We start from the raw sequence: 144,179 nt of genomic DNA, 5'->3' as shown, positions 1-144,179 counted from the left end.
TGCTAAATTCATGCATTGTCAAGTTTTCTTATGACCTTTTAACACTCAATAAATTGGACTTTGTATTCTAATGGAAATAGAATTGTATTCTTTTTATTCTAATGGAAATATAATAATATAATATTATTCATATAATTTATATATATATATATATATATATAAATTATATGAATAATATTATATATATATATATATATATATATATATATATATATATTTATTTATTTATTTATATATTTATATAATATTATTATTAATATAATAATAATTTTACACCCCCCAAATCCCCCGTCGTGTGTGCCCCACAAGTCAAATTCCACGTACATCCTTGTTATTGGCCCTCTAAGCCTCCCAAGAATTAACAATGTGGCCCTTAGATGAAAAAGGTTGGAGACCCGTGATATAGAACGTTTATGTTTCAAATTTCAATGTTTACTCAAGCCGATAATCATAGTTATTATTTTTCGTGAATCTATGTGATGTCTCTCATACTGTGCTGTTCTTACACTCCCAACAACACACTTATAATAGACAGTAGTCAACAGTAATAGGCTTGAAATTTGGAACACAAACTACCCTCTATACCATGGGATATCTGCCATGTGACTGCCTCTATATTGAGGTCCATGTAAGTTTGAAAATCTAAATTAATGAGTATTAATCTAAATTAAATCTAAATTAGTTTAATTTTAAACTACTCATTTAAAATTGAGATAATACAGAATTTTGACAAGAATTTTCCAAAACTGGCAATATTTAGAATAAAATGATGAATTTTTCATTTTATCAGAAAGAATAAAATGAGAAATTGACAAGACCTGTAATGTATCCTATATCACTTACAAGTTCCACTTATATTTATCTCCACAGATTCTTTTCTCTAATAATTGTACTATATTTGAACTGCCATTTCTCACTTAAAACTCATTAATAAAAAGAACATGGTTAGTCTCATTCAATCGAACATTTAGCCTTCTTCAATTTTGTATATTAGAAAACTTTTGTGAAACTGCTTTGTTTGGAAGATATGTTCAAAAATCTGGTGTGGCGCACTCACACAACTTTCCTTGCCGTTATGAAAATTGATCACCTGACGCTAGTGTTCCCGCGCATCTCAAGTCTACTATTCAAAGATTTGAGCCAGCTGGTGACAGGGCAATAACGCTGGAGACACACATGAGGTCTGCTATCTCTTCATAGTGAATGATTTAATAGAATCAACAATAATTTGCAATTTAATAATCACATTTTCTCGAATTTAAAGCTTATTTTCAATTTTAGGTGAAAATGTTACTGAACATTAATTGTAGAGATTTTCATGCTCAATCTACTCCACTTGATTTTTTTCGTTTCAATTGTATCTGAAGCCTGATAATTGGGAATCTATCTGCATTGATGGGGCGAAGCTCCTGAAATTTTTACAGATATGGGACTTGTGGCAGTTGATAGAGCGTATCGATGACTATTTTAGGTATGAATTTGATCAAAATCGTTGGAGCCGTTTCCGAGAAAATCACGAAAACCCCTGTTTTTGACAACATTTTAGCCGCCATCTTGAATTGCATTCGATCGAAATTGTTCGTGTCGGATCCTTATAGTGAAAGGACCTTAAGTTCCAAATTTCAAGTCATTCCGTTAATTGGGAGATGATATATCATGTATACAGACGCACATACACTTATACACACACACACACACACATACAGACCAATACCCAAAAACCAGTTTTTTGGACTCAGGGGACCTTGAAACGTATAGAAATTTAGAAATTGGGGTACCTTAATTTTTTTCGGAAAGCAATACTTTCCTTACCTATGGTAATAGGGCAAGGAAAGTAAAAATCCAGCATCTTATCCTCCAAAACGTACCTAGCGGTTATTCTCACTCATTTATTTTTTTCAAATTCAATAATTAACTTGATCTAGTACCCTATTATTATGAATTCAAAAATTCCTCACGAGACCATACTATAGTTTACAAGAATACTTTGAGGAAAGAATCATACATCAATAGACGCATTCATGTACATTTTGATGTGTGTTTTGAATAAAGAGATTGATTGATTGAATCTCACCACACAGACACCAGGAACCATAAGGAAATTATTGAGCTCTACATTATGATGAAAAATCTAAAGACCACGGCGCAAACTCGCTTCCAGTGGGAGTATATCAAGTAAGTAATTTGGAATGTTTCAATCAATTTTGTAAAAGATTTTACTGATACAACTAGCTAAACAAAAGATTCAAACTTACGATTTTCAACTTATAACCCCTTAATAATGTCGAAAATTGGATATACAATGGAAGTAAAGGTATAAATTATTGAGTACCGTAATTAATGTGAACTCAGCACCCTATTACAAAAATTTTGAATGTTTGAATCAATTATTACAAACATTTTGAATGTTTAAATCAATTATTACAAAAATTTTGAATGTTTAAATCAATTTTGTAAATGATTAGACTGGTTTCACTAGCTAGACAAAAGATTCAAACTAGTGACTTCAAAAATTATTACAAAAATTTTGAATGTTTAAATCAATTATTACAAAAATTTTGAATGTTTAAATCAATTATTACAAACATTTTGAATGTTTAAAACAATTTTGTAAATGATTTGACTGGTTTCACTAGCTAGACAAAAGATTCAAACTAGTGACTTCCAACTTACAACCCCTTACTAATGTTGAAATTCTAGATCTACAATGCAATTATTTGAAATTTTTTCAAATCCATATCGTGGTGGATAACTTGAGTACGGTAATTAGGTAATTTTTAGGCTACTCACATGAAATACCTGTAAAAATGCTTGCTGTTGATCACGTCGGGTTAAAATCACGTCGGGGTCACCAATATAAAAGGTCTAAATTAAATAATTAATTGAACAAAGCACCCAATAATCTATAATTTGCAATATTTCAATCAATTTTGTGTGGGATTTGACTGGTTTCAGATTCAAATTAACCAACCTTTGACTTACAACCTCTTAATAATGTTGAAATTCTGAATCTACAATGCAAATGAAGGTCTAAATTGAATGATTAATTGAACGCAGCCTTCAATAATCTGTAATATTCAATATTTCAATCAATTTTGTGTAGGATTTGTCTGCTTCAGATTCAAATTTAACATCCTTAAATATTTCAACATCCTTTAAAATATTTTGTGTAGGCTTTGACTACTTTCAGATACAATGCTGGAGCAGAAATCTCGAGTCATATATCTAAATGGAAGAAGAAATTACTGTATGTCCAGTTTTTTATATCCAGTTTAATTTTTCCGCTGATCTTATTGTCCATGAGAAAGTGATTTGGAATGAGGTTTATTATTTTAGTACCTATGTAAATTAACTGCCTCCTTATACATTCAATATTAGTGTTATAGGTTACATATTTGTTAGCAGTGGCCCTTAGATTATAATAATTAAGTGTAGAGTTTATTGTGAGAGGAAAATCGGATCTATATTTTATTAAGTACTCAATTACGGTTTTTATGTATAATTGACGTATAGTCATGACCTCAAAATCACTAAAAACCATATCCGTTGGATAGAGCCTGGGTTTGCTTAATATAGTTTTAATTATCAGTTTTTGTGCTACAAATAATTCAGCAATATGACAGTTGAAACAGCCTCCCCAAACAACTATGCCATACTGCAGAATTGACTTGACTAGAGCATGATACATCATTTTCAGGTGGTTCTTATTAAGAATTCTGTTAACTTGGTAAAATTTAAAAGATAAATATCTAATTTTTCTACATATGTATTTAATATGAACATCCCATTTAATGTTTTCATCAATTATGATTCCCAAGTACTTAGTATTATTGACTTTTTTAATGGTGGGACAATCACAATTACCCAAGTTTAAATTGCACTGAGAATGGAGTCTCAAATCTTGATTCTCGTTGGGCTGTCCTACTCTATTTGCAGAGAAAGTTATGTAATTCGTTTTTTCAATATTTAAACTCAAGGTATTCTTATCTAACCACTTCTTGATTAAAAGCATATTATTTTCAGCTATGGTATGAACTTCATTCCATGAATTACCGTGAAAAATAGCTGCAGTATCATCTGCAAAGGATATCACAGTTGAGTTTAGAAGTCTTAAATTTAAAAAGTCATTTACATAGAGTATGAAAAGGATGGGAGAAAGTACAGTACCTTGAGGAAGACCATAAGAAGTTAAGTTAGTTACACTAGATTGATCATTTATGGTTAGGGACTGGGTTCTATTACTCAGATAGATTTTGAACAATTTAAGCGAGACTCCTCTGAAACCATAGGACTCCAGTTTATTGAACAAAGTATTATGAGGTATTGTATCAAAAGCTTTGCGTATATCCAGGAAGACTGCAATCGTTTTCTTATTGGAGTTTATTTTATCAGATAAAGTATTGACGAATTTTATTAGAGCGTCAGATGTACTTTTACCATTTTGGAAACCGAATTGGTTCTTGTTGATTATTTTGTTAAGATTCAAGAAAGAAACAACTCTTGACTTTATTATTTTCTCCATTATTTTAGCAAGGTTGCTGATAAGACTAATCGGTCTATAATTACAGGGATTAGTCGGGTCACCTTGTTTGAATAGAGGTTTTATTTTGGCTGACTTGAGGTGCTCAGGAAAATATCCCTCCTGAAATATATATATATATATATATATATATAATATATATATATATATATATATATAATATATATATATATATAGTGTTGAATCAATTAAACAAGTAATTTTAATTTATTTTTGACGCGAACATTTTAGTTCTAGTAAATTTTAACAAAAACGACTAGAAAATATGGATGGAAGTATTATATATAGTGTTAAATCAATTTCCAATCGATTGGAAATTTATGAAGAGTTTAATGTTGAAGAACTTGAAAAATTATGGTCGAAAATACTACAGTATTATACTATATAGACATACTTTATCTTACATTCAGTATTCAATGGCATGAGAAAATACAAACTAATAATATTGGTAGAATAGGAAATTACTAGAATATTAGCTTGTATTTTCTCATGCAACAGGGCCCAGGGGGAACTATAGTACCTACGTTGACTCCGTCCCTGGGAAATAGCCTGGCCTACGGTCAGGTGAAGGCTCCAGACTATGGGGGATTATCTGGACTCCACGTTATAATGACAGTATTTGATTAACATTAGTGTTGCTATTCTCATCCATCATTCGATAAAGCAGATAAATCCATCCTTTTCCAATTCCGCAACGTTGCCAGGTCGTTTTTCAGCAATGTAGAAATATAATTAATTAACAGAATATGAATCTTAATTATGGAAATTTATTATTTAATCATTGAAAAGTTTATTTTCTGGACAAATAAAATATAATTGATTATCAAATTTATGTTACTTGCCTACCGACTTGGCAATGCTGTTGAATTGTCCCATATCTCACGGTATATGAGTAGAGCAGGTGACCACTTGGAGCTACCAGACCCACCTTAGCACTTTTCACTACCCACGCACAATCAAAACTCACATGTGGGCATCATCATCAATTAAAAAAAAAATCATATTAGTTATAATAATATTACTATTAATATTAGTTATAACCAACATTAGTTAGTGGGTTTTTCTTCATCTTTCAATTGTTTTGTACATTTTTATTCAGAAATAAAGTCAAATTTATTATTATTAAATCACTTTTTTGCTATTAAAAAGAACGAATAGCTATCAGATTTTTTACAATAAATTAATTAATTCACTTACTTTGACAACGAGTACTTTCAGGAGGTCTGCCATCTCCCTGGTTGTACTCATAGACAAGTTTAGTATAGAAGGATAGGATGGTAAATTTTAGTATGCTGTTATTGGTGTCTATTAAGTTTCTTATGGTTGCTGAGAAGGTAATCAAAGATAATGTGGGATTTGAAGTTGGTTTGTTCATTTAATATACATTGTATATTACTTTTGAATTGTTCTATATTGTGTCTATTTTTTATGTGTATGAACAGTAGTCAGTATTTGAGTTTGTAATTTTCTTGTATTAGGTGGTCGGAGAATGCAGATACTGTTTTTGTTTTAAGCCCCTGAATATCCTTGATTGAAAGAAAGGCCTGTCTGTTAAAAACAAAAACAGACGTTGTGTTGTGAGTGACTTTTCCATAAAAAGTGGTTGACAAAATTTCAATTTGTGTTTTCATTATCAAAAACAGAATAACATACACATAAAAAACAAAGGACCAGGCTAGACACAATATAGAACGATTTAAAAGTAATACATAATGATTAAATGAACAAACCAACTTCAAATCCCACATTTGATTACCTTATAAGCCATAAGAAACCCAATACACACCTATAACAGCACACTAGAAATTGCCATCCTATCCTTCTACTGTCTATGAGTACAACTAGGGAGATTGCTGGCCTGCAGAAAGTAGGTTGTCACAGTAAGTGAATGAATTCATTTATTGAAAAATCTGACAGCTATTCCTTATTTTTAATATCAAAAAAGTGATTTAATAATAATAAATTTGACTTTTTAATTCTGCATGAAAATGTCAGCAAAGAAATTTTTTTTGTTAGTGTTGTTTTGTATTTTAATTTATTTTGTGTATCTTGGATTCATTGATTGAAATCTTATCATTTTCAAGTTTTCTGAGTTTGTTAACTTACCCTATCAAAGAGATTGTCATTTTTAATTATGCATAAAAATGTCTGCAAAGAAATTTTATTTTTGATTTATTTTGTGTATTTTGAATTCATTGATTGAAATTTTATTATTTTAAGTTTTCTGAGTTTATTAACTTACCCTATCAAAGAGATTGTTATTTTTAATTCTGTATAAGAATGTCAGCAAAGAAATTTTATTTTTGTCTGTGTTGTTTTGTATTTTAATTCATTTTGTGTATCTTGGATAAAATCATTCATTGATTGAAACCTTATTTTCAAGTTATCTGAGTTTGTTAACTTACCCAATCAAAGAGATTGTCATTTTTAAGAAAATTCGTGATACCATAAAGTGCTGCGACCTTGGCCTATAACTAGGGCACGCCAATGAAGAATTAATTACTTGCAATAATTATTCAGTGTTTCAGTTGATGAGTCCTGTATTATAAACGTTCAAAATTATTTGTTCTATATTGTTGTCTTTTTCAATTTGTTACTCTGTTTATCGTTTGTAATGATTGGGATGTGACCTAGTCATAAGCGCCATTTAGGGGGATGGCAGGGGGGGGGGGCTAGGCCCCCCCAAGGATCAGATAAATATTGAAAATTTGAAAATACGGGTCTATCTACACGAATCCTTAGAATCTCATTCTGATTTAAACAGTAGTAGTATAATTCCTTCTACAGTATCAACAATGTAGCAAAATTGTCTTGGAAGTATGGATACGGGTACGGAGTAATACTTCAACCACATTTGTATAGAACTGGAAAAAATGAAGCATATAATAACATCTTCGAATGTAACATTTATGGGGAAAACCCCAGGACTCTCTATCCTTTGGGGGTATTCCTCCCCCCCCCCCCTATTCATACCTCTTGGTTTCCCCCCCCCTAGCAGTTTGGTGAAATGGCGCCACTGGACCTAGTTTTGTCAAGTTTAGTTGTTTATAATAAATTCTATTTTTATTTTAATAAGTCTATAATAGTTGTTCGAACTTGCTGACATTGCTTCCACTCTGTCTATCATCTTCTATTTACTCTGATTTGAGATTAATTTTAAAATGAAGTATTTTTACCCAAAATCCTCTTAAGCAGATCAATAGTTACCATTTATTGTCTGATTTACTACTCTAAGACTGAAATACCCTATTAGATTTTTTTGAATTTGACTACAATAGAAATTGATTAGTTTTTCTTCATATTTTCTGATTACAATCAACAATGTTTCTGTACCTTAAAGTTTGCTGTTGAAATCACTTCAACAAAGATATTTTTTCCTTTGTATAAGTATTGTTATTAGTGATTGTATATTATTTGTAATCTTATTGTATTGACTTGTCCTACATGCATTTCCTTCATTTTCATGTATGTCCTTCATGCATTTTCTGACTAAAATAGAATCATCCTACTGAACAGTCATCTATTGCCTTGAATAATCGATAAATAAATATTTACTATGTCTTTAATGTAAGTGAACTTGAAATTGAAATTTATTCATAACACTGACAAACAAAAATGAATGAACTCAACAAATCTGTACAATAATTTTGAAAAAATAAAAAAATTGAAATAATACAAGATATTTCATCTTTTATCATTCCATATTGCACTTTTATTTGATTAATGAATTATTAGTTTTGTTTGAAACTTGTATCACAGTACAGTACTAATATTAGGCCTATATAAATCTATAGTTATTGCTATTTTACTATATTTTTTTGATACATAGTTAATAATAAATAATAGAGTGGCCATCATGTCCCATAGAGAAAAAAAAGCCTATTGTTTCCCTCGTCTCTCTTAAAAATCTGACTAAGCAACTCTGGTTTGTACACAGGCATTTGCCTTCAAGTTATTTATTAAGTCTATTTATTATCTCCATTACGTTGTTTTTCTTCGATACTGTATATGAGTACATAAGGTTTTTATTATGTTATGCATTTTTTTTGGAAGTAGCCAAATCTTTCTGTCGGTCATATTCTAAGTCACCGTGTAGACAAGCCAACTATTTATAAGATATTTATAATATTATTGTATTGAGATATCAAATAATTATTTTTGTATTGTTCTAGATTAATGCGATAACATATATTGTGATGTGACGAAATAAAAATGACTTCATACAACCAATAAATTCAATTATTGCATTCTGCATTGTAAAATAACCCAATATTTGAAAATATAAAGCTACGTTTACACTATGTAGATGGAGAGCTTTATAGCAGAGCTATATAACATTTGAGCTACATATTATAGCTCTGCTAGATGTAGCTCTGTTATAAGTAGATTTAATGCTAATTTTATGTAGCAGAGCTATATGTAGCTCTGCTATAATTAATTAACTTTGATGCCATTACTTGTAGCAGAGCTACATATAGTTTGGAATAAACCAGTATTCACTGCTCAGTTCCCAGCCAGATGCCGAAGAAGAAGGTAGTTCTTGCAGCAGTCGCTGCTTTCGCCGCAGCTACTGTGATATTTTCAGCACAGAGAAGAGAAAGAAGATATTGGATAAGACCCTCACTTCAGGCTAGGAAACTATACAGTGGTAGTGACTTTTTGAAAGACCTAAATAAGGATGATAGAGACGACTTGATGAAATTCGTTCGCAAAACGCATGCAGTAGCCTACTAGCACTCTGACAACAAATGAGTACAGTATATCTGGTGTGAACCCAGCAGGCACTAAAAAACTGCAAACAACAGTAAATAGCTGCGGCAGCCTCCATTCAAGGACAGAGCAGCTACATCTAGCTCTGCTATAAACAAAAATTGACATGTAGCAGAGCTACATAATATAGCTCAGATTCTGTTTGATGTTAACAGAAAATTTTGGATAGCTCATTTTCTGCTATATACATGAGAAAATAGGCTTATATATTTTTTTCCTACAGATACCTTGAAAAGTGACCATTTCTGCACTGATTGCAGGCCGCAAAGAATCACTTTTCCGCACTAGTGCGCAAAGTGAGTACTTTGCATACTCCAGATTTGCAGCATGACAACGCAAAATAGTTAGTAGGTTATTATGGAGCACCAGTGCAGCAAAATCAAAATTAAGTTGGTAGCACTGACTGTGGTCCACGTTATAATGGCAGTGGAGAACAGCGTTGCTTTGCCATTATGTGCCTTGATTATAGTCATTTCAATGCTTACATAACATAAACCCCCTTCAAGCAGTCACATAAATTTTCAATTGAATTACTAATCATTATAATTCAATTTTAAATAAATTAAGGTTTTTATTAATAATAAAATTACACAGAAAAACACTTGATGGATTTCAGGGAATTTTACCCATAATTACCCACTTTTCATATTCAATGGTAACTGTAGGAAAAATTTAATGTGAAATAATGCGCAAAGTTCGTTTGCTGCACTCAAGAAACCATCATTCCACACTCGCCTACAGCTCGTGCGTAAACGTTTCTTTCGGTGCAGCAAACTGTCACTTTGCACACTAGTTGCACAAATAACTATTTCAAAATCCAATTGAACTTAGCAATCGTAAAAGTATAATAATAATAATAATTCGTTTATTTCACTGCATTTTTACAATAATTGGTAATACAAATACATACATTAAACATAGTTGAACATTACAATTGGTAATACAAATACATACCTTAAGCATAATAATTGAACATAGATAATAATATTAAGCATGTAACAGAAAAAACCACAGTGCATCCCTCTTTAGGCTAAACCTGCGATGAGGGATGTCTCGCTCTCTAGTTGAGTCAACTTAATTATAATACAATAACAATTTTGAGGTATCAAACAATAAAGTAAATTTTATACAATAATCTGTGTGCTTTTCACAAGATGGGATTACGAATCTTTAACAATAAATTACATTTGAATGAAGACAGCAAAAACATGTAAATAATATTACACCTCTATTAAACTTTTTTCTTCATAGAAGCGATTAAGTCTATTCTTAAACAAATTGTAACTGGGTGCATCTGATATATCTGATTGCAGTTTATTGAAAAGTCGTGGTCCCTTAGCAAAAGCATGTAAGGAGGCCACTCTACTTCTTGTGAAGGGTTCTTTTAATTTATTAGCAAGATTTCGACGAGTGGAATATACATGTTCATCCATAACTGGAAACTCTGAACGTCTTAAATACACAAACTTCAAAAGATTTATTTCAAATAGGGTATCAACACTAAAAACGCCAAATTCTCTATACAATACTTCGGTTGGATATCTTATGGGTCTCTTTAAACATATTTTTATTATTCTTTTATAAAGAATTATGAGAGGTTGCAAAATTGAACTCCCACAACTTCCCCAGGATACAATACCATAGCAGATAATTGACTGTATCAGTGCCAAGAATACCATTCTTAATGATAGATAGGAAGGACATTCCTTAATTGAACGAATTTATAAATTAATTTTCTAAGTTTTAAGTAATGAGGTCATTGCATTTATCTCTGACTCGCTTTTAGGTTTATTTAACATTTTGTGGTAGCAATGCAATTGGATGTTATACTTATACTCTGATTTATAATAATTATAAGTATTTAGAATAAATTCTAGTTTTGTATTCAAGAATGAATATTCAAGAAATTGTTCGGTTGCAGTATCAACTTACAATATTCATCAATTTTTTGGTAGTCAAATTCAGATTTGCAATAACTTTTTTCTACTTTTTTTAGCTTTTCTTCAAACCACTAACCAATAACGTTACCAAATAAAACTTGTAATAACTATTTTCTTATTTCATTAATCAGGTTTTTCCAAGTCTGGTCATGAGAAAGGAACCAGAAACTAGTTATTCATCAGCTCTATACCATAGTGGGAGAGGGTGAAACACACCTCAATGGAAATAGCAGAATGACAGGTGTATACCGCTATACTTCCTGGAAGATATAATATCAATCAATCAATCATTTATTTCTTTCCAAAACATACATGAAAATGTACATGAAAAAGTCAAAAACTAAAACTAACTTAAAGCTAAAGAGAAATTAGTGACTATAAAATTCATTTTTTTACAGTAAACTCGTTTATACTGTAGCATGCAAAATCCATCAAATATGCTCTCAGCAATTCCTTAAATTTTGATCTATCAGGTTCATGTCTTATGCAACCTGGGAGACAACCAATAAATTTTATTCCCATGTACGTTGGACTTTGTTTATATTTTTCCTTATTGTGTTTCTTTATTGTAAAATTATTTTTATTTCTTGTGTTGTAATTATGTATATACTTGCCGTGGGAATCTAGATTCGTTGGTTTTTATATATAATATTGTCCTATAAATGTACAGGCTGTACACCGTCATGAACTTTAACTTACTGAAGAATGGCTTGCATGATTGCTCTCTATCAAGATTTAGAATTATTCTTATTGCTTCTTTTTGTAATAGGAGTATTTAAGTTTGAGATGCTTGTTCCTCCATATATTTCAATTCCATATGAAATGTGGGAGTGGATCATTGCAAAGTACACTGCTTTTAACGTTTCAAAGTTGGAAATTTTCGCTAGTCGTCTCAGCGCGAAAATTCCTGAGCTTAATTTTTTACATATTTTTTGAATGTGAACGGACCAACTAAGTGTGTTTTCAAGATATAGGCCTAAAAATTTAATTGCTTTCTTATTATCTACGGAATTAAGTTGTTTTACCTCTGAATTTCTACAAGTAAAATGGAGGAACTTTGTTTTGTTATCATTAAGTAGCAGATGTCTGTGATTTAGGTACTTTTTAGTTAATGATATAGAATTGTTACATTTAATTTCTATTGTGTTCCAGTCCTTATCAGCAATGCACAGACTTATATCGTCAGCGTATAAGCATAATTTACTATTTTCAACTAAATCGCACATGTATTTAGGCAACCCCCCTAAGTAGCACAGAAACAAAAATGGACCTAACACCGATCCTTGTGGTACAGAATAGTTATTACATTTTAAGTTTGATCCAATATTGTACTGATTTTTATTGCTTGTATACTTTATATTTACATACTGTTGCCGTCCTTCTAGATATGACTTGATCCAGCTAAGCTCTTTACCTCTAATTCCGTAATTTTGAAGTTTATTTAATAATAATTTATGATTCACACTGTCAAATGCTTTGGTTAGATCCAGGAATGCTCCCACAGTATTTAATCCCTCATCTAAGTTTTCTAAAATGTTTTCTATGAACTCTATCAAAGCAGTAATGGTTGACCTGTTTTTTCTATAGCCATGTTGTTCTTTGTCAAGTATACCATTAGTTTCAAAATAATCAATTAACTGAACTAGTACACACTTTTCAAATATTTTAGATAGGGCAGGTTGGATGGCCAAAGGTCTGTAGTTGAGAGGGTCAGATGGATCTCCTTTCTTATATGCTGGTATTACTTTTGATATCTTCAATTCGTTTGGGTACACTCCAGTTATAATTGAGGCATTGATTATGTGCAAAAGAGGTTTGATGAGTGATGACTTAGCATCCTTCATTATTTTTATTGGTATGTCATCATAGCCGGCTGACCATTTTGGTTTTATCGAATCTATTATTTTACTTAAGTCCTTCTCTTCAATTGTTTTACATCTAAATGATAATTTTGTAACTTTTTCATTTTTCTCATCTGTTACGTCACTTTTGGTTAGATAAGGGATGACATGAGTGTCAACCATCCCTACAAAATCATTGTTTAGTATGTTTGAAATTTTATACGGATCGTCTATGTCTATACCATTCTCTTTAAGTACAATATTTTTAATAACTTTCTTGTCCTTTTTGTTTGTTGTTTCATTGTTAACTATTTGCCATATTGTTCTGTTTACATTTGTTGATTTTTTTATTTTTGAGTCAATATAATTCTTTTTTTTTAGATGCTTTTTATGTGCTTTTATAGTTTTCTTTAAGTTTATATTACTTTGGTCTTTCCTGTATCGCTGATGCATTTCAATTAGCCTTTTATGTTCGTCGACAATCTCATTATCAATCCACTTATTACTACATTGTTTCGCTCTTACTATTCTACCAAACGGAAAGTGAAGATCAAAATAATATTTGAGCAAATTGTAAAAGTATGAAAATTTGTTTTCTACAGGACTCTGATAAAGTTCAGTCCAATCCAATTTATCTAGATCATTTATAAAGCGCTGAATTTGCGACTTCCCAAACTTCCTACCCATTGTTTTAGTCTTTAAGCCTTCACCCTTATTATTTGTGTTTAAAATAATATTCTTATTCTTGTCATAATTTATTGTATTTTCCAGTTTTATTGACAGCCCAATAGCGAAATGATCTGAGAAAATTGTGTTTATTATTTTACTTTCCCATCTACTAAAATGAATGTCAGTAGCAATATTGTCAATGCAAGAGCCACCAGTTGCACTAGGTCTTGTTATCTCATTTGTTGTTATTTGCATATTAAAGCTATTTAGTAAATTGAGAAGATCATCTCTTTGACTAGATTCTTGATTAAAATTAACATTGAAATCAGCACATAGAATAACATTGAATTTTTTAAAAGTAAACAGATAGCTTAACATGTCATTAAGAATGACTAGAAAATTATTAAAGATTGCACTATCTATGTTAAAGAGTCTATATAATGACATGTAGATTACATTCAATTCAGGTACTTTGATTGCACAACCTTCACACACCATTTCCACAGACATATTTCTAATTTTATGGATCACATTGAACTCTAACTTATTTTTAATGAAAATAGCAGCCCACCATGGATCTGCAAAAGTATGATCCTAATTTAAAATTTTCGAAGCCAATATTGACAATTTCGTCATCACTCATCCAGTGCTCACTTAGTGCTAACATGTCACATTTATTTTCAAGAGCGATTACTTCTAGGTAATTGATTTTATTCATTAAACCCTGGCAGTTCCATGAAATTATGTTCACTTCATTGCTCTGGCAACCCTCAATTTGAGTTCTTATATAATTATTATTCACTGTTGCTTTCGCATTGCATCTTGCATATCGATAGAAAAGACAACATTCCTGCACTATTGTCTATTATTGGAAGCAATCCTCTATGCGAGAAAGACAGTCCTAAGTTTTGGTTTCACAATATTGCCAGAAACGTGAGTGACGAAGGTTCTACAAAATCGGCCCTAATTTTTTCAATTCTTTTCCCTACGCGAATGCGATATTACTTCTTCGCGTCGGGTGAATTATTTTATAATTCGTACGAGAGTTTGGTGTATGTGCACATTGAACCACTAGTTTCCTTTTATTGTCTTTGAATGTGACGACCAGTTTCAGCTTATTATGTAATTATCAAGTGTCAAAATGAATTATTTATTTATTACAAAAACAAGTCAGACTGCAGGCTATTTACTTATAAGGAAGTAAATACTATGGTTTACTTAAGTGACTAGGGTTGACTTCCTAATCATAACAATATTCATTTTGACACTTGACAATGTCGTGATAGCTGAAACCGGTCAAGAGAATAGAAGGGTAGACCTACTAGTGATTCAATAAAGCTTCAAGTATCCCTGTAGAAATAAATGAAAAATATGGAACAACCATCCCGTTTAACAACCAAATGCTGTTTAAATAAGTTTAAAACGGGGATGAAATGTGAATTTCTTCATGTAATAATACATCGCAATCATATTATAGAAAATTGTCATAAATCGAAAAAAACTTTTCAAAATGGAAATCGAGCAACAGTTCAATAGAAACTCCAAAGTCAATTATTTTCCCCTGATACCGACAAAGATAAGTAACAACATACTAGACTTTGGCTAAACCACTGAAGAAAGAGAGAGATGGTGTAAGAGAAATATCAGGTTCCTTTACTACTCACGACAGGTAATAGATTGTATTTCTATACCTTCCACTGAAAATAGAACATAGCACTGTAATAGTGTGATATTGAGAGGGTAGTATTGTAGTTGTTTTTGTGTATCTTATATTGTTTTTCAGGTTTTTGAACTGAAATGAACTTTGATTTTACTGTTTGTTGAACCCTGCGTTTTTAGTGTGAGAATTGACTCTGTCTTGTTTGAATTTGCTAACTTGTTGCTCAGTTGTCAAAAATAAAGCAATTTTCGTGCATTTTCCAAGTGCAGTTTCAATTTCATGTCGAAAAAGCCACTGTATTTGAAAATTGTACGAGCATTGACCTTTTTGCAGCTTTGGCTTTTCTACTGGAAGTTATGCTCAACGCTCGTGGAGGGGGAATAATTTTCAGTGAAAAGGCCACAGTTCGAATTGAGACGTAACTGGGAAAACATGTAACGGTGTGCGAGCCTCGGTCCTCTGATTGGGCCCATTTCCCATTCAGAGGGACAAATTGTTATGTTTCAGTTATCAGTAATTTTTATCTAGTTGAATAGGGAACCAAATTTTATAGAGTTAGTAGGAGTAGAATCAGGAAATTATTTGTGCGTGTGAGTTCAAGTATAGTGAGTTTTATTAAAGCGTATGTGAGTGTTTCTGAAGAGTCTAAGTTTGAATATTGTTAAAATGGTGAGTGCCGAACTTTTGTTGTTTTTCTTATTAAGCTCAAAATTTAGTTTCATAAAATGACCGAGGCCCAAATTTTAATGCAGCAAGTTAGCAGGTTCCCAAAATGTGTAGATTGGAATTGAATATATTTTTTGTGAATCAATTGCTGAATCACTTTGTTCTGTTTGAAAATTTGACATGTTACCTGACTTTTATTAATTCGTTCTATTTACTTAGAGTTCAATAAACCTGAAGTTAAATTTTATTAGTATTTTTCATTGAAGTTCCTGATTCGTAGTTGCTAGCTGCTAGAATAGGTGACAATTAGTTAATGATGATAATCTGTGCATTTGAATGAACGAATCCACTAAAAGCTCCCAACCAATCAAGGATTCAAATACCGGTAGATGGATTGATAGCAGAATGCTATATTGAATGCTTAATTTGACTGCAAGAATGTCTATCAAACCACATGTATTTTTATATATTTTATATTTTGGAAGATTAATAAATAGAGACTAATATGTCACCGGTTATAGAAATGATTTCAGGTGTGGTTTAGGGTTTAAAAATACATCCACCGGTTACAGCACCATATTATATTCAATTTAATATTAACAGTTAATTTACAAAATCTGTATTGACAACGTCAACAACAAACTGACTTGTTGACTAGCCTATTTCTTTGCCTACGCTCGTTCAATTAGCGTAATTTATTAGGTAAGATCATTTATCAGAGTGATAAAAGTGAGTTTCTTTATGAAGTAGAAATACATATTACAATACCCGAAGAAACAAATACTATCCTCCAATTCAACGTATTCCTTTCAAATAAATTTGGAACGTATGCTCACATAACACTCAATTTAAAAGTTATTCTTATATAATTACTGAAATCCCAATTTCTTCCATGCCCGGAACCCCGAAGAAACAAATTTCATATACTAGAACCCCTGCACTATACGAATGCTAATATATATTATGTTCGCATTATTCAGCAACATTACATTTGTATTAATCAATACAAAAATGGATCAGACTAGAGCCTATGTCAACCATAAATTAATCATATCATGCCTAATATTATTATTTTTTGATGGTGTTCACTTGTGAACATTGTAATGGGAAGACATTACATGTTTGAAAGTCTATGGGTGTATAAGTTTGTAATGCTTTATACAAATTCTGCGGTTTAATCTTGTATTATATGAAATTGTGTTATCAGTACGTATAGTGTGTTATGATCTAATGTTTTCGAAAAATAATTATTGTCCTATTATACTTATTCAGAGAAGATTTACAGGAGAACTGACAGTTCGAGACGCAGTTTCGATGATTTTCAGCAACCGTTCTTGTAGGATTTTGTTTCTTTCTATAGGGTTAATGATTTATAATTAATTGAAAAGTTCTGATCAATTCCTATTTTTACATTCTATTAGTTTATTATAGTGTTTATATAATGTACTCAATAATTTGATTTGAATGATTTGATTTACTCAATGACTACTACTCATGATTTGTAATATTATTATGATTATGCTTCTGTGCAAGTAGGTCCAAACTAATCAACTTGCATTTAAAAATAGAAGGAACCCAATCTATATTAATAATTTTTTTCATTTAAATTTCTTTATATAAAGAATATAAAGGAATTTTCAGCCAAATTTCAATCTAAAAATTGAAGTTTAATTACCTTTCTAAAACTTTACAAGTATAGTTAGTTACTGTTGATGTTTACAATTTTTCCAACATTCAATCTGCTACTTTTGAAAAGTACGGTACCGTAATGTAAGAATTGAGCTTGTGTTTTGTTTCAATAATTGTTGATTCCTCCACAATCAAGTTCAAAGACAAGATTTTAGAAATATATGAAAAGATTTTTTCCAAGAATTTCTATAACATTAGTTTTCAAGCAAAGAATAATATACTGTAATACAGTAACCAGTCTAATTCAGTATAGGCCCACGTGATGTTCTCTTGTACGCTTCACTATCAAAACTACTTCCCAAATACTTTCCAGCATTAGCATTCATATCTATGATGAAAATCTCAAAAATAATATTCTTCATAATGAAAGACAGATGTCAGCAAACGTTTTTCCAACTTTTACAACGTAATCTATAATATATAAAAGCAAAATGGCACTCACTCACTGATCTTACTATATATTCTAGTGAGATTCGCCTCAAACAGTCAGACAGATAAAGAGAGAAAGGGGCAATGCCATTCAACTATGATCAGAATCTTTCTCCTGTGTGTGTCCTTAGATTAGTGATGAGGAATGATTTCTTTATTGTTTTGTAATTACATAAATCACAGCTGAAGAGTCTTTCTCCTGTGTCTGTCCTTAGATGAGACGAGATTTGATATCATTGTTGATTTGTAATCACAAAGATATCAGCTAAAAGATCTTTCTACATTGTGTGTATTCAGATGTCTAGTAAGCATTGATTTCCTTGCTGCTTTGTAATCACATAAATCACAGCTGAAGGGTCTTTCTCCTGTGTGTGTCATTAGATGATTGATGAGATCTGATTTACGTTTTGCTCTGTAGTCACAGAACTCACAGCTAAAAGGTCTTTCTCCCGTGTGTGTCCTTAGATGAATTATGAGATCTGATTTCTGTGCTGCTTTGTAATCACATAAATCACAGCTGAAGGGTCTTTCTCCTGTGTGTGTCATTAGATGAGTGATGAGATATGATTTACATTTTGTTCTGAAGTCACAGAGCTCACAGATGAAAGGTCTTTCTCCTGTGTGTGTCCTTAGATGAGTGATGAGATTCGATTTCTGTGTTGCTTTGTAATCACATAAATCACAGCTGAAAGGTCTTTCTCCTGTGTGTGTCCTTAGATGAGTGATGAGATTCGATTTCTGTGTTGCTTTGTAATCACATAAATCACAGCTGAAAGGTCTTTCTCCTGTGTGTGTCCTTAGATGAATTTTGAGATCTGATTTCTGTGTTGCTTTGTAATCACATAAATCACAGCTGAAGGGTCTTTTTCCTGTGTGTGTCATTAGATGAGTGATGAGATATGATTTACGTTTTGCTCTGTAGTCACAGAACTCACAACTGAAAGGACTTTCTCCTGTGTGTGTCCTTAGATGAGTGATGAGATTTGATTTTGATGCTGCTTTGTAGTCACATAAATCACAGCTGAAGGGTCTTTTTCCTGTGTGTTTCCTTAGATGAGTGACAAGATGTGATTTCTTTGTTGTTTTATAATCACAGAATTTGCAAGCATTTGCAAGCATTACAGAGTAATTGTGGTCCAAGTATACACTTTGTTTCTGATTATCAACATTGAGTTGGATGTGACACCTTACTTCATCGATGACTTGATGTTGATCTGGTTCATGGATTGGCCAATCACAGTTGTCCATGTCTGTTCTTTGATGTTGTGAATGAGGCATTGACCTTGAGTTGTCTCGACCTTGACCATCCAAGTAGTTTAGCTGCATCTGGACTGGGCTGGATCCTCTGTGGCTTCCAAACTCTTCTCCCTGTAAGCAAGACAGTGACTGAGTTATGGCTCGTAACAGATTTAATGATCTCGAAATTCATGAATGAACTTTAAGGGCCAGTTTCCCAGCTCAGGATTAAGCTAAGTTCTAGACTTTAAACAGCTGGTGTCAGATACAGCTCGTAAACAGCTCATAACAGATTTAATGATCTCGAAATTCATGAATGAACTTTAAGGGCCAGTTTCCCAGCTCAGGATTCAGCTAAGTTCTAGACTTTAAACAGCTGGTGTCAGAAAATTGGCTTTCTGGAATGTAATAATTAAATAATTGACAATATATTCCATATCAATTATGAAATTGCATTATGAAATTATTGAAAAATATAATTTTTGCTTAATAAGATATGCTTGATTATTTCAAATGAGAATGAACCTTAAATATTACATCAATAAACCTGTATCAGCTGGACACAGGGATCAGCAACGATTTTCTCCTATCTTTCTCCACTGCCATCATAACATGAATCTCACTATAATCAATGTGCAATTTCACATTGAGTTTTCAAATACCATACACAAGAGATGGTTTTATGCATTTCATTGGTCTTAGGTTTTCATCCTTATTAATCAATCAATCAATTTTAATGTGATAATTCCAAAAAAAATCAGTGGTTGAAATTTGATATAACTTGAGAAGCCCAATCAAACATAGCTTTCTTCAATGTGATTCAGTGGCATATTGTTGGGTTAATGGTTCTAGAGCAAACTCTTTTTTTGCTGTAAATTTTCAACTCTGATAAGGATTATTCACATAATTTTGACGAAAAAATAGTTATTCTATTTTTTGGTGTTCCTGAACATAGGGAGATTCCATTTAAAAAGAAAAACAGAATTTTTCTCACAGCAAAGCATGGGACACCTGCCAGTCATAGAGATAAATATTGTGCTACTGTAGCTCAGTACTTTTAATACACCTTTACCTATAAATCAATAATAATAATAATTAAGTAGACTTGAATTTTTTTTTCAAATATCAGAAGCTGGACCTATTATAAGAACTTAATTGATTTTACAGGTTATGTTAGGCATAGTCTATTATTTCTGTTTCTATTTTCATTATAGGCCCAACTATTACCATATAAAGTAGGCTACTTACCTCTGATTCCATTGCAGCAGGATAATAATAATATTTCATCTGATATTAATGATATTGAAATAGAAATACTGTATACACTGTTCTACAGTGGAGAATATTAAGTTAGTAATAAAACAACCACTCTCGGTCTCAGACAGCACCGTATCGCGCATGCGTTAGTAACGGTTTTTCCCGTTCCATTCAGTCAGTTCTTTGAATGTAACGTTCTTTGTGATGATGGTAACTGGAGCCGTCCATCCATTTTGATGATGATATTATTATCTAATGATGCTTTATCATTAAATTCGATATAATAATCAATATATTATCATCATTTCATTCAATAAAAAAAAGAACTTTTCAATAATATAATTGATAAAATGTAATGGTTGTTATCTAACTAATGTTAAAAAACACTATAACTAAGTCAGCATATTGTCATTTCAAAGCAAAAACCTAACCCCCTAACCTACCCTTTCAAAACATTAATAAACATAAATCTTTGTAAAAACCTGTAATCTCTTCCAGCATATTGCAATTTCAAAGCAAAATCCTAACCCCCTAACCTATCTTGTCACCTTCGAAATATCAAAAACCATAATTCTATCTGTATCCTAGCCCTTTCTAGCATATTGCAATTTTAAAGCAGAAACCTAACCTAGCCTTTTGAAACATTATTGAATATAACTTGAAAAAAAACCTAACCCATAACCCTTTCACATTCATAACTTTGGATTTCAAAGCAAAATCCTCACCCCCTAACCTATCCTTTCACCTTTGAAACAACAAAAAACATAACTCTACCTGGACCCTAGTCCCTTCTAGCATATTGCAATTTCAAAGCAAAAGCCTAACCTATCCTTATGAGACATTATTAAATATAACCTGAATAAAACCTAACCCTTAACCCTATTTTGTCAATTAGTTGAATTTCTACATGATGTGGCAACCTTGCAATGCCTGAAAGAGATAGCACCATCTGCTTTGTTGAATGATACACAAGGATAGCAACATTGCAAATCACACACTACCATTATAATGGCACTCAACCAACTGACCCAACTCCCATTTGACCCAACCTACCACTATACCCAATTTTTTAAAATAGAGAAAAACCGCAAAACCATTTGACCCAATAGACACCTGACCCAATATACCATTTTTCCCAACTCTATGAATATCAAAAAACCAACTGACCCAATTGACATCTGACCCAACCTACCACTTGACCCAACTACTGTGCTGCACTCTGGCAAAACGTCTGCAATGTTCCAGGCTTGGTTACTCTCTACCTACGGTCTACAGGTAAAAGTCTAGAAGGCCTTGAAACCAAGCACAACTGTTTTGACAGTTCTTGCTATCTTTGAGGTTAGATTTGTGTTATTTTGTGATTTTGAGGTTAGATCTGTATTAATAAATTTGGATGAGGTTATTAGATTTGGTAAAATCACAAACCACTCTCTGTCTCAGACAGCACCGTATCGCGCATGCGTTAGCAACAGGTTTTTCCTGTTCCATTCATTCAGTTCTTTGAATGTAACGTTCTTTGTGATGATGGTTACCGAGCACTGTAACTGGAGCCAATCGTCATTCTATTTGATGAAAATATTATTATCCAATGATGATTTATCATTAAATTCAATATATTATCATTTTATTTTATAAAAGGAAGAGTACTTTTGAAAAATATAATTATATATAAAAATATAAAAACCGAACCCTCAACCTCCCCTTTTACATTTAAAACATCAATAAACATAACTATTTGAAAAACCTCTAATCCCTTCCAGCATATTGCAATTTCAAAGCAAAATCCTAACCTATCTTTCCACTTTGTAGCATATTGCAATTTTAAAGCAAAAACCTTACCTAACCTTATGGAACATTATTAAATATAATCCAAAAAAACCTAACCACTTACCCCTAAATCCTTCACATTTAATAATTTAGATTTCAGAGCAAAATCCTAACCCCCTAACCTATCCTTTCACATTTGAAACATCAAAAAACATGACTCTAACTGCACCCTAGCCCCTTCTAGCATATTGCAATTTCAAAGCAAAACCCTAACCTATCCTAATAACACATTATTAAATATAACCTGAATAAAACCTAACCTCTAACCCATTCACATTTAATACTTTAGATTTGTTCGTCATCTTTAGAACAAAACATAAACATTTGGTTCATTTCATGAACATGTTCACAAACATGTGGTTCAGAGCAAAATCCTAACCCCCTAACCTATCCTTTTACCTTTGAAACATCAAAAAACATAACTCTACCTGGACCCTAGCCCCTTCTAGCATATTGCAATTTTTAAGCAAAAACCTAACCTATCCTAAAAAAACATTATTAAATATAACCTAAATAAAACCTAACCCCTAACTCTTTCACATTTGCAAATCGTACACTACCATTATAACGTGGACCTCACTATAGATACTCAAAGAATACTTTTGAATAACTATGTTATAACTGTGACTGTTGCTGGCCGTTACTCTGTTTCTGAGACAAAGAGAACCTCCTGGTAAAACCACCATAAAAGCATCTTATCAATCAGTAAATGATTGATGATTATTCAATTTGATGAATGTCCATAAATATTCATTTCCAATTTCTATTTCTAATACGGTAACTCAATTCCATTGTCTTATGGAATTTCAAGGGGATGTTCATAACAGCCATATAATTATTAAATTCTATTTTCGGCAACATTCCTGTTGTACAAATAATAAGGATATAACAAAACAATACATATTGTAGAGAAGGAACATCATCATGAGAATTCAGAGAATCTAATATAAAGACCAATTGTCTTGGAGTTGACAATAGAGTTTTGAAAACGGACGAGTACAGTCCATCCAAGAAGTAGAACTGGAAGGTTCGATCTAGAAAGTGTCAGTTTTGGACGAGTCAGTTCATACCTGCTGGTGACTCATTGAAAATAATTATGATTCCCGCTTTTGAAAACAATACTGAAAATGTAGTACCAAATGTCACCACATAAGTAGGTTAGTCTTGACCGTCCTGACATCTACCAGAAAATATCGGAATGTCAACTGTCATGGCTGTCGAAGGAGTACCTATTGATTAAGATTAAGATAAGATATAGAGAATAAGATTAAGAAGAGCGAAGTCCGCTATGATGCCACTGCGCTAGTGTAGCTACCAGAAATTTCGGGCAAGAAGTCGGGTATTTGTATTCGCTGTGTAGAAAAAGAGCCTTTTTCAAATGATACTATTTTTTTATTGAAGCAATAAAAAATATTCAAAGTATGGTAGTTTCATGCAGTGCTTATGGATGAACGAATCTGCATGTGCCAGATAAAAATATTTCTTTTCATACATAAGTATTTTTATATTTTCATAGGTCATGTTTCAAGCAGGCTAAGCCTAGTGCCAAATGATCGTTTCAAGGAATATTGTGCTTAGGTTGATTCATTATCATTATTTGCCAAGTAATAACATATAAGTTTCGGTAATATTATAATATTTTGTGAACTATGAAAATATAGTATGCTAAATTTGTATTATAAAAAATATTATTTGCTAAAATTGTCTATAAATTCTTCATTATTGCTATTGTTTAATTTTGCCCGTTCTTATAATATGTAGTTATTTATTATCTTGTATTAAATATAGGAGTATAGAGTATAGTGTTAGGTACCTATACTTAAGTTGCAAAACGAATGAGAAACTGTTTCATGAAATATTGTGATAACGGTTAATTTATTATTATTTGCCATCTAATAGAATATACGGTAATATTAGCGATCTATAATTTTTGTTTTATTTTTCCCGTTCTTATAATATGTAGTTATTTATTATCTTATATTAAATATAGGAGTACAGTATGGAGTATAGTTAGGTACCTATACTTAAGTTGCAAAACGAATGAGAAACAGTTTCACGAAATATTGTGATAATGGTTAATTCATTATTATCTGTCATCTAATAAAATATATGGTAATATTAGTGATCTATAATTTTTGTTTTATTTTTCCCGTTCTTATAATATGTAGTTATTTATTATCTTATATTAAATATAGGAGTATAGTATAGTTAGGTACCTATACTTAAGTTGCAAAACGAATGGAAACAGTTTCACGAAATATTGTGATAACAGTTAATTTATTATTTGCCATCTAATAAAATATACGGTAATATTAGCGATCTATAATAAATTAATGTTTTATTTTCCATATCCTAAATACATGGTAATAGGGAAATATTGTAAAAATGAGATTCATTTGCTAATAGAATGGATCAAAATCTGTAGTGAGGTAGGTTCACTAAATTAGATGTTTGGTCGAGTTAAAAATAATGTTCAATGAACAAATCATTGTATCATATGGTAATGGAAATGACGAAAAGTTGAAAAAAAAATTATATTGAAATCCATCAAGTATGTCGAAAGATATAACGCAATGAAAGTCGATGTTTTCCCATATAAGTCTGTCTGGGCGCCTGACTTCTTGCCTGATATTCAATGGCGACGAGAAATGAAGGAGGCATCATGCTTCCAAACGCTTGAAGGTATAGCTTAGTCATCTAACTATATATATCAATGGGAGTACCACTCATCAAGAAGGCATTGATGTTTTGCGCACCATAAACTATGCCACGAGAGCGCAGCACAGTAGTTGGGTCTAGTGGTAGGTTGGGTCAGATGTCAATTGGGTCAGATGGTTTTGTGATGTTTATAATATTGGGGCAAATGGTAAATTGGGTCAGATGTCTATTGGGTCAAGTGGTTTTCGCGGCTTTTCTCGATTTAAAAAAATTGGGTCAAGTAGTAGGTTGGGTCAAATGGGAATTAGGTCAGTTGGTATGCACCCATTATAACGTGGACCTCACTATTGATACTCAAAGAATACTTTTGAACAACTATGTGGTAACTGTGACCGTTGCTGGCCGTTACTCTGTATCTGGGACAAAGAGAAGCTGCTATCAAAATGAAACTGTGAACTCTATACTATATTTTATATAAAATATAGTGAAATGAAAAGCAGCTTCTCTTTGTCTTAGAAACAGAGTAACGGCCAGCAACAGTCACAGTTATAACATAGTTATTCAAAAGTATTCTTCGAGTATCTACAGTGAGGTCCACGTTATAATGGTAGTGTATGATTTGCAATGGTGTTGCTATCCTTGTCTATCGTTCAACAAATGTGAAAGAGTTAGGGGTTAGTTTCTATTTAGGTTATATTTATTGATGTTTTATTAGGATAGGTTAGGTTTTAGCTTTAAATTGCAATATGCTAGAAGGGGCTAGGGTCTAGGTAGAGTTATGTTTTTTGATGTTTCAAAGGTAAAAGGGGGTTAGGGGGTTAGGATTTTGCTTTAAACCACATGTTTGTGAACATGTTCATGAAATGAACCACATGTTTGTGAACATGTTCATGAAATGAACCACATGTTTATGTTTTGTTCTAAAGATGACGAATAAATCTCAAGTATTGAATGTGAAAGGGTTGGAGGTTAGGTTTTATTTAGGTTATATTTAATAATGTGTTATTAGGATAGGTGAGGTTTTTGCTTTGAAATTGCAATATGCTAGAAGGGGCTAGGATGCAGTTAGAGTTATGTTTTTGATGTTTCAAATGTGAAAGGATAGGTTATGGGGTTAGGATTTTGCTTTGAAATCTGAATTATTAAATGTGAAGGGGTTAGGGGTTAGGTTTTTTTGGATTATATTTAATAATGGCCCATAAGGTTAGGTTAGGTTTTTGCTTTGAAATTGCAATATGCTAGAAAGGGCTAGGGTATTATGCTTTTTGATATTTCAAAGGTGGAAAGATAGGTAAGGATTCTGCTTTGAAATTGCAATATGCTAACTTGATGTCTAACTTGACATTCAAATCATTGAAGGCCTATGTCGCCTATATTAATGTATTCAACATTAATAATTATTTCATTGTATTTGATAGCTACCCTTGGCTTACAAGCGTATTTTCATATCTGAATGGTTGTATTGATGTCTAACTTAACTTGACATTCAAATCATTGAAGGCCTATGTCGCCTATATTAATGTATTCAACATTAATAATTATTTCATTGTATTTGATAGCTACCCTTGGCTTACAAGCGTATTTTCATATCTGAATTGTTGTATGATGTCTAACTTGACATTCAAATCATTGAAGGCCTATGTCACCTATATTAGTGTACTCAACATTAATAATTATTTCATTGTATTTGACAGCTACCCTTGGCTTACAAGCATTATCTTAAGGCCACCGACGCCTATTTCAATGTGTATGAAATTGATTTTGGAACTTACTTATGTTAATGTCAACCAAGACATTCTCATTCCTGAACTTACTTATTGGTATTAATGTTGACCGAGACATTCAATTACTCTAAGGTTATTTGTACTAGTGTCAATCAAGACATTCAACTATTTCAATATATAGAGCATTATCTACATCTCATTGTCATTTGTTATTATTCTTTTTAAAATCATTAACATTGAATTTCTCAACATTAACTTTATTATTGTATCATTTAAAATTTTCTATTTTCAATTCAGGTGTCATTGACAGTACCTTATCAATTATTGTTGTCAGTCTTCAATGGTCATTAGTATCATTAATTTACATTCATTCAAATTTTGTAATTGTTTACTTTCTTACGGTTTTATTCCATATTGTAATAAATTCATCTAAAGATTTTTATTCGATTTAATTTCCATACACTTGTTTTTGTGTATGTGGCCATCTGCCTATTATTTTATTAATATTAAATCTCAACTTGTTTACTCATTTTGTCTTTTATTGGCATACTCCCAGCACTTCAAGCTATCAGTTTTTTATGCACAGAATTCAGAGATATATTTTGTAGGTATTAATAACAACTATCAATTACAGTCCACTGCCCTGACTTTGGATTCTGTCATAAAAATGGTCCTCCGCCCCGTAGATTTTCGATTCAGTGGTTACCTAGGATAATTGTTACATTTTTATTACCCATTTTCTTGGTCCGTTGAACCTTAGGGTTTCAGTGACCACATGCCTAATAGTCTAGCTTGACGCCAATGATTAGGTCCCACACTAGAGTATATTTTATTCCATTGTATTTTTGTATGTTTGTATTGTTTAATATTAAGCATTCACACACTTGTTTCAATTTTCAGTACTGGCTGCAAACTCAAAGCATGCTGCGATGTGTATGCACCAGCTATCAGCTATCTTGTACCCTGAGAGACTGAACTGCACTGAACTGGTCACAGACGGCTATTGCGCATTGAGAAAACAACACAAGGCACACTACACTGCCTTGTGAGCTCACTATTTGATTTGCCGCACAGCAAGCTTGACACAACTTGTCTCAAACGCACAGGCATGCCTCTCTGCGTACTGGACCAATGCCCAAAGTTGCTTATTGGCGCAGCAATCGCATTGCTACAGTGCAGTATCATTTTGTTTACTCAGGTTTTTCTGTTAATTTTTAAGCATGTCCGATCATGAGGAAGATTCACTTCCTGAGCCTTCTGCTCTTTTCAATGCAAGAGACAATTTACACCAGGAAATAGATTGGTTTATAACCAGCTATAACGATTATGTTGTGGACACTGAAGCCACTTATTATCAATTGTTGACTGTCAAAAACGAACTAGGTTCACTTAGAATTAAGTATGACAAAATTTATGAACAATTATCAAATACAGAGTTGCAAGCACAAGACACTTCAACTCATTTTGAAATACTAAGTTTATCTCCATTACCTCTAAGGCAAACGCTGCATTAACTGCTTTTGAAAGCAGACAACGTAACAATGAGGCCACTGCTGGTGCTTCCCTAGTGGAAGAGATCCATAGAAATCGATAGAAAAACTCTATTGATATCAATATATGCTCATGGATAACAATACGTGCTCATGGATATCAATAGAAATCCATGGATACCAATAGAAATCACGGTAAATACAGTCAATGAACTTATATTGATATCACTACAAGTTTAGTGATATCAATAGAAGTTCATGGATACCAATAGAAATCACGGTAAATACAGTCAATGAACTTATATTGATATCACTGCAAGTTTAGTCATAACAATAGAAGCTCAAGGATATCAATAGAAATCCATGGATACCAATAGAAATCATGGTAAATACAGTCAATGAACTTATATTGATATCACTACAAGTTTAGTGATATCAATAGGAGTCCATGGATTGCGGTAATTTTAAATGCAGTTTAAAACTGAATAATTTTGGCAGATTTTCAATTTTCCCAAAACAATGTATTTTTGATGACTGATTCGGGTGTAGAAGTTGATTTCCAGCACTTTTTGTCTCTTGCAAAAATCGTCTACAATGCACCGTTAACGATTCATAGACCTTTTGTGGTAATTTTAAATGCAGTTAAAAGCTTAGAATATTTTTTTGCAGATTTTCAATTTTCCTGGAACAAGGTATTTTTGATGACTGATTCGGGTGTAGAATTTAATTTCCAGCACTTTTTGTTAACGTGCTACTAATGTTTAAAATTTAAAAAAAATGTTGGTTCATCATGGAAAATTCTGAAAAATTCATGGACGTTTCTGTTCATATTATCAACCTTGTCCTAGAATTTAAAATGATTCCATTCAAGATTGGAAAAGTTATAACACTTTTTTCATCACAGTTTAAAATTAGATCACAGTTTATGAGGAAAATCATGCAGTATCCGGAATTACTCACACAGACTTTGAAATGATTTTTGGGGTTTCAATTCAAATAATAACAACCTACTATTTTATCATTTCCAACATTATTTCAGTGTCAAGCGCAAATGTCCCCCCATAAAAAATCAATAATCTCCACCTGAAATTGATATCAAATATTTTAATAACAGTAACATTGTCAATAATTTTGAAATTGCCACCATTACTATGGTATTGAATGAAAATATTGATATTATCAATAATATTGATACTGTGAAATGGAAATATCAAAGTCTCAACAATCGATATATCAAACTAATTCTAACTTTTTTCCCGGGGGAAACTGATTTTATTGCATTCAAATGTAGAAATCAGGATTGTATTCTACTTTTACTTTTTTAAACTATGTAATTTGAATAACGCATTTCCAAACAAAGATGTAGATTATGTTTGAGAATATGTAATTATCAATAGTCAATAATTATCATTTATTGATGTATTGATAATATTATATTGACATTTTGGGTTTATCGATTTAGGCTTTAGACCAGAGTTACCTATTCTGTGCCAGAGTGCTGCACGCCGTTTGGTCAATGGATTTTGGCATTTTGCATTTTTGCAATGGACCAACGGTTTTTTGTGTTTTGTAGTTTGTAATTTTTGTGATTTTATCCAGGAAATATAGGTAAGTCGAGTGATTTTGTTTTTATTGATGTACTGTAAAATGAAAGAATAAATTTATTATAGGTCTAAATACTTATATATTTAAATGATAATCTTTTCGAAAGACTATTATAGGCCACACATAACATAACCTCGTCATAACACAACACTGAATACCATATTATTTAAGGCATAACTTAATAATAATAAGAGAAAAGCCTCTTGAATTTATCATTGCTGGAAATAAGATCATTATTATTCTAGGCAGACACATTCCAGGGTTATATGCTGATACATATAAATTTAAATGTGTAACAAAACTTTTTATTCAGCCTAGCCTAAGGCCCGATTTCACCAAACACCAAACCAACAGTTTAACGAAATGAAATCTGCTGTTTGGCCGTAAATGACAGAATCAAATTTCACCACACTCGTTTAGGGTCACGTGACTCCGAAAACTCCAGTTCAAACTTACCGGCCAAGTTTGGTCGGTCAGCCTTCGAAAACGGGCGATTATAACCTATAAACTGTTTTATATTGCACTACTTTCATGTTTTCGTGTAGCCTACTGCAATCGTAAAGAGCTGAATGTTAGGTCACACACACTCATGTATTGACATTTCAAATGTTGTTCAATAGTCAGTTGATTATTTTGATATTGTTTCGATTTAGTTATGAGTTTGTTAGTTAATTCATTAGGCAGTAGCTTATTAAAATTGTTGAATTCGCTTCCTTTTTTTAACCAATCCAACTGTTTCAATAATTTATTTAAAGTAATAAGTCTTCTTACATTCAATAATATTAAAATGTTTTTCTATTAGATCAATCAGAACTGTTCATATATATATGCAGAGGTTCCCCAATCGTATTCCCACTCAACGTTTCTCCATGAGTTTCTTGTTAAACTACCTAATATATATATAAATGACCCAATTAAAAGTAATTAACAGATAAAAACAAATAAATTTTCGATTACAAATAATACCTATAGCTAATTTACAACACTGGAAAAACTATAGAAACAAGAAAAAGGCAACTTATACGTATATGTATGACTGTTTGGTTTGGTTTTCCAAGTGTATTGAAAAACATTAAGGTATTATTTGTACATAAAAAAGGCGATAAAAAACTTCTGACCATCAATTATTGTACCTGTGATATCCAAAGTATTCAAGGCCATAATGCAAGACCAGATATCAAGTCATCTTGAAAGCTTTGGTATGTTTACTGAAAAACAATTTGGCTTCAGGCCATGTAATGCAGTTACAAGACTAGTAAATAGTGTTGTTGATTATTTGGATAAGGATCTTTCTGTTAGCTTTAGGTCATATTCTGGTATGTCTTACAATACGGTACTGGCATAACATACTTGGTAGCAAACTTTCTTATTATGGCTGCAATTCTGAATGAATCGATCTCGTTATGTCATATTTAAAAGACCGCAACCAGTTTGTTTACAAAGATGGTCAGTTCTCTAAGGGCAGGAAGGTTCGGTATAGGGTCCCTCAACGCTCCATACTTGGAACAATACTCATTAATAGCCTATATTTAATGACATAATTTGTAACATAGAAGGTACTCATAAAGCAGGATTTCTTTTTGCTGATGATTTTAATCTCAAAGTTATTTGTAAATCCAAAACAGGAGTACAAAATTTTCTAGATGATAGCTCTGTACTCCTTAATGATTTATGTGATTAATGAAATCTCTCATTGAACCTAGAAAAAAACTCTAATATTATGTCCACTTACAATAGAAATTCAATTACCTATTCAGAAATAGGAATAATATCAGAGTTCAAAAGCTCAGGATCACTACTTTGCAAAAAAATCTTGTGTATACATCTGTCTTTAAGTATACATCACTTGTGTATACTTGACAATTCTTTACTACTAGGAATCAAATTATTGCCTCTTGCATTCTTCAGGAGAAAATTGAAAACTACTGAAAGCCTAAATTTTATATAGCATACAAGAATTTTATGTGATTGACTAGACCAAATATTTGCATGCTAGTACTATTATTGTCACCTGGTCATATGGGACACATATATGAATCATATATTTAACTCATATTGATCAGGATTTTAGAGTTTTAATTTAGAAAAGTTTAATGAACAGTGTTTTTGTCTTTGAACAATTTTTGTTGACAGAAAGATTGTTTATTTCATTTGTTGTCAAAATTAATGCAGCTTCTCTTTTGTTTTTAATAACAAACGTGCCGCTTGTGCGACAGATAAAAATATGTACTTGAAATGGCTTTCATGTTTGGCATTGACTGATTTATTTAATATCCAAAAAAATTTCTATTTTTTTATTATGTTCGCATTATTCAGCAACATTACATTTGTATTAATCAATACAAAAATGGATCAGACTAGAGCCTATGTCAACCATAAATTAATCATATCATGCCTAATATTATTATTTTTTGATGGTGTTCACTTGTGAACATTGTAATGGGAAGACATTACATGTTTGAAAGTCTATAGGTGTATAAGTTTGTAATGCTTTATACAAATTCTGTGGTTTAATCTTGTATTATATGAAATTGTGTTATCAGTACGTAATCTTATAGTGTGTTATGATCTAATGTTTTCGAAAAAAATTATTGTTCTATTATACTTATTCAGAGAAGATTTACAGGAGAACTGACAGTTCGAGACACAGTTTCGATGATTTTCAGCAACCGTTCTTGTAGGATTTTGTTTCTTTCTATAGGGTTAATGATTTATAATTAATTGAATAGTTCTGATCAATTCCTATTTTTACATTCTATTAGTTTATTATAGTGTTCATAAAATGTACTCAATAATTTGATTTGAATGATTTGATTTTCTCAATGACTACTACTAATGATTTGTAATATTATTATGATTATGCTTCTGTGAAAGTAGGTCCAAACTAATCAACTTGCATTCAAAAATAAAAGGAACCCAGTCTATATTAATAATTTTTTTCATTTAAATTTCTTTATATAAAGAAAATAAAGGAATTTTTAGCCAAATTTCAATCTAAAAATTGAAGTTTATTTACCTTTCTAAAACTTTACAAGTATAGTTAGTTACTGTTGATGTTTACAATTTTTCCAACATTCAATCTGCTACTTTTGAAAAGTACGGTACCGTAATGTAAGAATTGAGATTGTGTTTTGTTTCAATAATTGTTGATTCCTCCACAATCAAGTTCAAAGGACAAGATTTTAGAAATATATGAAAAGATTTTTTCCAAGAATTTCTATGACATTGGCTTTCAAGCAAAGAATAATATACTGTAATACAGTAACCAGTCTAATTCAGTATAGGCCTAGGTGATGTTCTCTTGTACGCTTCACTATCAAAACTACTTCCCAAATAGTTTCCAGCATTAGCATTCAAATCTATGATGAAAATCTCAAAAATAATATTCTTCATAATGAAAGACAGATGTCAGCAAACGTTTTTCCAACTTTTACAACGTAATCTATAATATATAATATATAAAAGCAAAATGGCACTCACTCACTGATCTTACTATATATTCTAGTGAGATTCGCCTCAAACTGTCAGCATTCCTTATTAATAACACCAATGCTCCCCATTAAATCAATGCTGACAGTTTGGAGCAAATCTCACTCAATAAATATTATACAAGATCACCACCTTTCTCTCACCAATTTTTCATATTTATCACCCAACAATTGTGAATTTCTACCTAAATTACCAATTAAATCTGCACTCATATATATGGAGATGATGATGTTACTTGTAAATTGGTTCAGTGATATAATTTTGTCATGGTCATTCAATTTCAGCTGTTTTCCATGCATGAAATGAAGCCGGTAAACAGCTGTATGAATCAGAGTTCGAAATGAGAGAGAGTATAAAGCTATGGACTTGAAATCAACACTGGTAAAACCAAGTACAAGATTATCAGCAAATACAATATTGTAAAACCGCAACTAAAACTGGAATGTAGTGTTATAGGGAAGTGAGAAGCTATGTCTTATGTCTACCTTGGATCAACTATAAATCAAATAAAATTTTATTTCGCTTTGATAATAAAAATAATAATACATAATACAAAGTTCAGCAAAATAACAATCAATCCTCAAACAAGTAAATCGAAATAACACATAAGGAGCTGCCTGTGGAACTAAAGTTTGAGGGCTAACAGCTATTAAGTATCAATGTACATCCTCAATATAAAAATCACAATACAGAAACAAATGAATGAATAAACTTATGAATGTGACTAAAGACAAACATGTCAGGAATAGAACAAGAAAGAATAAATTGAAATGTATAATTTGAAGCATTATATAATAGAGGTATTATTATTGGAAATTTATATCTTATCCAAAACAGTTCCTTTCTCAAATTTTCATAGAAACAGTACAAAGGAGGTTGTGTTTATCACTCCATAAGTTTTGTTCAATCTTTGGTCCTAAATATATGATTATATAAACTAGAAAACCAGAATTTAGATGAGTTGAAAACCAAACCACCAAAAAAATCACGAATCATCTCTGATAACTGGAGAATACTGTATTCATTGAAAAAACTAAACTTTAGAAGGAACAATGACAGGAGATAAATGTAAAATTTAAAGGAGCAGAAGTAGCCTGAACATCACTGTTATGACAGTGCATATTTCAATGATATTGACAGAAGAAGAATTTCATGACTGAAAAATGAAAGTGTCTGGTTTTCTATGAATACCACAGAATTGTTTTGTGCAGCTGTGGTAGGAGTAAAGCTAGCCACATGGTAGACAATGACAGACAGATAAAGAGAGAAAGGGGCAATGCCATTCAACTATGATCAGGATCTTTCTCCTGTGTGTGTCCTTAGATTAGTGACGAGATTTGATATCATTGTTGATTTGTAATCACAAAGATATCAGCTAAAAGATCTTTCTACATTGTGCGTATTCAGATGTCCAGTAAGCATTGATTTGCTTGCTGCTTTGTAATCACATAAATCACAGCTGAAGGGTCCTTTTCCTGAGTGTGTCCTTTGATGAGAGATGAGATTTGATTTACATGCTGCTTTGTAATCACATAAATCACAGCTGAAAGGTCTTTCTCCTGTGTGTGTCCTTAGATGAATGATGAGATCTGATTTCTTTGTTGCTTTGTAATCACATAAATCACAGCTGAAGGGTCTTTCTCCTGTGTGTGTCATTAGATGAGTGATGAGATATGATTTACGTTTTGCTCTGTAGTCACAGGACACACAGAGGAGAAAGACCTTTCAGCTGTGAGAATTCAGAACTCACAGCTGAAAGATCTTTCTCCTGTGTGTGTCCTTAGATGAATGATGAGATCCGATTTCTGTGTTGCTTTGGAATCACATAAATCACAGCTGAAGGGTCTTTTTCCTGTGTGTGTCATTAGATGAGTGATGAGATATGATTTACGTTTTGCTCTGTAGTCACAGAACTCACAGCTGAAAGGTCTTTTTCCTGTGTGTGTCCTTAGATGAGTGATGAGATTTGATTTCTGTGTTGCTTTGTAGTCACATAAATCACAGCTGAAGGGTCTTTTTCCTGTGTGTGTCCTTAGATGAATGACAAGATTTGATTTCTTTGTTGTTTTATAATCACAGAGTTTGCAAGCATGTTTTCCACCTATGTGTTTTCTATAATGAAGATTTATTTCTCTTGTGCTGTTGAATTCTTCACCACTCAACTGACACTTTGTTGATTCACTATCACTTTCTGCATGAATCACATTCTTCCTTGCATTTTCGATTAGTAAGTCCACCTCATTGCAATCTTCTTCATCATAGTGTTTCCAGGAGTTGCATCAATAGACCTAAGCTTGAACCTCCCTGTTCTTCAAAGAATGGTCGACCCACTACAGATGACACATTCTCACTTCTATAATGTTCAGATACTGCATGAGAAGAAAAACCTTTGATTTGCATCAATGCATGTGAATGGTCTGTTTCAAAGGATGTGTGTTCCTCCTTGATTTCTCCAGTTTCAAATTTTATTTGTTCAATTACAGAGGAGCAAAGTTTAGTCTAGGCCTATCTGAGAAAAGAGAATAGATGCTTTCAATCCGCAAACAGGTGTCACTCTCTTGCTTTATTTCTCCACTTCTCACTTCAACTTCTACCTTGAGTTGTTGCTCTCCTCCTTCAACTAGTTCCTCTGGTTTTAACCGAATTATATCAATTGGATGTTTTGAGCAATTGTGGTCCAAGTATACACTTTGTTTCTGATTATCAACATTGAGTTGGATGTGATGCCTTACTTCATTGATGACTTGATGTTGGTTGATCTGGTTCATAGATTGGCCAATCACAGTTGTCCATGTCTGTTCCTTGATGTTGTGGATGAGGCATTGACCTTGAGTTGTCTCGACCTTGACCATCCAAGTAGTTTGGCTGCATCTGGACTGGGCTGGATCCTCTGTGGCTTCCACACTCTTCTCCCTGTAAGCAAGTCAGTGGCTGAGTTAGTCAGATTTGGTGGGGTATTTGGACAAATAATTTACCACTACTTCATGGCTCATAACAGATTTAATGATCTCGAAATTCATGAATGAACTTCAAGGGCCAGTTTCCCAGCTCAGGATTCAGCTAAGTTCTAGACTTTAAACACCTGGTGTCAGAAAATTGGCTTTCTGGAATGTAATAATTAAATAATTAACAATATATTCCATATCAATTATGAAATTGCATTATGAAATTATTGAAAAATATAATTTCTTGCTTAAAACCCTAGATTACTACTGTGTTTTGATATGCCTGTTTTACTACCTATACATAAATTTTATGTACAAGGCTTGTTTTTTTTTCTTTGGGCTAGTAAACTTCTATAAAGGAAATTTCTGCTAAAAATAATCTCTTTGATATATTTATCAAATATATTTATGCTCAAAACATGGTTTCAGGGTAGAATTGGGTTTAGATTTATAAATTTTTATAGTTCTGATCTTGATTGTGAAGCCAAAAAACCTTTTGTCAATATTATAAGAGGCAATATTCAGTGGATGAAATGAGACACAATAATATTGATCAATATCATTCTCACATATAATATTGATTTTCACACTTAGTTTGCCACACAAAATATTGTCTTTACCATCTAAAGTTTCAACCGTCGGTTGAACAATAAGAGAGTGCTGGACTTCCAAATTAGCAGTTTCATCAACATTATTATTCATTTGTAGTGGACCCCTATTTCCACTCAACACTCCCCTATCACTGGATGTTTTTAATGTTGCAGGATGAGAAGATTTTTTCCTTTTCTTAGTATTTGATCATTTCAAAGTAGAAGGCTCAGTGATGTCCATTTCCTTCCTTTTCGTATTAGTCAGTGATTTCGTTGTAGAAGGCTCTGGTGTAATGTCTATTCCCATTCTTTTCTCCTTGTTTTGAATAGCACTATCTTCGATATTCAAATCTCCAATATCATTCAATATTTCATCATGAACATTTACAATTTCTTGTGGAAAATATTCCGGGTCAGCATCACTGTCATACCCATCACTTTCTTTAATCTCAACTTCATCATCATCACTTATTTCATCTAATGTCTCGAAAATTTCTTCTTCATTCAGAAATGTTTTTTCACTCATTGTGAAGTAGAATAAGTAATTGAAATGAACTAACCAATCAACTGAATAGATAAAATGAACTAACTAACAGCAACTAAATGAACTAAACCTACTAATAAAAAGGAACAAGACTAATTGAAATGAATTGAACTACCTAACTAAGACAGCAAGGACGCTGGAATGTCACTCAAAAAGCTGTCTGCAATGACTGCTCATATGTAGGAGTGCTGTTATCAGATACCCTCAGTTACTACCTATACGTAAACTTTATGTGAGAGGTTTGAATAATATGATAAAATTGACACAAAACGCACGCGAACCGAACCTTCCACTATGCCAATATCAGGCCAACTAACTGGAGGAAGCACTTGTGGCGTGGGAAGTGTCTGTGGTGGCGATTGTAGAAATGGCGGACGAAAAATGACCGCTGCACGTAAAATTTACGTAGCGGTAGTAAGCTAGGGTTATTAATAAGATATGATTGATTATTTCAATTGAGAATGAAATCAGCTGGAATCAGCTGGACACAGGGATCACCACCGATTTTCTCCTATCTTTCTCCACTGCCATCATAACATGAATCTCACTATAATAAATGTACAATTTCACATTGAGTTTTCAAATACCATAAGCAAGAGATGGTTTTATGCATTTCATTGGTCTTAGGTTTTCATCCTTATTAATCAATCAATCAATTTTAATGTGATAATAATTCCAAAAAAATCAGTGGTTGAAATTTGATATAACTTGAGAAGCCTAATCAAACATAGCTTTCTTCAATGTGAATCAGGGGCATATTGTTGGGTTAATGGTTCTAGAGCAAACTCTTTTTTTGCTGTAAATTTTCAACTCTGATAAGGATTATTCACATAATTTTGACGAAAAAATAGTTATTCTATTTTTTGGTGTTCCTGAACATAGGGAGATTCCATTTAAAAAGAAAAACAGAATTTTTCCCACAGCAAAGCATGGGACACCTGCCAGTCATAGATAAATATTGTGCTACTGTAGCACAGCACTTTTAATACACCTTTACCTATTTAAATCAATAATAATAATAATAATTAAGTAAACTTGATTTTTTTTTCAAATATCAGAAGCTGGACCTATAAGAACTTAATTGATTTTACAGGTTATGTTAGGCATAGTCTATTATTTCTATTTCTATTTTCATTATAGGCCCAACTATTACCATATAAAGTAGGCTACTTACCTCTGATTCCATTGCAGCAGGATAATAATAATATTTCATCTGATATGATATTGAAATAGAAATACTGTATACACTGTTCTACAGTGTAGAATATTATGTTAGTAATAAACACTAAGCCTTAAACGGTGTACACACGTACGTTTGCCTCGGGTGAGCATACGTTTATGGGCTTGCATTCGCACGTGTGGACACTGTTCGCTGAGGCATGTGGGCGAACCGGAACCCTGTCGGTATTTTGGCGTGCTCAAAGGCGCCTCGGGCGAGCATTGAATGTACGTGTGGACGCGATTTTGCCATACGGGTGAGGCAAAACGTAAACATTGAAGGAGTCATAACCTAATTCCAATGAATTAGGTTAATGAATGACAAATCAAATTGTGATCCAATAACTAATTGTAAATTGTAGGATTTTTGTAATTTTGTAGGATATGTAGATTGTCAAATATTTAAATAGAAACATGCATGGAGTATATAATTCGTATCATGATTAACAAATTTAGAACTGCATAATTTATGTGAAAAAAGCTTCTCTACAGGGTTCCTACAAGAAAGTATAGCTCAAATATTATTTTACTGTGGCTATCAAATCATCTTGTGTTTGTTTCATGTTATCAATCAGAGTTGTTAATTAAAATTGTAATCTTCAATATGATATTATACGTTTTAGATAGCTAGGCTATCTATAGAGAGATTTATTCAAACTTTGAACTAGTATTCCCTTGAAGGTAAATCTTGAAGCTAATCTTTTGGAGAATCTTGTTTTGTCATGTGTATGAGCAGAGTTAGTTTAAAATGGGCAGCAATTTAGTATTTGATTCAATTTATGGCTGATTTCCTTAAAGAAGACTGTCAATTTTGTGAGACAGTGTTAAGTGCTTTGATTAGGTCATCAAAACTTCTGGAATTATTGTAGAATTTTTCTTTTTTTGAGATTCTGAATAGATATTGGAAACCAACAAATGAATCGCCTAATGCCAAGAATCTCAAAGTTAGAGCCAATCGTTCTTGTGGAGTTATTGCTTCCCTCATGATGATATCATTTTTTGTTTAGATAACTAGTTGAATTGGATTCAGTATATTAACAACATAATGTTTTGACAACCTAAGAAAGATTTAATTGTTAATATTATGTCATGTAGCAATTTATTTCCTTACTTCAACCTACAATTGTTCAACCCACCAACATCGTTTGTCAAGTTTTATTTTTGATTTTATTATATAAGTCATTGAAATAAAATGATACTGCTGCAATTCGTGATAACTATCTTCAATGATGGAATGACGCCATAGTTGTCATGTTGTGGAAAATCTACATCTACCATGTCTTCGTGTCGTCTGCAAATCAGTTAGCTTTTTGAATGCTGAGGCATACGTGGATTGCGTCCACAAGGACGTACAGTGAATGTTGAGGCATATGTACATACGATTGTTCGCGCGAATCTAAGCTTTAAGCTTTAAAGCTTAAGCTTTAAGCTTTAAGCCTTGTACTCACGTCCGTACAGATTCACGCGAACAATCGTATGTACATATGCCTCAACATTCACTGTACGTCCTTGTGGACGCGATCCACGTATGCCTCAGCATTCAAAAAGCTATCTGATTTGCAGACGACACGAAGACATGGTAGATGTAGATTTTCCACAACATGACAACTATGGCGTCATTCCATCATTGAAGATAGTTATCACGAATTGCAGCAGTATCATTTTATTTCAATGACTTATATAATAAAATCAAAAATAAAACTTGACAAACGATGTTGGTGGGTTGAACGATTGTAGGTTGAAGTAAGGAAATAAATTGCTACATGACATAATATTGACAATTCAATCTTTCTTAGGTTGTCAAAACATTATGTTGTTAATATACTGAATCTAGTTCAACTAGTTATCTAAACAAAAAATGATATCATCATGAGGGAAGCAATAACTCCACAAGAACGATTGGCTCTAACTTTGAGATTCTTGGCATTAGGCGATTCATTTGTTGGTTTCCAATATCTATTCAGAATCTCAAAAAAAGAAAAATTCTACAATAATTCCAGAAGTTTTGATGACCTAATCAAAGCACTTAACACTGTCTCACAAAATTGACAGTCTTCTTTAAGGAAATCAGCCATAAATTGAATCAAATACTAAATTGCTGCCCATTTTAAACTAACTCTGCTCATACACATGACAAAACAAGATTCTCCAAAAGATTAGCTTCAAGATTTACCTTCAAGGAATACTAGTTCAAAGTTTGAATAAATCTCTCTATAGATAGCCTAGCTATCTAAAACGTTTAATATCATATTGAAGATTACAATTTTAATTAACAACTCTGATTGATAACATGAAACAAACACAAGATGATTTGATAGCCACAGTAAAATAATATTTGAGCTATACTTTCTTGTAGGAACCCTGTAGAGAAGCTTTTTTCACTTAAATTATGCAGCTCTAAATTTGTTAATCATGATACGAATTATATACTCCATGCATGTTTCTATTTAAATATTTGACAATCTACATATCCTACAAAATTACAAAAATCCTACAATTTACAATTAGTTATTGGATCACAATTTGATTTGTCATTCATTAACCTAATTCATTGGAATTAGGCTATGACGCCTTCAATGTTTACGTTTTGCCTCACCCGTATGGCAAAATCGCGTCCACACGTACATTCAATGCTCGCCCGAGGCGCCTTTGAGCACGCCAAAATACCGACAGGGTTCCGGTTCGCCCACATGCCTCAGCGAACAGTGTCCACACGTGCGAATGCAAGCCCATACACGTATGCTCACCCGAGGCAAACGTATATGTGTACACCGTTTTACAGTACTATAATACAAATTTACAGTACATAATGTGGCATTCAAGTACTGTAGTGAGGTCCACAATAAAATGACAGTGGAAAAAGATAGGAGAACAACGTTGCCGATTCTCCGCCTCACCATTGCCTTCTATAGATAAAATAAGATTGAGTATTTCGAACAGGAATAAACAGCTAATATTACATATGATTTAGATGTGACATATGATTTAAATTACATATTAATTTCCGATGTTATTATATTATAATTTTGCAAATTTCAAAGTTGGGTCCAGACAAGGTAAACTGGAAAAAGCTTCAATTACTTCAACGAAATTTAAGCATGCATTATTCCCTGTAATATTGATCTCACAACTTTTTTTATATCTGATCTTGAAGGTGTGACATAATTGGTAAAAAACCGTTCGCCTCTAATTTTTTGCTTTTCTTGTTCTTATAATTAGAAAACGTTGAAAAAACATTCTGATTATAAGCTTATAGAGCATTAAATTCTTCACAGGTTGATGTTTAATTTAACAATCATCGCTTGGACTTTAAGTTATATTATACTCTTCGCAGAATTCAATAACGGCTACTCTCTGTTTGAGCAATTTCCAATTTTCAAAACATTGCTTTTAAACATAGCGCTCTCAGAAGAATTAAATTAAATATTTCATATGAAAGAAAATAAGTTGATAATATAATTATTTGACAATTTTCCAGGTAATTTGAATATTTATTCAACAGATAAAATTGTTTATTACTTGGTAATCTTTAAAAATATTTATATTTTTACATCACTGATTAGACAGCTGAGCACGTACCAGGCATTGACTGGCCCGATCACCTGGAGAAAGCAGACGACAACATCAGATGTTCCCGGTACCCAGTTGAGTGAGGATGTCAGTTACTCGATCTTTCTTTTTTCGTAAAATTATATGCTAGTGCATTTTATTCTCATTTTAAATTCAATTAGTATAGTTGGTAATCACATTAAGTGATAATTTAGTATTCAGTAATAAGATTGTACAACAGAGTAAACTTTATCCTACGCTAATTCATGGATTGAAGGTTAGTTGAAGTCACTTTTTCATTCAAAAGTAAATATTCAACTCTGAAACTTAACTTTAATTCTTTTGAAGCTTTCATTTTAGCCGATTGTTATTTGTTTTTCATCCAAGTCTAGTTTTTAAATTGCCTCATAATATAATGATTTTTTATTCCAATACCGTACTTCTTAGTTTTTTAATTAACTATTTTGAGCCCAGCTTTAAAGTTTAGATATCTTTTAAAATTTTGAGATACTTGAGTAATCATTTTGATCATTCTATATTTTTTAATCCATTCTATATGAACAATTCTTATCACTCTTTCTTTTCCTATCACATACTTTTCTTAATTATTTAAAAGAAATTCTATCAATCTCGAGTAAGTTATATAAATTCTATTTCTATAATGTAGTTCATTCTATTAAAAATGCTCCATCACAAAATCTTGAAAATGTTTTTATAGCCTAGTAATTTTTTTTTATTGAAATGCTTTAGCCTACAAGTAGTTTGGATTCAAAACTAAAATAATTGGCAAGGCTAAGTTACATCATAAAATAAAATTATTATAGGCCTATTACATTTTTCTTTTTAGGTCAAGTTACGTTTTTCAAGGTTGGCCAATAGTTGAAACAATCCAATTAGTCAGGTTTATTAATTGAATTTTATTAAAAATAATTAGTTTCAAGACCAATTGAATGCACAACCCCCAATAAAAAAGTTCATTGTTTAAGTTTGTAGAGTGAACATTGATGTTGTGGAAGCTTTCCATAATTGAAGAGACTTGTGAGCACACACGAAAGCATGCTCCTGTCAAAAAATAATCTTTATAAAAAGTTGATTTTTTTGAAAATATCTTCAATTAATATCTAAAACATAAGGTAGGCTTAACTCAAATATATTTATTACAGTTGATACTATTTGTAAATCATGATAATTAACCTAGGTTTTGTTTATTCCAACAGGACTATATGAACGTAAAGAAACGTTTATGGAAAGACATACATCAGTTATCAAAGGAGAGCAGCGCCACTACCGTAATGAAGATATGGACCGGTGAATTTGGTATGAGGTATCTGGTATTTATATTATTTTAAGACAGGCTAGAACTTCTTAACACTTTCCCATAACACAGATATTTAGGGATGGGATGTTTGTGGCGGTTAGTATTATAACATGGTTCATTCCAACCCTCTCGGCAGTGCCAAGTTCTATCCGGTTGGTTCTGAGTCCAATGGATGCTTTCAAGTTAGAGTCAACTGACCTGCAGATCGCATTTCCGCGTGCCAACAACTGGACGAACATGTGCTACTGTTTGATTGTGGTCTGTGAATGGCTGTGGTGTAAGACAATCACTATAAATAGGGCTTGAGTGGTTAGGGTCCCCGTAGGATATTTGCAGTTGTCAGTCGAGTATTTCATTTCTGATCAGTGCCCTTTGTGGCGGTCTCACAGCTTTTTCATGATGGTTGCGGGCTCAGTACAGCACTAATTTGATGGGCAGGTGGGGTACTGTTACACTGTGGCCTGGTCTGATTTGTTCTATGAGACTGGCGATGTAAATATTAGATTAATGCTGGATTAAGATTAGATTAAGGCTGAAGTAAAAGTGAAGTATAGCCTCTAGCCTTGCTAGTTGGCGGGGGATAGCCTCTAGCCTTGCTAGTTGGCGGGGGATAGCCTCTAGCCTTGCTAGTTGGCGGGGGATAGCCTCTAGCCTTGCTAGTTGGCGGGGGATAGCCTCTAGCCTTTGCTAGTTGGCGGGGGATAGCCTCTAGCCTTGCTAGTTGGCGGGGGATAGCCTCTAGCCTTGCTAGTTGGCGGGGGATAGCCTCTAGCCTTTGCTAGTTGGCGGGGGATAGCCTCTAGCCTTTGCTAGTTGGCGGGGGATAGCCTCTAGCCTTGCTAGTTGGCGGGGGATAGCCTCTAGCCTTGCTAGTTGGCGGGGGATAGCCTCTAGCCTTGCTAGTTGGCGGGGGATAGCCTCTAGCCTTGCTAGTTGGCGGGGGATAGCCTCTAGCCTTTGCTAGTTGGCGGGGGATAGCCTCTAGCCTTTGCTAGTTGGCGGGGGATAGCCTCTAGCCTTTGCTAGTTGGCGGGGGATAGCCTCTAGCCTTTGCTAGTTGGCGGGGGATAGCAATTCTTATCACTCTTTCTTTTCCTATCACATACTTTTCTTAATTATTTAAAAGAAATTCTATCAATCTCGAGTAAGTTATATAAATTCTATTTCTATAATGTAGTTCATTCTATTAAAAATGCTCCATCACAAAATCTTGAAAATGTTTTTATAGCCTAGTAATTTTTTTTATTGAAATGCTTTAGCCTACAAGTAGTTTGGATTCAAAACTAAAATAATTGGCAAGGCTAAGTTACATCATAAAATAAAATTATTATAGGCCTATTACATTTTTCTTTTTAGGTCAAGTTACGTTTTTCAAGGTTGGCCAATAGTTGAAACAATCCAATTAGTCAGGTTTATTAATTGACTTTTATTAAAAATAATTAGTTTCAAGACCAATTGAATGCACAACCCCCAATAAAAAAGTTCATTGTTTAAGTTTGTAGAGTGAACATTGATGTTGTGGAAGCTTTCCATAATTGAAGAGACTTGTGAGCACACACGAAAGCATGCTCCTGTCAAAAAATAATCTTTATAAAAAGTTGATTTTTTTGAAAATATCTTCAATTAATATCTAAAACATAAGGTAGGCTTAACTCAAATATATTTATTACAGTTGATACTATTTGTAAATCATGATAATTAACCTAGGTTTTGTTTATTCCAACAGGACTATATGAACGTAAAGAAACGTTTATGGAAAGACATACATCAGTTATCAAAGGAGAGCAGCGCCACTACCGTAATGAAGATATGGACCGGTGAATTTGGTATGAGGTATCTGGTATTTATATTATTTTAAGACAGGCTAGAACTTCTTAACACTTTCCCATAACACAGATATTTAGGGATGGGATGTTTGTGGCGGTTAGTATTATAACATGGTTCATTCCAACCCTCTCGGCAGTGCCAAGTTCTATCCGGTTGGTTCTGAGTCCAATGGATGCTTTCAAGTTAGAGTCAACTGACCTGCAGATCGCATTTCCGCGTGCCAACAACTGGACGAACATGTGCTACTGTTTGATTGTGGTCTGTGAATGGCTGTGGTGTAAGACAATCACTATAAATAGGGCTTGAGTGGTTAGGGTCCCCGTAGGATATTTGCAGTTGTCAGTCGAGTATTTCATTTCTGATCAGTGCCCTTTGTGGCGGTCTCACAGCTTTTTCATGATGGTTGCGGGCTCAGTACAGCACTAATTTGATGGGCAGGTGGGGTACTGTTACACTGTGGCCTGGTCTGATTTGTTCTATGAGACTGGCGATGTAAATATTAGATTAATGCTGGATTAAGATTAGATTTAAGGCTGAAGTAAAAGTGAAGTATAGCCTCTAGCCTTTGCTAGTTGGCGGGGAAAGCCTCTAGCCTTTGCTAGTTGGCGGGGGACGAGAAAGTAGAGCCTCTAGCCTTTGCTAGTTGGCGGGGGATAGCCTCTAGCCTTTGCTAGTTGGCGGGGAGAAGAAAGTAAAGCCTCTAGCCTTTGCTAGTTGGCGGGGGATAGCCTCTAGCCTTTGCTAGTTGGCAGGGGACGAGAAAGTATAGCCTCTAGCCTTTGCTAGTTGGCGGGGGGATCATTCACTCCTGGTGGTCAGGTAGTGCATTAGTTCAGTTATAAGTCATTAGAATTAAGAAATTAGAAATTTAAGTTTAGATTTAAGATTGGAGTGATATTAGTAAGGTAAAGCCTCTAGCCTTTGCTAGTTGGCGGGGAAGAAAATGTATAGCCTCTAGCCTTTGCTAGTTGGCGGGGGATAGCCTCTAGCCTTTGCTAGTTGGCGGGGAAGAAAATGTATAGCCTCTAGCCTTTGCTAGTTGGCGGGGGATAGCCTCTAGCCTTTGCTAGTTGGCGGGGGACAGCCTCTAGCCTTTGCTAGTTGGCGGGAGACGAGAAAGTATAGCCTCTAGCCTTTGCTAGTTGGCGGGGGGATCATCCACTCCTGGTGGTCAGGTAGTGCATTAGTTTAGTTTAGTGATAAGTCATTAGAATTAAGAAATTAGAAATCTAAGTTTAGTTTTAAGATTGGAGTGATATTAGTAAAGTAAAGCCTCTAGCCTTTGCCAGTTGGCGGGGAAGAAAAATTATAGCCTCTAGCCTTTGCTAGTTGGCGGGGGATAGCCTCTAGCCTTTGCTAGTTGGCGGGGGATAGCCTCTAGCCTTTGCTAGTTGGCGGGGAAGAAAATGTATAGCCTCTAGCCTTTGCTAGTTGGCGGGGGATAGCCTCTAGCCTTTGCTAGTTGGCGGGGAAGAAAATGTATAGCCTCTAGCCTTTGCTAGTTGGCGGGGGATAGCCTCTAGCCTTTGCTAGTTGGCGCGGAACTGAAGATCAATGCAATCCTGTAAAACCTTGGGTTTAAACTGATTTCTAACCTAATTTAAGTCTTAACTTGCATGAAATTTAGTTTATAAGTGACTATATACCATTGATAATTCTGAAGTTATATCATTAAAGTATAGCCTCTAGCCTTTGCTAGTTGGCCGTGGATAGCCTATAGCCTTTGCTAGTTGGCGGAGAGATAGCCTCTAGCCTTTGCTAGTTGGCGGGGGATAGCCTCTAGCCTTTGCTAGTTGGCGGGGGACAGCCTCTAGCCTTTGCTAGTTGGCGGTGGACAGCCTCTAGCCTTTGCTAGTTGGCGGGGGACAGCCTCTAGCCTTTGCTAGTTGGCGGGGGATAGCCTCTAGCCTTTGCTAGTTGGCGGGTGATAGCCTCTAGCCTTTGCTAGTTGGCGGGGGATAGCCTCTAGCCTTTGCTAGTTGGCGGGTGATAGCCTCTAGCCTTTGCTAGTTGGCGGGGACGAGAAAGCGTTGCCTCTAGCCTTTGCTAGTTGGCGGGGGGAACATGTACTCCTGTTGGTTCAGGTAGTGCCTTAGTTTAGTTTAATGATAAGTTAAAGTTGTAATTTATAATTTATCAACATTGTATTAATGGTCTGTTTCTTGAGTAAGTTTCAGGTTCATCATGGCTTCCCTTCCACATGTTTACAAATATTTTCTGTTTGCATGAAAATAATTACTAACTACAGTTACTAATATTAATATTATCAAATTTGTTACAATATTATATAATTGATTCTATTGAATTGTTCTGTTTCTTGAGTATGTTCCAGGTTCATAATGGTTTCTCTTTCACATGTTTACAACTATATACTGTGTGCATGTGATCAGTTTCTAATATTAATATTGTATTATTTTGTTACAATTTTTATTATTGTATCTAATGTTATTTATTGTATTAAATTGCCCTGTTCCTTAATTTGTTTACAGGTTCATCACAGCATCACTTCTCTAATAATTATAAACACAATCGTCGCAGCTATGCATTCATTTTTACTCTGTGAGTAAAATGGTGTCTTTGAATTTACATTTTGCTCTGTGAGTAAAATGGTGTTTTGATTTACATCCATTAACATTGGATTCTTTGAGAAGTTATCTTATATCTTGAATTTGTATTTTTTATCTACATTGTATTCAATCCTTTTGTTTCAGTTTCAGAGTGTTTCAGGTTCATCTTTTTAAACGCTCATATTTTTCATCTTAGCTCATCTTTTTAAAGGCTCACATCTTTTCCTTCATGTTTACTGTGTGTATGCTCTGAGTGACCCATGTTGCTTTTAGAACAACTCAAGTTCTTTGTCAACATAAATTTTCTCAATTTTTATGTTTCTCAAGTACGTTTCAGATTCATTGCGGCTTCTCTACTGAAGTGCGCACATGCTCACAACTTTTATTTTTCATTTGAGTGTGATGCCCGCATGAGATCTAGGCTTGTGCATGGTTGATGAGGCGGATGATAAGATATGAATGCACCTACAGTTTGAGTTTTACAGTTTCATTTCTTCATGTTTTCTGAGTGCATGCTTCGAGTGATCTAGGCTTGTGCATGAGTAATGAGGCAGATGATAATTAATAAGAGATGAATGCACCTACAGTTTTAGTTTCATCTCTTCATTTTTTTGAGTGCATGCTTCAAGTGAGCTAGGCTTGTGCATGAGTAATGAGGGAGATGATAATTAATAAAGAGATGAATGCACCTACAGTTTTAGTTTTATCTCTTCATTCTTATTGAGTGCATGCTTCCAGTGATCTAGGCTTGTACATGAGTAATGAGGCGGATGATAATAAGAGATGAATGCACCAACAGTTTTAGTTTTATCTCTTCATTTTTATTGAGTGCATGCTTCCAGTGATCTAGGCTTGTGCATGGCTAATGAGGCGGATGATAATAAGAGATGAATGCATTTGCAGTTTTAGTTTTACAGCTCTATCTCTTCATGTTTATTGAGTGCATGTTTAGGATGATTTATGTTGCACCTTGAACACGTTGTTTTGTGGTCATTTGTTGCATACTATATATTCACTTTTATGCCTGATATGTGATGAAAAACATGTGTTAGAATAATTATATGTTGTATGTTGCATAATATTCACTATATGAATATCTTGAATGAGCTGTAGGCATATAATAGATAGATAGATTTAATTCATTTGCTATTGGACCATACAGTCATCAGCAACGCCAGTAAAATATTCATAACACTAAGGCCCGGTTGCACAACAGTCGGTTAAATTTTAACCGTGATTAATTTCACGAGAACCAATCAGAGATGGCCTTCTTGATAACACGGCTTCTCTGATTGGCTCTCGTGGAATTAATCACGGTTAAAATTTAACCGGCTGTTGTGCAACCGGCACTTAACACTTCATTAAAAAAAGAATGTGTGAGAAACTTCTCCAAAGAATAGAAGGGGTTTGCACGCAGAAGATCAAATAGTAATTTGTTGAACAAAGAGACTGGATGAATTTTATTGACTCTGGCAACACATGTAGGAATCATAAGCTATTTGTTGCATACTATCCAATTATTGGTCTTGAATGTGTTGCCAGGTATTATTGTAGTCAAAATTATAAGTCAAGGTGAATTGAAAGAGATGTTTTCAGTTCCACAGAATAATGTAGAACTGACAACATCTCTTTCAATATTCATCTTAACATGGAGCGATTCCACTTCTCTTTTCCTAGTGTAAATTTTAAAATGATGTGTTATTTGATGCATACTTTTCACTTATATGTCTTGAATGTGATGTTAGGAACGTGTTTGAATTTTAATAGTCATTTTATATTATATCATCACCATTGCACCATAATGATCATCACTACTATTTTATTCAAGATAATGGCTCAACTCACACTTACGCGACTCAGGTCGAGGAGAGACTCGACTCTAGTCGAGAGCATGTGTTTTCAAATGGTGGCAGTCGCGGGGACTAAAGTCGACTGGTCTGACTGTCACCATTTGGAGACACATGCTCTCGACTAGAGTCGAGTCTCTTCTCGACCTGAGTCGCGTAAGTGTGAGTTGAGCCTTAGATTTCTCATTATTTTAGTTCTGTGTTACAGTTGAACTAAAAGCATATTTCGTTTCAGATTATGGAGTTTCAGCTATATTTTCAACTCTTAATTACATTTTAGTGTCATAACAATAAATTTTCAAGTGCTAAATCAAGAAGATCCTAGTGTCTTTGAAAACTTATGTTGAAAAATGTAATGAATGAGTCCCTATAATAAATAAATTCAATGGGAATTTTCTATTATTATGGGAATAAAATAGGCCTATATTCATTAAAATAATATAATATCTATGATATAATATTTAATGATATTATAAATCATAATCATAAATACATATATTTGTATATGTATTTGTCAAATTGTATTTTTACCATTATTATTTATCATAATAATAATGATAAAGTTGATATATCTATTCAATAGTTCAGGACGAATGTATATTTAATGTCTTCTTCCTTCATTCAAGGTTTAGGCTCTTGCCTGTTCCGACTCACAACAGAATAATTGTATATCTAGCCTATCACAGTACGGCAATCTAAAATTACAATAATCATTAAATCAGTTATTCATCTTTTATATTTTATAGCCATCTTTTCCTAGGTCTTCCTGTATCTCTTTTTCCTATAGGGTGGTAGTTAAGAATTTTCAAGGGAATCCTTTCTGTTGGCATTCTGTTCACATGCTCCCTACACTGGTTGCGATATGATATAACTTTTTCGTTTATATTAAAGACACCCTGCCAGCTCTTGCCTTATATCCTCATTTCCAATGTGGTCCCGGCGGTCTATTTGTATTTATTGTATTTTGTATAATAGATGTATATTGTATAGTTGACTTAGGTCTTATTCTTCTATTTATTTCATTTTGGCGCATTTATTTTATTTGTCTAATATTATACATGTTTCATTTTTATTCTCTAATATCATTGTCTATTGTAATTAAGTAGAGCTGTATATAGTTGGTAAACGTTGTCAAATTTATTGTTTCAGATAATGAGATTTCAGATTCCTTTTCATAGATAGAGAGGTACATTATAATACCTTCTATAGAGTGAAGCCTTTTGGGACTAAAACCAAACGAAGACCATTATTGGGAATCCTGGGAGCGACTGATCCGAAATAATTTTTTTGTTTGGTTAAATTGATACAGTATTGTGTTTTTCCAGTTAAACTAATGAGATTTCTGTTTCAGATAATGAAGTTTCAGCTTCTTTCTCATAGATGGAAAGGATGATTATAATACCTTCTATAGAGTGAAGCCTTTTATGACTAACACCAAATGGAGCTCATGATCGAAGTAGACTCCTGGAAGCTACTGACCTGAAACGCCAACCCCACCACAGTGGGAAAAGGCTGAGAATAAGACAAAGAGAGAGAAGCTTTACAAATGTCACCATTTTCTCACATCGCTAATTTTATCTGTGAATTTTAGTGATTCAGTGAAATAAGTAGTGCAATAACATCGAGTGATAATCTAGTTAGTTTAGTAAGTGAATGTAGGCTTCAAAAGTATGAAGTTCAAGACGAAATTTTGGCTACCGGTTCGCTACTTCATGGTTCAAAGGTTAGTGGAGAATTCTCTTTTATCTTCAAGTTTAAAATTTAAATTTTTGAATTTACTTTGATTATTTTAAATCTTTAGTTTAATCTCATTAAATTTTTAAATCCAATTCCTAGTTTGAATTTCAATTTTGAAATTCAAATTGATCCTTTCAAATCTATAGTTTAATTTATTCTGATAGTATTCAAGTAATTTACTGTTTTTTTTCGAGAATTAACTTTCAATTGGATAGCCGGTGATTATTATTATATTATTATTAACTTTTTACTATTAGTGGAGAATTAATTTTATTAAGGTTGGTGGAGAATTCTCTTTTATCTTCAAGTTTGAATTTCTATTTTTAAATTTACTTTGATTATTTTAAATCTCTAGTCTAATCTCATTAAATTTTTAAATGTAATTCCTAGTTTGAATTTAAATTTTAAAATTCACTTTGATTCTTTCAAATCTGTAGTTCAATTTATTCTGATAGTATTCAAGTAATTTACAGATTTTTCGAGAATTAACTTTTTAATCGGATAGCCGGTGATTATTTTTATTATTATTGAATTAGGCTCAACTCACACTTACGCGATTCAGGTCGAGAAGAGACTCGACTCTAGTCGAGAGCATGTGTTTTGAAATGGTGACGTCGCGTAGACTAGAATCGACTGGTCTGAGTGTCACCATTTGGAAACACATGCTCTCGACTACTGTCGAGTCTCTTCTCGACCTGAGTCGCGTAAGTGTGAGTTCAACCTCAAAGGAACGTGACCGGTTGCATCTCCATTGAACCTCATTATCTCTCTGTGGAGTTCGAAGAAATTCTGTTCAAGATGGCGTAATCTGTCTCCAAACTCTGCAAACTCCTCACCAACATAACTCCAGTCGAATTTGAATATTTCACTAGTGGCTTATTAGTGAATTATGATCTTTCATATTGTTCTGTTCTATAATTTATTCTTCCTCAAATTGATTGCTTGAAGTGTTTCTTTTTGAAACGTGAGTGAATGCAGACCAGTTATAGCTGTTAAGTGTTGCCAGATCTTTCTGGGATTTAAAAGTTTGTTTAGATGATTAATCTTAATCTCTCATGCTTAATAATACTAACCACATTGATACTAACATACATTTTTATCCATATTAATTACTCCATAATTCATTAAAAATAGATTAATACTTATTTCATCAAATTGATAAGCCAAAGCTGTACTGATTCTATAATTATATTTAAATCAACTTAATATTAATATAATATACCTCTACTATTAATATTAGTCTACTTCACAATTCATTAAAAAATATCAATAATAATATTTCTTCAAGTTATCAAGTCATATGTCAGCTCAAGTTGTCAAAATTATTGATTCTAATTTTTTCAAAATTACTAAACAAAGCCTTACTATAATCATACTGTACATCATACATAGATTCCTCCAATATCATTATTTCCTAATTCTTTAAAAAAATATTACTTCATAATTCTCTTAAAATATTTCTCCCAATTTCTTCAAAGCTTAGTTCATGTTGTCAGAATGATTAATTCTTATTTCTTCAAAATGACAAGTCAAAGCCTCACTGATTATATAACATTCTAACATCAATTCCTTCAATAGTGATTACTTCTCAATTCATTAAAAATATAAATAATAACTCCTTCAATTTGTTAAGACATAGCTCAGCTTATATCAAAATCAATTATATTAATTCCTCAAAAATTGACAAGCCAAAGGGATGATTCGATGATTAAATAACCTTAACTTTTGGACATCATTAACATTCTATCAAAATTTTGGAGAGAAATAGTACAGGCTCAGCCTAGTTTTCCCTCCAATGTCATAATGAATTATATATTCTATTATATATATATATATATCTTATGATTATAGTGCCTTATACAATAAATAATACTGTAATAATAATGATTATTTTAACATAAATTCCTCTAATACATTAATTCATAAAATCATATTCTAACATTAATTCCTCTGATAGTAATTACTTCAAAATAGCCATTAAAAAAAGGTTAATACTATTTTTTCAATTTGTTAAGCTTCTTGTCAAAATTATCAATACTATTTTTTTTACATAATTCATAAAAAAATACTACAACCAATTTCTTTAATTTGTCAATTCATATAGCTCAGCGCATGCTGTCAAAATTATTAATACTAATTACTTCAATTCAACAATCCAACGCCTTAATGATTCTATAATCATACTATAATTTATTCCTGTAACGATAAAATAATACTAATTTCAATTGCCAAGCCACAGCTCAATGCTCTAATAATTGGTGAATCCATAGATTAGCTCATTTTGTCAAAAATTTTAATCCTATATACAATACAATACAAATAAATTTCATTTCCATTAATATACAAATAAACAATCTAATCAATAAAATGTACATAATAATTATTCAAAAATACAATTTATGAAATTTACTACAAATTGAATTTTTTCGGAAATTAACCTACTCAACTATGGGAAACCCATGTTTTAGAGCAGGTGATTATAGAATCCTATAATATCATCAAATTGACAAGTCAAAGCCTAACTGATTCTATCATCTACTAACTTCATTGCCTCTAAAATTAATTACTTGATAATAAATTCATTGAAGATATTAGGTTCATACTTATCAACTTGTTAATACTTAACTTAACTTGTAATATTTATTATCACTTGTTAAGCCATCGCTCAGCTCATGGTGGGTGGACTACATCACAATTATTGTTTCTTTTTAATTTTTCCTTTTTTGAATAATAATTTTAAAATTAGAATATTCATTTTATATTTTGATCATGCCATTCAGTTGAAATAATTATGTATTTTGGATATTGTATTGAACAACTTCAATAAGAGGGGAATATTCATATGAATTTCCAACTGTGACGTCTGCAAAGTTATAGCAGAAGTCACAGTTGGAAATTCATTTAAATATTTGCCTGTTATTAAATTTGTGAAATCCAACTGTTAACTTTTTCCTTTTAGTTTGTAATTAAATTCATTGTAGCTTAGTAATTGTTCTATTGTAATTTACTAGAGATGGTTAGGGTTAAATACCAGGGAAAATACTAGGGAAAATTCATATAATTTTGTCTGTAATCAAATTTGTTCACTCCAACTGTTGTAAACTTTCTTTCTTCTAGTTTTCAATTAGATTTATTGTAACTTTTCTATTGTAATTTTCTATAAGTAATTTTTCTATTGTTATTTATTAGAGGTGGTTAGGGTTGGCTATAAGGGGTTTTGAGGATGCCAACTATAAATTGTAAACTTTAGTTTGTAAGTGAATTTATTGTAACTTCAACTGAAGCCAAAGCTCAGCTTATACGATTCAATTAAAATTTATTTTGGAAATTGATATAAAAATATTCGCCTGTTATTAATTTTTTTCAATCTGTTGTAAACTTTTTTGCTTTTAGTTTGTAATTAAATTTCTTATAACTTTGTATTTTTTCTATATAACTTTTTGTCTGTAAACAAATTTGTTCAATCTAGCTGTTGTAAACGTTTTTCCTTTTAGTTTGTAATTAAATTTATTATAACTTTGTAATTTTTCTATTGTTATTTACTAGAGGTGGTTAGGGTTGGCTATAAGGGGTGTTGAGGAGGCCAACTATTGTAAACTGTAGTTTGTAATAAAATTATTGATTAATAGAAGTTAGTCATATTATGTTTACTGAAACATATGTTTTCAAAAAATATAAAATAACAAACTCAATTTTTAATTGTTTCATTTCTAAATAAAGAAACGTATTGTTTAAAATCTTTGTACATTATTTTATCAAGTTAATTTTCAATAACTTAACAGTAAAGCTGCGTTTACATCAAAGTTGATAACAAAATGTTAATCCTTATAGATTCTATTAGATTGAACTTAACTTATCATACACATGATGAACACATGTGTTTGTCAAGTTCCGTTCAATCTAATAGGATCTATAAGGATAAAGTTATTAACATTTTGTCAATAACTTTGGTGTAAACCCAGCTTAAGTAAATTTCGTTTTTAATAAAAAACGCAAAAATCAACTTAATCTCTTGTTTGTTTATTCAAACCACTGTTAGCATAGGTAGAACGGAAAGCCTTAAGCTGGATTCCCGTACAGTACATTTATCTGTATCAGTGAAAGTTACCGGCACAGTGAAAATATAATTTGCATGAGTTCTGATTGGACTATTCACACACAGCACGGTCGAGCAAGTATGTATTGTCTCATTAAAACCCATGGACATTATATTTTCACTTTCACTGATATCATTGTGAGAATCCAGCTTTATGTATGGTTGAATAGATTTCTTATAAATATCACTGTAACACTTCCATTCAACCAATTTAATGTCCGTTGCACAAAAGCCCGTAAAATTTTAATCGTGATTAATTCCACGAGAGCTAATCAGAAGCCGTCTTATCAAAAAGGCCTTCTTTAATTGGTTCTCATGAAATTAATCACGGTTAAAATTTAACCGGCTTTTTTTGCAACCGGGCCTTAGACATTTAAAAGTGAATCTTACCAATTGACTAACCAAATGATGAGTCAAATTCAAATTCAAATTTATTTCTCAAAAAACATACACAATTATAATAATCTAATATTATAACATCTAAAAATAATACAAGAAAAATACTATTAAATATATAAAATGATCCCAAAGCTGCAGTATATTTTTTTTTCATGTCCATTTTTTTTCATTTCTATGAGTAATATTGTAAACAAGGGAATCCTCCGTTTTGCGTTCCATTCACGAAAGCTGAACGAACATCCGAGAGGTATGATTGGCTAACAGCAATTTGAGACAACAAGTAGGAGGAGCTTATTCGGCCAATCATAGCGCTCCATTACGATTAGACGACTTGAGAGCTTGTTTTACAAATAAAGTCTGTATGAAATAGGTCGAGATTGAATGATTATATGCCTTTATTGGGGCGGAGCTAGGACTATGGTCCACTCTGCCGTACAAACCTAACTTGAGACTAGGAATAGTTATTTGTGCAACTAGTGCACAAAGTGACAGTTTGCTGCACCGAATGAAGGTGAGGGCGGAATGGCTTCTTGAGTGCAGCAGAGGAACTTTGCGCACATATTTCACATTAAATTTTTCCTACAGTTACCATTGAATATGAAAAGTGGGTAATTATGGATGAAATGATGGCTGAAATCCATCAAATGTTTGTGTGTGTGATGCTGTTATTAATAACAACCTTAATTCATTTAAAAATTAATAATCCAAATGAAGTTGAAAATTCTCAGCCAAAGTTCTCATTTTTATTCATTCAAGAATCAGAAAAATACAGATAAAACAAAAAATTTGCATTCAAAATACATGCCAACAGCTGGTTGGGATGACTGCAAAATGGCTGAACCGACAAGCGCGCGACCTAGCGGGAAGAATCGTACCTAACTTCGTTTCATCCAGCTAAAAACAGTATTCAGATATTTAGAATTATAATTAACTAGAATTACCGAAAAATACTATAAGTAAACTAAAAAATATTTATAAAATAACATAGACAACAGAAAATATTTTATTGTAGTATATTCTAATGTTATTTTATTAATTTTATTGACATGGATTTCGAACGGTAATTATTTAACCTGAAAATTCGAATTTCAAAATGTGTGTTTGCTACATTTCTCATTGCTTGGAGTTGAAATAATTATTACTGTCAATAGAAAATAAACATTATTTATTATTAAATGCTGAGAAGTTATTATTTAATTATGATTTAGATAAACATTATTCTTGTTTTGGATTTCTAGATTGGGATTTTATCATAAATGTAGGGTAGCCATTGAAATGATTCTTATCTAAATCTAACCACAGTCATTGTTACCAACTTAATTTTTGTTTTCGTGCACTAATCCTCCATATAACCCACCAACTATTTTGTGTTGCCATGTTGCAAATCTGGAGTGCAGAAAAAAATTTTCCCGCACTAGAGCGGAAAAGTGATTCTTTGCGTTCTGTAATCAGTGCAGGAATGGCCACTTTTCAAGGTAACTGTAGGAAAAAATATTCCTGTTGCCAAATTGTGCAAAATTCCAAACTTTCCATGCAAGCCCCTATGACAGAATGTATTCAATTTGACAACACAGCTCTAGCATAATAGTCATTAAATACAGAGTAGTCAATCCAGTCATATGGGTTATAGCAAGAAAATATTGAAATTTCACATAATTTGTCAAGACGGATATTTTCTCCAAGTCTCAACTTTTTTTATTCACAGTAGGGTTATAGTAGTCCTCTTCCAAACATTTTCGGGATTATTTCATTATCCAGACATATTTCGGACACTATGAGCCATATGAATAAAAACGGATGATATGCTCATGAGCATGGAGCATAAGGTTTTGCTCATGAGCATTAGGTAGAAGCATATGCATTTGCTCATTTTAAGTATAAAGTAAAGCTTATTCATATTAAGCTTTACCTTATCCTCCTGAACTCTTGAGGAAATGCTCACGTATTTTATAGATTTTTCATCAGCTGATTCGCCTTACTTTGTTTTTATAGTGAAAGGTTAGAATGTGTTACACACGTAAACGCTAAATATGCAAGTATAGACACCGCTTGTGTTTGGTCGTCTGCTCTGTTCTCTATCTATGAATTGAGTTTTAGGTTATTAATTGAGTTCTGAATTTTGAAATAATAGCGTAAAAAATGTCATCTCTATAATAATCTTAAGCATAATCTTATAATCTTAATAGCCTTTTTATAATTGTCTACACTCTCATATTTTTAAATGCCTATTCCCTATTCTGTGATGGCAGGAAAAATAGAAGTAACATGACAACTATTTTAGGGCTCTGCCCCATTGGAACTCCATCCGATAGGTATCTTTTGTATTTATTCTTTTGTAGGAATAATGGTGATATTTATCATGGTTGAATCTAAAAATAGTTTTATAGTTCCCAACTATTGGTTGTGATCGTATCTGGTATAGATTCCTCTTCCTCACACGAATAAGTTGAGCCATTTTACTATGAGCAAAAGGTGAAAAGCTGCTCTAGACTAGACTCACCTTTTTTGAAGCATTTGCTTCAACAGTTGATCAAATGCTCTAGTTTATTCATACAATTTTAAGCATACGCTTCACTTTTGAGCAAATGCTCAAACTATTTTTTTTATGAGCATAAGCAAAAGGTTTTGCTTATTCATAGAAAATGAAGCATATTATGCTCAATATTTTAGAAGTATTAACAAATGCTCAACTTTATTCATATGGTCCCTTATCTACTGTACCTTCCATCTTCTTTCATCATGGTATAAGTTAGATTATAATAGTTTATTATCTATAGTGAGAAAAAATATTTTTTCTTGAATAGAATATAATTGATTATTTTTAACAAGAATGAACAGTTGGTATTACATCAGATACACAGGTAACAGCTATTCTCTATAGAAGCAGGCAGTGTCAAGACAGAGAATCGGAAGGTTGTTCTCATATTTTCCTCCACCGCCATTATAACGTGGACCCCACTATACAGAAAATATTTTCTGACGAATTTCTTAATTCCTCCTTCTATAGTGAGGTCCACGTTATAATGGCAGTGTTTGATTAGCAATGATATTCCTATCCTTGCCTATCATTCAACAAAGCAGATAGCGCTATCTCTTTCTCGCTTTGTTCTGTTGCCAGATCGTCTTTTAACAATGTAGAATTAATAATTAATTAACAATATAGTTCATCTTGATCATTAAAATTCATTATTAAATTATTGAAAAATATAATTTCGTGCTTAATAGAATATAACTGATTATTTAAACGAGAATGAACCGTTAATAGTACATCAATAAACCTGTATCAGCTACTGTCCATAGAAGTCATTGACAAGACAGAGGATCGGCAACGTTGATCTGCTATCTTTCTTCACTGCCATTATAACGTGGACCTCTCAATACATCCATGACCAGTTAACTGGATAGATGGCGTTGAAGAAACCCCTTTTCTTCAGAAATTCAAATCAATATGCTGATAAGAAATGATAAACACAAACAACAATTATTTTCTAAAATATTATCATTTTTTTTAGTTACATAACATAACATTTATAAATTTGAACAAGATTTTCAAATTGCATTTTTGTAGTTACATAGTATTTATACTTACTGAAACATTTGACGGGGTCGGGAACGTCTACTTCTTAGGCTCAGTATCGATGGGAATTTCTTCGGCTGCCGGGGGAGCATCTCGGTAGTTGGGGAACTGTTCCCACGGATTCGAGAGGTCAAACTTGCGGAACTCCTGGGACAACTCCACTGGTTCGGCCACTACACGCTTACGTTCGTCATCATAACGCACCTGTAACAAACATTCACGTACCTATTAAAACTAGTGACCCCTTGGGTTGGAGAACTCGCTCAAGAACTGTTGTATTGTAATCTTTGAAACCTGCAACTTTTAATTATACAGAGTTGATGAAAATTATGAAAACAGCAAAATATTTTCTCTTACAAGAATCATTTGACAGTAGGTTTCATTGGGGATCCTGTCCCCATGATACCTAGTAAATTAATGATAATATTATTTAATCACAACATTGTGATTGGGCCTAAATCACAACATAAGGCTATCAATATTAATAGTAGGCTTATCTCATTTACCATTTTGATAAATTTCCACTATATTATGTTTCAGATTATATACTATGATACTTCATGCTATGTTACTAGATTCCAAAGAAACCTCCATTCAGTCCATATGAAATATGTTTTTGTTCAACTCTCCTTTCATTTTTTATGTTCATTCCACCTTTTTGAGGGGCACGTCTTGTCCCTCAAAAATTGAAAAGATCGCACCACATCAGAGAATATGACAAAGAAATGAAGAAATCACTTGCTGAACTCTTTTCAATTAATGATTAATAATTCCATTCAATCCTACCAAGCAATAGACCTAGTTGCTATCTGAATTAAGATTCTACACCGTAGACTAGCTAATTAGAAATGAAAATCCGCCAATAAATAATTACCTGATTTGTGGCATTGATATTCCCCCACTTCACGAAATACAAAATTCAATTGAAAACTGTTGTAATAGTTACAACAGTTGTAATAGTTCAGTACAAGAGTATACTGAACTACAGATGAATTCCTTAAAAGGTATTTATACAATAAAGTGCATATTCGATGAAAAATTATACACATTAGAGAATGAAACTCAAATCATGCATTATATATATATGCAATATAATTGTGAATTGCATAATATGGAATGTATATTATGGGTATAGAGAAATTCGTCAGAAATCTGATTCTAAACTGAGAAATGCAAGCATGTTAATGATCACTATTTTTCAACAAGATTAAATTAAAAAATTGGAAATAGATTTTCTGTCTGGGTAGCAAACCTTATCTGTTTCAAATTACACAAAAAGTCAACCATTTGTGAGAATCCCTCTCACAAGCCCCAAGCAGCAATTAGATTTTTCTTAAATGAAGGGCGAACCCTTCATTTAAGAAAAATCTAATTGCTGCTTGGTGGTTGTGATAAATGTTAAATACATAAGCTTCTTGAGAACTTTTTAATAAAATGTTACAATTTGACATACACTCTACTAAGGTCTAGGATATTTTGGTAAAAATGTTTTCAAATTCTCCCAAAATTATGCTAGAAATTAACGTAACTTCAATTCAATTAAAATATCAACTGCTTCTTATATTTGATAGAGCTTCTCAATCAGCGATCTATATAGCAGTCCATGGAGCATGTTTCCAGTTTTCTGCTGAAAGATAGAACATGCAACAAAAAATGTTTTGTTTCATAGTCAGGAATTTGCACTACCCTATTCATTTTCAAACAAAAGGGAAGTCAGCTTTTTGTCAGTGACATTTTGGGCTGAAACCAGGAATCCAACACTCGCCCTCTAGCACTCTCCTTCACTCACTCACACTCTCTCTCTCTCACACACACTTTCTCACACACACTCTCTCACTCACTCACACACACTCTCTCTCTCTCTCTCTCACACACACACATACAGTCCCACACATACACAAATGCACATGCACCTACTTTCTACTTTCTATTCTCCAGTCACCACTATATTTCTCCACTATGTGCTAATGTGTCCAATGGCCAACTCTAAGGTACAAAGTGGAGAGGGGATGATGGTTTGGTTTTGAATTTCTGAGACAAGACAAGAGTTCTTCCATTCGAGAATTTCTGTTTGTTAGTTCACTTTTCACTACGGTTTAAACTTTAAAGCTTTAAAGTGGATGACATATCGCACAGTGCGCTCCAGTAATCCAGTGAGATAGTTAGTTGTAGTGTATAGGTTTGTTTTAATTATTGAGTTTCTATCTGTTGTTTTTCCTGTTTCCTGTGTTCTTCATTTTTGTCTTCGTTCCTCTTTGTTACTGTGTCTGCTCCTGAGTCTACAGTGTCAGTGCAGCTAAATGAAAACTACAACCATATTTTTTTATTACCAACTTGATTTATTGTATTGGAAACAAAATTGTTTTGGAAATTCTTATTTGATGTCGTCAGATCCAGTTTTGTCAGAAGTTTCAAATAGATTTGGAAATGAATTCGTCTTTCTTTATAATTTTCTCAATTTTTAAATAATTTACAAATATTGCCCACTTCTTATTTATCTACAAATTATTTGAAATAGTATCAACTCTATTTTTAATGTTGAGTTAGAATGAATCAAAATTTCATGCAATCGCTTTTGATCTTTTACTCAGTCTGATAGCTTATTAAGACAATACCTATAGATGAATGAATCCAAAGTTATTTTCTCTTCAAAAATGTTCTATGTTTATCCTATTTTATGAAAAATATTAAAATTTTGAACACTAGTTGTTAACTGCTTTTGGGATTTGAATTTGGGGTACAATATTCCTGAATAGGACACACCTTTTTTTATAATCTTTGATCACTTGGTAGAGAGTTACTGGAAGGATATTTTTAATATTCTTTCCAAAGAATGGACATTGATATGTCCAAAGCTCCGCCAATTTATGTAGATGCATTACAATATTATCTTGTATAGTTATTCCAAATTGATTTTTTTTCATACCATTGTACAGTTCAATAATTATTTTCTTTGTTTATGTTATGTAAATTCATCTAAAACTTTGCTGTATTGTAAGCTATTGTTTAGTGTATAAGCCAGTATATATTGTAATCTACATAAATAAAGTAATCAATCAATCAATCAATCAAGCTTCATTTTATGTTATCAGGAAATTTTTGATATTTTCTTTTCCCTTTTAATATAGAATCCCTAATTTCAATCAACTCATTTTTTTAATAGTCATACCAAAGTTACGAGAAATTTTCCAATTTAATTGCTATCTTTAATTGGAAAAATCATGACCTAATTTCAGTTATTGTTTCTATTACAGCAAAGAAGCGAGACCAAACAGCAGTTAAATAACAAGAACTTACATAGATGAGGGAATATCATCAGATAATCTTTACTTCCATTGGGAGAGATGGTCAATTTCCAGTCAGAATGGGAGGAGAAAATCGTTTGTGAAAGACCCTTCAGCTGTGATTTATGTGATTACAAAGCAACACAGGAATCTCATAATTCATAAAAAATCTCATTATAAAAAAATCTCATAAAATTCATAATTCATAAAATCTCATAATTCATAAAAAACACAGATCTCATAATTCATCTAAGGACACACACATGAGGAAGACCCTTCAGTTGTGATTTATGTGATAAGAAAGCAATACAGAAATCAGACCTCATCATTCATCCAAGGAAACACTAAGGAGGAAGACCCTTCAGCTGTGATCATTGTGATTACAAAGCAACAAAGAAGTCAAGAATCATCATTCATCTGAGGAAACACAAGGGAGAAAGACCCTTCAGCTGTGATTATTGTTATAACAAAGCAACACAGAAATCAGATCTCATCATTCTTTGAAGGACACACACAGGAGAAAGACCCTTCAGCTGTGATTATTGTGATTACAAAGCAACAAAGAAGTCAAGAATCATCATTCATCTAAGGAAACACAAGGGAAAAAGACCCTTCAGCTGTGATTATTGTGATAACAAAGCAACACAGAAATCAGATCTCATCATTCATTGAAGGACACACACAGGAGAAAGACCCTTCAGCTGTGATTTATGTGATTACGAAGCAACACAGAAGTCAAGAATCATCACTCATCTGAGGAAACACAAGGGAGAAAGACCCTACAGCTGTGATTATTGTGATAACAAAGCAATACTGAAATCAGATCTCATCATTCATTGAAGGACACACACAGGAGAAAGACCCTTCAGCTGTGATTTATGTGATTACGAAGCAACACACAAGTCAAGAATCATCACTCATCTGAGGAAACACGAAGGAAAAAGTCCTTTCAGCTGTGATTTATGTGATTACAAAGCAACACAGGAATCATATCTCATCATTCATCTACAGTCACACACAGGAGAAAGACCCTTCAGCAGTGATTATTGTGATTACAAAGCAACAAAGAAGTCAAGAATCATCATTCATCTGAGGAAACACAAGGGAGAAAGACCCTTCAGCTTTGATTATTGTTATAACAAAACAACACAGAAATCAGATCTCATCATTCATTGAAGGACACACATAGGAGAAAGACCCTTCAGCTGTGATTATTGTGATTACAAAGCAACAAAGAAGTCAAGAATCAACATTCATCTAAGGAAACACAAGGGAAAAAGACCCTTCAGCTGTGATTATTGTGATAACAAAGCAACACAGAAATCAGATCTCATCATTCATTGAAGGACACACACAGGAGAAAGACCCTTCAGCTGTGATTTATGTGATTACGAAGCAACACAGAAGTCAAGAATCATCACTCATCTGAGGAAACACAAGGGAGAAAGACCCTACAGCTGTGATTATTGTGATAACAAAGCAACACAGAAATCAGATCTCATCATTCATCGAAGGACACACAAAGGAGAAATATCCTTCAGCTGTGATTATTGTGATTACAAAGCAACACAGAATCATATCACATCATTTATCTAAGGACACACGCAAGAGAAAGACCTTTCAGCTGTGATAACGAAGCAACACAGAAATAATATATCATCATTCATCTATGGACACATGCAAGAGAAAGACCTTTCAGCTGTGATTCATGTGATCACAAAGCAATACAGAAGTCAAGTCTTATCAATCATATGGGATAACACAAAGGAGAAAGACCCTTGAGCTGTGATTTATGTGAAAGCAAAGCAACATAGAAATCAGATCTCATCATTCATCAGAGGACACACACAGGAGAAAGACCCTTCAGCTGTGATTTATGTGATTACAATGAAACACAGAAATCAGATCTCATCATTCATCTAGGGACACACACAGCAGAAAGACCCTTCAGCTGTGATGTTTGTGATTACAAAGCAATACAGATATGAAATATGATTTCTGTGTTGCTTCGTTATCACATAAATCACAGCTGAAAGGTCTTTCTCCTGTGTGTGTCCTTAGATGAATGATGAGATATGATTTCTGTATTGCTTTGTCATCACAATAATCACAGCTGAAGGGTCTTTCTGCTGTGTGTGTCTTTAGATGAATGATGAGATCTGATTTCTGTATTTTTTGTAATCACATAAATCACAGCTGTAGGGTCTTTCTCCTGTGTGTGAACTTCGATGAATAATGAGATCTGATCTCTGTGTTTCTTTGTAATCACATAAATCACAGCTGAAGGGTCTTTCTCCTGTGTGTGAACCTCGATGAATGATGAATTCTGATTTCTGTGTTCCTTCGTAATCACATAAATAACAGCTGAAGGGTCTTTCTCCTGTGTGTGTCCTTAGATGGATGATGAGATCTGATTCCTGTGTTGCTCTGTTATCACACAAATCACAGCTGAAAGGTTTTTCTCCTGTGGGTTTCCTCATATGAGTGATGAGACTTGACTTCTGTGTTGCTTTGTAATCACATGGATCCCAGCTGAAGGGTTTTTCTCCTGTGTGTGTCCCTAGATCAATGATGAGATATGATTTCTGTGTTGCTTTGTAATCACATGAATCACAGCTGAAAGGTCTTTCTCTTGCGTGTGTCCATAGATCAATGATGAGATATGATTTCTGTGCTGCTTTGTAATCACAATAATCACAGCTGAAAGGTCTTTCTCCATTGTGTTCCTCAGATGAATGATGAGATATGAATTCTGTGTTGCTCTGTTATCACATAAATCACAGCTGAAAGGTATTTCTCCTGTGTGTTTCCTCATATGAGTGATGAGACTTGACTTCTGTGTTGCCTTGTAATCACATAAATCACAGCTGAAGGGTCTTTCTCCTGTGTGTGTCCCTAGATGAATGATGAGATATGATTCCTGTGTTGCTTTGTAATCACATGAGTCACAGCTGAAAGGTCTTTCTCTTGCGTCTGTCCATAGATCAATGATGAGATATGATTTCTGTGCTGCTTTGTAATCACAATAATCACAGCTGAAAGGTCTTCCTCCCTTGTGTTCCTCAGATGAATGATGAGATATGATTTCTGTGTTGCTCTGTTATCACAGCTGAAAGGTATTTCTCCTGTGTGTTTCCTCATATGAGTGATGAGACTTGACTTCTGTGTTGCTTTGTAATCACATAAATCACAGCTGAAGGGTCTTTCTCCTGTGTGTGTCCCTAGATGAATGATGAGATATGATTCCTGTGTTGCTTCGTAATAACATGAATCACAGCTGAAAGGTCTTCCTCTTGCATGTGTTTGTGGATGAATGATGTGATATGATTTCTGTGTTGCCTTGTAATCACAATAGTCACAGTTGAAGGATCTTTCTCCTTTGTTTTCCTCAGATGAAAGATGAGATATGATTTCTGTGTTGCTTTGTAATCACATAAATCACAGCTGAAGGGTCTTTCTCCTTCGTGTTTCCTCATATGAGTGATGAGACTTGATTTCTGTGGTGCTTTGTAATCACATAAATCACAGCTGAAAGGTCTTTCTCCTGTGTGTGTCCATGAATAAATGATGAGATATGTTTTCTGTGTTGCTTTGTTATCACATAAACACAGCTGAAAGGTCTTTCTCTTGCATGTGTCCGTAGATGAATGATGTGATATGATTTCTGTGTTGCTTTATAATCACAATAATCACAGCTGAAGGATCTTTCTCCTTTGTGTTTCCTCAGATGAATGATGAGATATGATTTCAGTGTTTCTTTGTAATCACATAAATCACAGCTGAAAGGTCTTTCTCCTGTGTGTGTTCTTAGATGAGTGACAAGATTTGATTTCTTTGTTGTTTTGTAATCACAGAATTTGCAAGCATGTTTTCCACCTATGTGTTTTCTTTAATGAAGATTTATTTCTCTTGTGCTGCTGAACTCTTCACCATTCAACTGACACTTTGTTGATATACTATCACTTTCTGCATGAATCACATTCTTTCTTGCATTTTCGATTAGTAAGTCCACCTCATTGCAATCTTCAGAAGCTGGACCTATAAGAACTTAGTTGATTTTACAGGTTATGTTAGGCATAGTCTATTATTTCCGTTTCTATTTTAATATAGGCTCAACTATTACCATATATAAGGACATTGCCTTGGAGAAGGCAATTTCCCTGAGAACTGGAAGGTTGCTCTGGTTCGCCCTCTAGATAAATTTGCATCACCCAATAATGTAGAGGATTTCAGACCAATCAGTATTTTACCTGCATTGTCCAAAGTGCTAGAAAGACTTATTCATGCTCAAGTTGTAAGATTTCTAGACAGCAATAGAAAGCTTCATAACTTTCAATCAGGCTTTAGGAAATTCCATTCAAGTGAGACAGCTCTGCTTCATGTCACTGATGATATAAGGTCAGCTATGGACCAAAGAAAATGCACCATCCTCACCCTTTTTGATTTTTCTAAATTTTTTTGATACTGTTGATCATAAAGTTCTTTTAAATAAGTTAGCTATTCTTGGTTTTAGTCACAACTCCCTAGTTTGGTTCAAATCCTATCTCTTAGGTAGGAAACAATGTGTTTCTGTTGGTGACAACAAGTCAAATTGGAAAAATGTTATGCATGGAGTACCACAAGGTTCAATTTTAGGCCCTCTCCTATTCACTTTGTATGCTAATGACCTTTCTCATCTCTTTCAAAAACTAATTCACAAGAAATTTTCAAACTTGGTGAACAGGTTCATCTAAGATGTTAAAAAATGTTGTATTGAAAATGGCTTAAAAATAACGCAAAAACTTGAAATACCGTATACATCTTTTGGAGACAAAATTTCACCCTCTAATTTGTAAAAATAATGCATCTGCAGTGGACATTAACTACGTTGAAACGTATAGAATATTTCCGTAAAGCTTCAGAAATGACATCTAGTCTAGGGCTGTGGGCTAAATCCATTTTCCACGCCTGGAACGATCATTATAGAAAAAGAGAGAAATGTACTGTTTTTGATACCTGACATCACAGCGCGTGGATACATATCATTATGAAGCTAAGAAAACGATATAAATTTAATAGATTCTCTGTAGCTCGCACAAAAAAAGTTATAATTAGTAGAAATTTGATTAAATGTATGTTTAGAGTTTTGGAAGGTTATTGTAACTAATAAATTATACAAACGTTTTAGAGGAAACCTTGAATATTAATGAATGTATTATTTAGGCTACAATATCGAAAATAACAAGAATGACTGTGTATGTTAAATCATGGGATACACGGTATGCGTTTCAAAAATATACTGATTTGAAAATTTGGAAATTTGTTTAATTTACAAAGAAAAAAGTTGCAGAATTTTTGCACTGCCCCTTCTTCCTTTTGAAACCATACACAGTATATAGGCCTACGCGAGTTTTAAGTTGTGATGCAGGTTTTGAATGGTTCAAGTCTGTGTATTTTTTAAAAACTCAAATAAACATGGAAATTATACTACTAGAATGACATGAGTTATTTCAAGGGCAAATTTGAACAATAGAACAAGTAGCCTACTGTATTTTTTTAAAAAACTTTAATAATTATCAAAATTATACTATTAAAGTGATATGAGCTTTTTCAAGGGCAAATTTGAACAAGTAGCCTACTAGACACAAAAAAAACTATATTTGGAGTACTACCGGTATTTCTTGTCATGTTAAATACGTAATTTTTTGAGGAAAGCTTCCCGGACCCCCTTTGGAGGAAGGTATCTTACAAAGTTTTTGTCATAAACAAATTAATTCATAATTAATTTGATTTTCAAATAACCACCATTGTGATTTGTACTTCGCGCCATCTTGCTATATAAATAATGGTTAGATGTAAATGAATTATTAGAGAGGCGAGGCAAGTAAAATTAAAGCAGTAGGGTAATATTAAAGCAGCAAGAGTAATATTAAAGCAGTAGGTAGCGCTAGTGAGGTCCACGTTATAATGACAGTATTTGATCAACTTTGGTTTTGCTATCCTTGTCTATCATTCGACAAAGCCGGTGGTACTATTAATTTCTAGGTCCAAAACGATGCAAATTATGTTTTCGACAGTGTAGAAATATAATTAATCAATTCAGAGAATCGGCATCGCTATTTTTCTATCTTTATCCACTGCCATAATAATGTGGACCTCACTATACAGTCGATGACGTCACCCAAAGTATCATGCGCCACAGAGAAGAAAGAATTCCTTCTACTTTGTGCGTGCGCACAAAATGCTATCACGTGACCTTTGTCTACTATAGTGAGGTCCATGTTATAATGACAGTATTTGATCAACGTTGGTTTTGCTTTCCTTGTCTATCTTCCGACAAAGCCGGTGGTACTATCCTTTTCTAGGTCCACAACGATACCAATTATGTTTTTGACGGTATAGAAATATAATTAATCAATGTAGAGAATCAATATCGCTAATCTTCTATCTTCATCCCCTGCCATTATAACGTGGACCTCACTATAGTGCGAACAGATTGTCAAGTGAACAGATTGTAAGTCGAACAAATGACGGAGCGAATAACTTGTACCGCCCAATTTTAGCAAATAGCTGTAGAAGATTTGAAGTTATCGTGTTGTTTCATGGCTGTTGATCTGTTTTAGCTACAGTGGTTTTTATCCCGTTAATAAGATGCCTTTCTTCAAACCCGATACCAAAAATTATCATTATGTTTCAACTATTTCTTATTATCAGGTAAATATTCTTGAAAGTTCTCTATCATTGATTATTTGCCAGTTCTTATCCTACTCGAAATTACTCTTCATCCATTGTCATGTCATTATCAATCAACCTAAATTACAATAGGTAGGTACCGGTACCGTACATTCTAAATTGTTGTCAAACGTAATTTGAACCTTAATATTTTCCTAATAAATGGAGTATTTCAAATCAATTTGCTTGCATGTTCAATCTTGCAAGATACCGGACGACTTCTTAGTTCTTACAAAACTTGGAAAGTTTTGGCGGTAAAGCGAGCCAAGTTTTAGGTTATTGCTATCAAATTTTAGCATTCTTGAACAGGTTAGTTGAGTATTTGTTCAATTCATCCTCTATCTTATCTTATTGAAAATTATATTACCTGAGCTTCAATGTTCAACGTGTCTTGTGGGGTTAGTCTTAGTTTGAAATTTATGCATTCTTGCAATATACAGAGTGAGTCATGTATGGGAACCCTTCAATAAGTTGGGGACTGTTGTAGATATAATATTGTAACTTTCAGGATAAGTTATTGGTCAAATCATTTACTTCACTTCATGTTTTTTACGGCAATTTGTGTTGTGGAAGTTGAGGTGATGGTCATTAATTTGGGTTTTATTTTGGTTTCACGTCTACGAAACATACCATTAATTTGTTGAACATCTTCAGCTTAAAAGCAAAAATTATATTTCCTTAAAAAATAATTAGTTTAGCCGATCGGCTTGTCTCCTTCACTCCTTGGTGGGTGTACACAGTCAAGAATTATTATTGAATTTGAAGCCTTTCACAATCGTTTCACGGATCCGTGAGTAGCGCTGGAAAATTTGTTAACTTGCCTAACCTGGTGGCCCTTTACGGCAGTGTTTACTGTTTTAAAGCCGAATGTTGACATACCTGAATCTGATGGTGTGACTATAGAATCCTGTCATGTGATAGGCTGCTCTTATCAAAGACCTTAAAGAGCCTCTTTAAGGTATTTGGCTCTGATTCACCACTCTACCTCACTGCGCAGAAAGCAGAAACTATAGTTCCACTTGTGCTTGTGAGTTGTTCTTGGCTTTTATTAGTCGTATAGTCATTCTCTCAGTTGCGTGTGTGAGGGTTGGTCCTTGGTGTAGGAGAGATATAAAGTTTCTTTGAGTTTGATGTACTAGTCTCTTTGTGCCAGTTAATTGAGAGAATTGTGATAGTTTGTGAATAATATTATTGTCGTAAAAATCTCGAAAATTTTGTTGAAGGTACGTACTTTGAAAACTAACCTGATAGTCCCTTTGTTCTAGAATCAGGAAATCAATGGCTTTTGCCTACTTAGAACTACGTAGACCAGATCCCAAACAAAGAAACTACCATTTTGATCAATCTCAGCTTATTCTATTGAAAAGATTTATTGAGACAATGAGTAAGCGTCAAATATTTATTTGTTTGTAATTATTTTTTTTTCAATTATTTATACTTCTACTCTAGGTCCACTAGAGTAGTAAGTCTATTACTAGATTATATTAAAGCTGCAAAAGACAAAAAATTACGAAAAATTCTCAGCCAATACGGCTGATTGTATCGGAGAACCAACCTCGAAATCGGTTAGAGAACACACTGGAGGCTATGGGAAAACCTCCAAATCACGAAAATTTTACCCCCCTGGCACCCCTGGAGCCCCCCAAATTTATTCGACACATTTAAATAAGCCTCGCACAGAAAATTCGATAGAAGCTTTTTTGTTAAGCTCCCGGAGATAAGCCTATATCCATAGTTCTATTTCGATCAAATTCAAATGGTGACCCGGGAATTTGAGTTTTCATCGAAAATTTGGAGTTTTCCCAAATACCAAAAATTCTCAGCCAAAACTATGAGTTTACTGTGAAAACTGAACACCTCTCAGCCAAAACTATGAGTTTACTGTGAAAACTGAACACCAAATCTGTTGCATACTACACTGGAGGCTACGGAAAAACCTCCAGACCTTCCAAATTTTTCCCCCCGCCACCCCTGTGCTCCCCCAAATATTTGGGACACATTTAAACTTGTTTCCCTCAAAAAATTTATAAGAAGCTTTTTTGTTCAGCTCGCCAATATAAGTGTAAATCCATAGCTAAATTACAACCAAATTCAAATTGCGACCCGGAAAATTGAGTTTTCATTGAAAATTTGAAGTTTTCCCAAATACCAAAAATTCTCAGCCAAAACTATGAGTTCACTGTGAAAACTGAACACCAAATCTGTTGCATACTACACTGGAGGCTACGGGAAAACCTCCTTACAAATTTTGCCAAAAATCCAAATGGCGATCCGGGAAATAGAGTTTTCCATCGAAAACTATGTGTGTGAGTGTGTGTGTGTGTGTGTGTGTGTGTGTGTGTGTGTGTGTGTGTGTGTGTGTGGTGTGTGTGTGTGGTGTGTGTGTGTGTGTGTGTGTGTGTGTGTGTGTGTGTGTGTGTGTGTGTGTGTGTGTGTGTGTGTGTGTGTGTGTGTGTGTGTGTGTTTGGGTGAGATAATTGTAATGTGTCCCGCTCTTCCTGGCATCATTCCAGGGCGAAGCCCGCCTTCTCCCAGCTGCTAGCTAACACTATACAGTCGTAAAATACAATTGTGCGGGCGATGCCCGCATCCCAGCCGGAGCGTGAAGCGCGGAGGCTGCTATCCAACCCTATATAGTCATAAAAGGCAATTGGGCGGGCGAAGCCCGCCTCCCAGCCGGAGCTCGAAGCGCAGAGGCTGCTACCCAACACTATACAGTCATAAAAGATGATTGGGCGGGCGATGCCCGCCTCCCAGCCGGAGCGCGAAGCGCGGAGGCTGCTAATCCACCCTACTGGGGGTGCAGGGGTCGAAGCCCCCTTCCAAGCGCGAAGCGCGAGTCTATTACTAGAAGCTTGTTCAGCTGAAAGCTTACAATATGGAAAACTGTGATTTGAGTCTGCTATACCAATATTATAATATCCAGTCTTTATAGGAGGCATAATATATAATTTATATTCTTTCTATATTTGTTCATTTTCACATTAACTTTTCCTTGTTATTTTCCTTACTAATTCGTCTAGTTACTTGATACGACCATGTTGAGCTAATTTATTTAAATTACATTGTTTTCCATACGGTAACACTGAATTCCAAATTGAAATTGAAAAGTTTTCTTCACACATGTTGGAATGTGAATTAACCGAATTGAAATAATTCGCTGAAAGTTGCATTTAAAAAAAACATTAACGGATTTCAGTTTTGTGGTGGTTCAATTGAATTGAAAGCTTCAGACTATTGCTTATTAGTATTTTTTCAACTATTCAAATTGATTTTGCTCATATAGTAGCTTATCTCTTTAATAGCTATTTTTCTCCAATTATTCACCCAATGAATGATAGAAGAACCAATTTGTTAAGGCTTTATAAACATTATTTCAGGATAATTTCTTCCGTATGGTGATTGTATCATTGAAATGTAATAAATGTCCGTTGAGAAATACTCATTTAAAGCTATACCCTCTTGCGTTTTTTTACATCTTAGTATATATATGCTGTCATAATAATAATAAAATGAAACAATATTATGAGAATGTCATGCTTGCCAGTCAAATGGATCTGTCAAAATGTAAAACATAGAAAAAATAGTTATTGGGTTCAAGTAGGCTAGGCTACCCTACACAGAAAATCAATCTCCATATTTTCAAATGTCAACCTCGTGGTCACTCAGCCACTCTATAGCTTCTCTGGTGAGAGTGAGGAGGCCCACAACCCCTGGAAATCTGTACATTGGGCACTCATTTGTTATATGTTGAAGAGTTTGAACTTGACCGCAATCACAATTCTTAGTAATAATTAGTAATTCTTAGACCTCTTAGTAATAATTATTAGTGTGATACTTTCCATTCTCATTGTGAAATTCTCTATGATTCTGATGTGGCCGGATTCTGATGTGTTCTCATAGTAGCCGGTAATTTCTGTTTGATTTTAATTTTTTTCATTTTCTCCAACTTTTCCTTATTTGTCTTTGTCTTCTTTCTCTTGATTTTCCTTTTCATCTTCTGATAATGGAAAACAAATACTACTTTATTATCAACAATTATTTCAACAAATTTTGCTCATTATTTAAATTTATAAGACTGGGGCATTGCAAGTATTATCAATTAACTTAAATAACAATTAATCGAAGAGCCAAGTTCTATGAAGGTTTCTGAACCAGTCAATAACTCCTAGCTATCGGAAATAAGAGCATTTTCTCATTATCTGATGGGTATAGAATATATGGATACTAAATTATTAACAGTTTTTACAATAATTAATTCCTAAATTCCAATTGGTTTTTATTAGCACTTGATTTCTTATATTTATATCTCATGATTGTATCATCTTGTACCGTATTATTTTCATAAGAAATTAAACAATGTTGATTATGAGATTCATCAAACGCAATGCAGGTATATCTCTAAATTAAAATTAACAAAAAGTTCCAGTAAACAAGGGTCCTAAAATTCTTTATTACCGAGATAATAATTATGGCGTAAGATTGTACATTTTTTTTTTTTAATTTTTCATGTTATTACTTTGTGGCCTCATGAGGATATTTGAGTAATCGATTCTTCTATGAGATCAGCTGAGAAATCTGAGGTATATGAAATGATTGTTGAGGTAATGGGAATTTGTCAAAATAGTAATTTTCAATTTAAAAGGGATATAACTAGTATTCCTATTGTTAAACCATATTCAAGTCAGAGAGAAATTCAGATGATTTGATTCTGAAGAAAAAATGTTCAATTACTACTTAGGACTACTACTACTATGTTTTCTAAAAAGCATCCAAACCTCATAATACTGTTATTTTGTTAATCAAAGCAAAGATTTTAAAAATTGCTGATTTTTCTGTTCTGTCTCCTTCTGAGTCCTGATTTATTAGGTTTGGGTGCATTTGGGCAACATAGTGAGTGAAAGTTTTTCTCCAGAACTGAACTATCTACAATTTCCTTTGACTTGAAATACCGTTAAACAATAAAAAGTATCCTTGTTATATTCCTTTTAAATTGAAAAATTACATTTTTTGGCATATGTTTTCCATTTGAATTTGAATATGTTTCCCATTTTTTCAACAATCATTGAAGTCACATACTCCTATTTGAGTTTATACTAATAGGTTTGATTTCACATAGTTTGATCACTTTAGTACCCTCATGGAGACAGCAAAAAATGATAAAATTATAAATTTAGTAAAATCTTCAGCCATCATTATCTCGGTAACAAAGCATTTTAAGACCAATGCTTACTGGAATTTTTTTCATTATTTTGATGCAAGGGAGTTACGAAGTTTTTCGTTCTATTTCAAAAACACTCTGTATGTTGACTAAAACGACCCACATGAGTCATAAGTCTTGTTTTATGATTAATAAGGTAACCGTAACTTCTGGGCCACTCTGTATTATTACAACTTTATATATCCCAATAGTTGTATTGTTCAAATGCAAGTATGAGTCAATTTCTCATTAATTTTTAAAGATAAAAAATAATTAATATTTTCCAACAGTTTTGAGTTTAGAGGAAGTTCACATTTACTGTTCTTGATAACGTTTGTGATTTGCAGTTCTTCCACTCTCATCTCCTTGATTGAATTTGTTTTTGTGAATACCTGACATTAGAGGAATTGTTGTGTTGCAGATGCTCAACGAAATCAATAGAGCGAGCTTGTTCCTATTGAAGCTGATGCGTTCTCGCGACCGCTTGTCCAGGGAAAAGACAATCTCGCTGCGAGACGCTCTGGTGACCGTAATGGTGACCCGCTACCACAACCACTGGTTCCCACTGACGCCGCACCGTGGCTCTGCCTACCGCTGCATCCGCGTCAACCAGCAGAACAGTGATCCTGTGATCACGGCCGTCGCGCACATCACCGGACTCAGTGCCAAACTCATTCGCAGCTGGCTTCCACTACAGTTCACCATGTGGGTGGACCCGAATGAGGTCAGCTACCGCATCGGCGAGAATGGAAGTGTAATGGCTGTGTTCGTGCCCGACATCGAGGATATCCAGAGCTTCATTCCCGACCCCATCCCTGAACTGGAAACAGGCTTGGACGTGTTAGAAAGATGTCGGAAATTGATCTATGCTCAAAGTTTGGCTGCTCAGTTGGCAAGTTGGCTTCCTTATGGTTGCCCATTCATCATCTACGTATTTTGATCTCTATTATTATTCTGATGAAAGCCTAAGTGATCTTATTAAGTATTTTTACTGTGATCTTCAACCTTGCTAACGGGTCTTGTGTTTTGAGGTTTTCATAGCTACTTTTCTTCAGTTCTAATTTTAGTATTCTGTCAATACCATTATGAACGATAATCGGCTCTTTACTTGGATTCTCACTTTTCATTTATGTCTTATTCTAGTTCCCTGACTAATATAAACAAACATTATTTTAACATGCTTTTCTTTCATTCTCAATTTTGAAGTAGCTCATTTTTATTTCAGTTTTTTGACAAATTATCAGCAATAAATTAGATATTCACATAGATTTTCTTAATTTTGTTTTTTGAAAATCTTCAAATCATCATTACTTTTCAAGATTTGAGGTGGCTTGTTATAAAATTTCCTACCAATATAATCTGGTTTTTGTTCAAATAAATAATTTGTTTATACTAATAGGTTTGATTTCACATAGTTTGATCACTTTAGTACCCTCATGGAGACAGCAAAAAATGATAAAATTATAAATTTAGTAAAATCTTCAGCCATCATTATCTCGGTAACAAAGCATTTTAAGACCAATTCTTACTGGAATTTTTTTCATTATTTTGATGCAAGGGAGTTACGAAGTTTTTCGTTCTATTTCAAAAACACTCTGTATGTTGACTAAAACGACCCACATGAGTCATAAGTCTTGTTTTATGATTAATAAGGTAATCGTAACTTCTGGGCCACTCTGTATTATTACAACTTTATATATCCCAATAGTTGTATTGTTCAAGTACAAGTATGAGTCAATTTCTCATTAATTTTTAAAGATAAAAAATAATTAATATTTTCCAACAGTTTTGAGTTTAGAGGAAGTTCACATTTACTGTTCTTGTTGATAACGTTTGTGATTTGCAGTTCTTCCACTCTCATCTCCTTGATTGAATTTGTTTTTGTGAATACCTGACATTAGAGGAATTGTTGTGTTGCAGATGCTCAACGAAATCAATAGAGCGAGCTTGTTCCTATTGAAGCTGATGCGTTCTCGCGACCGCTTGTCCAGGGAAAAGACAATCTCGCTGCGAGACGCTCTGGTGACCGTAATGGTGACCCGCTACCACAACCACTGGTTCCCACTGACGCCGCACCGTGGCTCTGCCTACCGCTGCATCCGCGTCAACCAGCAGAACAGTGATCCTGTGATCACGGCCGTCGCGCACATCACCGGACTCAGTGCCAAACTCATTCGCAGCTGGCTTCCACTACAGTTCACCATGTGGGTGGACCCGAATGAGGTCAGCTACCGCATCGGCGAGAATGGAAGTGTAATGGCTGTGTTCGTGCCCGACATCGAGGATATCCAGAGCTTCATTCCCGACCCCATCCCTGAACTGGAAACAGGCTTGGACGTGTTAGAAAGATGTCAGAAATTAATCTATGCTCAAAGTTTGGCTGCTCAGTTGGCAAGTTGGCTTCCTTATGGTTGCCCATTCATCATCTACATATTTTGATCTCTATTATTATTCTGATGAAAGCCTAAGTGATCTTATTAAGTATTTTTACTGTGATCTTCAACCTTGCTAACGGGTCTTGTGTTTTGAGGTTTTCATAGCTACTTTTCTTCAGTTCTAATTTTAGTATTCTGACAATACCATCATGAACGATAATCGGCTCTTTACTTGATTCTCACTTTTCATTTATGTCTTATTCTAGTTTCCTGACTAATATAAACAAACATTATTTTTACATGCTTTTCTTTCATTTTCAATTTTGAAGTAGCTCATTTTTATTTCAGTTTTTTGACAAATTATCAGCAATAAATTAGATATTCACATAGATTTTCTTAATTTTGTTTTTGAACTAGTGTTTTTCATGGCTTAATACCTCTGACCAGCTTGTAATTATCATTATCAGCCAATTTAGCCCTTGAGCCGTTGTAATCAACAGCTACCCTGAGGTATTTAGTCATGAAATACATAATACTACTTCATGATTCATTTTAGTTTTCTGCTAGATACAATTATTGTTTCTAATAGCCTACTATCGTTTTCCAATTATTTCAGTCTTTTTATTCTTGACTTTGATTTTGAGCTGGTTCATGTATTCTTATTTTTTATTATTACCAACTTATTCTACTACTTATTATCACCAACTAAACTATTATTTGTGTGATGAATATTATTACTTGGTATAAATTATTTTCTCCATTTAATACAGAATATCTGTCCAGATTACTTATGAATTATGATTTTTGTACCGAAGTTCGTTCACTGTTGAAAAGAGAAAATATGTGATTTAAAACTTCAGAAAAGTGTCGAAACAATAAAACAAAGACAAGTGAAATATGTCATATTCTATCAATTATTCAATCTAAAAAAATAATTTTCTGTACAGTATCAAGTACATTTTATTATGATGGAAAATGTAATTACTGAATTATCTAATAATCTATATTATGGACCATTCAATGCCGAATTTCTACATTCAACATGCTCGGCTCTATACACAATTTTAGATATGAAACTGAAATCTTTTATGAATTACTAAAATGTAATATTTTATCTCTGCTCTTTCATTGAAGATTTGCATTTCAATTTTTCTCTCTTACAGAAATATTCTATTGTGATTATGATTATATTCTATTGTCATTATGATTATGAAATCCATCTATTACACTGGGATCTAATGTCATAAAAAGACATTTTCAGAAAAGCAATTTTAAGAGTCAGTTGAGTTTTCAAAAAAATGATGTTTTATTTCATTAAGAAGCCATACTATGGAAACCTGTTACATTAGACTTATAATAAGAACTATTATTTTTCATGATAAAGACTGGATTCAAGTCGATAGACGAAGTACAAATGAAAATATTTTGTGTAACTGTGATTGGAAATGTCTTTGTAATTCAGTATAGCTTAGTGACATTGTGATCGTATATTATAAAAATGAGTAGACATTTCGTAGCTTATTCAATGTATATAGTGATGATGTTTAAGGTACAAAATTTTTGTACTAGAAGGTTGTTGTTACAGAGAGAAGACTTACTAATTTAAGTAGTTATTATAGAATGTCTTTCTATGATACGTTTGGCAGCTTCTCACTATTTAAAAAAAAAATATATATATATAACTTTCTAAAACAATATATATATAAATAACATAGAGCATATATGATGCTCTTAGTGTGAAAGATTGCATTTAAAAAATTCTATATTTTATGAGATGAATTTACATTTTAAACAGAATCCAAAAATTTTAACTCTTCAAAATTCAGGGTGCTTAATATTTTCAGTTGATGTAGTACCTATACAGCAACATATCTCACGTGCCTTTGAAACCGGTTCAAATGTTTTCAAATAGAAATTACACAGTATTATTGTGGCCTTGCATTAGACTGAAAGTTTTCTTGCAATCTTTTTAATCCAATTAAAATCCCATAAATATGTGTCGGAAAATTGAGATTTTTACACATGACTTAATATTATTAAAGTTTCAGGGACTCAACCTTTCAATTATTTTTTTTCGTATTTTGGTCTGTTGTAAGAATGAATAAGTTTTGAATTATGTTACCTGAAATATTGAATCATTCAAGAATGTATTCAGTTGTAAATGTCGATATGATTATATTTCTTTTCATTGGTGTAATTTCATTTCACTTATTAATATAATATATTCATGTGAGCCATGAATTTATCTTAATATTCTAAGTCAATTGCATTGGTTCTCCTGTAGCTCAAGTAGAATAGAATGACTTATTTTATACCAAGTAAGTGTGATGAGGTTCAAATTTCAATTCAATTCAAAGCAAACAAATATTATTTGTTCCAATCATTTATATGATTTTTTTATTTTCTTATTAAACTTCAAACTCTTAATACTGTAGTTTTAGAAAATTGCTTAACTTGTTTTGAAATAATATCATTTATTATTCGGAGATGGCATTGTTAGAAAGACAACTTCCAAATAGTACAGCACAAGTGTACTTTCAAATATTACACCAAAGAAAACTGTATTTCTAATTTCTTGCCTCTGCAACAATAAATCACTTCGATCAAAATTACAATTATCCCAGTTTCAAATTAATTTCTGGACTTGTTTGTTGTCACTTTTGTCTATTTCTTTTTTAATGCTGGTCAACTACTAGAACGACTTTTATCATATTTGTAGAAATATTGCAGATTGTAGTCAATACTTGGGTTACAGGGAGCCTTGTAATATATTGTATGTTGTTATTAAAAGTTTATCAATATGTACAGAAAAAGTTCAAATATGACTTATTGTATCTCCAAAGAAATTTTATAATTCTTTATAAGATGGTGAGCTACTCACTGGAAATATTTGTTTATTTGAAGATCAATTACTTCTGTTCGCGTTGAAATTGGCTTTATTTAAAAATAGATACGCTTCATTCATCATTTCAAATTGTTTGATAGAGTGTTCTAGTTTTGTAATCTTCATGATGTATTCATAGATATTTAATGTCATAAATTTTATATTTGTATATGAAAGATGAATGATGCTTATAATTTTACCATTAAAATTTTAATTTTAACATTAAAACAGATATAATTATGTGTGAAATCGAACTCTTTGAGATTGATTGTTGTTAGGTAAGTGCAAGAAACTTTTCTCAACTTAATAGTTGGTAAAGGTGATATTCGTAATTGTATAAACAATATTGCTTTAATTATATAATTAATTAATATTATAATTAATATTAATTAAATTATATAAACAAAATGCTTTAATAGGATTATGATAATATAGAGTGAACCATTCATGTGAACCATACAATACCATCTCGTGAAACATTCATATTTTTTTTACATCCATAATATTTTTCAAAATTAATACTTTGATACCCATCAATAGATTTTTATGTTGAATTTAAAAATGAAGATTTATATAGGAATTTCAGATTCTGTTATTAGTCCATCCCGGCATTAATAAGTTACCCATACCTTAATATTATGATTGGGATGATGCTATTTATTACGAAAGTAACTGTAAAAATTCTCAATCTGATTGTACTTCGAAACAAGAATTAATTTCAACAATTATTAATGATTTCACATTTTTGCCCTGTAATATTTCATATTTTTCCGTTCTTAATCACATCAATTGGAGTTTTCCTTTATGAATATCCTATTATTATAAGTAATTTTCTACGTTTGTAATAAAGAATAATTGTTCATTGAAAGCATAAACTTTCTCTGTTCGTGTATGATTCAAATCCTCTTTCCTTTTACTCGCATATGACTGTTGTCAATGTGTTCTTGTCTTGAAGTTTTTAAAAAGTTCTTTATACTCTTGGGTAAAGCAGTCCCTAGACATTTAATATTATTGTACAATATTTGTACCTACTGATCAGACTTCAACGCCTATAAGAATAAACAGTTCATATAATTATATACTGTGGTCTGATGTTATTAGTTGGTAATATATGGTACAATAATACAGAGGGGCCTATAAAAATGTATACACACTTTGTCAGTGAATATATTGGCAATTCACTGGCATTCTGCAAAGTACCGCCCGCCGTACGTAGATTTAGCGACTTCTTTTGAAATGTACGTGTTGATCACGTCGGGTCGCTGACGCTACTCAATAAATGTCTTTAACATAGCCGTTGCTCCGTCTCGTCGGCGCTCTGAGCTAAACAATGACACTATCAAATGAAAATGATATATTTTGGTATGAACTGTTCATAGGTTGCGTATTAATACGCTGATATACGTGAAACAGCGGTCTAAAACGGCCTTACAGTTTGCATGCGGGCTACTCATGCCGCAATCACATTCTACAATTATTGATTATTGTTTATTAATAATTATTTATTAATTAGCATTTGAACAAGTTCATCAAAATGATCAGAGGGCTGTATGAAAACTACAATGCCCGAATTATACATGAGGGAAAAAAACTCTCTAATCCCTTTGAAATTAAAAGTGGTGTACGGCAAGGATGTATTCTGTCACCGACGCTTTTCTTGATTCTCATGGATTGGGTGATGAGGAAAATTTCAACTGGCAGGAGAGGATTGCAGTGGACCCCATTCACACATCTTGAGGACCTGGTTGTAGATGATGTGTGCCTGATTTCTGAAAGTCACCAAAATCTTCAAGAGAAGATCTCACAACTTGAAGAAGTGGCAGATAGCATTGGATTGAAAATAAATAAGAAAAAGACCAAGGTGATGTTTGTGAATGGTGCAAATCAAAGAGACATCATCCTTGGACAGGCAGTGTTATACTCTGTCCAGACTGCGATGAGCGCTGGAAGATTAAGCCGACCCTCGCTCCCCCACGCGCAGGCACACACGCCCGGCCTACCTGGGCCATTGATATACTATGTAGAGGTAGACAGACCGTCCCTTTACTCATACACACAAAAGAAGACTGCGCTTGTGTGTATGAGTAGTAGGAGGGTCGGCTTAATCTTTCAGCGCTCATAGCAGTCTGGAGAGAGTATAGATAAAGTGGATAAATTCTGTTATTTAAGTAGTGTGGTAACTGAAACTAGAGGGGCAGAGCAAGACATGAAAACACCAATAGGCAAGGCACAGCAAGTTTCCAGTAGCCGCGCTAGTCAACTTGACAGCTGTCTAATCAAATCCCTCATAATTAAACTAATCTAAGGCTTAAACCTAAGGAATATTTTCAACTTTGAAGGTTAATAGTTTAGATAACTTAAATCCTCTCGGTTTTTCTACACCTTATATTCAAAGATGATTTTATACAAGTCTGAACGGAGCTTAACGAAAATTATAGCTCGACAACATTTCAAGTCTCTTCAACTAAGGAAAATTATTTTTCCTAGTTGAATTAAAATTCAATACAAATTCTCACTTGGAGAACAAAAATAACATAAAAAAGTAAATAATTATCAAAAATACTGAACCAAGTGGAAACGCTTCAGATTGATTCAATACTCAATTCAATATTGACAAAGGTGTAATAGTTGAATGAAATTAGAACTACTACATGGCATTTTTTTATAAAAGTCATTTAATTAAACTTGGAAACAAACTTTACAATACTATAAAATGAATATTTAATTGAAATGTATCAGTCCTTGATGAATTTTAGATTGAAAGTTCTAAGCTTTTTCACTATGATAGTTCAACAATAATTTTCGAATAGTTAATTTAAATCATTACACACACGCCTTCAGGTCTACCGTATCACATAATAATGTTGAAATGAACACAAAAAATTATGACCCACACACTTTAGACGGAAGAGCGTTTTTAACCTGTAAAAGACAAAAAAAAACAATTAATGTTACATGAACCTCTAAAATATTGATATAATGAATTTATTGAAAATTAAGGCCCTGAATAATGGAAAATACAGATGAGCGAAATATTAGATTAGAAATATTAGATCATTTGGACCTTACTTTATTTAAGTTCATAAAAATAATTTTCAATTAAAGTTCACAAAGGATGAAGATATTCAATGAGAATTATTATCCTTTCTGTTCTGTCTAATACTTGTTCTTAAAAATACTGTAACATAATTTAAAATATCTCGATATCCGTTGAATGTATAGAATAAAATGACTTTTTTATTTGATGACATGGCGAAGTTTGGACGATAATGTCCACTCTACCACTTAGGGCCGTTTGCACAGTGTAAGTTTAAGCTAAAGCTTAAACCAAATCTGGATTTATTTGGTTTAAATTAAAATTCCGTTTGCACAGTATCAGTTTAAACTCTGTATTGAGTTTGAACTCTGGGAAACTTTAAACCTTCAAAGCAGGAGGTTTAAACCAAATAATTTGGATTAACTTGACATCTGTAAAGATTTGATGGGAAAACAACAGATAGTAAATTATTTTTCGACGGTTGTTTTTAATGCTTCTGTAGACGATAATAATATTTAAGTTATAGTAAATCATTATTTGAATGTAAAAATAATTATAATGGAGGAATTGATAGAAGTTTTTAATGCGATTGATGAAGATAACTGCGAAGAAATTTTAAAACTGAGAAAAATTGGGAAAAACGAATGATTTAAATTTCTGGGATGATAGAGAATTTTTTAACGGTTTTGCTTGAGTAAAGCAACTGCCAATCCAGTATTTGATTAAATGAACCACTTGATAGAGAATAAGAAAATCTTTAACAGTGGTCTTCGATTAGGAAACATATTTTTAATAACACATAACTGAGATATTTTGATTTCGAGAGATTTCTAATAAACGAGGAAGACCGTAGTAGATTTAAGCGTAACAAATCGCTTTTTTAAAAACATTCTAAAATATATTTTTTGGTGCCTACCAAATATAAGTTTGTATCTAATAGTAATATAGCATTTCATCATTTTTTGAAGAATTTCTTGATCGCTTTTCACTTTTATTAGCGTACAGTTTACAGCTCTGTGGATTTTGAACAAGGAAATAGTACGTAGCTACATAACCTCAATTTACTGATGGTTTGTAAACAAATTTCCTGTAAAAATCGGCCTCCCTGATATTATAAATGATGACTTTCTATTACCAACTTAACGCTAAACTAGTTTAAATTAAACTGGATTAGTAAATGCACTGAGAAAACCGATTCAAGTTTAAACTTTCAGATTAACTTAAACTGGATTAACTTAATCGAGTTTAGCAATCTATACTGTGCAAACGGCCCTTAGTCACGCTCGTTCGTTCGTTCGTGTCAGGTGATTATACTTGTATTATATGCCTAAATTAGAATAGTAATCCACTGTTATAGCAGCTTCGTCATTAAAATTAAAGAGGTCTTGTCGATTGCATGCTGGTGCAAGACGGCACTTTAGGAGGTGGTCATCTGACTGGATGTCTCCACAGTCACAATAAGGATCATCAATCTGCCTCCAAGTAGTGCGGTTTTCTTTAGTGCAAGCACACTCTGCTCTAAGGCGTTCAGAGTTTTCCATTTACTGTACGGTAGCTCTGCTCCTGCTGGCAGTTGCTCCCTCAGCACTGAGTCAGTGGCATCTGCACCCTCATGCCAGAGTCGAATTCGTTCTTGTGGTGCTGAGGAGCCCAGCTCCTGTGTCTCTGTTATAGTCACGCTAATATATTAACTTAAAACAGTTTTCATTAGATTTACATAAGATTCGACCATTTTAGAACACAGGTGCCACCAAAAATCATTTAGTCAATTTATAATTATTGAGATATTACAATAATTTCTGAAAGATTCCTTGAAATTTACAGGATTGTGCACATTTCAGTAAATTAATGAACTGACTCAATCAGGAGAGTTAAGATTGACTCTGAAGGCCAGAAGTTTTCAGGATTGAGATTTTATTAGAATTAATTATTATTATATTCCAGCAGTAGGTTAACTGAAATATCTAATCATTCTTCCATCTCCTCACTAGACCGGTGCTGCCGGTCTAGAATAGCAGGCCTAGCGTCCCAACAACCCAAGGTGCTAGAGTGGTAAAACCCCACCGAAAATCCGGGTTCCTTTATAACCATAATCCTTCATATTCTACATCCCTACCCCTCACCAAGCCTTAATATCCTTCCACTTGTAGGCCTACCTTTCAAATTTCCACTTCCCTGTGAATTCTGCCCATCCAATAAATTAGATTAGATTATTTTCATCAATTGTATTAATTTTCACTATGTATTGTATTTAAATTTAGAAGTATTATTTTTTGTTCGTTTTGTTTAATTTTATAAGTGTTTGCCATAGGTCTTGTCAGACCTGGAAATGTAAGACAAATTGAATAAATATCAAATATCTCTGAAGAGGGTTGTATGACAGAGAGGACCTAGATTCCTAAATTTGCCCTTAATAAAGGAAATTATTCAATTCATGTTGAATTATGAATATGGGAGGATTTTCACAAAAAATAAGAAAGACAACTAATGATTATAAATGAGCACGTGTGTTTCAGACAGACTAAAATGAAACAATTGAAAAAACACAATTTTATTGGTTGGTTTCAACACGAAACTTCAGTTCTGTATTAATGTTTAATAAATGTGGATGTGACAAAATCAAACTATGTTTTTTCAATTATGGAAAAATGCCACAATATTGTCACCTGGTCATATGGGACATAATATATGAATAATATATTTATATCATATTGATCAGGATTTTAGAGTTTTTAAATCAAAAGTTCAATGAACAGTACATTGTCTTTGAACAATCTTTTGTCATCAACAGAAAGATTGTTTATTTTATTTCTTGTCAATATTAACGTTAACTTCTCTCTGTTTCTAATAACAAACGTGCCGCTTGTGCTAAATATAGAAATATGTACTTGAGATGGCTTTCATGTTTGACATTGACTGAGTTTATATTAATACCCAAAAATTTAGCTTTTGGGGAGAGTTCGTTCGTTAGGACTGTGAGTAAAGTCCGGCTGTTCTGGTGAAAAGGATAGATTTTGCTCTTGTTTTATAATACAGTTTTCCTGTCGCAGTTCGGGCAGTTTAAAGAGAATTGTATTATTGAATAAGACGGAATATGAACCCATTTCACTAGATCAGTTATTTTGATTTTCAACTAATAATTAACGTCGCGTTTCAACCAGTGAATACCAATGGGGGAAGCTATCTTCAAAAGGTAGGTGTTATCCTTTTTGAGTTTTCTTTTTTAATTTTTCATAACCACAAAGTTTGTGTACGTTCTGTGTACAGTAAATTGTTCCAGTTCCAATCGTAGATTGTTCCATCACGTGACTAGTGCAAAATGTTCCCATGGAACGCCATTTCAAAATCGTTGGTTCAAGCTTTTGGCGCGCACATATAAAGTTGATTTACACTAGACTGTGTCGTTTACTAGCTGCGTGAATGAAGAAAGGCTGTTTTACAAACCTTCCGTCAAGAAAAGTGTAAATTTCTTTTATTCCATTACTCTCAAATTTTCTATCGAGAAAAATTCATTTAATAAATGATTATCAAACATCATATTGTTGGTTATGTATTCTATGCAAACTATCAGCGCATGCGCAGAGAAGCAAGCAGACTACAATAATCGACCATGAGAGCTCAGATAGTTGGAACTGTACCAGGTCGGGCAATTTACCACACTTCGACTGTGGGGCAGGATTTTAGAGCTGGAACAGAATCTGTCAAAATTCCTCCCATGGAACGCGGATCTTTTTACTTGGTAAATTGTGAATCGGACAATTTACCACATTCCATGTACACAGAACGGGCCCATTGTATCTTTAGCAGCAAAGCGAGTAGCTTCCCCATAAATTTCATTTTAATATTGTTTCCTTATAATAAAGTAATCTTGATTGTTTTAATGTAAATATATGTTAAAGATTCATTAAATTATATAGTAGATTGTTCACCTTTTGTTTTATCTTTATAACCACCAAAACATATTACATATAGTTTTCTTTCCCTCCTTAGGAGGAGGTCACACCCTCCTTACATAATTGGTGGAGGCGCCGGGTACAATGGCCATATGAATAAAACCAGAGCAAATGCTCATGAGCAAGAGCATGGAGCATAAGGTTTTGCTCATAAGCAAAAGGTAGAAGCAAAAGCATTTGCTCATTTTTATATGAATAAGCTTTACCTTATACTCTTACCTTATGCTCCTGAACTCTGGAGCAAATGCTCATGTATTTTAGAGATTTTTCATCAGCTGATTCGCTTTTGTAGCCTTAGTTTGTTTTATAGCTCACGGAAGGGCTAAATATGCAAGTAGGGTGCACCGCTTGTGTTTGCGTCGTCTACTCTGTTTTCTATCTATGAATTGAGTTTTAGGTTAGTTGAGTTTAGAATTTTGAAATAATTATATATATATATACACACACTCTAAAAAGAGTTTTATAGTTCTCAACTATTGGTTGTGATCGTATCTGGTATAGTTTCCTCTTCCTCATACGAATTAGTTGAGCCATTTTACTATAAGCAAAAGGTGATAAGCTGCTCTAGACTAGACTCACCTTTTTTGAAGCATTTGCTTCAAACGTTGAGCAAATGCTCTATTTTATTCAATTTTGAGTATTAGCTTTTACTTTTGAGCAAATGCTCAAACTATTTTTTTGATGAGCATGAGCAAAAGGTTTTGCTCACGTTTATTCATAGAAAATGAAGCAATTGCTCCATATTTTAGAAGTATAAGCAAATGCTCAACTTTATTCATATGGCCCATTAACTGTTCATTCTCGTTTGAAATAATCAATTCTAACCTAACCTAACCCAATTCTCATTCAACAAATTGTATTAAAATGAAACATTTGTAAGTTTAAACTTTACTGCTCACCTCATACAACTCGCCTAACTTCGAAGAATCGTTTTAAGTAAAACACCTGTCCAAGTGTCATAGATAATAAAACAAATATTTAAATGGAAAAACCATTGACTAATGCATGCTTACAATTCTATGATAAAACTAAATTTGTAGTGTTGTATTTGTTGAAATGAATCTGGCCATTTAAACTATACTAGGAATTTTCCTTAATTACTCTTGTTATTTCTGAAGCCTCTAGAATATTCAAAGATCTGCCTTTGTTATTAACATGCAGGAACTCAACATTCTCCTCAACTGTGAACTTGGTGATTATTTTTTATCAAATGTTCTGCAAAAGTTAGATTCCCCATTTTGTTTATTCCAATCTCTGATGTGTTCTTTAATTCTACTTTTGAAAATTCTACCAGCTTGACCCACATAACAAGCATTACAATCATCACATTTAAGTTTGTACACCCCACTTTTATCCCATATATCAATTTTGTCTTTACTCCAGCTAAATAGACTATTTAAAATCGGTTTGGTCTTGAAAGCAGCATGAAATCCATTCCTTTTCAATTCCCTACCTATCCTATCAGATACAAGGCCTAAATATGGAATTGTTATCCAAGTCTTCTCCTCACAGTTTGAGCCTACAAAGCTAGAATAAAAAAAACCTTCCATAGACGGTAGCAGATACAGGTTTATTGATGTAACATCAACAACTGTTCATTCTCGTTTAAATTACGGTAATCAATTATATTTTATTGAACAAGAAACTATATATTTCATAATGAATTTTCATAATTAAGATAAAATATTTTGTTAATAAATTATTAATTCTACATTGTTAAAAGACGATCTGGCAACAGAGCAAAGCAAGAAAAAGATAGCGCTAACCGCTTTGTTGAATGATAGACAAGGATAGCAATACAATTGCTATTTAAACACTGTCATTATAACGTGGACCTCACTATAGCTGTTCACCCTGTGGTCAATATTTGCAATAGCAAAAGTATTCGAGGTTGTTTAGAGCATTTGACTTTAGATTTTCGTTTAATAATAATGAATTACAACAGCCAAACATTGAATCTACCCAGTTCCTCGGAGTGTTTTTGCAATCTAATCTTAAATGGAATACCCATATAGGAAATATATATAATAGAGTACTAAGAGGGCTTTTTATGTTGAGAAGGTTGGCTGGAAGTGTGACAATAGAGGTCTTGAAAACAGTTTACTTTGCGATTATCCACAGTCACCTAGCCTATGGTATAATTTTGTGGGGAAATAGTCCTTTGGCTGGTAAACTTTTCCTGCTACAGAAGAGAGCCATTAGAATATTAAACAATGAAGAGCCACGTAGTCATTGTAGACCATTGTTTATTGAGAATAAAATTCTGACTCTTCCTTCTATGTATGTCCTGGAATGTCTGTGTTATGTCAAAAAGAACCTGGATAAATTTATCCTCAACTCTGATAGGCATACATACAATACAAGAGGGGCAAGTAATATAGGTGTCGAATGGTGCTCTTCCAGCGCATCATTGAGAAGTTTCAGGGCCCAATCTCTCAGATTTTATAATGCCCTTCCGTCATTGGTAAGAGACCTAGATGCCACCCAATATAAAGATAGAGTTAGGAAAGGCCTAATAAGAGGTGGACTTTACAAGGTACCTGAATTTTATAAAATTTCACAGTCTATGTAAATCTGTTACTATTGTGTATGTTTAGGCTGTGTATACTTGGTATGTAATCTTGTTTAATAAGTAAATTTTAGATGTAATTGTGTTTTAGCTGTGTAGACTTTTGTATTGTTAATTATTTTGTATTATTTTGTATACTTGTGACGATGACCAATGTTTGTTGTGAACCAAATGGTAATAAATATATTATTATTATTATTATTATTATTAATTTATATCATCTTCAATACAATAGAAAGTGTATGGTAATTCACATTATTATAATTTACAATGTAATTAATTCATCAACTTTAATAATAAAGCCCAGAAAACAATATCGCCCAAAGTTGGCGGTGAAATGAAACTAGCAAAAAATGAGAATTGAAAGTGCATCCTTATCATATTATCTTTAACATTAGAATGAAATCATTTTGTTTTGGTTTTCTAAGATTCGTTTTCCCCTGATTAGACAAAGTGGTTGAAATGCTAGTTAATATGAATGATTATAAAATTTTCTATGCTAGTTTTTTTTCTTTTTTAGCACTACAGCCAATATGAGCTTTGGCCGCCACCACTACAGCTCTCCACGTTTCTCGGTCTTCAGTCATATGTCTCCATCCTCTACATCCCATTTTTTGAAGATCGTCTCTCACTTCATCTTCCCACCTTATTCTCGGTCTTTCTATGCTAGTAAATGTAAAAAATTATGTAATTTCCTATGACTTCAAGTTTAAAATTCACTTGAACGTTAAAAATTGGTATTTTATCAGTTGAAGTATGAAATGTTTTCAAATTGATATATTTGTTTTGACGTCCCATTCCATAACTACGATTCTTATAAATTTCAGAATCTTCCCTGCATTTGAGTTAACTAACTTTACTTTTTTCAAGTTATGAACTAAAGCTCTAACTCAACTTTAATGTTCTATTAATTTTGATTGAGATCTATTATCTCTAGATCTAGAAAGAAATATGACTTTAATATTAGTTTTCATTGATCGATAAAAGCAGACTATCTATTTTGTTCATGAAGAATCTCAATCTGCATCTCCCTTGTATGTGATTGATTCGCTGTGTAGATAGAATGTATAACAGGTTTTTTTACCCATACATTTTATGTTATTAAATAATTCGAGTTTATTATTAATTTAATCTTCCGGCAGTCGCGCTGCTGTAAAAAGTACAACAGTGTCAGTTTTTTTGCTGCACAAAACTATTGAATGGGGTGGTGTAAGTGAATGAGCCACCTATGCATTCCAAAACTTTCCCTCCATCACTCCACTGAGTTGCAGTATCAACCGAGCAATGGTTCAGTCTTTAGGTGCCATTAAGTCGCGACAGTGCATAAGTAGCACTGTGCATAAGATAGGGAAAGACTGTATACGGGGACTGTAAACGAACCAATAACACAGAATTGATGGTTTTGTTTGATGTACCTTATTGGGCTATGAAATAGTAATCATACAAATGTTCATAGACGTAAAATAATCCAAGAAGATGGGAAAAGTAATTATACAATTAATTAATATGTTTTGACAGTAAACAGAGTACCTAACACATGAAACATTGGATGTTGTACAAAATACAACACGCGACTGCTCGTGTGATTGAGTAGGGCGCGACTACCGGAAGGTTAATAATCATTAAATTATTTATCATGTAATTCGTTACCTTCTTCTTTTGTTTCTTCCTTTCTTGCCTCTCCCACATCCATATTGAACATTACAACCTTGGGGGTCATGGTTGACATCTTATTGCTGAAGCAATAAGTGTAGATACCATTAGCATTGGCTGCAAATGTGTACTTTCCACTAGTTTCTCGTTCACCTTTATGAATTATATTATTATCAGGTCCCAAAATTTTGAAGTCAATGTCCAGGAACCCTCCTTCCGATATTTCAAACATAAGGCCTAAAAAGTGAAATAATCATATTTAAAAATACATACAATAATCAATGCAAAGCTGTAACGATTCACTTTATATTTAAAAAAAACTAACGACAATTTTTCAAAGCTTTTAGGTTTGAAAGTTATTCATTCAGACAACCTAAACATAAATGCTTCGAATAATAGACTGCTAGTCGTTAATTTTTGAATATTATTCAAGTGAATTAATAATCTCAGTTCGTGATAAAATACAAAATTGATGAATAACTCTGCTATTACAAAACTGTTAGTTATTATGCATAAATGTATAAGCAAATGTATTATGAATAAGATTTTCTTTACTCTGTGGTATAAGCCAATATATGTTGTAACTACGTGTAGTCATATCTCATTTTAAACTCGAAAGGGTCAATTCAGAGGTACGTAGACCAAGTTAATAAGAAATGAAATATGTAATAATAAAGAATAAAAATAAGGAATTGAAACTAAACAGTCGTCTGTACCATTCAACCTTCAAAAGACTATATTTTTTCCTCATATCAAAACCCTCTTGCAACAACATTTTTCCACATATATTTAATACTTTTTAATGCTCAAGGAAACTATACTCTATTTGATATAACTTCCGAATAGGTGTAATACGTATAAGATAGGGAGTGCAATGTATTCCAATGTACATTAGGTCACCAGTGGGTCACCATTGACGGCCGTGCGCGTAAAGAAAGTTCAGACACCAGTGAGACACCAAGATTGGTGGCCTGGTTGGCGACCCGAGTGAGACACCAGCCGGCTGTCAAAATATGGCGACCCTAGTGTAATGACCGCAATAAGAGCTAATACCACGTGACTCGCTCGACCCAATGTAATTAGAGCATTAGAGTATACGTCTATAGTGTGGTCCACGTTATAATGGCAGTGGATAAAGATAGAAGAATAGCGATGCCAATTCTCTGCATTAATTAATTATATTTCTACACCGTCAAAAACATAATTGTCATCGTTGTGGACCTAGAAAAGGATAGTACCACCGGCTTTGTCGAATGATAGACAAGGATAGCAAAACCGAAGTTGATCAAATACTGTAATTATAACGTGGACCGCACTATAGAAGCATTGGGTGACAATATGGGAATATAAATATCCTCTGAAACACAGTTAGTGACTTTCAAATTATAATTTGGTTGAAGAGTTCTTGTATGTTATGAAGATTGTAAATTTTTAAAACTAGCAAGTGGTGGCATGTATTATTATATCTTCCATACAGGCAGGTTAGCTATAGTGAGGTCCACGTTATAATGGCAGTGTAGGAAGATAGGAGAAAAGGGTTGCCAGATCTCAGCCTTGCCACCCAGCTGATACTGGTATATCTGATGAATGAACTGTTCATTATTGTTGAACATAGTTGATCATATTTTATTTGTCAAGGAAATGTATTTTTTTTTAAAGATCTAATAATAAATTTTCATGATTGAGATTAAATATTTTGTCAATTAGTTGAATATCTACATTGTTGATAAACGATGTGGCAACATCGCAATGCGTGAAAGAGATAGCGCCATCTGCTTTGTTGAACGATAGACAAGGATAGCAACACCATTGCAAATCACACACTGCCATTATAACGTGGACCTCACTATAGCGAGAGTTGGGCGGTATGAGTTAGGGACATGCTTTTAAAATATTGACTTGGGATTTTGCGAAAGAATGACTGTCCTAGGGGTACTGGGAACTATAGTAAGTGGGAACATGAAAATAGTTCGGTATTTTTTAATTACAGAGAAGCCATCGTGCTGCGTTGGTAAGGTTATATTATTAGGTCTATGGACAACATTTCAGTTGAAAATCCTCGACGTATCAGAGAGTACATGAAAAGCTAAGCAATGTTCAGAAGTAAAGTGTCCAACTAATCCAGGTCAAGCCAATGCTATAGGAGTAGTTTCTATACGATAGGTAATTTGAGAGAGAGCCTGACGTGACGTGGAGCCACCATAAAAGCACATTTCAATCTCTCAAAATACAAAAAGAGTGGACAGCAGACACCGAAATCAATTCAAAGAATTGATAGTTATTATTTGGAACTGTATCTTTAGTCAGGAATTTCATGAACCTATCAACAACCAAGTTTACAACGTGTTACCTGGCCACCCCTAACCTAAAATACAGATGGCTCATTAATTACATATATTTACGACAAATGGAGCGCTATGAAGACTCAAGAATGCGAAATTTAAAATAAGAATGATTGAATATAATCACTTTCAGTCATAAGCAATTATAATAACTTAAATTAAATAGTACTAACCAAGTTTAGTTCCCATTTCTGCTCTCTCGAAGAAGCATTCTTCAGCATGAGCATCAACAGTGATGAAATATGCTGAGATTTTTTGAATAAAGGAAAGAGCAAAAATGAAATATATGAACAGCATTATATTAGGAAATAGTGATTAATAATAACATTAATTCTAGAAAAAACAGTATTAACATAAAATATTGGAATTCTGTAATAATCGGCCAACTCAATTTGACACGACACCTCAACAGACGGTAGTTGTTGTTAGTCAGCTGTCCGACCATAGAGGTGTAGATCAAAAGAGTAGTTTGTATAGAAAAAAATATATATCAATTGAATCAAGTTATTGTGAGTGAAATATAATAATCTGAATCATTTTGTAATTTTTTCAGATATCTTATATGATGAATTACTCTTCAATTATTCATTGAAAAAAATTATCTGACTCAGTTTATAACCAGCTGTTAATCTTTCTATGCTATTGAGGTTTGGTTTGGTTTTGGAACAAGTGTTCAGCTCAATTATTGTCATTTACCTCTTTCTGCAACAATTATAGGCTAAGTACGGTACTGTGTCGTAATAAGGTTTTAAATTTTTTATTAATAAAATTGCTGCCTGCTGCTTCAAATTCAATCCATTTGCGTACCATCGATTGTCTTGTGAACACTGTGAAACTCCCGAGTTATGTGATTTTGGTAACTGATAACAATAGAATTGGTGGTGGGGGGGTTTGTTTGGTTTATCTTAATTTGAAAGAGGCAATATTGTTGCTTTCAAATATCATCGAAGTACTTGTTGATTGCACCATAAGGTTCAGTGAATTCAGAGTCCATCACCTTCTAGTCTCAAGATATTTATGTTGCCAGTTAACTCACAATATGTCATCTCCAGAGTTCTCTTTGATAGGTATTTACATGTGCTATTTACTGATAGTTAGCAGAAATTGTGGTCTAAGTAATAGTAGTTTACTTAGACCAAATGAGACACACCATAGAACTTTTAATATATTCAGACCCGATCAACCTATGGATGAACTTGAAATAAAGTACGGTACATTCCCAGAAAAGCTTCGTTTGAAAATGGTAGATGATGCTAGAGAAATGTTTTACTTTGGTTACAATAATTACATGAAACATGCTTTTCCAATGGATGAACTGAACCCAATTTTGTGCTGTGGCAGAGGACCTGATTATGATGATCCGTGAGTATAACTCAATTCTTAAATCTCAAATCTGGTTGTATCTATTTGCAATGGAATAATATTCGTAAAGACATTTTTAAACTATCTATAAGATAAGGTTTCCATTGTACAACTGATAGTAACTCAACTCAATAACCGTCAAATCCTTATAAACCGATATTTCACTATCGAATGAGCCTTATTTTTATATTTTATGAAATATTGATGTAGGCCTAACAGTTTTGGTAGGTTGCATATCCTCAAAATCAAGAATACCCCTCACCTGTCTATGAAATATTACCTTTAACCCAACGTAGCCTACGTAGTCTACCTGTTGAGAAGATTGAGGTTCTATTCACTGTTCAATAGCCACATTATCTATGGTATACTGCTGTGGGGACACTCTTCACACTGTGAGAGTATTCTTCTGCTACAGGAAAAAAAGCATCTCGGATATTATCATCCAGCGGTCATTTGGAGCACTGTAGGCCACTCTTCGTCAGACTTGGGATTCTTACAGTTTTTAGTCAGTTTATCTTTGCTTCCCTGGTTGGTATTAGTAATACCAATCTGACAAGGAATCTGAGAGTACCTATTCACTTCGAAATGTTCTCGAAAGTAAGGCTCAGAACTGTTATCCCAATATCGCTCTTGAAATGTTCAACATGCTACCACCATTTGTGCGTTATTTGAGTGACAATAAGTTTGAGAGGAGACTCAAGTCCTGGCTGCGTGCTAGACCATACTACTCCTTGAGTGAATTTTTTCAGGAGTCTATAGGATTTTTAGTCTTAGTCATCACCGTGTTTAGCCATTCTATGTCATTATGGTTTTAATTTTTGACGTGACAGTGTTGTCAAAAACTTATGTGTGAACTATGTATATTGACGTGATGACCTACCCAGTGCATCTGGCTGGCTAATGTTCCTACGAATTGAAGATTGAAGATACATAGGATAATTTTATATATAATTTTTCTTTACCAACTAATACAGCTGAATACTGCTCTCCTTTTCTAGCTCCACAACGTTGCCAGATCGGTTTTTAGCAATGTAGAAATATAATTAATTAATTCAATCTCAATAAAAAATTGACAAAATATTTAATCTCAATCATGAAAATTTATTATTACATCTTTAAAAAATATATTTCCTTGACAAATAAAATATGATTAACTATTTTCAACAATAATGAACAGTTAAATTTATCAGATATACCTCAAGGCTGAGATCTGGCAACCCTTTTTTCCTACCTTCCTACACTGCCATTATAACGTGGACCTCACTATAGAAGTAATGCATTATAATTAGGTGTGTATGTTTCCTTCTAAAGGTGCATTTTCGTTTATGCGTAAATTTCCGCAGTCGACGACGGCAAGCATTGTTGACATTCATATTGTCCAAATTTCAAGTGTGCTAAAACAGCTGATCACATAATTTTTCATTATTTGTGTTTATTATTCAAGAATAAAAACATTTCTAATAATATCCACATATTGTCATTTGAAAGTATAAACTCGAGAACCCCCATTAAAACATGATTGAACATAATCTTTTAGGTTTATCTATACAATTTGAAATCCACCCAATCTGAGATCCTCACCCTGTCGTGGTCGATGACGGCATTTACTCACAAACGAAAACCCGGCTTAAGCGCTCAAAGACTTTCAATTTTTTTTATTTATTCAAACTCACAATATTCACAATCAGAATCAATAAGAAAAACAAAAACACACAGCTCAGTAAGATAAAAAATAATTAATGGAAGATTAATAAAATAGATACTGGTATGTTTTATTAGAAATACGGTAAATTTGTGAATTGGAATAAAAAATACTACCTGCTGGAAGTATACAATACTCCACGTTTGCAAGCAGGAATGAATATCACTTCAACTAATTTTAAATGCATGAATAAAAGGAGAAAGACTTCTTGCTGATATTGTATTGTATTCAGAGTTGAAGCTACTACCAAGGTTATATTATGTCACTTTTGTTTACAGGCTGAACATAAACATCAATGATATACTTGGCGATTACTGTCTCACTCTAATTGATGCCCTGGACACTCTGGCGATTATGGGCAATGTTACCGAATTCCAAAATGCTGTGAGGCTTGTTGTTGACCGAGTCAATTTCGACAAGGACAATTTCGTTCAAGTCTTTGAAGTGAACATAAGGTGAGATTTAATATGTTAAAACTGTTAAAACTTTTAAAACTTGTTCAGTTTGGATTGTTGATCAATCACTTACCGTAACTTGGATACGATTGTATTAATCACTCATATAAAGCACAATATACTTTATATCAAGTCATAGAATATACCGGGTGATTCAGAAGGACTTTACAACTTTGAAAATTCATATAAATCTTATTAAACAAGGTACAGAGCTGGTTTTGGTGTTGTTTTAAAGGAAAACACTTCAAGTTTTTTTACTCTAAACTAAAGATTTTCTATGTGACTTCCGTTGGTTATTCTTGCAGACATCCCATCGATAGTCGATTTCTTCCCAGACTCGCACTAGCATTTCAGGTGTAACTTGCTCAACAGCAGTGCAAATCCTTGCTCTAAGTTCAGGTAGAGTGGCTGGCAAAGGAGGTACCTATACCATATTTTTTATGAAACCCTACAAGAAAAACTCCAGCGGTGTTAGTCTGGGGAACGAGGGAGCCATGCAATTGGCGCATTACGGTCAATCCACTGATTTAGAAAGCGGTCATTAAGAAAATCCCGGACGTCAGTCAGATAGTGTGGTGGTGCGCCATCTCGCATAAAGAAAACATTTTGTTCTCGGCCATCCTCATTGATCTGTGGTATCAAAAATTGTTGCAACATATCAAGGTACACTATGCCGTTTTTCAAACCAAAACACACAGCTAGCACGCTTGGGTCCAGTGAAGGCAGCCATCTTTGACGTAATTGCCGCTAGCGCTCGTGCGGCGCGACCAGGCACTAGCGGACTACGCGAGAAAAACAAAACCAGCTCTGTACCTTGTCTAATAAGATTTATATGGATTTTCAAAGTTGTAAAGCCCTTCTTGAATCACTCTGTATAATTATAGCAATGTTGATAATGTCAACAGATAACACAGTGAAGGATATTTTATAGATTATGATGCATTAACCACCCATTTCATATACATAGAAATTGATGAATAAATACAATTAAGTTATAGAATATATATATAGCAATGTAAATAATGTCAACAGATGTCTCCACATGATGTGAAGATAGAAATATTTTATAAATCAAACGTACCGTATGTACAAATTTCAGTTACTAAGAATTACCCCTTCCAATAATTACTATCTATAGATTTGAACAAATTTCTCTGTTACTCTTGAAAATGGCTATGGATAGTCGTAACATGTTTAGGTAAATAAATAGAACATTTCAAAAGGGTACTTGATAATTTTTATTCCATTCTAATAAATTATAATTTGTATCAAATAAATTAATGAACAGTCTTCCTCGAGACTTCTTGAATATTGAAATGAATGTCCAATCCAAAATATGCTTGTATGCGGACGATGTCTCACTGCTAGTAAAGGGCGATACTCAACACTCTCTCCTCTCTAATTTAAGCACAGAATTAGACAACTGTAACCTTTGGTTCAAAGCAAATGGCCTTATTCTCAATTCTTCTAAAACGACCGCAATGAACTTTGTTCTATCGTCACGGACTATGAATCCTTTAAATGGTTTTGAGCTCCCTGCTCAATATTACTCTCAATATATATAATATAATCACAATATATAATCACAATAAATCATATATAATCATATATACATATATAAATCATATAATCACAATATTTCTGTCGGCACAGATACAAAATTTCTAGGAGTTACTATAGATGAGTCCCTGTCATGGAATACCCACATACAGCATCTTTTAAAGAAACTCAATTCTGCATCTTATGCCATAAATGTATTGAAAGACACATGCAGTCTGAGTGTCTTATTGGACGTGTACAGAGGATATTTTAAGAGCTTAGTCAAATATGGGATAGTATTTTGGGTAAAGAATTTGAATTTGATGTCGGTAAAGGGGGAAAAATGATCAAATACATACTTGAATATAAGCTTAGCGAACTCCTGTTACAATAGTGTCCCTAGTCTTGAATCTAAAGATCTTGAGCTACTTGCTTACAATTAAAAACAGTTGGCACCTATTTGATTGCTTGAATAACTTATCATCAATTTATTTGTTTGTTTAGTTTTGTAGTATGCCTTTTCATTTCTCTTTGATTTTAGTTATTCAGTTAATTCGTTAATAATATCATAGTACAGTAGCACCGTAGTGTAAATAAATATAATTGTCATCGTTGGTTTTTTTTTTTTTTAAATTGCAAATTAATTGCAAAACCATTAACATAAACATAACTTTTCAATTAATATGTTAACTTTGTTGTTCATCTAGTCTAACGCTTGTTTTAAATTCATATCTTGCTCTCTTCTTTATATATTCTCTCTCACCTCAGCTCTGGAAAGTTTCTACTAATATTTTGCTTCAAGTACGTTAGCTATAATATCAACTAGTTTGTAATTTTCCTTGTGTTTTTGTTTTGATCTTTTAATAAATACCTGCGCACAGGTTTTAAACCTATGCAGGTATCATTCTCCATTAAATATTACCCATTCTATCATTAGCTATTTGATAAGAAAAGATCATAAAATCATTTAAGAAAAGATAATTTAATACTAATTTTCATAATCTTCAATATTTGTAATTGATTAATACCAATACGGAACTGTAAATAATTATTTTTTCTCAAGTTTCATTTAATTTTATATTGTCTATTTTTGTAAATGTTACCATAGGCAACAGCCTTGTAACAATTATCAATAAATATATTATCTTATTGCATGATATTCATTGGAAAAGTGCATGTCTTCACTTAAAGTTTATTCCCCTAGTTTCAATGTAACAAAATGAAATCCCCAGCCGAAAAGTGTTCTTTTCCAGGATTGTAAAATCTAAAAAATGTTGGAAATGAAAATTTACTTCAATTTAGAACACATTGGAATTCAGAATATTCAGCTTACAATTTACTGTAAGGCAATAATGGAATCCCCAGCTTAAAAGCGTATTTTTCCTAGATTGTAAAATCTAAAAAATGTTGAGTATGAAAATTGCCTTGAACACATTGGAATTCAGAATTTAGCCTTTAATTCACCATCATTACTGTAAGGCAGTGCTGACATGAAAATTGGATCCAGCCTTATCTTTTGCTATCTTGTGTTAACCATTCTACATGGCACATGGCCAACATAATGATTCAACCTTATATCTCCAAGCTGCATTTCCCTACTTAGGCGGCAATATAATATAAATATTATCTTTTCAACTATCCAAATTGTGCTATTAAGGCAAATACTGTAGTTTATTTGTATATATTTATATTGTGTAGCACATAATAGACACTTTATTTAATAATGATGTATATACAGAAAACAGGGCACAGATGAATTATGATAAAACGACAAAACTGATTGACTGGAACGTGTGAACTGTAATTGATTAATAAAACTACTTTCGTTTTAGTTTTCAAATTTCTAATTAAATTTCTAGTAAACATTGTATTTTAGTTTCATGAAATAGCACAACTCGCATCCGCGCTCAGATTCTTCCTTTGTGAATGCTAATTTTTCCATAAAATTGTAATTTATATTTATGTTTGTGAAATGTATTTTGAATGGAAATAAATTTGATTTGTAAACGACACAAATGAAAGCACTGGAAAACTTACAATTTCAGGATATTTCGGTGGCTTTATTACCTTTTTCAACTGATGAGACTGTAATAGTGGCAACCAATATAATATAAATATTTCCTTTTCAACTAATTATAATTATTGTGCTATTACATCAAATACTGTATTTATATGTTTATATTTGAATATACATTTCTGTTTATCCTGAAATATGAAATATTACAAACAAATACTGTATTTATATGTTTATATTTGAATATATATTTCTATTTATCCTGAAATATGAAAGATTCAAATGTTTTCAATTACATTTTTAAATGATTTTGTATTAATCTATATATTCATTTAATCATTTATTCATTTAGGGAGACAACAGGTTACCACTTATGTGTCTTCTTTACAAATAATAATAATAAACTTTATTGCCAAAAAATGCATACAAAATAATACTCAATCATCTAGAGCATAAACTAATAATAATAAATAATACAATTATCAATATTATATACATTATATATTTCAAATCCCTCTTTGCCCTACAATAATACTGTAACAAAGAACTGTACAATAAAAACTGTAACAAACATGTATCACTTGTTATCATTTTACAAAAAATATAATTTTTGAACTTTATCCAAAATAAAATAATTTGCATTTTTGTAATAATATTTAATAACTAATTTTATCCTCATTTCTCCTTTCTAAAGGGTCCTTGGAGCTCTGCTGTCGTGCTTTCTGTATATATTATACATTATATTATTTATTCATAGTATATATTATTTATTTTTATATTAATATATTCTGTACTATTACTGCAACTATCCATTAAGCTATACTGTTTCAAATATTTGGTATTTCAAATACCAAATATTATAGTACCAAAGTACTATAGAGTATATTGTTGACCGAGCGAAGTGAAGTCTAAGATTCAAGTCGACAGTTTGGCATTTCTCTTAATGTTTGAATGTTTAAATGTTTATATGTATATATGTTGGGCATTTTTGGCGAAACGCCGTAATAGATTTTCATGAAATTTGACAGGTATGTTCCTTTTTTAATTGGGCGTCGACGTATATACAAGGTTTTTGGAAATTTTGCATTTCAAGGATAATATAAAAGGATAAAAGAGCCTCCTTCATACGCCAATATTAGAGTAAAAATCAGACTATAGAATTATTCATAATAAATCAGCTGACAAGTGATTACACAAATGTGTGGAGAAGCCAGTCTATTGCTGTATTTCCATAAGGTCTATTGTTTCAATCAGGTACTTGTGGATGAGAATACTGCGTGAGGACGACTGTTCACGGAACTACTAGTATAGAATTTCATTCAAAACTTCAGCAACTTAATATCAAGTAATGAAATTATATTGATGGTTTTAAAATATTTAATAGACCACCTGTAGAAGAAGTAAGGTGTAATTAATTCTATGACATCGTTTGTTCACGAACTGAATTGAGAACATCAGAAAAGAATGATACTTTTCAACAATAAATTATTGTTGATTGTTAAATGCCATGACATGAAATAGAGCTCATTGACATAGAGAATTGACATATAGAGCTCAATGATATTGCTACACTTGTGACTTCTAGTGTATTCAAACCAAGTTTAGCGAGCTCTAAATAATGACTGATGAAATAATAACCTTGGAAACCTAGTTAAATAACAGCCGAAGTTTCATCATATACAGTAGTCAATATCTATACGTACACTCTTATACTTACATAAGTAAGTTTCAACTCATACATTAGTCAATATTTTCAATAAAATTAACTCTGTATTCAGAGATGTCGAATTTGTCCATGATGAAATAAAGACATGACAAATGAGCATCGCTTCTCTGTGTTTTGCAAAAATAAAAAATATCATTAGAAAATAAAATATTTGTGCTTTTTACTTCGTTAAAATTCTCTATGCAAGGCACTGTAATTGGAACTAAACGAATAGCTCGTGGTCGCGCTGATGAGTAATTACTCAGATAAGATAAGATTATGTGCCTGCTACTCTCGTTAAAGTAGACTCTGCTAAATTAAATCATTATTGATAAATTAACTCATTTATGAGTTTGAAAATCACTTCCCGTTGGCTCGGAACCCACCTTATGCTGTAGGCCAGAAGGCCACATATCAATATCATCGTCCTTTGCATTACCCGGGAGTTTATGTGAATATCAACATCTGCAAAAATGTGAATAATTTTTATTGCAACATTGAAACAGATTGTTGAAAATTTTCAGAAGTGTTGAATAATCTCAAAATCTGTGCGTTCTAATTATCTTATTAATTAATGTTTCTCCACATGTCTACTTAAGGCTGTGCAAAGGCTAAAAATAAACTTTCTACTGCTGATATTTTTCAAAGTTTTTCGATTTGTATATCATCAAGCTATCAAAATGAAAAATAACTTTTTTTGGCTATTTTTGGTAAATTGAATAACTTTCTCAAAAATTGTTATTTTCAGGAAATTTTTGTTTTACTAGATCAACAATACCATGAAGAATCTATCCTCTGAATCTCATGGATTTATATCGTACCGAATTTAAAATGTTCTGTACCAAAAATTTAAACTTAAGGCGCTCATATCTCAAAAAGTAATGATCGGAAAAAAAATGTTTTCCTGAGAAAACTTTTCATTTTGATAACTTGATGATATACAAATCGAAAAACTTTGAAAAATATCAGCAGTAGAAAGTTTATTTTTAGCCTTTACACAGCCTTAAGCCTAACTGTTTATTTATTCAGCTCAGTAGAAAAATACTACTTGTTCCGTGAGATTCTACTTAAGGTTTCTTGTTTCATTAAACAGTTTCATTTTATTATTCATTGCAGAAACAACTATTACTTTTTACTGTTATTCAATTATTCAATCTGGAAACTTTTCTAACAAACCTGATCATATTATTTAATCTTCAATCATAAAAATAACTCTTATTTATTTATGAAAATATAGAAGCCGACAGGATTATGATGATAGTATGATGTATCATGCTTCCTAGCATTGTACAAATGCTGATTTTCTCAAAAATGACTTGACCGATTTTTTTCAAATTCATACCCTGTATAGTTATTTATCAGCTCTATCAACTGGCATAAGTCTCCTTCCTGAGAAACTAATGGGGGGTCCACCCCATCCTAGAGAAATGGACTTTGTAACCTCCTTCTCGTGCATGAGGTAAATAGGTAGAGCATAATCGAGATATTTCATCTGTAGAAAAGCTGTTTTGACGACTTTAGAAAAAATCATCGAATTTCACAATTTACACAAAGGAAAAAGAACTCTGAAAACAATTATATATACACATATACAGTAAATATAAAGAAATAAAAATCTCAGTACCCTTTTTTGAAATATTTCATCACAACATGTTTCGGACATTTTTTTTACTTGAAAATGGCATAAATGTCCGAAACATATTGTGATAAAATATTTCAAAAAAAGGGTACTGAGATTTTTTATTTCTTTATATTTATATTACAAGTAGCCCTATCAAATATGTTACCGCCAATCGTCATTATGTTATTCCCCTAAATTATTCTCGTTTGAGAATGAGGCTTACAGTTCAATGAGCAAGGAAAGTTGTATGAGTGTACCACACCAGAATTTTGTAATATATTACATAATTAATTTTATCCTCATCTTTCCTTTCTAAAGGGTCCTTGGAGCTCTGCTGTCCGCCCATCTATTAATCACAGATAAAAATCAGCCGTTTGGTCAACTAGCGCCACGTTGGTACAAAGGTGAACTTCTCCATTTAGCTCATGATCTTGCTTCAAGACTGCTGCCCGCATTTGAAAACAGCTCAACTGGAATTCCGCATCCAAGGGTAATCAATTATCTTTTAATTAGTATTTATAGAGTGTTCTTACGGCTCTTCCTCATTTATTCCCCATTATCCTGAACTATTAGAAAGTCATAGAAGATTGAAACAGCTCTATAGAGATCAAATAGATTTGGCTAAGAGAAAGGCAAATGATGATTTTATATAGAAATCTAATAATATGTGCAAAGGATCCTGGAGGGTTATAAATGATGAAACAGGGCGACTGCCGAAGAATAAGTCACAATCTGAACCACCTTTATCTGCTAAAGAGTTTAATGATTTTTTCGCAGGAATTTCTAATATGATTTCGGTAAAGAGTGGTAATTGCAACAATATTGGTTCTACTGATATTCTATCTGCATCTGGGTTGAAGCCTCAGACAAATCAACAGCCGTTTGTGTGGTGTGTGGTTGAACCAGACGTTATTTGTACGATTGTTTCAAGACTTAATAATTCCAGGGCAGAGGATGTTTTTGGATTATCCAATTTTGTTTTGAGGAAAATTATAGATGCCATCATAGAACCTTTAACATTCCTTATAAATTGGGCTCTTGGAGTAGGGGTGTATCCGGATTGCTTGAAAGTCACTGTGACTGTACCATTATATAAAAATGAGATAAGAACAACATTAATAATTATAGGCCAATTTCTCTGGTACCTGTCATATCCAAGATAATGGAATGCCAATAAAAATTCAAATTGAGAAATATTTTGAGCAGAATAGATTGTTTCAGTCGGCGCAGTTTGCTTTCAGACGTAATTTGAACACTACTAAAGCAGTTGAAAGCGTTGTGTCTTTTATTATTGATGGCTTTGAAAATGGTGAAGAGGTTAGTGCTCTGCTTTTGGACCTTAGCAAAGCCTTTGATATTGTCCCACACAAGCAACTTATAGAAAAACTGCACTACTATGGATTGAATGGTAATGAGTTGTCACTTTTTATATCATATCACTCTGATAGATTCCAGTATGTGAAAATGGGTGAGCAGAAATCTGATTGTAAGAAGGTCTCAGGAGGAGTCCCTCAGGGCTCTGTACTGGGTCCTTTCCTGTTTATAGTATATATGAATGATCTACCCTCATACATCCCTTATAAAACTGTTCTCTATGCAGACGACACGGCGCTTCTGTGTTCAAATAAGTCTTCTGAAATAAATAAAATTATCACAACATTTATGACCAACAGAGCCAATATTTGGTTCTCTGCAAATAAGCTTATGGTGAACGAGAGCAAAATAGAACCTATATTGTTTGGTTTAAGTAGAAATTGTGAAAAAAGATCAGTAAAACTACTAGGGATTAACCTTGATTCCAAACTCACTTGGACTACCCACACTGAAGCTCTGCGCAGTCGCCTATCCAGAGTAATATTCTTATTGAAGAGGTTGAAATTGTGTACTAGTGCTGGTTTAACGTTGATGGCATATTTTGCTCTTTTCCATTCTCATTTACAGTATGGCATCCTATTGTAGGGCAATTCAAGTGGTGCCAGTGACATATTTTTGTGTCAGAAAAGAGCTCTGCGAACCATTTTTAATCTTGGTAGAATGGATTCCTGCAGGCCATTCTTTAAAAGAAACGGCATATTGACTCTGCCCTGTATGCTGCAAGCTCTGACATTTGTCAAAGATAATCTGAGGCAATTTGATCTAAGATGCGATGTACATCAGCACTTTACAAGAGAGCGTAAACAAATAAATACCGGACGGGCACGACTTTCCAAAACACAAAATATGTATGTATATATCGGTATAAAATTATTTAATAAACTGCCTGAAAGTATCCGTGATAAAAACTAGAAATCGTTCAGGTACGCAATTTCCAAACTATTCAAAAATAGGGCTTTTTATTCGATTGAGGAGATGTTGGCAGCTGATATTTCATGTTAATATTTGACCTCTATTATAATATTGTTATTGCCAATTAAAAATATGACTTTATATAACTGTGAAGATACTAAGTACGCGGGACTGTTGGCTGTGATAGTATTTCTCTGTTTTGAGTACCTATGTGAAATGTATGTATATGTATATGTTTTACCTGATGACTTTGTCAATACATCTATTTGTTCACGGCAATAAAAACATTTTGAATTTTGAATTCATTTATCTTGTGAAAGCCTATGTGGCTTTGTCACAAATGGTGATACTTCTAATCTAATTAACTTTGGTATTGCTCATCCCCTGACTCCTACATAACTGCTTTGAAAATAATAGTAAATACATATGTCATATATTGTATAGAATGAATAATGAATTTATTGCCAAATACAAGAAATATTTTTACAAACAAAAAAATAATCATAAAATTACAATAGTTTTTGGCATGACTGGAAAAAGAAGCCTTGAGCTCCAGCCACGAGTCAACGAAACGTTCCCAATAATTTGAAACAGTTGGAAAATTACAGTATTAACACCTACAAGCAACATTTGAGTAGATGGTTATTAGAAAATTGGCAGGGATGCTGCAGAGCAACTGATTCAATCCGCCTTCTTATTCAGAGCTTGATCTCATAGTGAATTTGCCATTTATAATGAGTAGTATAGCCTTTAAGCTACTATTTATATATTTGTCTGTATATACTAATAACCAGTATGGAATTTCATTGTGTGCAATTTATATTCTTGATTTGCTGATGAATGTTAGTAGATTCAATTACAATAGTTTTAACTATAATATGTACAAAACATGAGAACATAATTTCAATCAACTTGAAAGAACTCACTCTTCACTCACAGACTCAAGTCTTTGTGGAGAGTATTCACTGTTAAATGTGTAATTGAATAGACTTAAAACGTTGTCAAACACTACAAACTTAGTTAAATGTGTATATGAATTTTATAAATGTGTTATGTTTTGTGAATAAAAAGCTATTTGATTTTGTTTGATTTCCACTACTTTACATGGTACTTTTTTCTGAGGGTGATGCCCACATGAGATCTAAGCTTGTGCGTGGGTAATGAGACGGATGATAATGAGAGATGTATGGACCTACAAAATTCTAGGTGGGTTCCGATCAACCGTAAAGCAATTTTACAATCCATGAATCATATTCAGAGGAGTTGGCTCAAGCGGTTGCCTTTCCAACGGGAGTACCAGGCGCATGATTCTTAACTTATCCAAGAGATAGCTTATCAGTGCGACCACTCAATCAAAATCGCTCTCTTCTATAGAGGATATCTGATATATTGCTATATCTGATGTAATATGAACTGTTCGTTCTTGTTTAAAATTATAAGTCATATTTTAGCTGCTTCACGCATTTTCAGAGCTGAGTAATGTTCTAAGTGTGGTAGAAGTCAGTGCAAAGTAGTTTACTTTGCCTATGTCCAATCTATAATACTATATGGAATTCTAGCTTGGGGAGGGGCTTCCTCCTCAGTCATTGAGCCTCTTGCAGTCACCCAAAGATCAATTATAAGAACAATTTTATAGAGAGACTTTAGATACCTAAGAATACAATTGTTCATCAAATTTACCGTACTGAATGTTAGACAGCTTTTTATTAAATCTTTGTTGATCCACATCAAAAAATACAAAACGGAACTTCTGGGAGAAACAGTTAACCATAGCTACTCAACTCGCCACAGATCCAATTACAGCTTTGAGATACCTCAGCTGACTCACGGCTCTGAATTGACAAATCCTTCATACCTGGCCCATATCTTGTACAGAAATGTGCCAGGGGTGATTAGGGAAGCAGAAGCGTTTAGTTTGGTAGTATTTAGGAAGAGGGTGGACAGGTGGCTGTACCAGATTTGTTGGGAAGCTTCAGAAGAACTACTCCAATCTCGTTATGCTTGGTGACCAACACGACTTCAAGGTTTCCAGACAATTGATTGGTATTTATTTTATCATTGATATAACCGATTTGACTGTTTTGCCTTTCTGGTTTATGCTTTTTTCTTTTCATTCTCTCTTCTGAGAATTTCTGGAACCCCTGCCACTGCGGTCTTCAATAAAATATTGTTTTTCCTTCTTTATTTATTCTAGTAATCAATCAGTGTATTAAGTATACTTATTCCTTCATACATATTCTTAAATATACATCAGCACAATGTATTATCTATTTTATAATCATAATATTAATAATACATGTACAATATAAGTGTATTCTCTATTATTTACTTCTATGAGCAGATTAAGCTTATTATGTATAAAGTGGAACTCCCCCCCCCTACACCCAGATGGATAGTCTAGTAGGGGGATTCCAAAATATGTTGTATATTGTATTTCTTATTCGTGTATTATGTTCTTTTGGAAATAAACTGAATTGAATTATTCGTCAAAGAAATATATTTTCCAATGATTACATAATAAATTTTCATAGTTGAGGTTATTTATAAAATGAGATTAATGATTATTTATACATTCTTGTAGATGAAAATCTGGCAGCGTTGCGAAGCTAGAAAAGGATAACGCTATCGGCTTTGTTGAATGATAGACATGGATAGCAACACCAATGTTTATCAAATATTGCCATTATAATGTGGACTTCACTATAGTATCATCAATTTCTTATCTCCAATAAGTTATCAGAATTTAAATACAGAATAACTGAGTCACAGTGGCAAAAATGACAAAGCATTATTTTATAGTCTTGGTTAAATACTTTGATTGTGATATACCTTGTTGGATGGTGATAATTAATCTTTATAATTAATCTTGATATACCTTGTTGGATGGTGATAATTATTAATCTTTATAAATTTATCTTGATGGAGAAATTAATCTTCTATGTCAATGACGAAGCCAATTATACTATATTGTATTTAATGGCGAATAAAATGCTTTTATCTAAATGAATATGTGCTTATATCTACTTGTATTAAAATATTGAACACTGACTAGCTCCCAATAGCTCAAAATAATTAAGATATAGCTTTATTAATTCGATCTAGTTAGCATAATAATCATAGTTCCCGATTGGAAAAAATAAACAATAAATCTTATCATAAAATATTTGATAATCAAAGTTTGTAATCGAATCCAATAAAACATATTTTTTTAAATGTATGAATGTATTTTTTATTAATTTTCAAGGGTACTATAATTCTATTTTATAAATCTAATAAAACATATTTATATCACAATCACATTAATTTTGTAGCTCTTCTTTATCCAAAATCATCTTGATTCGATTCGATTCATTCAATGTTTCTATTTTCATGCTCATACTTAGTTGATTGAAAAATGCATATTAATTTCATTTGATAATAGAAAGATTGAAAATAATCTCAATGTATGATTTTAATGCAGGTTAACTTGCTTTATGGACTTTAAAAAATGTAAACACGGCTGGAGCTTCAATCTTATACTATTCTTTGCCAATTGAAAATATAATTATTTCAGTTGATAATAAACTATTGAAAATAGTATCAGTGGATAATTTTTATGTAATTGTGAATACAGGTTAACTTGCGTCATGGACTTTTAAAAAATGTAAACACGTCTGCAGCTTGAATCTCATACTATTCTTGGCCAATTGAAAAGATAATTTCAGTTGATAATAAACGATTTAAAATAATATCAGTGGATAATTTTTATGTAATTGTGAATACAGGTTAACTTGCGTCATGGACTTTTAAAAAATGTAAACACGGCTGGAGCTTCAATCTCATACTATTCCTGGCCAATTGAAAAAATAATTTCAGTTGATAATAAACGATTGAAAATAATATCAGTGGATAATTTTTATGTAATTCTGAATACAGGTTAACTTGCGTCATGGCCTTAGACACGGCTGCAGTTTCAATCTCATACTGGTTTTGGTCAATTGAAAAATAAATTCAGTTGATAATAAACAATTGAAAATTATCTTAATGTATGATTTTTATTTCAGGTTAACTTGCGTTATGGACTTTTAAAAGATGAAGACACGGCTGGCGCTTCTACTGAGACTTGTCCAGCTGGTGCCGGCTCATTACTCATAGAATTGGGAGTTCTAAGTCACTTACTAGGAGACCCTGTTTACGAGGGTCATGCCAGAAGAGCTACCAAAGCGTTGTGGAACTGTAGAGCTAAGTCTACCGGATTATTAGGTAATTATACTACCCTAATTATCATCCTTATTTAATTAAAGAGTTTGACAAATTTACGACAGAACTTGAGTTTGTGGCCTAGGCCCGACTTAACATTAAACACTGGTGTGCCTTTTGAATGCTTCCTACCATTGGACTCCCTCTGTTAAAAAGTCAGCTGGGCAACGAAGTTGTTCTCATGCCTATCCTAGAAAATGGATTGTTCGATTTCTTGTTTCCAATTTATCATTTCGTTAATAATAAAGATGCGTGCTTTTATTTCATACAAAAGTGCTTCCATATTGATTTCAATTCATGTAAGTTATAACAAACTTATAACAAACATGACTTGTTTCATGTCAGCTTTTAGACTGGCCACTAACGGTAGGACATGCATGATGAACATGTGTGGATACATGTAGTCATACATTGTTGTGTCATCACAGCGAAAGGCTTCCAGCAAAATTTTTTGAGGTTAGGTTTTTGTATCTCCAATTTCTGTTGTTTATTTTTTCTTCGCTGTTCTATTTGAGGTTAAATTATTTTTCCATCATAATTTATGACTTTTCATTGGTTTATTTATTGTTGTAGGTTGATTATTTTATGTTATAGTGAGGTTCACGTTATAATGGCAGTGTTTGATTAACAATGGTATTGCTATCTTTGTCTATCATTCAACAAAGCAGATAGCGCTATCTCTTTCTCGCTTTGCTCTGTTGCCAGATCGTCTTTTAACAATGTAGAATTGATAATTAATTAACAAAATATTTAATCTTAATCATGAAAATTCATTATGAAATTATTGAAAGTTATAATTTCTTGCTTAATAAAATATAATTGATTATTTTAAACGAGACTGAACAGTTGATATTACATCAATAAACCTGTATCAGCTACCGTCCATATTTATTTATTTATACAATATGACAATTTCTATAGATTCTAACAAGACCCATAGTGATACAAAACAAAATAGCACTGTACATGAATAAACTATAAATATTAATGTAAAAATAAAATTATAATAGATGAACACAGTAAAAATTAATATAGACTACTACAAAAACAAGATAGAAAAATGAGAAGGAAAAAAAATAAAAAAAAGTCATGCAGTTCGTGAACCCATGCAAAAATCATTATCTACATTTCATAAGTAAGTAATTATAAAAAATGAAATACAACTTCTCCTCGCTTTCAGTCATAAGTCAATACCCAGAAGCAAGAGCTAGGTGTCGGTGCACTCTCTTTTGGAATAGTGATAAGGATGGGGAAAGGATGATATAAAGTGGCAGAGCATTCCATTCACGAGAAGCCGTATCACAGAACGAAGCTCCGAAAATTGCCGTTCTGTGTTTGGGGTATCTGAAGAAAGAAGCGCTGATCCCTCTGATGAACCTCAGTGAAAAGTACAAGTCCTTCTCTCAAATATTCCGGACCACTACCTCCCACAATTAGTTTGTAGGTTTGGTATAGTATGAAATACAATCGTCTCTGCTCTAATTTTAGCCAGTCAAGTTCTCTGTACAGGGGTGTTACGTGGTCATTCCATCGAGCATAAAAAATAAATCGCAGAGCATAGTTTAATGCCCTTTGAAGCCTGCCATTGAGCTCTCCAGAAACACCATTGTACACCATTGAACAATAATCGAAATGGGGAAGAATAAGCGCCTGGGCCAGAGTCATCCTCACTCCCACCGGCAAAAAACTCCTCAACCTTTTTATTTGATGCATCCCTGCAAACACCTTTCTCACTACAGCATTCACATGAACCTTCCAAGTGAGTGCGTTGTCAATCAGCATGCCAAGCAGCTTGATCCTATCATCATATAAGAGTTCCACTCCATCCAATTTTTCATTCCATTCAATTTTTCATTCCACTCAATCCATTTTTTGGTAGAGAGTTAGTGGGGAGGATATTTTTAATATTCTTCCCAAAGAATGGACATTGATATGTCCAAAGCTCCGCCAATTTATGTAGATGCATAACAATATGATTATTATCCATAGTTATTATATTACAAATTGCTTTTTCATATAATATACAGTTCAATAGTTATTTTCTTAGTCTATATTATGTAAATTCATCTATAACTTTGCTGTATTGTAAGCTATTGTATACAAGTGTATAAGCCAGTATATATTGTAATCTACATAAATAAAGTACTCAATCAATCAATCAATCAATCCAAGGTTACAGAAGGTAGACCAATCGCTCCTTGTCTAATTCGTCTTTGTGAACCAACAACAGTGCATTTCGTTGTGCATGCCGTCCATAGAAGGCATTGACAAGACAGAGGTTCGGCAACGTTGTTCTGCTATCTTTCTCCACTGCCATTATAACGTGGACCTCACTATAGGAGCCTTTCGCTGATGACAACCTATGATGATATAACCATGTAAGTCGACTGTGTATGTGCATGCTTGTTCTATCGTCAGTGGCCAGCCTTATAGAAATGAAATGAAGAAAATATAAACAGGTGACAGGTAACATGCAGCACCTCTTCAACGTCCCGTTTACATTCCCTGTCTAAAAGGTTATTTGCCACTTTAATGGCATGTGATTACCGGCGGCATGTAGAAACCTTAGACCAGTTATAGAATAGACACGTCCTATCTACTGCCACATCGCCCCATCGTGACGTCAGCATGATATAATATTTAATTATAAGTTCTTAATTATATAATTTTAGTTCTTTAATAATTCACTTCCATCTTAAATAGACATAATCTGCTATGGAAAACAATGTAAACAAACTCTACAGAAAAGTTTTCTATACAATGGTGATGTCACGATGGGGCGATATGGCAATAGATTTTGGCTTCATCGACTTTCAGTATGGGGCGTGTCTATTCTATAACTGGTCTAAGGTAGAAACAAACATCCCTGTTTGTTTTTACGTGCTGGCATGTATTGATTAATATTGCGACCAGCTGACCAATTGAAAAGAATTGGTAGATTTGGTAGACGGAGTGATCCGTGGTCTAGTAGATAGAGTGCTTGCGTAGCAACCTTGTGATCCCGGTTCAAACCCGATCAAAGCCAAACGTTTTTAATCAGGTCACTACCGTGTTATCGGATGGACACGCTAAACTGTCGGTCCCGGCTGAAGTATGATGAATATTGCGACCAGCTGACCAATTGAAAAGAATTGGTAGATTTGGTAGACGGAGTGATCCGTGGTCTAGTAGATAGAGTGCTTGCGTAGCAACCTTGTGATCCCGGTTCAAACCCGATCAAAGCCAAACGTTTTTAATCAGGTCACTAACGTGTTATCGGATGGGCACGTTAAGTGTCGGTCCCGGCTGAAGTATGATGAATATTGCGACCAGCTGACCAATTGAAAAGAATTGGTAGATTTGGTAGACGGAGTGATCCGTGGTCTAGTAGATAGAGTGCTTGCGTAGCAACCTTGTGATCCCGGTTCAAACCCGATCAAAGCCAAACGTTTTTAATCAGGTCACTAACGTGTTATCGGATGGACACGCTAAACTGTCGGTCCCGGCTGAAGTAAGATGAATATTGCGACCAGCTGACGAATGGAAAAGCATTGGTAGGTTTGGTAGACGGAGTGATCCGTGGTCTAGTAGATAGAGTGCTTGCGTAGCAACCTAGAGATCCCGGTTCAAACCCGCTCAAAGCCAAACGTTTTTAATCAGGTCACTAACATGTTATCGGATGTGCACGTTAAACTGTCGGTCCCGGTTGAAGTATGACAGTCGTAAGGCCCATTGACGGCTCAAATGATGTATTCAGGCGAGGTGAAACTTCCGTCAGGAACTCCTCACCAATAAAAGCCATATGAATCAGCTGATTCAAGATTCTTTATTGCCATAACAACTTTACATTGTATGCGCACGTCAAGAAATAATAACAATAGTGAAATAAAAGAGAAATAATGATATAAAATTAAGCATATGATAATAGAAATTGTATAATATATGAAAATATTACAATAACAATTTGTCTTAGTCTTAGTCAGAAACAAACTACAATTCATATTAATAATAATTAATAAGTTATTCAGTTTTACCAAAAATGAAAAGGTACATGTTGCATCATGAGCATTCATTATATTGAACATTGAAAATACTCATCTACCGAATAGTACGCACTCTTTGTCAATTTATTTTTTAAAATTTGTTTGAATTCATAGATTGACAGCTCTCTAATTTCTAAAGAAAGATTGTTATAAATTTTGGCTTGTTGAAAAATATGGCTATCTCTTGTCTTGGAGAGTCTTATTTGAGGCAGTGGCCCATATGAATAAAACCAGAGCAAATGCTCATGAGCAAGAGCATGGAGCATAAGGTTTTGCTCATGAGCAAAAGCATTTGCTCATTTTTATATGAATAAGTTTCACCTTATACTCTTACTTTATGCTCCTGAACTCTGGAGCAAATGCTCACGTATTAAAGATTTTTTTTTCATCAGCTGATTCGCTTTTGAAGCCTCACTTTGTTTTTATAGCTCACGGAAGCGCTAAATATGCAAGTAGGGGGCACCGCTTGTGTTTGCGTCGTCTGCTCTGTTTTCTATTTATGAATAGAGTTTTAGGTTAGTTGAGTTTAGAATTTTAAAATAATAGCGTGAAAAAATGTCATCTCTATAATAATCTTCAGCATATTCTTGTAATATCAATAGCTCTCTTATAATCGTCTACACTCTCATCTTCTTAACTGCCTATTTCCTATTTTGTGATGGCTATCTTTATAACAGGTAGCTTTTGTATTTATTCTTTAGTAGGGAATAATGGTGATATATATCATGGTTGAATCTAAAAAGAGTTTTATAGTTCTCAACTATTGGTTGTGATCGTAGCTGGTATAGTTTCCTCTTCCTCATACGAATTAGGTGAGCCATTTTACTATGAGCAAAAGGTGATAAGCTGCTCTAGACTAGACTCACCTTTTTTGAAGCATTTGCTTCAAAAGTTGAGCAAATGCTCTAGTTTATTCATACAATTTTGAGCAAAAGCTTTTACTTTTGAGGAAATGCTCAAACTATTTTTTTATGAGCATGAGCTAAAGGTTTTCTCACGTTTATTCATAGAAAATGAAGCAAATGCTCCAGATTTTAGAAGTATAAGCAAATGCCCAACTTTATTCATATGGCCCAGTGATAGATCATTGCCACGTCGGGTGTAGTAAGAATGATTGGCTCCCAGACGCGGAAAAGATTCTATATTCATTTTAACATATAGCTAGGTATGAAGAATAAAGAGAGAAGGAACGTTAGAATTTCCAGACTTCGGAAACTTTCTTTACAAGACTCTCTGTTCTTCAAGTTATTCAATACTCTCACTGCCTTCTTTCTGCCTTTTTTTGATTGCGAGTCTTCTGTAGCGGGCTATGTGGTCGCACTTCCATTGTTTTGACTCATTGACACTTGTTTTTGTGCGTTATGAAAATGGCAGAAAATTCAATGACATGAAAACGTCGAATTACCAAATTAACTGTAACGCTATCGACAGTAATATTAATCATGATTGACATTAGCTGTTGTTTGTGACAGTACTGTGTAAACATTATTTTATCGCACACATGTTCTTCACAAGTTTATACAAGTGTATGTACTGTATAATATATACATCAATCAATCTCTTTATTCAAGACATACTATGTATATTGTACATGAATGCGTCATCTCATTAAAAAATACTTCTAATTCTTAAATATAAAACTAGGAAGATAGAAAGAAACGCAACAAAAAAGAGACAATACAATAACAAACAAGGTAGGTAATGTATCCCTAATTCCCCAGGTAAAATTCTTCAAAACTATAAGTTTCTAACTCTATTAGGTACTTTTTTCAACTCGATTTTAAATCTTGCCATATCCGTTTCGCTTCTGATGCTACTCGGGAGGTACCTCATGAATTTCATTCCCATATATGTTGGACTTTGTTCAAATTTTGCTCTCATATATTCCATTATAATGAAATCATTTCTATATCTTGTATGGTAATCGTGAACATTTGATTGCCTATTGAATGAGTGCTCGTTATTTTTTACATGTAAAATTGTTTTGTAGATGTAAAGGCCATACACAGTCATAAATCCTAGCTTCTTAAAAAGTGACCCACATGACTGTTGATTATTATTAATATTCAAAATTATTCTTACTGATTCTTTTGTAGTTTTAGTATTTTGTTTAAATTAGCTAAACTTGTCCCTCCATATAGTTCAATTCCATATGAAATGTATGTGTGTATAGTGGCAAAATAAGCTGATTTTAAAGTTACTGTGTTGCAAATGGATGCCAGCCTTCCAAGTGCAAAAATTCCTGAACTAATCCTCCTGTTAATTTTTAATAAATGTTTTTCCCAGGTAAGCGTACTATCAAGACAAATGCCCAAAAATTCAATTTCATTCTTATTATCTAGGTCATCTAATTTCTTAATATTAGAATTTCTGCAAGTGAAATGGACAAATTTTGTTTTATCATCGTTTAGTAATAGGCTTCTTCTACTCAAATAGTTTTTTTAAAATAAAAATAGAATCCTTACATTTAGTTTCAAGTGAGTTAAAGTATTTGTCTGCTGTACACAAACTTATATCGTCAGCATACATACAAACTTTGGTATTTTCTATGGCATCATATGAATATTTCGGCAGTCCTCCCAAATAGCAAAGGAACAAGAATGGCCCCAACACAGATCCCTGCGGTACAGAGTACTTAATATTCCTTATGCTAGATTTAACGTCAAACAGGTTATTTTCATTACATGAACTGTTGAAATTACCCTTCAATAATGAAGGGACACTACAACTGTATACAATTTCCAAGCTGCTAATGAACTAATCATTATAATTATTCAAAAAAATTATTGACATTCCAACAACAAAAATGATATAAGCACTAGATACATTTTTAACAGCAATGACCTTCTGGCCGTCTGCCAGAAGTTGGCTTCTATTCATTATAATTATTCAAAAAAAGTTATTGAAATTCCAACAACAAAAATAATATAAGCACTAGATACATTTTTAACAGCAATGACCTTCAAGCCGTCTGTCAGAAGTTGGCTTCTACAAATAAATTAGATAACATTTGAAAGAAAATTACATCATTCAAACCAGTTAATAAAAACCCCAAAGATTTCTAAACACATTTATATTAATCTATGTGTTGAAGACTCAACACTCTATGGCTCAACTCACACTACCTCGACTCAAATCGTACGACTCCAGTGGAGGATACTCCTGTCTCTCGACGTTACGACTTTCTTGCTCATTGTCACTACTTCAGTTCCATGCTACTCCATTTTCTAACCTTACTTTATTAAAAATATAAGATCTAATTCGTCACTACTTAGCATGTAACAATTTTATAATAATTATTATGAATATATTGTCTTATCTAATTCTTATAATTGACTTTTGAAACATCACTTTCATGCAACATAACCTCACTTTCATTAAAAATGCACGGTACTTCGCAACTCAAGTCAAGGCTCGACCAACATGTCGAGTCGACGCTCGACTCAGTCTCACAGTCGTGAGGTCGCGGAGACTAGAATCGACTGGTCTGAGTGTCACCATTTGAAAACACATGCTGCGTCGAGAAGAGACTAGAGTTGCAGTCTCTTCTCGACTTGAGTCGCGTAAGTGTGAGTTGAGCCTATTTGTTGAACTCTTCAATCAGCTGAGATCGGTACCTCCAGAATATTCCAATGAATCTTATCGTCTTGGATTTATTTGAGTGATTAAATTATTCTAATAAGATATATCTCTGAACTCGATTGACTTCCTCCTCCTTCTCCATTACAATCTTGTAATTATGCCAATAATGTGATCTTAGTAAATTTTTGTTTCATTCATGAATTAAGTTTTCAGTGACTACTGAGTGTGATATTTGATTCGGGTTCCAACCCGAAGACAAGAAAAGACTTGAAAAGAGAGCTGGTAAAGAGTTGTTTCTATAACTATTCCTGAATTTTTAATGATCACTTCGCCCGCAATCAGACAATCAACTCAAATTCTAAAATAGATTAGTATAGATAAAACATTACTTTATGTAGTGATTTGACAAATGCTCCTACCCCTTTCAGCAGAGGTCAATGGATGAAAGATATAAATAAATATAAGAAATCAATCTCTATACAAAATTACTGGTTTGTATCTTTTTTGGACTGAGAATCGGACAAAAATTGATAGACTGTAAACCTAACCTACTTAATGGAGCTATTATATTCATAAAAATCGAGGAAGTACTCCTTTCAAATGAATATGATTTGTTTATTATCATATGATACATAAATATGTGAGATAGAATATACAAACTGACAAATCCTAGTTGTAAATCGTTGATTTTTGGTTATCAGACATATTTTACTTACTCCCAGGGCCATCTACGTCCAATTCGACATCAGGCCTCACCAACAAAAAGCCTCCATATGACTCTATCCTGAGCATCTCCTTTGGTAGCTCCAAGCCTTGAGAGGCTAATTCCAAGGCTTGAGAGGATATTGAGATATCGGACTTGACTTGTTTTGACTGATGTAATTTTAGTCAGATTCTATTTTAAGTTTTAATGTGATTGAAGTTTAATTTGTATTTAAATAAAGTGGATTATTGACAATATCTCAAGTCTCTTCAATGATTGAAGATTGTTTTGTCAAAGAATTGAAACGTGATTTCATATTATATTTCGTGTAATATTATGATTCTAATTTTTCACACCAGGAAACATCATTGATGCGAAATCAGGGGAATGGAAGGGACGTCTCAGTGGACTTGGAGCCGGATTGGATTCATTCTACGAATATCTCCTGAAAGCTTACATCCTGTTCGGTGATTCTGAAGACTATGCAATGTTCGACAGCTTCTATCGTAGCATAAAACTTCATATGCGGAAAGGGTAAACAAATTCATTATCTCGTCAGCTGTTTTTAAGTACAGTATTTGAAATTCATTACAACTAATGGAGTGGAATTCCAGATTACCATAGAGAAACAATAGCTTAAGTAGATATCCCATGGTATAGGGCGTTTATGTCGCAACTTTTACTGTTATCTCAAGCCCATAGTTCATGTAATTCTTCACCGTGGAGCTGTGTGACACTGGTAGTCTCTCATATTGTGTCGTTCATACACTCTCACCTCAACAAAACAGTAAAATTCGACAATAATCAACAGTTATCGGCTTGAGATAACAGTAAAAGTTGCGACATAAACGACCTATACCATGGGATATCTACTTACGCTATTGTTTCTCTATGTGATTAGTCTTATCGAATACCCCGAAGACTCAACTGCTATTCAATTATTTCGAAGTGTGTTGTGGAAGCAAGATAAATTGAAAATGCGGACCGCAGTGGCCCAATCAGATAAGGCTTTTGATGTTTCATGTCGTCACAGTTATGCGAGAGACCCGCCCAACGCATTTATATTCGTACAGATATCAACAGGTATCAACGTACAGATATACGCGCCGCGAACATGAGCAATTCACTTTTAATCAGCTGACTATATCTGTATTTTTACAGAAACGGTAAGATACAGATATAAAAAGATAGGCATCAGCTGATTAAAAGTGAATTGCTCATGTTTGCGGCGCGTAAATCTGTACGCACCTTAAGATCGTACATTATCTAATGTTGGATCTCATCGCATTATCAAACACAGAGTGAACTAATAAATGTGAACCTCATCCTGCACAAAGCTTAATTAGTATAATGAGCTTAAAAAGTGTGCTCCTATAAAAACACACTTTTAAATACTGAATAAAACTGCACAAACATTGATAGTGGGTGTTTCACTCCATGAAGTTCCAAGAGCCATTTCGCTGTTAATAATAGATGTAGTAATGAAAATAATGTAATATTAAAATAAATATAATATGTAATAATAAATACGTGTAACACCTAATTAAAATTCAATTGGGGTTTTCGTTTAATAATAATTATTCATTAATTAGCATTTGAACAAATGGAACTTCCAATTTATTTCCATCTGTAGAGTGGCTGGCCGCTATGGCTTTGTATAAAATGAGCGCTGCTATCCAGAGATTGTCAGTTTGGTGTAAGGGTAAGCATTCCTGACCGGCAATTAGGAGGTACTGCGTTCGATTCCCGGGCTGACAAATAGTTTTTGTATACTTTTTGTGTAGTTGAGAAGTTGATATTGTGGTAATTATTTATATTAAATGAAAAAAACTAAGAAATTGTCAAAAACCACATATCTACACAAGTTTTTGTATAGTAGCGCTCATCGAATTTCCATCTAGCTGTTCAAGGTGAATTTTCGTTTATGCGTAGATTTCCGCAGTCGACGACGGCAAGCATTGTTGTCATTCATATTGTCCAAATTTCAAGTGTGCTAAACCAGCTGATCAAATAACTTTACATTATTTGTGTTTATTATTGAAGAATTGAACATTTCTAATAATATCAACATATTGCCATTCAAAAGTATAAAAAAGTATAAGCTCAACCTGCCCCATTAAAACATAATTGAACATAAGCTTTTAGGTTATGTAGACAAATTGAAATTTACCCAATCTGAGATCCTCTCCCTGTCGTGGTCGACGACGGCATTTACGCACAAACGAAACCCCAGCCTTACCCTGTTGTCAATAATTATTGCAGTAGCCGAAGTCTTCGGGGTGATTTGCAGCATTTAATTGGGATTTTCGTTCAATAATAATATAATGAATAAATGTAATAATAAATGCTAACAATTAATAACTCTAAGTATTTTTCAAGACTCGGTTGAATAAATTTGGCTTGCACTAAAACCTAGTAATATAATTAGTATATAATTATTATAAATTATATTTTTACTATATTATATTATTATTATTATTAGTACAATAAATTTCCTAGGTGGAACTTGAAATAAAATCATGTGATAATGCGTGTGGATAAAAATTGACGTAGCAACAGTTGCTAGACCTATTCTTCGACTAGGTTCTTACAGGAACATGTGATTACTCCTAGTTTCATCTACCTACAATTAGCACATGATTATTCAACTGAATTTTGGCTAGAACTGATGGCTAGTTGCTAACCACTAGATTCTAGTTTTCATTTAATTGACCCATTGTTTTTCTACAGAGTGTCTGATAAGTCACTCCCTATTTTTATACAGCTATAATTTCTTTATTTATGAACCAATTTTTTTAGAACTACATTTGAGGGGGTCAGAATACAAGGGGTCCAAGTGACATTTTTCATTTTTTTGAGTTAGCTACAGTAATCGATAGCTGAAAGTGGTAAAAATATAGTAGGTATACAAGATGTATAAGCGTAAGTCTAATTAGTGCTGACATCTGGTATAAAATTTTTAAACTACATTTTCAAACAGCTGTTTATTTGATTAAACAAGGGGTCCAAGTGACTTGGATCCCTTGTTTACAGGACAACGGTTGCTCGTATCCAAAATGTAACAAATTTTGTTAGATAGAGCACTCACTCCTTGAGGTTGTGTTTAACACAAATTTTCATTTGTTTCAGTTTAGAAATGCCCCCTCTCTTGACTGTGGAAGAACGAGCTGAAATAGCAGCTCGTTATGTGGTCTGAGGATCTGTGGTGCGAGTACAAAGATGGTGGATGGCTAAACGAGAGATCCATGCAAAACTGGATGCACTTTTAAACATTTCCATTCCAAATTACTAACAACAGGGAGTGTCGCAGATGCAAGACGATCAGGAAGACCATCAACGTCAAGGACAGCAGAGAATGTTGACAGAGTTCGTGAAATGTTCATGAGTAGCCCTTAAGGTGCGTACAGATATACGCGCCTCCAACACGCTCCGCGCACGCTCTGTAATCGCTCCACGCACGCTCCGCACTCGCTCCTATCATGAACGTTACGGGAGATGTTAGCTCTTCTCGCTTTCCACTCTTGCTCCCCAGTCGATCATCAATCGATTTGCTCGAGTGACGTTCGATTGCGGAGCAGAGCGAAGGTCTGTACGCACCTTAAGAAATCACTACGTCAAGGATCTCGTGAAACTGGTCTTTCACGTTACTCTTTTGCATCGATTCTTGAGGAAGATCTCAGTGTTTTTGCATCAAGTGTTGCATGGATCCCTCGTTCAGCCCTCCACCACCTTTGTACTCGCACCACAGATCCCCAGAACTCATAATGAGCTGCTATTTTAGCTCGTTCTTCCACAGTCAAGAGAGGGGGCATTTTTAAACTGAAACAAATATTGGTGCTAAACACAACCTCAAAGAAACAAATTTAGTTCTAACAAAATTGGTTCATGAATGAAGAAATTATAGCTGTATAAAAATAGGGAGTGACTTATGAGACACTCTGTAGAAAAACAATGGATCAATTGAATGAAAACTAGAATCTAGTGGTTAGCAACTAGCCATCAGTTCTAGCCAAAATTCAGTTGAATAATCATGTGCTAATTGTAGGTAGATGAAACTAGGAGTAATCACATGTTCCCGGAAGAACCTAGTCTTAAGCGAAGACTAGGTCTAGCAACTGCTGCTACGTCAATTTTTATCCACACGCATTAACACATGATTTTATTTCAAGTTCCACCTAGGAAATTCATAAAAATGTATAAAAATAGGGAGTAACTTATCAGACACTCAGTATTTTATTGATGAACAATCCATATTGTATTCCTATTTCATTGACGAACAATACAACAACAGCTGTTGTAGCTATGGTGAAAGTGATATTTTCGAGCTCAAAATTTAAGTGATTTTATTCTATATTTTGTGAATATTTGAAGTTTGGTTTTTGTTTTAACGGAAGTTTCATTATCAATTTATCTAAATTTGAAATTCTTTGTTTTATTCTGATTCATAGTTTCAGATTGAAGATTTGGTGTTGAAATTGAAGTGAACATAACCTACATAATATTTGGACGATTTGTGACAAAATCAGGAAATTGAAGAAGTTTTGGGCAATAGCCTGTTTTTTCTTTTCCGACTATTGTATTGTTCGCTCTATCTAATAAATAAATAAATAAATAAATAAACATGTATGATAACAGTGTTCAATTAATATATTTGTTATTACAGTCGTGCAGAATGTAATCATGGAGAAGGGGATCATCCACTATTTGTGAATGTGGATATGAATACTGGGCACCTTCACACCACTTGGATAGACTCCTTGCAAGCAGCATTTGCTGGCGTGCAGGTAAACATGTAATACTATTCACTCTATAAAGAAATAATAATTGACGATGGTCAGATGTTTGAAAATCGAATTTTAATGCCAATTATTTATACATTTTAGAACTTCTTAATATCTTGAACTCTCATAATCCTGTTAACAACATAATATAATAAGCAACGTTGAAAAGTCTTTTGTTGAGCTGGGTTTTCGTGTGTGCGTAAATGCCGTCGTCGACAACAACAGGGTGAAAATTTCACATTGGGTAGATTTCAATTTTTGTCTAAATAACCTAAAAGATTATGTTCAATTATGTTTTAATGGGGGATCTTGATTTTATACTTTTCATACTTTCAAATGGCAATATTTTGATATTATTAGAAATATTTTTATTCTTGAATAATAAACACAAATAATAAAGAGTTATTTGATCAGCTGTTTTAGCACACTTGAAATTTGGCCAATATGAATGTCAACAATGCTTGCCGGCGTTGACTGCGGAAATTTACGCACAAACGAAAATGCACCTTAACGTAGTAACGAAAAAATAAACAGCATGGGAGCTTGATAAATAGCTGTTTACAAACATATTCAATAAACTTGAATCAAATATTGAAAGCTTGAAAAAATAAAACTTGAAATAAACTATTCAATCTTAATTCGTCCACTGTAGTTAATAGAATTTCTATATTTAAAAAGCAGTTGCAGTATAATAAATTAAGTTATGTCCCCTGTTTATATACATCATGTGATTGATTACATGGTAGCCAAAACATATGCTGAACGTTATGTAAAATAATAGTTTAAATTATCACATTGAGCTAATTCAGTAAAAATGTTTTTCAGTAAAAACATTTGGCTAAAATCAATTTCATTTTCTATCAACCAATTACTGTGATCTATCAAGTTGGTTGCTGATATTGATTTCTAGACTTTGTATTTATTATCAGCCTGGGTCGCCGTCTAGTTGTCACCCCGACTAATTGACACCTGGTCATTTTGGCCATAGGCGACTACTTGTACCCTCGTAAAAATATACTATTGCCGTCAAGTTGTCACCCCGACTACTTGACACCTACTGGACCAAAGGTGCCAACTAGTCATGACCGTAAACGACAACTTGACACCTCGCACCCTCGCGTCAAGGTGTCCCCCCGACTAGTTGTCACCTCCTTACAAAGGAGACAAGTAGACGGGGATGGCTCACGTCTACATGAGACCTTGCACGCTGACGTCATGGTCTCACCCTGACTACTTGTCACCTACAGAGTACCAGTTGGTACAACTTACACCCCCGCGGCGTAGGAAGGAGGGATCAAGCAATTTTTATTGCTGGTTATGATATAGAATTGAATTCTAAGCACTTTTGGTTCAGTAACATTTTCCCGTCAAACGCACGATTCGCCGTCTTTGCTATTTTTAGGACAAATTTTTTTCGAGTTGGTTGAAAACAGAAAAAATGAATAATAGCCCTTTTGATGACTGAACCAGATGTTCAACACAATTCTAAACACATTTTGTTCAGTTATATTTTCCCGTCAGACGCAACGTTTACGAGTTAATTGAGCCTAATGCTAGGACAGTCGAATTTTCATCCATCAATGATATGGTAGATGAAGCTATCAGTCTGGTTATCAGCTGAGGTATTACATGAAGTCTGGTAATTAATATGAGGATAAATAATGGTTTATATACACTTGCGCTCAGATGGCAATCAGACCATAAGAAGGCCAATGGGAATCTTCAAGTTGTGTCTGTGTCTTCTACACTCACAGACACTGTTCAAACAAATTTTATGACTATGATTAACAAGTAGTTTCAAATGAAGATCCAACTTTCAAATGAAGAGCCAGCCGGAATGGTGATTTCTTGATTGATTGATTGAGTACTTTATTTATGTAGATTACAATTTATACTGGCTTATACACTTATATACAATAGCTTACAATACAGCAAAATTATAGATGAATTTACATAATATAGACTAAGAAAATAATTATTGAACTGTATATGATATGAAAAAGTAATTTGTAATATAATAACTATAGATAATTATATTGTTATGTATCTACATAAATTGGCGGAGCTTTGGACATATCAATTTCCATTCTTCGGAAAGAATATTAAAAATATCCTCCCCACTAACTCTCTACCGAATTTCTTGTGGAGTGGAGTCGAGGGTATAGGTTGTCGTGACCGTAGAGGACTCGTATCCTCGTAAAAATATATACCATTGCCGTCAAGTTGTCACCCCGACTACTTGACACCTACTGGACCGGAGGTGCCAACTAGTCATGACCGTAAACGACAACTTGACACCTCGCGTCAGGGTGTCCTCCCGACTAGTTGTCACCTCCTCAGAAAGGAGACAAGTAGACGGGTATGGCTCACGTCTACTTGTCCCCTAAAACCCGGTTTTAAACGGGGTGTCAAGTAGTCGCGTTCCCCTCAGCCTAGTTAGTTCATAAACATAACCTTGAGAATTGTTGGGATGTTTAGGATGCTCATAATTCTTAGGACTGTATAAGTTGAAATCAACTTGGAACTGTAAATTCATCTTCATTTCAATCTTCAAATTATTATGATAGTTGCATTTGGAGAAGTACTTTCCATGCCATCCTTAACTATTAACAAAAGTTGCCATGGTAACTTGCCAAGTTGGTAAGTTGCCATATAGTTGCCATGCTATTAATTGCACTATATGAACTAACTACATGCATATATTTGCTATTAACAAAAGTTGCCATGGTAACTTGCCATATAGTTGCTATGTTAACTATTAACTATTACTGTTAATCGCTAAATGGCTTTGTTTACATGTCATATCTCGAGACACAGTGATTGTAAATGGATTGAAATTTTGTAGATAGTATTCTTATCAACAATATAGTACATCTTAATATATCATGATAGTAAATCATAATATCAACATCAAATTTTGAGAGTATCATGAGAATCAAGAAAGAAAAAAGGGTTAAATGGCGTTATATACAATCGTTAAAAAACTTGCTTATTTTCAAGTACTCGCGAGGCATTTTATTAATTTGAGGGCGCTGAATCCGAATCTGAAATCACAATTTCTCTATCTCCATTTTTACGCGATCTAGGTTTTGGTGGATAGGCAAAAGACGGACGGTTTGATGAAAAAAGATTGCCGGCCGATACATTTTAAGTTTGACGACTTAAGCTTGAAGACCCATCCGTTTTACCATCCAGACGCAACGACTTACATGCTCCGACTTTTGCATGAGCAAAAGACTGAAGCTAAACTTGAGCGTCTGGACCGGGCTTTAGACTTACTGTTTTTGTATAAATACAGATATAATAAACTGAAAATCAAATTTCGCTTTCCATCACCTGATGCTACTATGCTTATTATAACTGTATTTTACTGTTTCTGTACAAATAAAGATATAAGAAGCTGAAAATCAGCAAAATTCGCGTCTCATGGCAGATAAGTCTGTATGCACCTTTTATTCATAAACTACAGTGGACTCCGGTTAGAGCGCGAATCCGGTTATAGTGCTCTTACGAGACAGGACCGGCCAATATCCCGAATACACATAATTGTATTTCGGATCCTTTTATAACGCGGTGTATCTCCGGATATGGCGCTATTTCCACATAATGTCCCATAGCTTTATTGTTGCTCTCAGTGAGTGAAATTTCACTAAATAGACTATTATTAAACAATTCACCAGTGACTGGGCAAAAGTGCTATTTATGGATAGTTAAGAGCCTCTCCCATCTCTTGGAATTCCCTATAATAACCTGTTTGTATGGTGCCAATCACCCCTACTCTTTCCCTCTCTGTTACTGTACTGAAAAGACTTTGTGAACTGGACATTGTCAGTAGACTGACAGTGGTGTTCATGATTTTGAAGCATTTTATGAAGTGAAAGAGGAATTTTTGAAGCCTCCAACTCTTTCTCAGGCTTTCAATCAAGTCAAACAAATTATTTCTTTTCATGAGTGCAGGAGAGAATGAGAGTGATGACATATTACTGTAAAATTTGCATCAGATTTCAAGTAGCATAGACAGAAAATTCCTAAATTCTAGAAAAGTTCAAAAACTATCAATGAATATTTCAGGAAGTAAGATCATAAAATATTTATCATAAACGCGTTCAAAGTGTTCAGTATATAAAATAAGAATGGAATAGTAATTCGAATAGCTGTTTAATGCTTGATTGTCTAATAACCCATTTCCACTGTTGATAAATGGCTACACTGGTTATAGCGCTGCTCCGGCTATAGCGCTCAGAACCAAATGGTCCCTTCAACCGCGTTGTAACCGGAGTCTACTGTATTAGATCTTATAGATTTTCTCGTCTGTTATTTTGAGACGTGACAGTGGACTGCCAATTTTTTCAATCGATGAAAGCTTGGCAAATTGCTGGTCCACCATTTTAACACTGGTTATAGCGCTGCTCCGGCTATAGCGCTCAGAACCGGATGGTCCCTTTAACCGCGTTGTCACCGGAGTCTACTGTATTAGATCTTATAGATTTTCTCGTCTGTTATTTTGAGACGTGACAGTGGACTGCCAATTTTTTCAATCGATGAAAGCTTAGCAAATTGCTTTTAAAGCTGTAAGTTTGCATTTTTTCAGGTTTTACATGGTGACATTGAAGAAGCTATTTGTACTCATGCTTTATATTACTTCATATGGAAAAGACACGGCGTTTTACCTGAAAGGTGGAACTGGAAGAACCTAGTTCCTGATGTTACCTTCTATCCTCTGAGGCCAGAGCTTGTAGAATCTACTTATTTATTGTATCAGGTAGGTGAATTTTACAACTATAATAAATTGAATTTATTTATTATTAGGAGAGAAAGTTCAATATAATAAATACATTTTATTTTTCTCATATACAGTCGAACCTCTGTATAACGAAGTCGATTATCCCGAGAAAAAATTCGCTGCAGAGAGGTATTCGTTATTGAGAGGTTCTGTCAAGAAAACTGCCACGATCCTATGGATCTTATAATATCGTATCACGGCGGTAAATAAATGAATATGGTACATAGAATCGCGAACGTAGGTAGGGTACTTATTAGGCCAATATTAATATGGAAATTTGAAAATTCATGCTGTTTGAAAAAAAAACATCTTTTTTGAATATTTATAGAATGTAATAAGTAATTAAACTCACCAATTTATTTTCAGAAAACTTGATTTGTACTATTAGTGGAGTTTAATCAAAGTACATACTCTGTAGCAATATTTTTCAATTCTTTACAATACTATTAGATGGAACGAAAAATACGGTTATTTTGTCAATAACTCAACTATAAATATCAACTTCCCTATTTTTTAATGTTTCATATTTGAAAAAGTGAGTAATTTTCGGTTCAATTTTGCATTTGAATAAAAAATCATGTTCGATAAACGACTCACATCTATTCAAACAGTCAGACATGTCTGGTACACTACTTTTCAGTTTTAATCCTAGCCTGATAATTTTGAAAGCCTCTAGAACTTCTCGATCTGACGGATTCTTCTCCTCAGGTTCGTCACAGCTATCATCATCATAGACAGTTCAAAGAATTGAAATGTGTGACAAAAGCAAGAATGGGGAAGTCCAGTCGATCACCTGACTGGTCTACAATAATGACAAGTACTTGGAATTCAATATCCAGTAACTTGCATTCAATTTCCGACATGTGTTTCACCCTCTATTAACTGTCTACCACCCTATCTTCTTCCTACCTGAATTGCCATTATTTTTAGTCTATTGACCTTTCTGCTGAAACTAAACAATTCCTTGAAAATAACTGTCTGCTCCCAATACACACTACACTTTGTATGTTGAAGTCAAGAGAAAACTTTGTTGTTGAGAGGTCCGAAATTCGTTAAATAGAGGTAAATAAGCAGCCAAAACTCTAAAATGTCATGGAACCAGGTAAAAATTCGTTGTGTAGAGGATTTCGTTATAGAGAGGTTTGACTGTATCATCCATCTGTTGTCCAGATTTGATGGAAATTTATGAAATTCCATTATTTTTCCCATTCTGAGGCCAGACCTTGTAGAATCTACTTATCTATTGTATCAGGTTGGTTTTTTGTGTATTGAACTTCCTCTTCCTATAATAAATAAATTTCATTTATCTCAATTATCATCCATGTGTGATGAAAAGCTTTTCAATTTTCATCCAGACTTGATGGAAATTCATGAAATTTCACATATTTTTTTCAGTAAACTCGATATTCTTCAAAGAATAAGGATGATAATTATCATTCTACAATACTTTAACTTATTATGACTTTGCCATTCCTTTGATTTATTCAACTACATCCATCTCATACCTTATTTAACCAATTAAAATTAAAATGTTGGAAGAATATAGAATTAAAGAATAAAGAAGATTACTAAGTAGCTTTTCAAAAGAGAAATCAATGTATACTTCTTAAGAACGTTTTAAACAATATTTGAACAGTTTGAAATATTTCAAGTGTAATGGGGTAATTGTTATTGGTAATTGGGGTAATATTAGGTATGGTATTGAGCTAGTATTATAGTAACAATTTATAATGGGGGAATCGCTTGGCTTGCGAGAGGTTAAATTGATCTAACTCTATAACTTATGAGAAAAGGAGCTATAAAAGAATAAACAAAACATATAATATATTGGAGAACTAAATAATCGATTTAATTTAATTGAAAACTCAAAGTTAAAGTAGAAACTAAAATAAAATATTAAGAATACCTTTTGAATAAACAATTGAATAATAATTACAGGATTTGCCTTCAATGAAAAAGGTGAATAATATATAATAATAAAATTGATAATATTAGCACTCACGGAACCAGGAGAATGGTGTCTCGGAACAGAGGAGTAGAGCCGGGCCGATTATCTGCTGTAAATAGTTCCAGGTCCCGTCCTCGTACCGACTGTCAAGAGGCATACATTTTTCAGTCCAATTCTACTTGTCATGAATTTTCACCGTCGTCGACACTTTTAATTTTTTAAACAATGGATGCTCTCGGATTGTAAAAATTCATGTCAAATAATCGGCTACATTACACAAGTATATCATATTTATTATGAATGACGTATATTGCTATTCTTGAAGAATACAGTATGTGATGAAGAATTTGAATACTTGACTATTATATTTATTCTCAAGTACGCAATTATATAATTTATTTGAAAATATTAGAGTATATTTAACTCATTACATTTCCACACTATTTACATTTCTACAACTCAGTATGAGTACAGTATGTGATGAAGGATTTGAATACTTGACTATTATATTATTCTCAAGTACGCAATTATATAATTTATTTGAAAATATTAGAGTACATTTAGCTCATTACATTTCCACACTATTTACATTTCTACAACTCAGTATGAATACAGTATGTGATGAAGGATTTGAATACTTGACTATTATATTTATTCTCAAGTACGCAATTATATAATTTATTTGAAAATATTAGAGTATATTTAACTCATTACATTTCCACACTATTTACATTTCTACAACTCATTACATTTGATATTCTTCGAAGAATAGAACTATTGATAATTTTAATGAAATATTCCATAATATTTATTTGATGAAATATAAATTTACGTTTTATCATAGTATATTCTTAATTTTGATGTTCATATAAGGCATGCCAACGTAGTACAGTATCTCACAAAAGAGTTGTCTCTCAATATTTATTTTTTTCAAGTGAAAGATCGCTAAGAGAGTTACAGTTCTGAATCTATTGTATTAGAATGTTCAGTATGTAAGCCTTACTAACTCAATTTCTCAATATTATTTACCTTTACAGGATTCCACAAAGTATTTATTCCACTCATGGTTCCAAATTGGAGAACTCTGTAACAAAGCATTTCTAAATTTATGTTTATATCAACTTTTGTTACAGAAGGCACCGGTAAGATAAACTGAATTACTGAATGTACGGTATCAGTCATACAGTACAATGTTAATTTGTAACAAAATTAGAACTATTCTCTTATCGTTTTATAATGTAAACCATCATTCCATTATTCTCTTCTTGTATAATTTGTTTCGTTTTCAAAATGAGAGATTTTTTAAACCTCACTAGTCTCATCTTGAATTCGAATATCTTTCAATAGTCTTTGCCCTTTGGCTCAACTCACACTAACGGACTCAGGTCGAGAAGAGGCTCGACTCTAGTCGAGAGCATGTGTTTTCAAATGGTGACGTCGCGGAGACTAGAATCGACTGGTCTGAGTGTCACCATTTGGGAACACATGCTCTCGACTAGAGTCGAGTCTCTTCTCGACCTCAGTCGCGTAAGTGTGAGTTGAGCCTTAGTGTTATAAAGTCTCACAGATTCGATTATTTGTTCATAGTAAGCCCTTTTGACATTCACTTTTCTTTTTCTGATTTCATAAATTATTCATATTTTACTATCCACACCATTCACCTTTGTTTTTTCATTGCTATTTATATTATCATATATTTTATCCACGACCTTCTAATAAAAAATGCCTGGTTGGTCCAGTGGTCTAAGGCTTTACAACCTTCAGTCTGCAAGCACTGCCTGGTTGTGGGTTCGAATCCCGCGGGTAGGTATGAACTTTTAATAATTTCATCAATCACCCACGCACTCATTATCATCAACAATAAAGAATACAGTTTCAAAATTGTTGTGAAATAAATGTAATTTCAATATTATTTTTAAAATCTGTATAACGTCTTATAAAGGATAACTTCTAGGTTAAAGAACGGGTTAATGGAGAAATCACAATACAGGATTGCAAATAACAGTGTCGAGATGGTGATTTATTAACTTATTGATTATTAGATTATATTGTTATATATTTATCAAATAGAATGACGTTCCTTTTTTGAGTAGATGCACATAAACGAATATGTAGTAACTGTATTATGTAACTGTTCGAATATGAGTAACTGTTCGCTGCCAGTACCAGCTCCAGTCACAGTACTCAATAACCGTCATCTCAAAGAACTGATTGGATGGAACGGGATAAAACCGTTACCTGCGCATGTGCATTGTGGTGCTGTGTAAGACCGAGATGGGGTTTATGTTATTGTTTCTTTCTTCCCAAAATCCAAATTCCAAACCAAATCCAAAACAATGGACAAAGGAAGTCGCTCTCTCACCTCCGCCCAGCAAAATGTAGTTATTTATCGGCCCAATCCTTTTCAATTCTTACAACATTCTACAAAATATTGCAATAATTAACTGTTACTTCCAACTATTTAAAAATTTAATTTGGGGATTGAAAATGTGCAACACCAGCGTGGAACATGGCTCCACAATAAGAACGTAAGTTTCATGATCAACAGCAAAATTATAATTATTGATAGTCAACTTTTGGGGAGACCGATCTCACTAGGCATCAAATCTGCATCACTGTAGAAATCAATCTGAATTAAACAAACTTTTGGTTTCCTTTTTTGAATAATTACGTGTGTAAGTTTGAACATAACCTCAATAATTGAGGTTATGTAGAATTATTCTGCACTATCATTTTAGAATATAATATTTGAGCTGACTCCTGTTTTTCATTCCTCGACATTGTAGGTACTATCCATTTAACAAAATGAATACATGAAAATAATGTGGAATTTTCTGGTTTGGTGTAGGGATGTGATATCGAAAGTAGTATATCGATATTTACATCGAATGATATATCGTTTAACAATATCGATATCAACTATATATATCATTCAAAATATCGATATATCGAATAATGTTTTCGAGTGAGATTTCAGTTACCACGGGCTGAGAGACAACTAGCGTGTGTCCTAAATATATCACAAGTAGTCCTTTATTTTTTTCATGGTTATTATAGCACCTAGTTAGAGACAATTAAGCTATTCTATTTTGACTGAAATTGATAATAATGGGCCATATGAATAAAGTTGACCATTTGCTTATACTTCTAAAATATGGAGCATTTGCTTCATTTTCTATGAATAGACGTGAGCAAAATCTTTTGCTCATGCTCATAAAAAAAATAGTTTGAGCATTTGCTCAAGAGTAAAAGCTTATATTCAAAACTGTATGAATAAACTAGAGCATTTGCTCAACTCTTGAAGCAAATGCTTCAAAAAGGTGAGTCTAGTCTAGAGCAGCTTATCACCTTTTGCTCATAGTAAAATGGCTCAACTAATTCGTATGAGGAAGAGGAAACTATACCAGATACGATCACAACCAATAGTTGAGAACTATAAAACTCTTTTTAGATTCAATCATGATATATATCACCATTATCCCTACAAAAGAATAAATACAAAAGATAGCTACCTGATATCAAGATAGCCATCACAAAATAGGAAATAGGCATTTAAGAAGATAAGAGTGTAGACGATTATAAGAAGGCTATTGATATTATAAGATTATGCTGAAGATTATTATAGAGATGACATTTTTTCTCGCTATTATTTCAAAATTCTAAACTCAACTAACCTAAAACTCAATTCATAAATAGAAAACAGAGCAGACGACGCAAACATTAGCGGTGCCCCCTACTTGCATATTTAGCGCTTCCGTAAGCTATAAAAACTAAGGCTACAAAAGCGAATCAGCTGATGAAAAATCTTAAAAATACGTGAGCATTTGCTCCAGAGTTCAGGAGCATAAGGTAAGAGTATAAGGTAAAGCTTATTCATATAAAAATGAGCAAAACCTTATGCTCCATGCTCTTGCTCATGAGCATTTGCTCTGGTTTTATTCATATGGCCAATGTTTGTGAAGGTATTGGTTATTTTTATATAATCAACTTTTATGTATTTTATGACAGCATCAAGTATTCTCATTTGTTACATTGCAATTTGTATTGTACGGATTTTGATAAAACTGAATAGAATTTGATGGGATATAATTGATAAGTTGGTCAATTCTTTGCTTATTTACAGGCGACGAAAAGCCCTTTCTACCTACATGTTGGATATGAAATACTTCAAAGTTTGAATCAGTTCACTAGAACCGAATGTGGATTTGCTACTGTACATAGTGTGGATGACATGAGTTTGGAAGATCGTATGGAAAGTTTCTTTCTGAGTGAAACAACGAAGTACCTCTATCTGGTAAAATATCTTTCCTATTACTTCCATATACATGTTCTTCTTTTCAACAATTTAAAAATATTTTTTCCTACAGTTACGTTGAAAAGTGGTCATTGCTGCACTGATTACAGAACTCAAAGAATCACTATTACGCTCTAGTGCGGGAAAAATTTTTCTGCACTCCAGATTTGCAACATGGCAACGCAAAATACTTAGTAGGTTATATGGAGCAACAGTGCAGCAAAATCAAAATGAAGTTGGTAACAGTGACTGCTGTGGCTGCTATAGTGAGCAGAGGTGCAACGAAGCACAACGCGCTAATTATTATTCATAATATATAATAACCAAGGACAACGAGGACTTTAGGATTTTAGGATTAAGGTTTTTATCAATAATAAAATTACACAGAAAAACATTTGATGGATTTCAGGCAATTTCACCCATAATTACCCACTTTTCATATTCAATGGTAACTGTAGGAAAAACTTAATGTGAATACGTGCGCAAAGTTCCTCTGCTGCACTCAAGAAACCATTCCGCCCTCGCCTACGGCTCGGGCGTAAACGTTTCTTTCGGTGCAGCAAACTGTCACTTTGCGCACTAGTTGCACAAATAACTATTGCCACACTGCACAGAAAGCAGCTGTTTTCCAGTCCCTACGAAGACATTGTTTGCAGACGACTCTCGTCTGACGTCAGAACAGGTTTCTTTCCGGCTAAGACCGGAAAGAGTACCCTTTCCGTCCGCTTTTTGAAAATTTTTGAAAATGTGTTTGGACAACTGTGCCATATGGTGCATTGTGTTCAGGAGGGTGAGATCGGAAATTTCCACCCCACTTTGAGTACCCTACGAAGTCTGGTTCTTGAGATATGAGACATAAAAGTTTCCCCCCCCCCATAAAACATTCTTATTCAATTTATTATTCTTATATAGCTGATGCCAAAAAGTTAGGCAGCTTCGTGGGTCACATGGTGTAACCTACTCACAGCTGATGCAATGCATCTATTTATTGTGTCTTTCGATTTAAAAATCATCACCTAAGCCAAGCTAGATGACAACTCTACTTGACAACATCAGCTGTTGGAACGCACAAGAGACCCACGAAACCGCCTAACTTTTTGGCGTCAGCTATACCTGTAGTGTGGCGAAAAATATCGTACGCGACTCTCTCAGAAAGGTGTTTACGGTATTCGGATAATAAATTCCCGGGCTCTGCAAGCCTAGCCCGGGAAACTATCCTCATACCGTAAACACTAACTTTCTGTGATTGTAGCGTAATATACTATTGCTAAGAATAATTCTAAGTTATAAATGGTTGATCAGTCAAACCGCATTATTATGAGTATGGAAAACCATTCAAACTATCGCCACAGTATACATACAGTATGGAAACTCGGCTAGTACCCTGGCGCAAAAATCCGCCATCTTCTTAGGAAGTTCCGCATTGTAATATTATAGTATTGATGTGAGGTTCGGATAACTTTACTGATCCGGATCAATTGATCTCGTTCACTGCCGCGAGTCAATTAGAAGACCAGGATTGGAAGTTCCTAAGGTCACGTGACGTGTCTAGTATTTGTGCCATGTAAAAAGCATTGGTTGGATAGGAATGTCGGGCAGAGGTGTCAGCGATCAGAGTATGGTGCGAACGGGCTACTGATCAGTACAGTTCTGAAAGCTTCTATTTGCTTCAATAGCACTTCAGTCGACCGATGGAACGGATGCGCACGAGCTCGACCGATGGTCTTCGTACGCAGTGTAAAACGCATGGTACTGACCGTGCGCATGCGTGCGGTCAGTCCTGCTCTGTACGGATACATGGAATCTCTATGGAAAAGACAAGCGCGGCTGACGTACGCACTGACGGTCGGTCGAGCTCTGTAACCGGCCTAAGTGCCACTGTCTTTGTCCAGGGCTATGCTGACGAAATGGTCCTCATGGTACAGGGTCTGTTCTCATGCAGTCACACTTTGATTTTTTCAATGGAACTGTCTCCCAGTTTCATGAGATCCTCCTCTGTCTGGGGTGAGACTTTTAGAGCTATATCATCAGCATAGCCAATAATGACAGCCCTCTCAGCCAACGGTATGTCCAGCAAATCATTTTATGACAACAGCTGTCTTTCGTTCGAAACCTTGCGAGTGAATTTTTTTTATGTTCGAAGACATGTCCATTCTCACATGTTCGACACACGTGTCCGTCTTTAGTGGCTGGCCTAACAGGATCATAATTATTAGATCAATATGAATTTCTTACATATCAAGCTTCATCATCCGTTTCATTACCCACGCACAAGTCTGAAGCTCATATGGACATCATCGTCAGCAAAATGTCTTTTCAATGTTTCAAGATTGTACGATTCAATATAAAATTCTTTATTCTTTATTGATTCATACAATAAGTACATCATTAAAAATGATAGGGAGAGAACAAATAAGGTATCCTTGTGCTATTCCTTTCCCAAATTTAGATAAGGTACACATCGTCCGTAATAGGTCAAGTCTTGCTAACCTACTATCTTTTGTTTCAGCTTTTTGATAAAGACAATTACATCAACAAACGATACGAAAAGTTTGTATTCAGTACGGAGGGCCATATTTTTCCAATAGAAGCAAGATTTCGTAAAAAACCATGGGCCTTCGGAAATACCACCCATCTACCCATGTACAGCTTCAACGTTTCTGAACCTTCGGTGAGCTTAATTATTCAACTTAATCTGTATAATAGAATGAATCGTCTTATGAATGTGCGGGACAGGAAAACACGAATGACGCATTATCACGTCTGAACTACTGAACTGTTAACTTGAAATTTTTCATACAGATTCCTAATTCACCGAGGACAGTTACAGGCCTATTTTAAATTATTTAAGATTTCAGTAGGTCAAGTTTTCAGTTTGTCAAGTTTTTAATAAGACCCTTGCGGAGCACGGGTTACCTGCTATTATTTGTGCCATGTAAAAAGCATTGGTTGGATAGGAATGTCGGGCAGAGGTGTCAGCGATCAGAGTATGGTGCGAACGGGCTACTGATCAGTACAGTTCTGAAAGCTTCTATTTGCTTCAATAGCACTTCAGTCGACCGATGGAACGGATGCGCACGAGCTCGACCGATGGTCTTCGTACGCAGTGTAAAACGCATGGTACTGACCGTGCGCATGCGTGCGGTCAGTCCTGCTCTGTACGGATACATGGAATCTCTATGGAAAAGACAAGCGCGGCTGACGTACGCACTGACGGTCGGTCGAGCTCTGTAACCGGCCTAAGTGCCACTGTCTTTGTCCAGGGCTATGCTGACGAAATGGTCCTCATGGTACAGGGTCTGTTCTCATGCAGTCACACTTTGATTTTTTCAATGGAACTGTCTCCCAGTTTCATGAGATCCTCCTCTGTCTGGGGTGAGACTTTTAGAGCTATATCATCAGCATAGCCAATAATGACAGCCCTCTCAGCCAACGGTATGTCCAGCAAATCATTTTATGACAACAGCTGTCTTTCGTTCGAAACCTTGCGAGTGAATTTTTTTTATGTTCGAAGACATGTCCATTCTCACATGTTCGACACACGTGTCCGTCTTTAGTGGCTGGCCTAACAGGATCATAATTATTAGATCAATATGAATTTCTTACATATCAAGCTTCATCATCCGTTTCATTACCCACGCACAAGTCTGAAGCTCATATGGACATCATCGTCAGCAAAATGTCTTTTCAATGTTTCAAGATTGTACGATTCAATATAAAATTCTTTATTCTTTATTGATTCATACAATAAGTACATCATTAAAAATGATAGGGAGAGAACAAATAAGGTATCCTTGTGCTATTCCTTTCCAAATTTAGATAAGGTACACATCGTCCGTAATAGGTCAAGTCTTGCTAACCTACTATCTTTTGTTTCAGCTTTTTGATAAAGACAATTACATCAACAAACGATACGAAAAGTTTGTATTCAGTACGGAGGGCCATATTTTTCCAATAGAAGCAAGATTTCGTAAAAAACCATGGGCCTTCGGAAATACCACCCATCTACCCATGTACAGCTTCAACGTTTCTGAACCTTCGGTGAGCTTAATTATTCAACTTAATCTGTATAATAGAATGAATCGTCTTATGAATGTGCGGGACAGGAAAACACGAATGACGCATTATCACGTCTGAACTACTGAACTGTTAACTTGAAATTTTTCATACAGATTCCTAATTCACCGAGGACAGTTACAGGCCTATTTTAAATTATTTAAGATTTCAGTAGGTCAAGTTTTCAGTTTGTCAAGTTTTTAATAAGACCCTTGCGGAGCACGGGTTACCTGCTATTATTAAATGTAATTATTCTGTACAATACTAGGAAGTACTAGCATGATAATATTCAGACAAGGCTTGCATAGACTGAGATTTAATGCTAGTACCTTTCGTCTTAATTCTATGCATTTATTTAGTTATCTCATTTATTGACAATCACAAATCATAATATTATACAATACTTGAATTGGAGGCATTAAGATTGTGGATCTATAGTTTCAGATTAAACTAAATCATTCAGGGTTTGTATAAGTAACCGGACTGAGCTCAGGAAATTTTTTATTGGCAAAATTTGTACAATTTTTCTTCAGAAAAATACATATTTTGCTCAGTTTAAACTTGTTTTTTTTTATTACCTAAAAGAAAAAAATTTTTTTATTATTATTATTATTATTATAATTTCTATATTACTCATTTCTATTATTGGGCTTGTTGATTTTTGATTCAAGAATTGATTTTGTGTGTTTATGCATATTTTTGGTTTTTAGTTTACTATCTTTTGGTTTGTATTTTAGAATATTATCACGGCAAATGTACCAATAATTTAAAGAATATTTTCGAACTCGTGGCTGGAGCTCAAGGCTTCTTTTTCCAGCCACACCAATGTATATTAGTTGATAAGTGTTATTTTGTAAATTTCTAGTGAATTGGTAAATAAATAAGAATAAAAATAAATAAATAAAAATGAAATCTTCAAAGTAGTTTCCCCATTGGAGTCGATAACACGCTGATGCCGGATTTTTCAATCCCTGAACGCTCCCTGGAAGTCGGCAACCTCTATGCTGTCTAGAGTCCTCGTCGTAGCACGTTGAACGTTTTCCCTTAAGTTGTCTCTTGATCTTGAGGAACAAAAAGAAGTCCGGTGGTGCCATATCCGGGCTGTAAGGAGGATGTCAACGTTACCCTCGACTGTTTGGCCAACTGCTCGGTGACGAGCAGGCAGGTGTGCGACGGAGCATTGTCGTGATGGAGGATCCACGAATTGGCAATCCCCGGATGGACTTGATGAACCCGGGCGGTTAGTCAACGGAGCACCTCTCTGAAGTACTGGCCGTTTACAGTTTGGCCGGGTGGCACAAGCTCTTTGTGAACGGCCGGTGCTCCGTCGACTAACCGCCCGGGTTCATCAAGTCCATCCGGGGATTGCCGATTCGTGGATCCTCCATCACGACAATGCTCCGTCGCACACCTGCCTGCTCATCACCGAGCAGTTGGCCAAACAGTCGAGGGTAATGTCACCACATCCTCCTTACAGCCCGGATTTGGCACCACCGGACTTCTTTTTGTTCCCCAAGATCAAGAGAAAACTTAAGGGGACGCGGTTCGGGACTCTGGAAAACGTTCAACGCGCTACGACGAGGGCTCTAGACAGCATAGAGGTTGCCGACTTCCAGGGAGCGTTCAGGGATTGGTAAATCCGGTATCAGCGTTTTATCATCTCCAATGGGGACTACTTTGAAGATTTCTGAAGAAAAATTGTACATATCTTGCCAATAAAAATTTTCCTGAGGCCAGTTCGGTTACTTATTATACAGACCCTGTAGATCATAGTTTAAACTATTAGCATTTTCTAGTGAGACGTTAGGACATTAGTGGTACTACTATTTAGTGGTATATACATGAAATATACTGTACATATAAATTAGTAATATACATTACTGGTATAGCTATTCACCTCATTTGAGTTTATTATTTAAATTATGTTACTGTAATATATTGTCTAAAAATATGTCCTATAATTCATTCCTGTCTGAGATGACTATTCAAAGAAAGCATTCGAATTATCTGTAATTTATAGTCATCAATTACCATTCATATTTTACCTTTTTATAGATATTTTCATATCTAGGCCTACTTATATTCTTGTTGCGTTGTTGGTAACCTCCACATAAGATTTTCACCGGTGTACCTTATTTCATACCAAGATTATATTTTTCCTGTTTAATATTTTGTAATGTTATTAAATACAATTATTTTGTGCTGAATAGATTTTTTCAATTCCAGTGCAATAAGATCAAAGAAGAACGACAGTATTTCCTTCCCTTGAAAAGCAAATACCTTCTGCAGATCAGTAAAATATTTGGAATAGAAATACTTTGACAGCAGCCAATCAAAGCTGGTAAGTATTATGTGCTTTATGCCTAGTCCACACTCTCGCCAAGTCGCTTGCCAAGCTGGTAAGCTTGGCCACGTTGGTCTTGCCATCCACACTGCAATGTGACCATTTGTGGTTGCTCGGCTAGCCACTCGCCTTTGCTCGACAAAAATCGGAGCGAAGGCCAGTGAAGACGAGCGCTGGCAAAGCAGCCGTCCACACTCTCGCGCTCGCCGTCATTTGTACACGCACTTGGTAAGAGTGTGGATGTGGCATTAAATATTACTACCAAGGATTAATAACAAATTTATTTGAAAGTCTGTAAGCATCTAGCTGATTGTACTTGATCTTTTTTCTCATTTAATTATATCGGTTTTATCATTGACAGTTTCCTAAATTGAATAAAACAAGCTGTGTGTTGAATTATTAAGTAGTAATTTACAGATTATTGAGTAATTGATATGTTATTTGGTTGAACTTATTTTGGATGATATATTTAAGTTGAGTATATAATGTTGGATGAGCATTATGAAGACAGATAGAATTTTTTGAAAAATGAAGAAAAATCAGCTGTGATTTTTGGAGTGAGCTTAGTTTTGTTTTTTGGTTTTTAAATTCCGGAATAATTCAATGTTTTAAAGTTTTGAATTACAGTTTGGTGCAATATCTTTATTCTTTTCAGTTTTCAATCTAATCAAATTCTAAATTTTAGTTTGTATATTTCTGGACTCGGAATTTGATTGAAAGTGAAGCAACATAACCTACCTTTTAGACATTGGCTTACTACTATCAAAATTCGGAATGGGAACAGTTTTGGGCTAGTCCTGTTGGTCCTTTTCTAATCATGAATTTAATGTGTGTATTGTTAAATGTAAAAAAAAAGAAAACCCAATTATTATTTCAATATACGCTCAACCAACTGTTGTGATCACGTGGGAATTCGTGATTAGGAAATTTATATCGAGTTTGCATAGATCCGAATGCTTTTGAAAAAATCTGGTGTGGTACACTCACACAACTTTCCTTGCTCATATTTGAAACTACGATCAGACTTCTGTATATGTATAATTGTTTTCAGAGTACTTTTTCCTTTGTGTAAATTGTGAAATGCGATGGATTTTTTTAAAGTCGTCGAAACAGCTGATCTACAGATGAAATATCTCGATTATGTGTTCTTTTTATGAACTGTGCTACCTACCTACCTCATGCACGAGAAGGAGTTTACTAAGTCCATTTATCAAGGGATGGGTGGACCCCCCATTAGTTTCCTTGAAAGGAGACTCATGCCAGTTGATAGAGCTGATAAATAACTATACAGGGTATGAATTTGAAAAAAATCGGTCAAGTTATTTCTGAGATAATCGTGAAAAACCTGGTTTTTAGTAATTATCCGCCATTTTTCTCAAGAATATTACGGAGCTTCTGCATTTTTTCTAGAAATGAGACTCATGTCAGTTGATAGGGCTTATAAATAGCTATCCATGATATGAATTTGAAGAAAATCGTTATAGCCGTTTTCGAGAAAACCGTGAATTACATGGTTTTTAATGATTATCCGCCATTTTTCTCAAGAATATTACGGAGCTCCTGCAATTTTCCCAGAAATGAGACTCATGTTAGTTGATAGGGCTTATAAATAACTATCCATGGTATAAATTTGAAGAAAATCGTTAGAGCCGTTTTCAAGAAAACCGTGAAAAACATGGTTTTTTAGTAATTATTCGCAATTTTGAATTCAATTTTATTGAATTTCTTATTGTCAGATCCTCATGGTATAAGGACTTAAGTTTAAAATTTCAAGTCAATCGGTTGATTAGGAATGAGTTATCGTGTTCACAGACATACACACACACACACACACACACACACACACACACACACACACACACACACACACACAACACACACACACACAACACACACACACACACACACACACACACACACACACACACACACACACACACACACACACACACACACACACACACACACACACACACACACACACACACACACACACACACACACACACACACACACACACCAACACCCAAAAATCATGTTTTTGGACTCAGGGGACCTTGAAACGTATAGAAAACTTGAAATTAGGGTACCTTAATTTTTTTTGGAAAGCAATACTTTCCTTAACTATGGTATGGAAAGTAAAAACCAATTATTATTTCAATATACGCTCAACCAACTGTTGTGATCACGTGGGAATTCGTGATTAGGAAATTTATATCGAGTTTGCATAGATCCGAATGCTTTTGAAAAAATGTCTATGCTTCAATATATTATACTTTCTTCTCTGTATATAATGCAAGTCCGCTGTAATTATTTCTCATTGCTCCTTGCAATTTAATATTCAAAAATTTTTTAAAGTGGACAATTGTAAAATGTTTCTATGAAATTGATTTCATTGATTTTTGTCTGATAAATCCAATTTAAAAATAATTCATTCAATTTATTTTTCAGCAGAGCACTGAAAATCAATAGCAGCAGAACTGATGTATGGATCACTTGCAGTATCAATGAACTCTTCAAGTAATCACCGTATCGTTCAAGAAGATGCAACATAACACAAGTTGCGACCTGGGAATTTTTGTGAAAGTCAAGGTTTTCTATTGTCAATTATTTTGAATAGCCTCTAGATTTTTTGTAAGTAAACATTTGTTATAGTTTCAAATTATATTTTCAAATTTGTTGATAATTGGGAAAGTCAATCTCCTTAAGAATATATTTTCTAAATGTAATAGAGGTAATTTTTATAGAAAGGCTGTTGAAATTTTGCAATTTGAAGTTATTTTTATGAGATCAAGCTAGTTTCATGTTATTACTATTGCAAAGGATTTTTGTGTGATATTTGCATTTTTTCCTTGTTTTAGTGTGATTATGACTTGAAATTTTATTCCAGTGCGGTCTATTTTTCTAATTAGAATAGAAATGTTTAATATTGATAATCTGAAACTTGAGTCAAATTATTTAAGGATATTTTAATGTGTCAAATACTTTTAAATATTAACACTACGTGCATTTAAGAGTTGAAATAAATGAA

The 144,179-nt window shown here is 33.5% G+C and overlaps 5 protein-coding genes and 2 long non-coding RNA genes across 11 annotated transcripts; 4 read left to right on the top strand and 3 right to left on the bottom strand.

Annotated features, from left to right (window-relative positions):
• Window positions 1–10,160: 10,160 nt before the first annotated feature.
• LOC120354746 (gastrula zinc finger protein XlCGF8.2DB-like) lies at window positions 10,161–20,819 on the bottom strand. 3 transcript variants are annotated; one of them, XM_039442220.1, is made up of 3 exons: window positions 20,689–20,819; window positions 19,396–19,572; window positions 10,161–11,510 (listed from the first exon to the last, which is right to left on the bottom strand). In XM_039442220.1, the coding sequence occupies exons 1-3, from the start codon at window positions 20,725–20,727 to the stop codon at window positions 11,502–11,504; spliced, it is 225 nt and encodes a 74-aa protein (XP_039298154.1). In that variant the 5' UTR covers window positions 20,728–20,819; the 3' UTR covers window positions 10,161–11,501. The 3 variants fall into 3 exon arrangements, with proteins under 3 accessions (XP_039298154.1, XP_039298153.1, XP_039298152.1); XM_039442219.1 differs by having other exon boundaries at window positions 10,237–11,510; window positions 19,391–19,572; XM_039442218.1 differs by lacking the exon at window positions 10,161–11,510 and having other exon boundaries at window positions 16,653–19,572; window positions 20,689–20,803.
• Window positions 20,820–50,336: 29,517 nt separating this feature from the next.
• On the top strand, window positions 50,337–52,850 carry LOC120354745. Its single transcript, XR_005573102.1, has 2 exons — window positions 50,337–51,618; window positions 52,431–52,850. It is a non-coding gene; the product is annotated as an uncharacterized LOC120354745 (long non-coding RNA).
• A 16,730-nt stretch (window positions 52,851–69,580) lies between these two features.
• LOC120354744 (protein BTG2-like) lies at window positions 69,581–76,040 on the top strand. 2 transcript variants are annotated; one of them, XM_039442215.1, is made up of 2 exons: window positions 69,581–69,681; window positions 75,321–76,040. In XM_039442215.1, the coding sequence occupies exons 1-2, from the start codon at window positions 69,619–69,621 to the stop codon at window positions 75,837–75,839; spliced, it is 582 nt and encodes a 193-aa protein (XP_039298149.1). In that variant the 5' UTR covers window positions 69,581–69,618; the 3' UTR covers window positions 75,840–76,040. The 2 variants fall into 2 exon arrangements, with proteins under 2 accessions (XP_039298149.1, XP_039298150.1); XM_039442216.1 differs by lacking the exon at window positions 69,581–69,681 and adding an exon at window positions 70,786–70,922 and having other exon boundaries at window positions 75,321–76,018.
• Window positions 76,041–76,819: 779 nt separating this feature from the next.
• Window positions 76,820–77,338, top strand: LOC111045074 (protein BTG2-like). The gene has a single exon (XM_022330381.2). It carries the CDS (start codon window positions 76,820–76,822, stop codon window positions 77,336–77,338), a length of 519 nt encoding a protein of 172 aa, XP_022186073.2.
• A 5,477-nt stretch (window positions 77,339–82,815) lies between these two features.
• Window positions 82,816–88,269, bottom strand: LOC120354743. Its single transcript, XR_005573101.1, has 2 exons — window positions 88,048–88,269; window positions 82,816–83,080 (listed from the first exon to the last, which is right to left on the bottom strand). It is a non-coding gene; the product is annotated as an uncharacterized LOC120354743 (long non-coding RNA).
• A 3,060-nt stretch (window positions 88,270–91,329) lies between these two features.
• Window positions 91,330–94,161, bottom strand: LOC111045066 (transmembrane emp24 domain-containing protein). Its single transcript, XM_039442214.1, has 2 exons — window positions 93,886–94,161; window positions 91,330–91,607 (listed from the first exon to the last, which is right to left on the bottom strand). The coding sequence occupies exons 1-2, from the start codon at window positions 94,007–94,009 to the stop codon at window positions 91,345–91,347; spliced, it is 387 nt and encodes a 128-aa protein (XP_039298148.1). The 5' UTR covers window positions 94,010–94,161; the 3' UTR covers window positions 91,330–91,344.
• Window positions 94,162–94,359: 198 nt separating this feature from the next.
• LOC111045065 (ER degradation-enhancing alpha-mannosidase-like protein 1) lies at window positions 94,360–143,953 on the top strand. Of its 2 annotated transcripts, none has more exons than XM_039442213.1 (11): window positions 94,360–95,074; window positions 97,055–97,231; window positions 104,429–104,600; window positions 110,440–110,638; window positions 119,302–119,476; window positions 123,606–123,726; window positions 128,315–128,485; window positions 134,578–134,748; window positions 137,258–137,419; window positions 141,031–141,145; window positions 143,603–143,953. In XM_039442213.1, exons 1-10 carry the CDS (start codon window positions 94,752–94,754, stop codon window positions 141,124–141,126), a joined length of 1,767 nt encoding a protein of 588 aa, XP_039298147.1. In that variant the 5' UTR covers window positions 94,360–94,751; the 3' UTR covers window positions 141,127–141,145; window positions 143,603–143,953. The 2 variants fall into 2 exon arrangements, with proteins under 2 accessions (XP_039298147.1, XP_039298146.1); XM_039442212.1 differs by having other exon boundaries at window positions 143,600–143,953.
• The last annotated feature ends 226 nt before the right edge of the window (window positions 143,954–144,179 follow it).

The sequence above is a fragment of the Nilaparvata lugens genome, chromosome X (genome assembly GCF_014356525.2).
Source record: "Nilaparvata lugens isolate BPH chromosome X, ASM1435652v1, whole genome shotgun sequence".
Lineage (NCBI taxonomy): Eukaryota > Metazoa > Arthropoda > Insecta > Hemiptera > Delphacidae > Nilaparvata > Nilaparvata lugens.
The sequence above is the reverse complement of the archived record's forward strand: the minus strand, read 5'-3'. Positions and strand labels throughout refer to the sequence as shown.

Excerpts from the sequence above, each read along its gene's own strand:
- LOC111045074 (XM_022330381.2), top strand. The coding sequence starts at position 76,820 with ATGCTCAACGAAATCAATAGAGCGAGCTTGTTCCTATTGAAGCTGATG.
- LOC120354746 (XM_039442218.1), bottom strand. The coding sequence starts at position 20,727 with ATGAAATATTATTATTATCCTGCTGCAATGGAATCAGAG. Across the intron at positions 19,573-20,688 it reads CTGCTGCAATGGAATCAGAG|GGAGAAGAGTTTGGAAGCCA; the intron begins GTAAGTAGCCTA and ends TCTTGCTTACAG.
- LOC111045066 (XM_039442214.1), bottom strand. The coding sequence starts at position 94,009 with ATGCTGTTCATATATTTCATTTTTGCTCTTTCCTTTATTCAAAAAATC. Across the intron at positions 91,608-93,885 it reads AGAAATGGGAACTAAACTTG|GCCTTATGTTTGAAATATCG; the intron begins GTTAGTACTATT and ends TTCACTTTTTAG.
- LOC120354744 (XM_039442215.1), top strand. The coding sequence starts at position 69,619 with ATGCCTTTCTTCAAACCCGATACCAAAAATTATCATTATGTTTCAACT. Across the intron at positions 69,682-75,320 it reads CAACTATTTCTTATTATCAG|ATGCTCAACGAAATCAATAG; the intron begins GTAAATATTCTT and ends GTTGTGTTGCAG.
- LOC111045065 (XM_039442213.1), top strand. The coding sequence starts at position 94,752 with ATGTCATCTCCAGAGTTCTCTTTGATAGGTATTTACATGTGCTATTTA. Across the intron at positions 119,477-123,605 it reads AAACTTCATATGCGGAAAGG|TCGTGCAGAATGTAATCATG; the intron begins GTAAACAAATTC and ends TTGTTATTACAG. Across the intron at positions 128,486-134,577 it reads CTACTTATTTATTGTATCAG|GCGACGAAAAGCCCTTTCTA; the intron begins GTAGGTGAATTT and ends GCTTATTTACAG.